The sequence below is a fragment of the Aquarana catesbeiana genome, linkage group LG02 (assembly GCF_042186555.1).
Source record: "Aquarana catesbeiana isolate 2022-GZ linkage group LG02, ASM4218655v1, whole genome shotgun sequence".
Taxonomy (NCBI): domain Eukaryota; kingdom Metazoa; phylum Chordata; class Amphibia; order Anura; family Ranidae; genus Aquarana; species Aquarana catesbeiana.
The window spans coordinates 589,119,192-589,263,370 of record NC_133325.1 but is presented as its reverse complement, the minus strand read 5'-3'; the positions used below and the strand labels follow the sequence as shown (position 1 = coordinate 589,263,370).

At 43.0% G+C, this 144,179-nt stretch overlaps 1 protein-coding gene across 1 annotated transcript; it reads right to left on the bottom strand.

The window, feature by feature from the left end:
* Positions 1-63,536: 63,536 nt before the first annotated feature.
* DNAJC8 (DnaJ heat shock protein family (Hsp40) member C8) lies at positions 63,537-137,041 on the bottom strand. The gene is made up of 9 exons (XM_073616247.1): positions 136,886-137,041; positions 115,906-116,007; positions 91,428-91,484; positions 87,893-87,959; positions 86,981-87,075; positions 77,118-77,189; positions 73,706-73,797; positions 69,397-69,472; positions 63,537-65,060 (listed from the first exon to the last, which is right to left on the bottom strand). The coding sequence occupies exons 1-9, from the start codon at positions 136,952-136,954 to the stop codon at positions 64,935-64,937; spliced, it is 756 nt and encodes a 251-aa protein (XP_073472348.1). The 5' UTR covers positions 136,955-137,041; the 3' UTR covers positions 63,537-64,934.
* Between the last annotated feature and the right edge of the window lie 7,138 nt (positions 137,042-144,179).

Below are 144,179 nucleotides of genomic sequence, written 5' to 3'. Positions count from 1 at the left end.
CCTGCAGTATGTCCGCAGCCTCTGATTGTCTCCTGCAGTATGTCCGCAGTCTCTGATTGTCTCCTGCAGTATGTCCGCAGTCTCTGTTAATCTCCTGCAGTATGTCCGCAGTCTCTGATTGTCTCCTGCAGTATGTCCGCAGTCTCTGTTAATCTCCTGCAGTATGTCCGCAGTCTCTAATTGTCTCCTGCAGTATGTCCACAGTCTCTGATTGTCTCCTGCAGTATGTCCGCAGTCTCTGATTGTCTCCTGCCGTATGTCCGCAGTCCCTGGTAATGTCCTGCAGTATGTCCGCAGTCTCTGATTGTCTCCTGCAGTATGTCCGCAGCCTCTGATTGTCTCCTGCAGTATGTCCGCAGTCTCTGATTGTCTCCTGCAGTATGTCCGCAGCCTCTGATTGTCTCCTGCAGTATGTCTGCAGTCTCTGATTGTCTCCTGCAGTATGTCCGCAGCCTCTGATTGTCTCCTGCAGTATGTCTGCAGTCTCTGATTGTCTCCTGCAGTATGTCCGCAGCCTCTGATTGTCTCCTGCAGTATGTCCGCAGTCTCTGGTAATCTCCTGCAGTATGTCCACAGTCTCTGATTGTCTCCTGCAGTATGTCCGCAGTCTCTGGTAATCTCCTGCAGTATGTCCGCAGTCTCTGATTGTCTCCTGCAGTATGTCCGCAGTCTCTGATTGTCTCCTGCCGTATGTCCGCAGTCTCTGGTAGTCTCCTGCAGTATGTCCACAGTCTCTGTCTCCTGCAGTATGTCTGCAGTCTCTGATTGTCTCCTGCAGTATGTCCGCAGTCTCTGTTAATCTCCTGCAGTATGTCCGCAGTCTCTGATTGTCTCCTGCAGTATGTCCACAGTCTCTGATTGTCTCCTGCAGTATGTCCGCAGTCTTTGATTGTCTCCTGCCGTATGTCCGCAGTCCCTGGTAATCTCCTGCAGTATGTCCACAGTCTCTGATTGTCTCCTGCAGTATGTCCGCAGCCTCTGATTGTCTCCTGCAGTATGTCTGCAGTCTCTGATTGTCTCCTGCAGTATGTCCGCAGTCTCTGGTAATCTCCTGCAGTATGTCCACAGTCTCTGATTGTCTCCTGCAGTATGTCCGCAGTCTCTGGTAATCTCCTGCAGTATGTCCGCAGTCTCTGATTGTCTCCTGCCGTATGTCCGCAGTCTCTGATTGTCTCCTGCCGTATGTCCGCAGTCTCTGGTAATCTCCTGCAGTATGTCCACAGTCTCTGTCTCCTGCAGTATGTCTGCAGTCTCTGATTGTCTCCTGCAGTATGTCCGCAGTCTCTGTTAATCTCCTGCAGTATGTCCGCAGTCTCTGAGTGTCTCCTGCAGTATTTCCGCAGTCTCTGATTGTCTCCTGCAGTATGTCCGCAGTCTCTGATTGTCTCCTGCAGTATGTCCGCAGTCTCTGATTGTCTCCTGCCGTATGTCCGCAGTCTCTGGTAATCTCCTGCAGTATGTCCACAGTCTCTGATTGTCTCCTGCAGTATGTCCGCAGCCTCTGATTGTCTCCTGCAGTATGTCCGCAGTCTCTGATTGTCTCCTGCAGTATGTCCGCAGTCTCTGATTGTCTCCTGCAGTATGTCCACAGTCTCTGATTGTCTCCTGCAGTATGTCCGCAGTCTCTGATTGTCTCCTGCAGTATGTCCGCAGTCTCTGGTAATCTCCTGCAGTATGTCCGCAGTCTCTGATTGTCTCCTGCAGTATGTCCGCAGTCTCTGATTGTCTCCTGCCGTATGTCCGCAGTCTCTGGTAGTCTCCTGCAGTATGTCCACAGTCTCTGTCTCCTGCAGTATGTCTGCAGTCTCTGATTGTCTCCTGCAGTATGTCCGCAGTCTCTGTTAATCTCCTGCAGTATGTCCGCAGTCTCTGATTGTCTCCTGCAGTATGTCCACAGTCTCTGATTGTCTCCTGCAGTATGTCCGCAGTCTTTGATTGTCTCCTGCCGTATGTCCGCAGTCCCTGGTAATCTCCTGCAGTATGTCCACAGTCTCTGATTGTCTCCTGCAGTATGTCCGCAGCCTCTGATTGTCTCCTGCAGTATGTCTGCAGTCTCTGATTGTCTCCTGCAGTATGTCCGCAGTCTCTGGTAATCTCCTGCAGTATGTCCACAGTCTCTGATTGTCTCCTGCAGTATGTCCGCAGTCTCTGTTAATCTCCTGCAGTATGTCCGCAGTCTCTGATTGTCTCCTGCAGTATGTCCGCAGTCTCTGTTAATCTCCTGCAGTATGTCCGCAGTCTCTAATTGTCTCCTGCAGTATGTCCACAGTCTCTGATTGTCTCCTGCAGTATGTCCGCAGTCTCTGATTGTCTCCTGCCGTATGTCCGCAGTCCCTGGTAATCTCCTGCAGTATGTCCGCAGTCTCTGATTGTCTCCTGCAGTATGTCCGCAGCCTCTGATTGTCTCCTGCAGTATGTCCGCAGTCTCTGATTGTCTCCTGCAGTATGTCCGCAGCCTCTGATTGTCTCCTGCAGTATGTCTGCAGTCTCTGATTGTCTCCTGCAGTATGTCCGCAGCCTCTGATTGTCTCCTGCAGTATGTCTGCAGTCTCTGATTGTCTCCTGCAGTATGTCCGCAGCCTCTGATTGTCTCCTGCAGTATGTCCGCAGTCTCTGGTAATCTCCTGCAGTATGTCCACAGTCTCTGATTGTCTCCTGCAGTATGTCCGCAGTCTCTGGTAATCTCCTGCAGTATGTCCGCAGTCTCTGATTGTCTCCTGCAGTATGTCCGCAGTCTCTGATTGTCTCCTGCCGTATGTCCGCAGTCTCTGGTAGTCTCCTGCAGTATGTCCACAGTCTCTGTCTCCTGCAGTATGTCTGCAGTCTCTGATTGTCTCCTGCAGTATGTCCGCAGTCTCTGTTAATCTCCTGCAGTATGTCCGCAGTCTCTGATTGTCTCCTGCAGTATGTCCACAGTCTCTGATTGTCTCCTGCAGTATGTCCGCAGTCTTTGATTGTCTCCTGCCGTATGTCCGCAGTCCCTGGTAATCTCCTGCAGTATGTCCACAGTCTCTGATTGTCTCCTGCAGTATGTCCGCAGCCTCTGATTGTCTCCTGCAGTATGTCTGCAGTCTCTGATTGTCTCCTGCAGTATGTCCGCAGTCTCTGGTAATCTCCTGCAGTATGTCCACAGTCTCTGATTGTCTCCTGCAGTATGTCCGCAGTCTCTGGTAATCTCCTGCAGTATGTCCGCAGTCTCTGATTGTCTCCTGCCGTATGTCCGCAGTCTCTGATTGTCTCCTGCCGTATGTCCGCAGTCTCTGGTAATCTCCTGCAGTATGTCCACAGTCTCTGTCTCCTGCAGTATGTCTGCAGTCTCTGATTGTCTCCTGCAGTATGTCCGCAGTCTCTGTTAATCTCCTGCAGTATGTCCGCAGTCTCTGAGTGTCTCCTGCAGTATTTCCGCAGTCTCTGATTGTCTCCTGCAGTATGTCCGCAGTCTCTGATTGTCTCCTGCAGTATGTCCGCAGTCTCTGATTGTCTCCTGCCGTATGTCCGCAGTCTCTGGTAATCTCCTGCAGTATGTCCACAGTCTCTGATTGTCTCCTGCAGTATGTCCGCAGCCTCTGATTGTCTCCTGCAGTATGTCCGCAGTCTCTGATTGTCTCCTGCAGTATGTCCGCAGTCTCTGATTGTCTCCTGCAGTATGTCCACAGTCTCTGATTGTCTCCTGCAGTATGTCCGCAGTCTCTGATTGTCTCCTGCCGTATGTCCGCAGTCTCTGGTAATCTCCTGCAGTATGTCCACAGTCTCTGATTGTCTCCTGCAGTATGTCCGCAGCCTCTGATTGTCTCCTGCAGTATGTCTGCAGTCTCTGATTGTCTCCTGCAGTATGTCCGCAGTCTCTGGTAATCTCCTGCAGTATGTCCACAGTCTCTAATTGTCTCTTGCAGTATGTCCGCAGCCTCTGATTGTCTCCTGCAGTATGTTCGCAGTCTCTGATTGTCTCCTGCAGTATGTCCGCAGTCTCTGGTAATCTCCTGCAGTATGTCCGCAGCCTCTGAGTGTCTCCTGCAGTATGTCCGCAGTCTCTGGTAATCTCCTGCAGTATGTCCGCAGTCTCTGATTGTCTCCTGCAGTATGTCCGCAGTCTCTGATTGTCTCCTGCAGTATGTCCGCAGCCTCTGATTGTCTCCTGCAGTATGTCCGCAGTCTCTGATTGTCTCCTGCAGTATGTCCGCAGTCTCTGATTGTCACCTGCAGTATGTCCGCAGTCTCTGAATGTCTCCTGCAGTATTTCCGCAGTCTCTGATTGTCTCCTGCAGTATGTCCGCAGTCTCTGATTGTCTCCTGCAGTATGTCCGCAGTCTCTGATTGTCTCCTGCAGTATGTCCGCAGTCTCTGATTGTCTCCTGCAGTATGTACACAGTCTCTGGTAATCTCCTGCAGTATGTCCGCAGTCTCTGATTGTCTCCTGCAGTATGTCCACAGTCTCTGATTGTCTCCTGCAGTATGTCCGCAGCCTCTGATTGTCTCCTGCAGTATGTCCGCAGTCTCTGATTGTCTCCTGCAGTATGTCCGCAGTCTCTGATTGTCACCTGCAGTATGTCCGCAGTATTTCCGCAGTCTCTGATTGTCTCCTGCAGTATGTCCGCAGTCTCTGATTGTCTCCTGCAGTATGTCCGCAGTCTCTGATTGTCTCCTGCAGTATGTCCGCAGTCTCGGATTGTCTCCTGCAGTATGTCCGCAGTCTCGGATTGTCTCCTGCAGTATGTACACAGTCTCTGATTGTCTCCTGCAGTATGTCCACAGTCTCTGTCTCCTGCAGTATGTCCACAGTCTCTGATTGTCTCCTGCAGTATGTACACAGTCTCTGATTGTCTCCTGCAGTATGTCCACAGTCTCTGATTGTCTCTTGCAGTATGTCCGCAGTCTGATTGTCTCCTGCAGTATGTCCGCAGCCTCTGAGTGTCTCCTGCAGTATGTCCGCAGCCTCTGAGTGTGTCCTGCAGTATGTCTGCAGTCTCTGGTAATCTCCTGCAGTATGTCCGCAGTCTCTGAACCTCTCCTGTAGTATGTGTATTAATGTGCCCCTTTACTTGCTCAATTATTTGGGATTGCTCCACTGCTCGGTGAGAGGTAATGATGTGCATGAACCTCTAGCAACCAATCAGCAAACAGTAGTGATCTGATTTAATCTCTAGCAACCAATCAGTAAGTGCTAATGATGTGCTGTAACCCCTAGCAACCAATTAGTGAGCGCTAATAATGTACATTAACCTCTAGCAACCAATCGGCAAGCAGAAATTATGTGTTGTAACCTCTAGAAACCAGCCATTGAGCAGTAATGATAGGCTGTAACCTCTGGCAAACAATTGCAATCGCTGCGTGATCTGCTGCAGTAAACTGATTTTGAGTCTACCTGCTATTTTTTGTATGTCTCAGAATGGAGGGGGGGCCCCAAGAAAATGTTTGCCCAGGGCCCAATCAAAATTAAAGATGGCCCTGTTTGCAGGCAGGGACCGCCCTTTTAGTGTAGCAACAAATAGTGGAAGAAAAGTCTTTTAGTGCTAGCTGTCCTATGGTGGACTACTGCTCCCAGTCAGTCCTCTTCAGGGTCTGAAGACTCCTGACTGCAGCTTCCCGACTCCACTGCCCATGAAATCACAGTCTCTCCTGCTGGCTCTGCATCCATCTCAGACTGCACACTCCCAGTCCACTCCAGCATGCCTCCCCAGGTCTCCCAACTGTGCCTGTCACTCACCAGCCCTCCTGGCTGCACTCCGGTGGATTCCTCCTGGAGACTCTCCCAGCAACACTAGCTCCCATCGTCTTTCTCGACCCCTCTCTGTGCCTCCTGTCCAGATCCTTTTATGTTTCTCAGAAAGGCTCCCACTTGCGCCTGAACCCTTCAGGGCCAAGGTCACCCCCCCCCGGACTGGGGAGTGCCTCAAAGGCCCCGACAACCTAGTGCTCCATCTCCCTCTTCCACCCGACAACTCCTCCCTAGCTGGATTGACCCTGGGTATATCAAGGAGGCCTGCCCCCTGCCAATCCTAGTTGGGGATTGGTCAGGGCTCCCTGAGACACCTCAGACAGCTCTACCTCTTTTCCCCTCCTCTCTTCTAGAATCCTCTAGGAGCCAGAGGGAGGTAACTAAAAGATGATGCTATCTGTGAGTCACCAGCCTACTCTGAGCCACTCCCAGCCCACAAAGATCAAAACAAACATGCCTAGCTTACAGCTAGGCCTGATTACATTTACCTGCACTTACAAAAATCCTACTTCTAGCACCTACCTAAAGTAGAGGTTGTTACATATAATATTAATCAGGGCTTTTTTTCTTGGAGAATAGGTGCAGGAACTCCCCCCGTCCGAGTCATCCCTTGTCTCTGCCCCCTACCCACCTCTGATGAGGGCACATTGGATGAGGGGAATATCACTAATGTATGTGGATGATTGGAGCACATAGTGGTGAACACTAAGTAAGCAGTCTTTGGATATGTGAACACAAGCCTATTTTTTATGAAAGATTGAGCATATGCAAGTGAATTCATACCAAATGACACTTTATGGACTGATGCACTCTTTGTTTTGTTTTGTTAATGTTAAATATGGTTTGAAAATTGCTATGCAAACAGATTTAAAGGGACACTAGCACAATAGCATTTGGAAGCGCGACACTACTTTTGAATATAATTTTGCACATTGATACACATTTAGAGAGTGTGTATAGGTGTGAGTGATCTGCTTAATAAGTTTTGTAGTCTTATAGCACAACATAGTAGCACGCAAGTACACCCATTTTTAAACACCCAGACCTTTAGATTGTAAAGTGTGACAAACCAACATAAAAAAGACAAATCTAAAGTCTGTGTTGAAGGAATTTTTCGCCACTTTTATGCCCGATTTAGTATCTACTTGTATGGCAAGATCTTTGGGGGTTTTATGTTAATATGGGCACTCCTAGAAAGGAGTCTCTGGTTATTGAAACTGCTTTAATTTTTGTGGCAGACACTTATCAAAAATGACTCGGCAATGACTGCTGTGGTATAATGCAGCCTGTAGTGCTTTTCAGTTAAAAGCCTGGGATGGAGGTGTTGGTGACAATTAAGACTTTATACACAAACCCTTAACACAAGGATAAAGCTCCTTAACCTCCCTGGCAGTAATCCCGAGTGTGGCTCGGGGTTAATTTTCAGTACCAAAAGGGGGAACCCCGAACCACACTCAGGTTATCCTTGTACAGTTACTTACCTTGTCCCCATGATCCTGCAATGTCCTCTCGCTGTATTCTCCCTCCGGCTGATGCATCTGTCTTCCGGGTTCCGTTCGCTGCAAGCACTGCGACGCATGAGGGCGGAGCCCGGCGGCAAATTCAAAAAAGTACAAAACATAACATACACACAATACAGTAATGCAATCCTAACAGATTACAATGTATCAAACCATTTCACCTCAGTTTTGTCCCTAGTGCTCCAATGCCCTTGGCTGCACTTTTACCATTCTTTCTACCTGGAAACTTGAAAACGTCCATGGCATCCAATCTGCGTACCTTGAGGTCAAAAGCGGTTTTAGACCAGCTAGAAAACAGTGATAGTGAATTAGAATCACTTGAGAATTGAGCAATAGTGATTCGTGGGGAAATTCGTCATCAGACACTAAAAGTGACGACAGCGATGATTCTGCGACTGAGCTCAGTGATGCACGAACTTGGTGCTCTACTGACTGTGGTACGTATCAGGCAGCACCCACAAGATTCCCATTCACTGGAGCATCTGGTATAAAAGTAGACGTTGAACACGACAACCCCTTGGCATACTTACAATTATTTCTGATCGATGAGGTTATTAAAAAAATTGTTACTGAGACAAACCGGTACAAAGAGCAACAATTAGCTACTATGCATCGGAAGTTTCCAAGAAACAGAAAGTGGAAACCAGTGACCAAAGATGACATTTGGAAATTAATTTCTGGGCCTAATAATACTTCAGGGAGTGGTGGGGAAACCCCTGCAGAAGTGGTATTGAACAACTAATAAATTACTTGCCACTCCATTCTTTGGTACGGTCATGTCAGAGTACAGATTTTCTCTGATCATGAAATATTTACACTTCAAAAACAACGAAGAATTTGATGAAACTATTCATCCTGCACCAAAACTAAAGAAAATTTGGGAAGTATCTCAAAATGATTCTAAAAGATTTCCAATGGAGCTATATACCAAAAAGAGATATCAGCATAGATGAAAGTCTAATGGCCTACAAGAGAAGGCTCAGCTGGGTACAATACATTGCATCAAAGAGAGCACGATTTGGCGTAAAATCCTACATACTATGCAAATCGTCAACTGGCTACATTTGGATCTCAGTCATATACACTGGAAAGGGAACAAAATTCAATCCAAAATACAGCAACTATGGAATGGCAACATCTTCCATTCTTTCACTCATTGAGCTATTGCTAATTCAAGGCTATTGCGTTACAACCGACAACTTTTATACTTCTCCTGAACTTTGAGTTTCTTCTGCAAAACAAAACAGATGCCTATGGAACTGTTAGGGTTAACCGGCGCGACCTGCCGCCAAAGTTTGGCAGTAAGAAGCTGAAGACTAGAGAAATTAGAGGTTGCCTGGCAGAAAGGCAAAATGATGGCACTGGGATGGCGTGACAATTAAGATGTGTGCCTAATGAGTACAGTTCATAATACCTCCACTGTTATGTTTTTGTGTATATGTTATACGCACAAAAGGTGGGAAAGAAATCATGAAGCCACAAGTAGTGATAGACTGCAATAACACCATATCGACAGGTATCGACAGAGCTGACCAAGCAATGACATTCTACCTACCCAGCAATGAGGAAACATCAAAGGAAGTACTGCAAGAAGATATTCAGGCATCTTCTTGAGCAATGCTTGTGGAATGCCTACATTCTGCTAAAAAAAGTGACAAGCCTGTGATTTGCCAAACGTATCTTTGTGAACCACCAAACACCGTCAATGGCTGTGAATAGAGCTGGACGTCGTGCTGTTGGCATTGTCAACCCGGAACGCCTGACTGGTCGTCACTTCATGGACTAAATCCCAAAAATCGAGAAAAAGGATGTGCATGGTTTGTTGCTCGAAGCGAGATGACAGTGGAAAGAAAATCAGAAAGGAAACCAGGTTCCATTGTCCTGATTGTGATGTCGGACTTTGCGCAGTCCCATGTTTCAAAATTTTTCATATCTGGGATGTTTACTAAACCAATATGCAGTGTCTAGTATTAGAGTGACTAGTAATATTTCACTCTTTGGACAAATTTCAGTGTTTTTGGTTTGATTACATTATTAAATACAATGTATTATTATTATTATTATATTATTATTTTTTATAATTATTTATTATATTATAGTTTATGATTTTGTGTTTCAAACTTTATCATACCCGAGATTACTACTAGACTCTTGTTTAGACAGATTTAAGTGAGTTATTCCTAAGAATTACAGCCCTGCAATATAAAACAACAAATTTCCATGCAAAACAATGTACGCTTTGACATAAAAAAATACTGACATAATCAGACCGCCAGGGAGGTTAATTTAGCTATGAGACTGTAATTTTCAAAGTATGTGTCTGTTTTCCACAGGCCTACAGCATTCATATTGTTCTATGCTGAATGTTCCAGGACATTCAGCTACAGGCCACATACACTACACTTTTATTTCTGAGCTCCATAGGCATGCGCAGCCTATTGCATTAGGGTGTGCACCCCAAAGCTCAAATACACATGCGTGTATATATATATATATATATATATATATATATATATAATATATACTGAATTACCAGAAGTAATGGGACACCTGCCTTTACACGCACATGAACTTTAATGGCATCCCAGTCTTAGTCCGTAGGGTTCAATATTGAGTTGGCCCACCCTTTGGAGCTATAACAGCTTCAACTCTTCTGGGAAGGCTGTCCACAAGGTTTAGGAGTGTGTCTATGGGAATGTTTGACCATTCTTCCAGAAGCGCATTTGTGAGGTCAGGCACAGATTTTGGATGAGAAGGCCTGGCTCGCAGTCTCCACTTCAATGTGAAGGCCAGTCAAGTTCCTCTACCCCAAACTTGCTCATCCATGTCTTTATGGATCTTGCTTTGTGCACTGGTCAAGGATCATTTGGTGGATTGGGATTATGGTGTGGGGATGTTTTTCAGGGGTTGAGCTTGGCCCCTTAGTTCCAGTGAAGGGAACTCTGAAGGCGTCAGCATACCAAGACATTTTGGACAATTTCATGCTCCCAACTTTGTGGGAACAGTTTGGGGATGGCCCTTTCCTGTTCCAACATGACTGCGCACCAGTGCACAAAGAAAGGTCCATAAAGACATGGACTTGGCAAGGGCGGTGAGAAGTTAACTTCAAGTACAACAATTCGCATTATAATAATAACTAAAACATATAAAATTAAGTGTAATAATCTAAAAAATAAAAATTCCAAAGTGCTACTGTATAATGGTGCGAACTTCCCAACTAAAAAGTTGTTGCACTTGAAGTTAATTTGTATTGCAATTATCTGTAGAGGGGTTTCCACCAACCCTGCTAAGTTTAAAAAAAACGTGTATGTCTTATTCTCAGTTTGATGTGTATTACATGTGAAATCACATATCACTGGAATTGTTGCACTTGAAGTGAATCTGTATGGCAAATATCTATATGAGGGGTTTCCACCATACCTGCTAAGTTTAATTTTTTATTTATTTTTTTCAGTTTGATGTGTATTATATGTGAAGTTACATATCACAGAGACCGCTATTGTGGTAATATTGAAGTTTATTGAGATTTCCATAGATTAGAGGGTTCCACCATTATTGTTAAGTTATTGATCAGTAATTTGGTGCTGCACTTTTTTTTTGTGGTGTGGGAACACATAACAGTTGTAAATAGTAGTGTGGTGATTACGTATTATACTAAAGATCAGCATGTGGCATTAAAAAATAGACGGATTTCAGTTGTGCCCCACCAGGCCGGCCCCCATAGACAATGTGCCTGGCTGCTGAGTTCATCTCCTAATCCCTGCACTCAGTGCACCTATGGGCACTGATAGGCAGCACTGACGGGCACTGATAGGCGGTACTGGTTGGCAGCACTGATGGGCACTGATAGGCACTGCTTGATGGCACTAATTGGCAGCACTGATAGGCGGCACTGATGGGCAGCTCTAATGGGCACTGATAGGCTGCACTGATAGGTGGCCCTGATGGGCATTAATAGGCAGCACTGATTGGCAGCACAGATGGGCACTGATAGGCTGCACTGATAGGCAGCACTGATGGGCACTGATTGTCACTAATAGATGGCACTGATAGGCAACACTGATTGGAAGCACTGAATGGCACCAATAGGCGACACTGGTTGGCACTGATCGGTGGCATTAGTTGACACTGATAGGCAGCACTGATCGGCACTGAGTGATGGCATTGGTTGGCACTGATAGGCGGCACTGATAGGAAGCACTGATGGGCACTCATTGGCAGTACTGATGGGCACTGATTGACAGCACTGATAGGCAAAACTGATTGGCAGCAGTGATAGGCAATGATTGGCACTGATAGGCAGCACTGATTGGCACTGATAGGTGGCACTGATTGGAAGCACTGATTGGCAGGTGGCACTTATTGTCACTGATAAGTGGCATTGGTTGGAACTTACAGGTGGCACTGATGGGCACTGACAGTTGGCACTGACAGGTGGCACTGGTGGGCACTGATTGGCACTGACAGGTGTCACTGATTGGCGGCACTGATAGGTGGGACTGATGGGCATTGATAGGCGGCACCGATTGGCACTGATCTAGGAGAAGGGGAGTTTCATATTGAGCAGTCAGCTAGGCATGTAAGAGCTGCTCAGTGCGTGAAACTGTCATGTAATGTCACTGCTTGCAGAGATGAGCTGTCAAAACTCGGCGCTGATGTCGAGGGTGGGCGGGCCAACGGGATAGGGGCTGGGCGGGCCGCTCTGTGTATGTGACTCTGCCCCCTTTCTTAAGCAGCCCACTCATTGGCTGGTGTTTGATAGCTGATAGAAAGGGGGCAGAGTCACATAGACGGAGTGGCCTGCCCAGCCCCTATCCCATTGGCTTGTGTTTGATAGGCTAGCTGTTCGGTCCTGCCCACTTCCGACATCAGCGCCGAGTTTTGATAGCTGGTCTCTGCAAGCAGTGACATTACATGACAGTTTCACGCACTGAGCAGCTCTTACATGCCTCCCTGAATGCTCAATGGGAAACTGTTTCATAGGCAGCGCGCTATACAGTCTCTTGCAGCATTTTACAGAAGATCTCCATTAGGGTGTGCCCAGGCACACCCGCCACACCCCGTGCGCACACCTATGCTGAGCTCTAACATTCACTCTTCTCAAGTACTCTCTGACTTTTTATCAAAGTCATAGTAAAGTTGGTGGCAGCTTGAAACAGCAGTCTCCTTCATTCTTTACCTCAACATTTTCCTGCTTTTTACTACCTACAGAAATACTGCTGCCTCAGATCTGATTTTGGTTGCTCAGTTAGAGAATCTGTTATAGATTTTTCATTTAGAAATCCATAGGCTGTTTCTCTCATTCAAAGAGCAATCTAAGATCTTAGTCATTACTATCACTGTTTGGTTCAAATGCTTGATGAAGGAGTATATTTAAAATGTGCCATATTTATTCATCACCAGACTGCATGGAGAAGAATTTCTTCTTTATTTAATCTTTTCCCACACTACTTGTGAAAGAGATGCACCTCTACCACTGTGATGAAGGATTGCTAACAGAATACTGCTCATGACCAGCAAATGTCAGCTGAAGATGTCTAACTAAGATGAACATTGTTGGGTGGATGAAGATGATTGTAACGGACCACCTGGCCCCCCAACTGGGTGCCTCTGTCAATCGGTGCCTCCTGTCCTCCATACATGTGCACACCTCTGCACTCATTCATTCATTCATTCCATGTTACATACTACCAAATTCTGGATTCCACAGTACTTGCCCCCCCCCCCCCCCCCCAACTCTTCAAAATTTCCTTTTTAATTGGGTCATGCTAGGTTGTCCCCTTAAACAAAAAAACATAAAAGTGCGCTGTGTGCTAGTGACCTGTGATCTCTTCCATGTTGTTCAGGAAATGTCAGCTGAAGATGTCTAACTAAGATGAACATTATTGAGTGGATGATGATGATTGTGATGGACCGCCTGGCACCTCTGCCAATCGGTGCCTCCTCCCCTCCATAACCTTATAGCAGACTGGTAGCTAATACTAACAAGTAGCATACGCAGAAAAGATGTTGAGGTAAAACCAAAAGAATAACTGTTTATTGAAACCGAGACACATACTTTATACCCCCAGCAGGACATTCCCCTCTTGGGGATATTAGTACAGATAAGATAAGATGTACAACTAGTAAAAACATGACAATGCAACCTTTAAACATGAACCTAATTAACAGATAGGCACCTAGACAAGTCCTATCAGTATGGCTAGTAGTCACAAAAATTCCCTGCCCTGCCTTCCTTGTCTATGTGCTGGAAAACATGTCCACAATAAGTCTTGATTAGCCAGGGCGTGCCCACTAGGATGCCCAGAAACAGTTCCACAGCCCCGTACACATAAAGTACATTACACCACTATAAATGTCCCACCCCAGATCCAGCTCAGATCTAGATTACCAAGTAGTACATCTTCGGCAGAAATAGTATAAAAAGTTAAGAATATAAAGCTGGTAGTACCCGGGGCAAAATGATCAAATGCTGCATTATGCAGCTCTCAAGGACCAGCCGGGGCAAGATAAGAAATAGGCCCAAGAAGAGCTCCATATATCAGGCTGGTGAAGGTGCATCTGCACAATCTGTCTGACACAATGTTTTCGCAGAAACGCACCACTGTTCTGGGGACTTCCCGGCCAGTCAAAGGGTTTCAAGACCCAGCTCTCCTCCATGCTCTGACCAGGAGAAGCAGATAAAATCCTGGGTCTCCTCCATGGGCCATAAACAGTGTATAGAAGGCTATCCCATAGTCCCCTCCAAAAGCCCCTGTCCCGGTTTGGTCTGTTACAACGATAACCCAAAAGCATAAAACAGGGAACCGTTAAAAATATACCAATAAATTGGTAACACGCTTTAAGATCTAACTGTACAAACTCTTTATGATTTGCCAAAAACGTCCTAAACCATCCATTCATTTGTATACTTTTAGGTAATCAGTTGCATTTCTTATTGCTTACTTTTCTATTTTTTCAATAGATGAGGCTTAATACATGTATTTGTTACATAGCAACATACAATCTGCTACACAAGGAAAACAATCCACTTTGGCAGTTCCAACCAGCTCTTTCCTCTCTAAGGATGGATGCAAACACCACAACTTTTTTAACTAACTTGGACAATATTTGCCTGGTTTGTGCTTTTCTTGGTGCATAACATAATAAAATTGTTTAATGTCAGGTGAATCATTTAGTATGGTCACATGCTTGTGGTAAGAATTTCCCAACTTCCTTGCAAGGTTGAGAATTTTCCTGTTCCCCCTTTCTTTGTGATGGTTTGTAAATACTGACTAGCGGCGATGTCAAGAGATTAGCTACTTTTTTATTGTTCTAAATATTTTCATGCATATTTGTCCTGTCCGTGGAGAATGTAAAATCCAGACGGAACCAGAAGAGTTTAAAAAAATTACATTCTCTGATTTACCTGGTCTTTAAATTGATTTGTGCGTTATTATATTAGCAAATATATAAAATGGTGTGACTTTTAACGGTATATTACTAGTTTAATGCATGAAAGTCAGTGCTGCTAGCACTTCTTAGAACAAAGGGCACAGTACTCCCATCCCCAAAAGTTATAGAATTTTGGGTTAACAAAAATTCTTCTTGTTCGCTTGAAAAAAAAAAAAAAAAAAAAAAACTATTTTCCTGCTCTATGGATGTACCCCTATCCTAATTAATTTCCAAGAGTCAAGAGGGGGAGTGGATCATAAGAAACAGAGGGGAGAGCCCTGTGCCTTGTAACGTACTTCAAGAAAAACATTTTAAGGTAAGAAAAAAGAAAAGGAATTTTGACTTACTTATAAATTCCATATCTTGACGTACAGTACAGCACAGGATACAGGCAACTTATTTATACACTATGCATTGCATGCTCATGCGTTCAGGTGATTGGACACTGACACACTTTTGAGGACACGCGCCCCCCCCGGGGGCACTTAGCCTATAACTCTACCCCACTTCAGTTTTGTAGCAGGCAATGCAGAGTAACAAGGGGAGTTTAGGGAGGGTAACCTGTGTCCTGTACTGTACTTCAAGATGTGTAATTTACAAGAAAGCCAAAATTCCTTTTATCCTAATTGTACAGCACAGGACACAGGCAATTAATTAATACATAAGATTTCCAGATATGAAAATAGATCTTTCTTTTTTGCTATTAGCAGGATAGGAGTCACAGATTTATAAATCTCTTTCCTTTAAGAGCTGGCTTTCAAGTGTCATGCCATTAGAGCCCTTTCACACTGGAAACGTTTTCAGGTGCTAAAGGGCTAAAAACAGCACCTGTAAAGTGCCTGAAAAATGCCTCACCTGCAGCCCCAGTGTGAGGCTGCTTTCACACTGGAGCGGTGCACTTGCAGGACATTAGAAAAAGTCCTGCAAGCAGCATCTTTGGGGTGGTGGAAGAGCGGTGTATACACCACTCCTCCACCGCCCCTGCCCATTGAAATGCATGGGCAGCGCTGCCGCAACGCCTGCAAAGTACTTTGGCAGAAGAGCTTTTCGGGCGCATTTAACCCTGTCTTCGGCCGCTAGAAGGGTTTAAAAGCGCCCCGCTAGCGGCCGAAGAGCACTGCTTAAACAACGGTAAAGCGTTGCTAAAACTAGCGGCGCTTTATCGCTAATGCAGAGCGGTGCTAGTGGTAAAGGGCCCTTACAGCCAGAGACTGCAAAGCAGGGTGGAATAGAGGGCCTTGAGATAGCAGATCCAACCTGTTGGGAAGAGCCCATGGGTAATCATCTGCTAGAAGTCTGAATACCGTGTTTCCCTGAAAATAAGAATTACCCCGATATTATTTGCCAGGAGGGCTGCAATATAAGCCCTACCCCGAAAATAAGCCCTAGTTCGGAGCGGCACCACTTGGCGCTCAGCTGATCACCTCTTTTCTCAGAGGGGAAGCTCGGCCCCCCTCCCAGCATTGCTCAGAGCAGGGAAGACAGGTCAGGGCGGGCCATTGAAGCACCGAGCAGGGCTCAGCTGATCTCCTCTTCTCTTGTGTGTCAGCGGGGGATCTCGGCCCCCCTCCCCATGCACTAATCGTAGCCATGAAAGAGGGCTCAGGTGGGCCATTGAAGCAGGTATCAGCGGGGGATCTCCGCCCTCCTCCCTCTGCAGTGCTTGGAGCGATGGAAGACAGCTCAGGCAGGCTATAGAAGAAGGTATTTGCACTGTTGCATTGCAGACCTTTTGCATTATGTGAACCTATTATGGAGGGGAGAGAACATTGGAAAGAACATAGTTCTTTCCAATGTTACATCCCACTAACACCACCTCAATATTTGTTTTTCACCAGTTTTCCGGGCTTACCCCCATTACCTCAGTTCTGGTAAGGTGACCCCCATACAATTTGTGTGATCCACTTTTCCACTTGGCCTGCATACCGGTCTTGTATATTACCTCAGCTCCCGGGGGGATGAATCTTCACCTCCCAATGCCTCCGATATATACCCACAATATCATTATTTATCTTCATGCATATTATAGGTAAGAGTTGTTAGGACCACTGTTTTATGTTCCCTCTCTTCCTACTATAATCAATTACCATTGATTATCAACTCATTGTCTATCATAGGTACCCCCAATGTATAGCTGCTCCTGATGAGTGGAAACGATCCACGAAACTCGTCGAGATTTTTACTATTGGATGCTATGCCACAATAATCATGATTCTACTATGGGTTTGATTTGTTTAAATTATCAATTAAATTATATTGGTTAATAATATATAGATACGTTGGAGTGTACTGCTGGTTCATTATCAATTATATGTAACAATGCTACTGTATTATGAATTTTATTGTGTTATGATCTCATCATGCCTTTTAATTCTGCTAATTACATACTGATCTACTATTAATGTTATCCACTGTACTACCCCCTTCCATGTTGCCAATAAATTATTTTTATTATATTGATTGATTTAAGCTACCCAAGTGTCTTGTTTCATATAAAGTCCCGCTGTTCTCATTCCCCTCTTCCTTATCAAATAATTAGGGATGGAGACCTGTGCACTGGATGGTCACGGCTCACATAAAGTCCCACCTATATTTTATTCTCTTCTAAAATAGCTTGCCACTTGAATGCTCAGAGTTCTGATCAAAACGGTTTTTGAACACCCTGGGAGTAAAGCATAGGCCGAAGAGCAGTGCAAAAATCTGGAAGTTGTTGTCTACCACTGTAAAATTGCTGATGATGTGGGTAAATGGGAACATGCAGATAAGCATTTTGGATTTCCATAGCTCCCCGTGTCTCAGAAAGGCAATTACTGACCTTGCGGATTTCCATACAAAGTTTTGGTAATTGTATATTTTTTTGAGTGCTTTTAAATACAGAATAAGACAAATATCCCCATTGGGCTTTGCTACCATAAACAACAGGTTTAAGTAGAAGCTCTTGAACCTGTTTTGTGGCAGTACTGGTACAATGACTTCCTAGGACAAAGGGTGGTTCAGGACATTTTGCAAATCTGACTGTCCTTAAAGCGGAGTTCCACCCAAAAGTGGAACTTCCGCTGATTTGTTTCCTCCTGCCACACTTGGCACCTTTCAAGGGGGGGGACAGGATACCTTTGGCATGTATCCTGTTCCCACTTCCAGGAGCCACAGCCCTGGATATTGATGTCGTGGCTTGGCTCCCTCCTCTTCCTCCTGTTGCCGGGGGCCAGTAGGAGAGAGGAGCGGAGCTTCACGCATGCACAATAGGGTTCCCTGGCGTGAAGCTGTAAGGCTACACTGCTGGGTTCCCTTACCCTTAATGGCAGCGGCAGCACCCGACAGCTGATGGAAACATCAGCTGCAGTGCCGACATCAGTGGACTCCAGGACAGGTAAGTGTCCTGTTATTAAAAGCCAGCAGCTGCAGTATGTGTAGCTGCTGGTTTTTAATTTTTGCAGCGGTGGGCTGACCTCTGCTTTAAGCAGTTTTTGGTTAATTTGAAAGAAGAAAGAGGTGAGATGATAGTGTTTAGAACTGTATCATGTACCCTTTTAAAACCACAGATTGAACCAACAGGAAGTCTGTGATCCAAAGTAAGGCCGAAACAACTAATCGATTAATCGACAACTAATTGATCATGAAAATAGTTGTCAATTATTTTCATAATCGATTAATCGATCAGCCGAGTATAAGCCAAGGTTTTCGGCACATTTTTTTGTGCTGAAAATGCCCACCTCGGCTTATACGCGAGTCAAGCACTTTTCTGCAGCAGAGAATGACATTTTCTGAACCAAATTTGGGGCCCCGTATCTCGGGGCTACTTGGTGCTAGGAACCCCACCTTTGGTGTGCAAACCCAGTGAAACTAGCACTACAACATTTCCAAAGCTGGGGTCCCTAGCACCAAGTGGCCCTGAGATACAGGGCCCCAAATTTGGTTTGGAAAATGTTATTCTCCGCTGCAGAAAAGTGCTTGACATTTTCAGAGCCGACTTTGGGGCCCTGTATCTCGGGGCCACCTGGTGCTAGGAACCCCAGCTTTGGATATGTTGTAGTGCTAGTTCCACTGGGTTTGCACACAAACCATTTGGGGTTTCTAGCACCAAGTGGCCCAAAGATACGGGGCCCCAAATTCGGTCAACTGTGTCCACCTGCAGCAATGTCATTTCAGGACCCTTTGAGTCCAGAGACCCCAAATTTTGGCTGCAGCTAGGGGGCAACCAGGAACCCTTAACTACCGCGTTTGAAGCTCAGGGGCAAATGGGCACAGTGAGGCTGCAAATGGGCATTGTTGACCCTCTTTTCCACTTACAGTAGCTGCGCATTTCTCACCCTAGGCTTATACTCGAGTCAATAAGTTTTCCCAGTTTTTTTGTGGTAAAATTAGGTGCCTCGGCTTATATTCGGGTCGGCTTATACTCGAGTATATACAGTAGTTGGACTGCATACAGAATGGATTATTTGTTTACATATCCAGAAATACAGTGCAGCACACATACAGCTCAGTACACCATCCATACATGTCATAAGACACCGTGCAGCACACATACAGCTCTGTACACCATCCATACATGTCAGTAAGTGCCTGAGAATGTGTGAATGTGTGAGGAGCAATGCCTCATGGGACATGTAGTCCCGGGCAGAAAGTGAGTGGTTCTAAAGGCAGAATTTTTTTTTTACCTTGTTATTGGGGCACTCTATACTATACTTTGCAGCTGCTATTGGGGCACTCTGACGGCATAAGGACCCCAGAAGAGGAGAATCAGGGCTGTTCTGTGCAAAACCATTACACAGAGCAGGCAAGTATAACATGTTTGTTGTTTTAAAAAACAAAAATCACTTTAACCGCTTCAGCCCCAGAAGATTTTACCCCCTTCCTGACCAAAGCACTTTTTTGCGATTCGGCACTGCGTTGATGTAACTGACAATTGCATGGTCGTGCGACGTTGTACCCAAACAAAATTGACGTCCTTTTTTTCCCCACAAATAGGGCTTTCTTTTGGTGGTATTTGATCACCTCTGCGGTTTTTATTCTTTGTGCTATAAACAAAAAAAGAGCGACAATTTTGAAAAAAAGCAATATTTTTTACTTTTTGCTATAATAAATATCCCCCAAAAATATATAAAAAAATTTTTTTTCCCCACCAGTTTAGGCCGATATGTATTCTTCTACATATTTTTGGTAAAAAAAAAAAAAAAAAAATCGCAATAAGCGTATATTGATTGGTTTGCACAAAAGTTATAGCATCTACAAAATAGGGGATAGTTTTATGGCATTTTTATTTTTTATTTTTTTTTACTAGTAATGGCGGCAATCTAAGATTTTTATCGGGACTGCGACATTATGACGGACACGTCGGACAATTTTGACACATTTTTGGGACCATTGGCATTTTTACAGTGATCGGTGCTATAAAAATGCATTGATTACTGTAAAAATGTCACTGGCAGTGAAGGGGTTAACCACTAGGGGGTGATCAAGGGGTTAATGTTTTCCCTATTGTGTGTTCTTTTTTTTTTTTTTTTTAATTCTTTATTTAATATTTTATAAATACAAAACCCAAACCCTACAGGGTACATAAACAAACTCACACAGCAATATCCTAATAATACAGTCCCTCTTAAACTTCTGATAGAGATTTATCAGTAATTGCCTTAGTTAATTTTATAATTTTTTTCCATAATGTTTTAATGATGGGACACTCCCACCAAATGTGGGCCATCGTTCCCAAACTAGCACACCCTCTCCAACATTTCTCCGATTTAGCCGGATCGAATTTGCTTATTTTGTCTGGTGTGGTATACCATCTTGTGAAACATTTAAAGTTTATCTCAGCCCTCTTAATATCCACTGCAGAGTTATGTGTCATCTTCAAAATCTTCTCTAATGTGGGTTTACTACACTGTGACCCTAGCTCCCTTTCCCATTTCTTAATATATGGGGGCACCTCCAGCTACTCCCTCGCAATCAGGATCTTATAGAGTTGAGAAATAATGCTTCCCGGTTGCTCCCTCACACAGAGCTGCTCAAGCGGCCTATACTCCTCCTCACTTCTGAGAGGTTTCGGTAATTTCCCGATGAAAAGCGACAGCTGGACGTACCTCCATGGATCAATCACCATATAATCCAAATTAGCCTTCAAGTCAGGATACGTGCATATTTTCCCCTCACTAATTACATCTTTTAATTGTGTATTTTAATTTTTTTTATCCAATTCCCTCCCACCTCCCTCCTCCCCGGTTCAAAAAATTTGTTGTCTTTCATATAAATCAAAGGAGAGTTGTGAGTCCATTTATTCTGTATGTGAATCTGATCCCAAAATTTAAGAGTGTTGCGCGTTAATGCCGCTGTATCAGTGCTCAGTGCTCTATAATTTGGAGGGTTCCAAATAATGTGACCTAAATCTGTACTACTCAAACTGTGTTCTATATTAACCCACCTCCTGTCCGAACCCTCCTTTGACCATTCTATAACCCGTGAAAGTATTACTGAAGTGTAGTATTTATTGAAATCTGGAAGAGCAAGTCCTCCTTTTTTTTTCCCCCCTAATCAGGACTGAATGAGCAATTCGTGGCTTTTTGCCACACCAGACAAACCTTGCAATCAGGCCTCGTAGGGCTCTCAAATATGATTGAGGGAGTGGGATTGGGAGCATCTGGAATTTATACAATATTTTAGGCGTTAGCATCATTTTTACTGCATTAATGCGTCCAAACCAAGAGAGGGGTCGCGATGACAGGCTTCTTACTTCTTGCCTGATTTCATCCAACAGAGGGCTATACTTGTTTAACCACCTCAAAACAGTGCATTTTCACCCATTTCCTGCCCAAGCCATTTTTCAACTTTCAGTGCTGTCGCACTTTGAATGACAATTGTGCGGTCATACAACACTGTACCCAGATGAAATTGTTATCATTTTTTCCCCACAAATAGAGCTTTCTTTTGGTGGTATTTGATCACCTCTGCGGTTTTTATTTTTTGCGCTATAAACAAAAGAAGAGCGACAAGTTTGAAAAAAAAACACAATATTTTTTACTTTTTGCGATAATAAATATCCAATTTTTTTTTCTTTAAAACAAATTTTTTCCTCAGTTTAGGCCGATATGTATTCTTCTACATATTTTTGGTAAAAAAAAATCGCAATAAGTGTATATTGATTGGTTTGCGCAAAAGTTATAGCGTCTACAAAATAGGGGATAGATTTATAACATTTTTATTTATTTATTTATTTTTTACTAGTAATGGCGGCAATCTGCGATTTTTATCGTGACTGCGATATTGCGGCGGACACATCGGACACTTTCGACACATTTTTGGGACCATTCACATTTATACAGCAATCCGTGCTATAAAAATGCACTGATTACTGTATAAATGTGACTGGCAGGGAAGGGGTTAACACTTGGTGGTGATAGAGGGGTTAACTGTGTTACTAGGGAGTGTTTATAACTGTAGTGGGAGGGGACTCACTAGGGAAGGAGACCGATCGGTGTTCCTCTGTACTGGAAGTTCATACCATATGTTTTTTTTTTTTCATACCATATGAAGTTCATATGTGCATACCATCAGTCTCCTCTCCTCTGACAGGACCGTGGATCTGTGTGTTTACACACACAGATCCACGGTCTTGCTGTGTTACCTGCAATCGCGGATGCCCGGCGGACATCGCGGCCGCCGGGCACGCGCACCGGGTGCCCAGTGACACGGCAGGCCTGTTTAAGTTTATGTTCCTCTGATCCTATCCTCACCCCGCTGCAATCTAGATTGTTTTGAATGGTAGCCAGTAAGGGCTCTAGGGACAGAACAAATAGGAGGGGGGACAAAGGGCACCCCTGCCTAGTACCATTCTCCATCCAAAAAGGTCTGGAGAAAACCCTGTTCACCTTTACGGATGCCAAAGGGTGATTGTATAGTATTTTGACCCAAGAAATTAATCTTGGGCCGACCCCCATTACTTCCAGAGTTTTAATCATGAACCCCCAGTCTACCCTGTCAAACGCTTTTTCAGCGTCCATTGACAGGAATAGAACTGGGGGCCCCCATGGTTTAGTGGACTCCAGCAGGAGCACTGATCGCACTCCATTATCCCTACTCTGTCTCACCTGGTCTGAATGCACCAGGGTAGTCATTTGGTGCTTCAGTCTGCTGGCCAGCACCTTGGCATATAGTTTAACGTCTGCATTTAATAATGAAATAGGTCTGTAACTGGAACAGAGCCTATTGTTTTTACCTTCTTTTAATATCAACGTAATGGCCGCTGACAGGGCCTCTCCCTCCATTACACAGCTAGAACCTAGTTTGTTCCAGTAGTGGCATAGCCTTGGCACCAATATATGTTTGAATTTTTTCAAATACAGAGTGGTAAACCCATTGGGGCCCGGACTCTTTCCCTTTGGAGAATTGTTTAAAGCTGCATAGATTTCCTCCCCCGCTATGGGTCTATCAAGAATAACTCTGTCCTCATCAGGCAACCCAGCCACCCTAACCCCCTTCAGGAATTCCTCCACCCTCTCCATCGTAGATTTATCCTTTTTGTCTAATGGAGTATAAAGCTTCATAAAATTTCTTAAATTCTTCCGCTATCCTTTACTTGTGGCTACTACCTTGCCTTTTTTATTTTGTATTTTCTCTATGAAATTCAGGTCTGTTTTCTTTCTCAATAACCTCGCCAGATGCTTACTAGACTTATTTCCCCAAAAGTATCTCTCTCTTGTTAATTTATTGAGAGCCCTTTTAGAGTCTTGCTCCATACTGTCCCTTAGCTCTTCCCTTTTAGCGGTTAACTGGCGGAAGCTTATCCTGGCTCTGACCCTTGAGTTTTTTTGTGGCTCTGCTCTAATAAAGAAATTTCCTCAATAAGCCTTTCCCTTCTTTTCTCTTTTTTTTTACCCCGGCCCCAATGGAGATGAGGACCCCTCTAATGTACGCTTTATGTGCTTCCCATAAAATAGGAGGGGAAATTTCCCCTGTATCGTTGACTTTAAAAAAAAAGTAAATTTCTTCCTGAACCCTTTCTAGGACTTGGTGATCCTTGAATAGATTTTCATTCAACTTCCACGAAAAGGGTTGTCTTTGCACCTCCGGGATCCTGATCCTCATCGTGACCGGTGAATGGTCTGATAATGAAGTAATCTCTATTCTAGTTTCCTCCACAAAATCCAGTAGACTATGATCCATCAATATGTAATCCAGTCTTGAGTACGTCCCGTGCACAGGGGAAAAGAAGGTATAGTCATTAACTTTTGCATGCTGCACCCTCCACACATCCATCAGATGGCATTGGTGCCGCCATCGCCTGATCGTACTTAATTGAACCTTGCTTGTCCCCTGAGCCCGGGACGTACTATCTTGAGTGGGGTCAAGACAGAAATTAAATTCCCCCGCCAGCACCACCTCCCCCTCCCTGAACTCCAACAATTTAGTCAACACCAATTTTAAGAACACAGTCGGGTTTTTGTTGGGGCAATAGACCTTAACTAGGGTGAACATTTTGTTCCCTAAGTTGCCCTTAAGGAAGAGATAGCGACCGTCTGGGTCCGTCAAGCTATCTACCAGTGAAAATTTAGAGGATTTTGAAAACCCAATTGCCACTCCCTTGGATCTCCTAATAGGCGTATCGCTATAAAACCAAAAGGGCAACCTTAGGGAGTATAATTTAATGTTCGATTCTAGGGCCAGGTGGGTCTCCTGGAGAAATACTATATCAGCTCTATAATGTTGGAGTTCCTTAAGTATCTTATGTCCTTTTGCTGTCGAGTTCAGTCCCTTAACGTTATACGATAAAAAGTTTAGATCTAGCATTCAGATCAGATAACCACTATCCCCACTCGTCTATCATCCACTGCTCACTTATAACCTTCCCTGCAGGCAAAGTCCCCCCCCTCTGGCCGCACGCCAGCCCTAAGCCGCATGTAAGAATCCTACTTGATCCCATACTGCGAGCCTCTTTTCTAAGGGTGAAACTCCGCTAACGGCCACCAGTGTCCCCTCCCCCGCCACTCGAAGTGGCAGGAAGGGGGACAGGAGGGACCAAGACATGCAAACCGACCCAGAACATCAACCTCCCCGAGACCCCCACGCAAAAAGCATAGCCTCTATCTTTCAAATATCACTTTTCACTCCCCCCCCGCACCCCAGTCCAATAAATCCTTTGTTTTAGGACTCAGTAGGCTTTCTTGCGGACTCCCCTGAGAGGAAAAAAAAAAGGGGGAATTTTCCTCAGTTCGTTTATTTAGTGTCCACCGTGTCTTCTCAGCGTTCCGCTTCACTTAGTACGTCTGGTGTAGGAATACCCAGACTTTCACAGAAGTCCTGCATCTCCTCCGGAAACCTCATCCTATATGATCTGCCCTCTTTCGTTATTATCAGGGATGTTGGAAACCCCCAACTATATTTTAAGTTAGCCCTTCTCAGTTGGTCGAGCAATGGTCTAAGTTGCCTTCTTCGTGCCAATGTTCCCACAGATAGGTCGGAAAAAATTTGTAGATCTTTATTGTCAAAACATATTGGGAAAGCACCCCTGAGGTTGTTCCAGATCTTCTCTTTAACCTCGTATGAATGGAACTTAACTATTACGTCTCTAGGGATGTCTTGTTTCATATTTGGGGGTTTTCTAATCCTGTGCACCCTGTCAATCCTCAGGGCCTCATTTTCCCGTCTTCCCAGGATTGGGTTAAAAAATGTTTGCATCTTATTCCCTAAGTCCTCATTCTGTTGTTCAGGAAGAGATCTAATGCGCAAATTTTGACGGCGGTTTTGATTTTCTTGTTCTTCCATTTTATATGCCAGCATGCGATATTCATTCTGCATTTTCCTTATCTCTTTTGCCTGGATTCCTGACGCCTCTTCTACTCTACGTAACAGGTGGCCCATATCCGTCTGTACATTTAATATTTCTGATTTAATAGAGTTTTCGAGTTTGGCGAACATTTCCATCATTTCTGTTTTATTAGGGATTAGCGCGATGTTTCTTTGCTCCTCCATATCACTGATGGCACACGCTCCTTCTGGCCCCGGATCTTCCCTGGACCTCTCCCCCTGTCCCCCCCTTTTGTTTCAGCTGGTCTTTTTTTTTATCTTTCGTTCCTGCTTGTTTCATATCCGCTCCCGTCCAGCCTGGGGGACATCCGTGCTGAACCGTGGCATAGGCTAATCTCCGTTCCGGGCTTTAAACAGGGTCGGCTCGTTGTTTATCACCAAGGAAGCACACACCCTCCGCCACCACACTTGCCTTCCTATGCAGCCGGCTCCAGATGACTGTTCGTCTGCCCCTCTCCCCACCGCACGTTGCAGAGGGGAGGCTCGCACCACCGCTGGCGTTGTTGCATCGGGGGAGACTCGGGGAGTCCTCTAGAGATCCTCTCAAGGGTGAGGCATCGGGCTCTCACCCCCACGCCACGCACGAGCAGCCTGGTCAGTCCAACCCGCCTCCGACCCTCACTCCAGCGCTGCCATCAGGCCCCTCCCCTCGCACTAACGTCTCACGTCAGCATCCTCCGCCCTATTGTGTGTTCTAACTGAAGGGGGGGAGGGGACTGTGTAGGGGAGATGACAGATTGCTGTTCATACTCTGTATGAATTTACGATCTGTCTGGTTCTCTGTGTGCCCCGAGCGATCGCGGGAGCCCGGCGGTGATTGTGACCACCGGGCATTCGCATCGGCTCCGTGGGCGAGCAGGGGGCATGCGCGAGTGCCCCCGGTGGCGCGCACGCGCCCCTAGTGGCCAAATACAGAAGTAACATAACATGATGGCGATTCGTGCAGCCGAGCCATGTTGTTGCAGTACAACTGCGGCGGCTGGTCGGCAAGCGGTTAAAGACTCTGTGCAGGGAAGATCAGCATCTGAACCCAGATAAGGTGGAGGTTGATAGACTGGAGGTAATAGAAGGCATTACAATTACATTTAAAGTAGACTTTTTTTTTACCAGTACTGTGCATTATATTTAAAATGATCAGATCCATGAAAAAAAGTCTTAGCTTTTAGTACTACTTTAATATAAAAGATTTATATCTCCCTTCCACCCTTCATAAAGCTTAATGTCTGACTCCTAGTAATAATGCCCATATATCCTACTTCTGGGTGTATTTATCATTATATAAGTAATATATATTATTACTTTCACTGTTCCACAGTATAAAAGATCCCCTTATAGTAGTGATTATCTCCTCTTTTTGTACTATAAAGGGCTATGATGACAGGTGATAAAAGAAAAAAAAAAAGCATGTTGCTGCTACTAAACGTCTTAGGCCTGGTTCACACCTATGCATTTTTTGGTGATTTTTTAAAAAACGCACTACAGATCATTTAACATGGTTTCCCATGAGACACGTTCCCATCTATGCTTTTTTCAGCCACTGCGTATTTTGAAATGGTCAAGGAATTTTTTCAACACTTTTTTTGCTCGTTTGGTTCAGTGGAGAAGCTGTAGAAAAGCATGTTGTGCGTTTTTGCTGCGATTTGTGTTTTTTAATCTGCCCCACAACAAAATGGGCAAAAAAAACCCCATAAAAAATGCAAATCGCAGCTAAATCGCATGTGAAAAGATGCACAGCAGAAATGGATCAAAAGCAAGCTGCATAGGTGTGAACCGAGCCTTATGCTGGCTATATACAGTGATTTTCGGATGAGAATATTCATACGAATAATCTTTGTACAATTGCTGAATTAATGAATGCAATTCCTGAACGAAAACCACATACGCTGTCTAAAAATTCCTTTTACCAAGAAGATTTCTACTCTGCTCATTCAAGTTTTCCTGTCACTGTGGTCCAACACAACCATCAATTTAACCCCACTAACAATGAGAAAATTGAATGAACATTCTTAAAATGAAAGGTTTTTTTGAAGGAAGACATTGTTTTTGTCTGGCCAGCATAAGTGACAGCAGGTAGCTTTAATCAAGGGGGTCAGTCATACATAATATATTACAGGTCTGTCTGAAAATCGGCAAAACAAATTAATTTTTTTTTCTTTAAAATAACAAATTTGATCTCCGAGTCTGATAATATTTACCAGATTCAACCTCTAATGCCGTGTATATACGACCGGAATTTCGACGGACTGAATCCTGTCGGACTTTTCGACGGACTTCCGATGGACTTCCATCAAATCGGACTTGTCTACACACGATCACACCAAAGTCCGATGGATTTGAACGTGATGATGTACGACCGGACTAAAATAAGTAAGTTCATAGCCAGTAGCCAATAGCTGCCCTAGCGTCGGTTTTCATCTGTCGGACTAGCATACAGACGAACGGATTTTTCGACCGGACTTGAATCCGTCGGAAAGATTTGAAACATGTTTTAAATCTAAAGTCCGTCTGATTTTCAACCGAAAAGGTCTGCTGAAGGTCCGATGAAGCCCAGACTTGGTGGGACTGTCCGACGGATTTGTTCCGGCAGACCAGTTCGGTCGAAAAGTCTGGTCGTGTGTACACGGCATTATAGTATATAGAGTATATCTCTTCTGTCTGTTATTCTCAGAGTGGATTAAAGATTTTGCTCCCTAACCATATAGTTGGATATTTATATTTACCACTGCATATAGACAATTTAGAATAAATTGCCTTTTTTTAAAAAAAACTTTACATATTAACTATATTATACACCACACTTTTTTTTAAGGTTATTATCCGATTAATCGAAACAACATTCGGCCAACTAATCAATTATGAAAACAATTGTTAGTTGCAGCCCTAATCCAGAGCAATGCAAACTGTAACAGATTTCCCCCCACTTTCAGGAGTGTGGGCGCCCCTTCACTGTGAAGAAGGCTTTGGGAGAGGCACGGTGGCCTTTGTGGGCCACACCTTGTACTATAAGGAACAGTAGAATTTTTAGAGTTGAAAGAGCATGCAGGTGCTCTGCGTTTAGAGCTAGGGGCACCTGAGGAAAGTGGTTTTGGTACTCTCTTCTGAGGAAGCAAAACTTTCCCACCTTTGATGATTTGGTTAAATGCCTCACAAAACAGATGTCTTGCCTGGAAGCGCATATATGCTAGATTGTATAAACATTACTAAAGAGCTGATGTGAATGATTGAATCAAATTGTGAACCAAAAATTATACCTATGCCCTGTACACACGATAGGATTTTCCGATGGAAAATGTGTGATAGGACCTTGTTGTCGGAAATTCCGACCGTGTGTGGGCTCCATCACACATTTTCCATGGGAATTTCCGACACACAAAGTTTGAGAGCTTGCTCTAAAATTTTCTGAAAACAAAATCCGTTGTCGAAAATTCCGATCGTGTGTACACAAACCAATGCACAAAGTGGCACGCATGCTCAGAATAAATTAAGGGAGGAAAGCTATTGGCTACTGTCCTGTTTATAGTCCCGACGTACGTGTTTTACGTCACCGCGCTCAGAACGATTGGATTTTCCGACAACTTTGTGTGACCGTGTGTATGCAAGACAAGTTTGAGCCAACATCCGTCGGAAAAAATCCATGGATTTTCTTGTCGGAATGTCAGATCAATGTCCGACCGTGTGTACAGGGCATAAGATGAACAAATGATAGTGACTGCTATTATTGTGTTACGTGCTGATATCACAAAAAAGTGAATGTATAAAAAAGTTAATAAAGCGCTACCATCAACCTTAATATAGCACAGTGATCCAATAAATAATGTGATCCAATAAAGGATGTGATTCTTTAAAAAATAAACTAATCATATATACAACTGACCTTCTTAAATGCGATCTTATTGCGGGGCATGTGTGAGTGCAACTGTGTGTGAGCAATATCGATCTATGAAGGATTGTGAAAGCAATGAAGGTTTGAAAGCAATCCACCACACGTGAACAACATCAGAGACTACACACCTGATCATTTGGGTATCGTTGTCCTTCTGTGTTTTATCTTACAAATGAGGGGTATTTGATGTTTTTCCCAGTATCTCCAGAAATCTACAAGCATTTTGGTAGAACAGTAATTAATTTATATCTAGTGTGGTTTACTGGACACATATATATGCTTAGTTTATTTATTTTTTATAGGATCACATTATTGGATCACTGTGCTATATTAAGGTTGATGGTAGCGCTTTATTAACTTTTTTTACATATATGTTAGATGCATTTTACAGGCCTTGTCTGGGATTGGCTTATCAGGGTCCAACGCCAGTTCCTGAGCTCTGGACAAAAATGGCTGTATTAAATTGGTTGTAAATGCTCAAGCTTTTTTACTTTCATGCATTCTATGCAAAAAGGTAAAACAACTTCTTTGTGTAGCAACCCCCCTAATACTTATGAACATGAATAAGTTCTGGATAGCTGCACTCATAGATTAGCCTTGTTTATTTAGAGGGTACACATCAAATTCAAAAAATCACAGGCAGACAATAAAGAGCTAACGTTTCGCACTACCGTGAGTGCTTACCCATAGCCCCCCTAATACTTACCCGAGCCCCATCTTGATCCATCGATGTGTACGAGAGCATTGGCCCTCCCAGGTCTCTTCCTAATCATTGGCAGAGACAGAAGCAGGAGCCATTGGCTCCTGCTACTATCATAGCTAGTGAGCTAATGCCTTTAATATCACTTTAAGGTGGTAATCTGTCCAAGGAATTGACACAGATGCACAGAAAATTCTGCTTCTGTCAAGTAGGCTGCTTGTTGTGTATCTGAGATACAGGTAGAATCAGATGCTGATCAGATCAGTGGAAAATAAGAGATGAATGCAGCGCTCTCCACAGGGTTAACCCAGACCAAGCACAAGATCCTCTCCCAGGTGGCGAGGCTCAGTGTGTCCTTGCACACTAAATCGGCATACAAACGTGAAGAGAGCAAGCAACACTGTAATCCCTTAAATCGGAGTTCCCCCTGCAAAAAAAAAAAAAAAAGAACACTTACTTGTCCAGGGGGCCCGCGATGTCCTCACCCGAAGCCGACCCTTTCCTCGGCTCTGGGTGGAGGCGTCGGCATCTACAGTAAGGGAATCAGGAAGTGAAGCCTTGAGGCTTCACAGCCTGTATCCTACTGTGCATGCGCGAGTTGCGCTGCACATTCTGAATGGTCCCTGCTGTCTTCTGGGACCTGTGTGTCTCCCAGAAGACAGCGGGGGGGGGGGGGTTGGGGGGCGTAGGAGGGGCGTAGTTTGCCGTGGATTTTGTGGTGCTCTTTCGCCGGAAGTGGAGAAAAACAGGTTTGGAGCCACTTATAGATATAAGTTTGGAACCCAGAACCGCATCTCAAAATACAGAGAGAAAAAACACAAAAGAGGGTTGCCCCTGGGAAAGTATGGGCTGAGGGGAAAGACCAGTTATAAGAGTATCAAGCGTATGTAAAAAGGTATATGTAAAATTTATTAAGTACAAAAACACATAAGTATGAATTTTAACACGACATTAGAGTATCCTAAAAACGGATTTGGATAGTCACACTATAAAGATACATTACAGCTAGGTTCTGAAACACATGGATGATCTCATGGTGAGAGGCCAGATAAGTGCATGTACACAGAAGTCCCAACATGTTTCGGAATTTTAGATATTTAGTTCCTTCTTCAGGGATTGATTTAGAACATGCTGTAATATCTGATGGTACAACAGCAAGAGGATCAAATACAGTTGTGCTGATTACAGAAAAACTTTTCTTTCACTCATGGCTAGTGTTCAATCAACTGTGTTTACTCTTTCTAAATCATAATGACAACAGAAACTACCCAAATGACCCTGATCAAAAAAGTTTACATACCCCAGTTCTTATTACCCTGTATTTGCCCCTTAACATCAATGACAGCTTGAAGTCTTTTGTGGTATTTGTGGATGAGGCTCTTTATCTTCTCAGATGGTAAAGTTGCCCATTCCTCTTGGCAAAAAGCCTCCAGTTCCTGTAAATTCTTGGGCCGTCTTGCATGAACTGCACGTTTGAGATCTCCCCAGAGTGGCTCAATGATATTGGGGTCAGGAGACTGAGATGGCCACTCCAGAACCTTCACTTTATTCTGCTGTAGCCAGTGACAGGTCGACTTGGCCTTGTGTTTTGAATCATTGTCATTGTGGAATGTCCCATGCGCAGCTTCCTGGCTGATGAATGCAAATGTTCCTCCAGTATTTTTTGATAACATACTGCATTTTATCTTGCCATCAATTTTGACCAAATTTCCTGTGCCTTTGTAGCTCACACATCCCCAAAACATCAGTGATCCACCCCTGTGTTTCACAGTAGGAATGGTGTATTTTTCATCACAGGCCTTGTTGACTCCTCTCCAAATGTAGCGTTTATGGTTGTAGCAAAAAAGCTCAATTTTGGTCTCATTACTCCAAATGACTTAGTGCCAGAAGGTTTGAGGCTTGTCTCTGTGCTGTTTGGCGTATTGTAAGCAGGATACTTTGTGGCATTTGCATACTAATGGCTTTCTTCTGGCGACTCAACCATGCAGCCCATCTTTCTTCAAGTGTCTCCCTATTGTGCATCTTGAAACGGCCACACCACATGTTTTCAGACAGTTCTGTATTTCACCTGAAATTATTTGTGGGTTTTATTTGCATCCCGAACAATTTTCCTGGCAGTTGTGGCTGAAATTTTAGTTGGTCTACCTGTCCGTGGTTTGGTTTCAATAGAACCCCTCATTTTCCACTTCTTTATTAGTTTGAACATTGCTGATTGGCATTCTCAATTCCTTGGATATCTTTTTATATCCATTTCCTGTTTTATACAGTTCAACTACCTTTTCCCGCAGATCCTTTGACAATTCTTTTGCTTTCCCCATGACTCAGAATCCAGAAACTTCAGTGCAGAACTGGATGAAAGATGCAAGGATCTGTCAGGAGTCCAGAAACTCATTGACCTTTTACACACACACACACACACTAATTACAAGCAAACAGATCACAGGTGAGGATAGTTACCTTTAATAGCCATTCAAACCCCTTTGTGTCAACTTGTGTGCATGTTATCAGGCCAAAATTACCAGGGTATGTAAACTTTTGATCAGGGTCATTTGAGTAGTTTCTGTTGTCAGTATGATTTAAAAAGAATAAACACAGGTGATTGATAATAAATGGCTTCAGCCAAACACTAACCATGAGTGAAAGAAAAGTTTTTGTGTTATCATTCATAGTCTCTGAAAAATGGCCAAGAAATCATAAATTCTGCCAGGGTATGTAAACTTATGGAATAAACAGTAATAACAGTGCTAGCGGAATAATAACACAATGTGAATAAAGTGGTAAGTGCTTACAAAATAATAAATAATGATCAATAAACAAATACCAGCGCTAGTGGAATGATAGTGCAATGTGATCCCATATAACGCACACTAAAAATAATCAATAATAATAATCAATAATAAAGAAAAAGTGCTATCAGATGATATCCCCTCTTGTGACCCCACTCACCAGAGTTAATGGGCCCTCGGCTTTGCAGTCCAGGGGTCAAACCAGGCTTAAAGTTTTTTTGGGAGGTAAGACACAGATGACCAAATTCTCAGAGGTGTCCATTAACTCTGGTGAGTGGAGTCACAAGAGGGGATATCATCTGATCAGAAGCACTTTTTCATCATTATTGATTATTACTGAAAGCACTTAGCATTTTAATATTTTTTAGGGTGTGTTGTATGGGATCACATTGCGCTATCATTCCACTAGCGCTGGTATTATTTGTTTATTGATCATTATTTATTACCGTATTTTGTAAGCACTTAGGACTTTATTTCTTTAGTGTGTTACATGCTATCACATTGTGTTATTATTCCGCTAGCGCTGTTATTACTGTTTATTCTATCCTTAAGGTTTTAGTACCTTTGCAACAGCAGCTGCGGTCTTACATAGTTTATTTCTCATTCCACTGAGTTATAGTTTATATTTTAATATGTAAACTTATGAGCACAATTGCAAGTACAATATGTATAGTTGTACAAATATTTAAAATACACTAGGAAACAGCATGATATGACAATGGGGGAGACGTTTTTAATCTGATGATACTCACAAAGTGGCTATCTTTAATGGATAACAATACACATCAGGGTTCACAGGTTATCAGAGTTTGCATCTCAGGTATGTCCCATAACACATAGGAGTACATTAAAGCATGAATATAGATGTATGTGCACAACCCCAGAGTCTCCATTAGTCAGGAGATGACTGTGCTAGATGAAATGTGGAGTCTCGTATGAAAAGATTGGGGCATAAGGCGTTTCTGCCGCAGAAGCACCAAAGCCCACGAGGATCGGCATGTATGGGGAAAAAATATGTATGTATGTATGAGGTGAAATTTGCAGTTATAAAGCGCAAGGTTGTAGACTTTGCGCTCTCAGCAGTTCAGCTACCTGTACAGTAAGGCATTCTTACAATAATCCTAGCAATACAACGTAGGTCAGAGGATTAGGGGTATGAAGTATTTACTTTCAACTGTTAGCGAAGCAAAGTAGCCCCTTTCCAACGGATTTGTGTATTCCTGACTGTGTAGCAGCTAAGGATTTTACCTAGTAGGAAGTGGTAGGTAGTCATATATTTTTCCGGGTGTCCATGTATCGGCAGTAGGCGCATGAACCACAAGGGAATGTGCCCATCAATTTACATGGATTACCCCGTGTGGGGCCTCGAAATTCACTCTGAACTAGAATGTCACCCACCGAAGTGGCTCGTCTGTAGGTGACAAGAGGAGTCAGTGGAACAAACGATCCTATAATAGGATCTGATGTTAACAGATGCCAATAGCTGCTGAAAATTTGTCTGAAGTGTTCATTAGAGTATGTAGTAATGACTTTAGTATATTAATTCGTGATAGATTTATCCTTTTTGTTAGAAAATAGCAGGTCGTGTCTGTTCACGGTGGTTACACAATTAAATGCCTCTTTAAGGCAGTATAGACTGTAGCCCCTCTCCAGTAGACGTCGTTTGAGGCGTTTTGCCTCATGTTTGTAATCATAGTCATTGGAGCAGTTGCGTTTTAGTCGCAAATATTGGCTATAAGGGATCGAGTTGACTAGGAGTCTAGGGTGGAAACTGGAGGAATGTAGGATGGTATTCCCTGCCGTTGGCTTCCTAAACAATTTACATGATAATAAATTATCAGCGTCTTTGTAAATCTCGACATCTAGGAAGGTAATTTTAAAAGTGTTGAATGGCATAGTAAATTTAAACTCATTGTGGTTGAGATCAATCAGACATTCTTGTAAGAGATCTTCTGGGCCATCCCATAGGACGAAGATGCCATCTATGTACCTGTGCCACATAATAATATGGCACAGGTACATAGAGAGATCCTCGCCCTCGAATATAGTCCATTTCCACTCCCCCAGGTACAGGTTGGCGTAGTCAGGGGCACAGCAAGTGCCCATGGCCACCCCCTGCACCTGGAGGAAGTGTTGACCGTCAAAGGAAAAAGCATCATGTTTGAGTATGTACTCAAGAGAGTGTAATATAAACTTACTGAAAGATTCTTCATGATGAATGGTTTGAGATAATACCTTGCGAACACACGCAAGTGCTTTGGTGTGTGGTATAGAACTGTAGAGAGACTCTACGTCTATAGTGACCAAGATGGAATTGGTGGGTATGTGGATTCCTTCAATTATTTTCAGGAAATGTATTGTGTCATGGACATAGGAGGGTAGGGCAAGGACAAAGGGTCTAAGGTGTTCATCTACCACTTTAGATAGATTCACGGTAATTGCACCGTTACCCGATATAATGGGTCTACCGGGAGGGTCCAAGTTGTTTTTATGGATCTTAGGGAGGGGGTAAAACGTAGCTGTTTTCAGAAAAGTTGTGCGAATGAAGTTCCATAGTTGTTTTGACATGGCGTTATTGTAAAAAGCACTATCCACCAACAAATAGAACTCCTCATTGAAAGTGTCAATGATGGCTGTCTTTATTGGCCGATACCAAACAGCATTGCTCAATTAATTTTTTGCGCTATAAACAAAAAAAAGCGATAATTTTGAAAAAAAAAAACAATATTATTTAGTTTTTGCTAGAATAGTTATCCAAAAAAAAATGTAAAAAAAAAACAAATTTCTTCCTCAGTTTAAGCAATATGTATTCTTCTATATATTTTGATAAAAAAAATCCCAATTAGCGTATATTGATTGTTTTGCGCAAAAGTTATAGCGTCTACAAAATAGGGGATTTATGGCATTTCTATTATTTTTTTTTACTAGTAATGGCGGTGATCTGCAATTTTTAGCGGGACATTGCGGCGGACAGATCGGACACTTTTTTGGGACCAGTGACATTTATACAGCGATCAGTGCTATAAAAATGCACTGATTACTGTATAAATGACACTGGCAGGAAAGGGGTTAACACCAGGGGCGATGAAGGGGTTAAATGTTCCCTAGGGAGGTGCTTTCTTATTGTGGGGGGGAGTGGACTGACAGGGAGTAGAGAGAGATCGCTGCTCCTAATGACTAGGAACAGACAATCTCACTCTACTCTCCTGACAGGACTGCGATCTGTTTGTTTACACTGGCAGATTCCTGTTCTGCCTCTCTGTGGAGCAATCGCAGGTGGCCGGCGGACATAGAGTCCGCCGGACCCGCTGATTCGCTACCCCGCTAGCAAATAGGCGCGCGCCCACAGAACGCCATGTACACGCCCGATGTACAATGACCACGATTCGTGCAGGAGAGCAAACCTGTCGCAATACAACTCCGGCAGCTGATCAGGAAGTGGTTAAAGAGTACTTTATTGGTTATATCGGAGTGACAGTAAAATAGTAGGGTTAACGCGTTTTGGCAAAAGAGCCTTAATTGTAGCTAGTATAAAACAAAAATGACAAAATACTTATACTTGAGCAAAACTCCACCTAGAGGGAAATTAACTTGTCTAATTGGTATAATTAACCAATTTGGTGGTGATTTGCATTGGTGTCAACTAAACAGAACATGGATGTACAAATACACAGTGTGAAGTTAACACAGTAAAAATGATGGCATCATAATATGACATAAAATCAAACAGGAATATCATATAGAGAAAAAAATGCATATACAGTGATATCCTGGTTCTCGAACATAATTCATGCAACGACTCTCTTCACGAACCGAATTGGTCGCAAACTGAGGTAAATTTTCCCATAGGGTTCAATGTAAATCAGGTTAATCCATTCTGAACCTTTTTTTGTTTTTGAAACACAAAAATACGAAACAAAGTACAGTACAATATGAAGAGAGATCTTCATTCTTGTCACCTGCATTACCGCTCTGCACATTCTTGTCACCTTCATTACTGCTCTGCACTTTCTTCTTACAACCATGCTTGTTCTGAATTTTCTTTGGAGCCATACTGGATGTCAGTACAGTACGTGATAAAAAAAGCACACAAAAAAGCTTTACAGCAAGTGTGCACAGGGATGTACAGTACTGTACAGTATGTGCTAAAAATCACACCAAAAAGCTTCTCAATACTGCAAGGCAGGCCATACAAGGGTCGAATTTCGAAAGAATTTTCTTTGAAAATCTTATATAAGAATTTTCGTTCGAATTTCACACCATTAGTGGGCTGCAGCAATAGCCGATTTCTGTGCGGCCATTGAATTTGAGTAATTGGGCATGTTGGAAATGTTTCGAAAAACTAACGATTTTCTAATGAATGATGGGAGAATCGTGCGAGAAATGTAATCGAAAAAGAAACACACTTTTGACACCCCTTCGGAGGCTGACGGGCCACTCTGAGATAATAGTCTCCTATCGCTTGAAAGTTGTTTGATGCATGATCATACATGTCCTGAATTCCCCATTCTACTATTCTCCTTTTCACAAGTGCCGGAGCTACGTCAAATACACTGTTACGCTGGATACGCACTTACCCCTTGAGATTTGACTCTGCAAAGATTATCAGAAGTTCCCTGAACTGTCACTCTACACTTAGTTGGAGGAACTCTATAATAGGGTTGAGCCTGCAGCTTCAGTTCAGTACTGCAGAGGACTGTATTGTGGCCTAGTTATCAGGTTTAGCTTTACAGGTATTGTTTTTGTTTTTGGGTATAGACCACTTTCTGACTTCCTCCATGATGTTCTGGGGGGTGGCGGAGACTGGTAGGATAAGCACCTGGTGCTTGGGAAGTTTTAGTTTAGTTGAGGTGTTTGTTTTTTACATGTGTATTTTGTGTTTCACGTACAATGGCTCATGCTCCATTGGGTGTCGCCTGCTCAAAGACTATTAGGCTCCTCTACTTATTATAGTCGAAGCGATTATGGCATCACGTGATCAGGATTCCTTCTCTGTGGTATCCTGGAACGTGCGTGGCCTCAACCTTAGGTTTAAGAGGGCTCTTCTTTTTCAATATGTCAAACAACATAATCCAGCTGTCTTGGTCCTGCAGGAAACACACCAGGTGGGCAGTAAGCTCATGGCTCTAAAAAGGCCCTGGGTACAGAGAGCTTTTCACGCCTCTTACTCAACTTATGCGAGGGGAGTATCCATCTTGGTGCATAAATCTCTCCCATGTGTCATAGACGCGGTCCACACGGATCTGCTGGGTAAATTTGTTATACTGGTACTCACATTATGGCAGCAGAGGTATGTCTTCGTAGGTATATATGTGCCACCGCCCTTTAAGCCTGAAATTTTGTACACTATACTGGAGAGGATCACCCACTACTGTCCTGCTAAAATTTTACTAGTAGGCGACTTTAATGCCATCCTCTCCCCGGATTTGGATAGACCCTTGCCACCTAAGTCCTTCACCGGGAAGTTGTCAAATTGGGCATTATCTGCAGGTGTCACAGAAGTCTGGAGTTAGAAATTCCCATCCACTAAAACAATTTCCTGTTTTTTCACCTCTTACAAAACCGCCTCCAGAATTGACTATGCTTTTGCTAACCCCTCTATGTTGATGGACGTTCTAGACGCGTCCTATTTGCCCAGTGGTCTCTCTGATCACAGCCCCCTAAAAATCACCCTGCGGACCTCCTCCTCTCGTAGTGGCTCCATGTGGCGGCTCGGTGCTCAATGGATTTCCCAACCTGACATAGCAGAACAGACCCCCCTAGCCCTAAGTCATTACTTGGACTCTAATGAAGGGTCATCCTCTCCTGAGATAGTCTGGGATGCTTTCAAAGCATTTACAAGGGGCCATTACATCTCAGCCATCAAGGCGGTTAGGGCGCAACAAACTGCTGCCACTGCGGCATTGGAGGATGGGGTAGAGTTGGCTTCTGCCCATTTCGGGTTGGATCCCTCCACCTCAAACTTTGATGCGCTGCAGGCATCCAAACGCAGTCTTCACCTTCACTTAGCAGAGGTTACTGGATTAGAACTGTATCATACGAAACAAAAATTCTTTGAACAAGGAGACAGGAATGGCAGACTGTTGGCAATGATGTCCCACCATGACACCCCCAGTATCGTGATTCCTGAACTCACCTCCCCCACGGGTGAGGCCATCTCTTCTCCAGAGGCCATTTTGCTAGTGTTCCATGACTTTTATCAATCCTTATATACCACCACATTACCCACGGGTTTAGACCCAGAGGGGTTGGAACTCCTTCTGGATCAGATAGCCCTTGGCTGGCTCTCCGACTCAGAGATCCCATCTAGTTGCCCCAATTACCGCTGAGGAGGTCCTTGCTGTGATTAATTTCCTGTCCACTGGCAAGGCTCCTGGCCCGGATGGTCTTTTTACTTAGCACATGCCAGCATGTTGGCTCCCCGGATGGCTGCCTTATTTACTCATTGCCTGGAGCAGGGTCTCTCCCACCTTCCATGGCCCACGCGCATGTTATTCTCATTCCTAAGACTGATAAATTAACAATGACCTCAAAATTCTAACTAAGCTCCTTACTGCTAGACTTAACCCTTTACTTCCCTCCTTCATAGACTCGGATCAGACCAGTTTCATGACCCACAAGTCTACAGATATTAATCTTCGTAGATTGTTCACTAATCTCCATGCAGAGCATGACAATCAGGGTACCAGAGTAGTCGCCTCTCTCGATATTGAGAAGGCGTTCGACTCCATAGAGTGGCCTTTCCTGTGGGAGATTCTGCGGAGAATGGGATTCCCCCTGGTGTTTATCCAATGGTTGCAGACTATATATCGTTCGCCGACAGCTGCCATTCGTCTGGGGGTCATCTATCTCCTGTTTTGAGCTTGCTAGGGGTACGCGGCGGGGCTGTCCTCTCTCTCTGGCCCTTTTTGCCATTGTCATGGAGCCGGTGGCTGAGGCACTACGTGTCTCGCCACACATTAAGGGACTCCGTCTAGCCTGGCTGGAGGAGAGGGTGGCCCTGTACGCAGACGACCTCCTCCTCTTTCTAAACTATGCCAACTCCTCTCTGCAAGCAGCATTGTTGGTCCTAGAAAAATTTTCTGAGGTGACATGGCTTAAGGTCAATTGGTCAAAGTCGCAATTGCTTGCCATTGATGCGGATGCAAAAAGAGAGGCTCTGGCTTCTCTTCAGTTAAAATGGGTGGACGAATTTACATACTTGGGGGTACGTATTTCGAGGAATGTGGCTGCCTTCATTCCACTGAGCTTGTCCCCAGTAGTCAATTCAATGTAAGCCAAGCTGAAAGCATGGGAGAATCTTCCTCTGTCCCTGTTGGGTCATATTAACCTCATCAAAATGAAAATCCTTCCGAAGTTTACATATTTGTTTCGTAACTCCCCTCAGTGGATCCCTAAATCTTTTTTTCCCCATCTAAGTAAAAATTTCTCCTCCTTTCTATGGGGCCCACGTCCTCCCCGTTTCAAACTAACCACTCTAATGCGCCCTTGTTCGCAGGGGGGCCTGGTATTCCCGGACTGTCACAAGTATTACATTGCGGCTCAGTTGGTCACTGCATTCTGGTGGCTTGTTCCGGACAGATCCAACCCGGCCTGGGCCACGGAGGCTGCGGTGTTACGGTCTGCGGAGGCTGTGTCGAACCTCCTTTTGCAAGGTCCAAAGGCTCCGTACGACCTGTCCCCCTCCATGTGTACCACCCTTAGGGCCTGTCAGGAGGGTTGGCCTGTGAAAAGTATCCTTCGTTTGTGGTATCCCCGAACGCCCCGCTCTGGAACAAACCCAACCTACATCACCTTTTCAAAATTCCAGACCCTGTGGTGTGGACCAAGTACCATATCAAAGTTCTCTCAGATGTCACCTCAGACCTCTCGATCTTCCCCTTCGATCATTTAATATCTCACCACAATGTCCCGCCCTCGCACAAATTCAGGTATCTTCAGTTGTCCCATGCTTTCAGGGCCCAGTTTCCACCAGGAGAGGGGCAGCTGGTGCAATCTGACTTTGAACGGATTTTGCGCTTTGACTGCACCAAAAAGCCCACCTCCGTGCTCTACGCACACCTCCTCCGGGTCTCATCTCCTGAGTTGTCCAGGCTCCGTCAGCAATGGGGCCAGGACGTTCCGGAGCTGGACTCCGAGGGCTGGGAGGATATATGGGACCTCCGATTTAAAATACTGGTTTCCTTGAGAGATCACCTCATAACGTATAAGATTGTTCACAGAGCATATCTCACTCCCGCTCGGGTGCACAGTATGAGGTCTTCCCTCTCCCCGGAGTGCTGGCGGTGTGACCATGCTCCGGGGGACTACATTTACATCTTTTGGTCCTGCTGTAATTTCAGTTTTTTGGTCACAAATCCTTATGGAGGTGAATGAACTACTAAGTATCTCTATTGTCCCATCCCCAAGAATATGCCTGTTGGGACTGGTGGAGGACCTGGTGCCCAGGGTGGCTGAGAGAACCCTGTTGGGTCTCTTGCTGTTCTATGCCAGGAAGTCCATCGTCCTATGCTGGAAGCGGAAAACTCCTCCCTTTATAGGTCTATGGAAAGCACTTGTCAATAACGTGATACCCCTATACAAAGGTACCTATATTCATAGAAGCTGTCCTAAAAAATATGACAGGGTCTGGTCTAAGTGGTTAACGGAACCCTCCACTGCTGCAGCAAACTAGAATGTCTCTCGTTATCCGATGACCTCCCTTGAAGTTTTGATAAACCAACCCTTGCCAGCACAATAACTTAGGCGAGCTAGATACTGTATTTATTGGCGTATAACACGCACTTTTTCACCCTGAAAATTGGGTGCAAATAGCGTGTTATATGCCGATACTTCAATTTTAGCTGCCTCGGAGGGGACAGGGAGGGGGACGGGACGAGCACCGTCAGATTACATACAGTGAGAATCTCCTGTTTACTTGGCGGCCTCTGTATTAGGAAGTCCCATCTCCTGGGCCACCATTGGACAACTGTTCTGTCTATCGTAGGAGATTCTCACTGTATGTAATCTGTCAGTGCTGGTAACGCCCCCCTCCCTGTCCCCTCTAGGCTGCAGATGGGCATCGATCAGACTGCACTGATGGCAATGGTGAGGCTGCTGCATTGATGGCAATGGTGAGGCTGCTGCATTGAAGGCAATGGTGAGGTTGCTGCATTGAAGGCAATGATGAGGTTGCTGCATTGAAGGCAATTATGAGGTTGCTGCATTGAAGGCAATTATGAGGTTGCTGCATTGAAGGCAATTATGAGGTTGCTGCATTGAAGTCAATGGTGAGGCTGCTACATTGATGGCACTTGTGAGGCTGCATTCATGTGGACTGATGAGGCTGCATTGATGGCACTTGTGAGGCTGCAGATGGGCACTGACTCTTATATTGCTTCAAAGTTCCTTATTTAAAGTTTAAGTTTTTTCCTGAAACTTCCCTTAAAATGAATATGCGTGTTATACGCCTGTGCGTGTTATATGCGGATAAATACGGTAATTAACAACCTTTCCTTGGAGTGTGAGCCAGGCCAACACATAGATGATGGTACATTATGGTAGTCGCAAATAATCAAACGTTTCTTGGTTCCGTTATGCTGACTTACTACGTCTGCGCGGGTCCCACACCTGATGTTAGTCAGATGTTGGCTGTACTGTTGTATGTTTGTTTTGTCTATGTGTTTGCAAAAAACAAAATAAAAAGATTTTCAAAAGAAAAAGAAATGCACATGTTCAAGAAAAGAAAAATTCCCGGAAAGAAAAGAAGATTCCTAGCCACGAAAATTCTTTACTGTAGCAACAGGAGGTGAAATTGATGGCTTGGTTGGTCGAATTTCGAAATAAACGGTGGCCCCATTGGATCACAAAACGCATGAAATTTCTGGTTTTCAAAAGAAAACTATTTTGAAATTCAACCATATATGGCCAGCCTTAGTGTCTTCACAGTACACTTTCAGTGTCTCTCTGTGACTGCGATCTCACCTACAGGAAGTCTCGAGCACGTGTCAGAGCAAGGAAGATTGCATGGCTCATGTTCGTGAACCGAAGCGGAGTTCGTGTACCGAAGCAAATTTTCGAGTTGTTCGTGAACAAAAGCGTTCGTGAACCGAGGTATCACCTAATGCGAGTGCACAGAAACTCCTAGAGCATACCAGTTCAGAAGAAAAAAAAAAAAACATTATGCAGCATAAATGTAAATATACAGTGCCTTGAAAAAGTATTCCTACCGCTTGAAAATGTCCACATTTTGTCATGTTACAACCAAAAACGTAATTGTATTTTCTTGGGATTTTATGTGATAGACCAACGCAAAGTAGCACATAATTGTGAAGTGGAAGGAAAATGAAAAATGGTTTTCAAAATTTTTTACAAATAAATATGTGAAAAGTGTGGCGTGCATTTGTATTCAGCCCCCCTGAGTCAATACTTTGTAGAACCACTTTTCGCTGCAATTACAGCTGCAAGTCTTTTTGGGTATATCTCTACCAGCTTTGCATATCTAGAGGGTGACATTTTTGCACATTTTTCTTTGCGAAATAGCTCAAGCTCTGTCAGATTGGAAGGAGAGTGTCTGTGAACAGCAATTTTCAAGTCTTGCCACAGATTCTCAATTGGATTTAGGTTTGTACTTTGACTGGGCCATTCCAACACATGAATATGCTTTGATCTAAACCATTCCATTGTAGCCTGGCTGTATGTTTAGGGTCATTGTCCTGCTGGAAGGTGAACCCCCGCCCCGTCTCAAGTCTTTTGCAGACTCTAATGCCGCGTACACACGAGCGGAATTTCCAACAGATGGGAGCTTATCGTATATTCCGACCGTGTGTATGCCCCATTGGACTTTTTCTGTCGAAAATTCAGACGGACTTGGATAGAGAACATGTTCTATATATTCTGTATATTCTATACATGTCCACAATTTGGCACTGCGCTGCTTTAACTGGTAATTGCGCAGTCATGCAATGCTGTATCCAAACTAAATTTGCATCCTTTTTTCTCATAAACAGAGCTTTCTTTTGATGGTATTTGATTGCTTCTGTGATTTTTATTTTTTGCGATATAAACGGAAAAAGACCGAAAATTTTGAAAAAAAATGATATTTTCTATTTTGTTACATAAAAAATTTAATAAACTCAACTTTAGTCATACATTTAGGCCAAAATGTATTCAGCCACATGTCTTTTGTAAAGAAAAATGTCAATAAGCGTATATTTATTGGTTTGCGAAAAAGTTATAGCGTCTACAAACTAAGGTACATTTTCTGGAATTTATGCAGCTTTTAGTTTATGACTACCTATCTCATTTCTTGAGGTGCTAAAATGGCAGGGCAGTACAAACCCCCCCCCCCCCAAATGACCCCATTTTGGAAAGTAGACACCCCAAGGAAATTGCTGAGAGGCATGTTGAGCCCATTGAATATTTTATTTTTTTGTCACAAGTGATTGAAAAATGACAAAAAAAAAAAATTACACAAAGTTGTCACTAAATGATATATTGCTCACACATGCTATGGTTATATGTGGAATTACATCCCAAAATACATTCTGCTGCTTCTCCCGAGTATGGGGATAGTGTGAGACTTTTTGGGAGCCTTGCCGCATACATGACCCTGAAAAGCAAGCATTGCCTTCAGGATTTTTAAGGGTGTACATTTTTTATTTCACTCCTCACTACCTATCGCAGTTATGAAGGCCATAAAATGCCAAGATAGCACAACTCCCCCCACCCCCCAATGACCCCATTTTGGAAAGTAGACACCCCAAGCTATTTGATGAGAGGCATGTTGAGTCCATGGAATATTTTATATTTTGCCACAAGTTGCAGGAAAATTACATTTTTTTTTTTTTTTTGCACAAAGTTGTCACTAAATGATCTATTGCTCAAACATGCCATGGACATATGTGAAATTACACACCAAAATACATTCTGCTGCTTCTCCTGAGTACGAGGATACCACATGTGTGAGACTTTTTTGTAGCCTAGCCGTGTACAGGACCCCGAAAACCAATCACCGCCTTCAGGCTTTCTAAGGGCGTAAAATGGTGATTTCACTTCCTCACTACCTATCACAGTTTCGGAGGCCATGAAATGACAAGATAGGACACCCCCCCCCAAAAAAAAAAGACCTCATTTTGGAAAGAAGACACTTCAAGCTATTTGCTGAGAGGCATGTTGAGTCCATGGAATATTTTATATTTTGCCAGAAGTTTCTGGAAAATTATTATTTTTTTTTTACACAACGTTGTCACTAAATGATATATTGTTCAGACATGGCATGGCTACGTGTGGAATCACACCCCAAAATACATTCTGCTGCTTCTCCCAAGTTCAGGGATACCACATGTGTGGAACCCCGAAATCCAATCACTGCCTTCAAATTTCTAAGGGCGTACATTTTTTATTTCACTCCTCACTGCCTATCACAGTTTCAGGGGCCATGAAATGCCCAGATAGCACAACCCCCCCAAAATGACCCCATTTTGGATAGTAGACACCGCAAGCTATTTGCTGAGAGGCATGTTGAGTGTTTTGCAGATCTCGCTTTTTGTCACAAAGTTTTCAAAATTGAAAAAAGAAAAAAACATTTTTTTCTTTTCTTTCTTCATTTTCAAAAATAAATGAGATCTGCAAAATACTCACCATGCCTCTTAGCAAATACCTTGGGGTGTCTACTTTCCAAAATGGGGTCATTTGGGGGGGGGGGGGGGTTGTGCTATCTGGACATTTCAGGGCCTCACCCCAAACTGTGATAGGTAGTGAGGAGTAAAATCACAATTTTATGCCTTTAGAAAGCCTGAAGGCGGTGCTTGGTTTTTTGGTCCTGTATGCAGCTAGGCTCACAAAAAGTCTCACACATGTGGTATCCACGTACACAGGAGAAGCAGCAGAATGTATTTTGGGGTGTAATTCCACATATAACCATGCCATACTTGAACAATATATTATTTAGTGATGACTTTGTGTAAAAAAAAATAAAATTTAATTTTCCCGAAACTAGTCGCAAAATATCAAATATTCCATGGACACAGCATGCCTCTCAGCAAAAAGCTTGAAGTGTCTTCTTTCCAAAATGGGGTAATTTGTGGGGGTTTTGTGCTATCTTAACATTTCAGGCCCTCCGAAACTGTGATAGGTAGTGAGGAAGTGAAATCACGCCCTTAGTAAGCCTGAAGGCGGTGATTGGTTTTCGGAGTCCCGTACACGGCTAGGCTCCCAAAAAGTCTCACACATGTGGGATCCCCTTACTCAGGAGAAGCAGCAGAATATATTTTGGGGTGTACATTCACATATGCCCATGGCATGTTTGAGCAACAGATCATTTAGTGACAACTTTGTGCAAAAAAAATACATCCTGAAGGCTGTGAATGGTTTTCGGGGTCCTGTACGCGGCTAGGCTCCCAAAAAGTCTCACATGAGGTATCCCCGTACTCAGGAGAAGCAGCAGAATGTATTTTGGGGTGTAATTCCACATATGTCCATGGCATGTGTGAGCAATATATCATTTAGTGACAACTTTGTGCAAAAAAAAAAAATTTTCCCGAAACTTGTGGCAAAATATAAAATATCAGAAAATAGCTTGGGGTGTCTACTTTCCAAAAAAGAGGTAATTTAGGGGGGAATTGAACTGTCCTGGCATTTTATGCACAACATTTAGAAGCTTATGTCACACATCACCCACTCTTCTAACCACTTGAAGACAAAGCCCTTTTTGACACTTTTCGTTTACATGAAAAAATATTTTTTTTTGCAAGAAAATTACTTTGAACCCCCAAACATTATATTTTTTTTAAAGCAAAGGCCTTACAGATTAAAATGGTGGGTGTTGCAATTTTTTTTTTCACACAGTATTTGTGCAGTGATTTTTCAAACGCAATTGTTTTGGAAAAAACACGTTTTTAATTTTGTGTGTACTAAAACATACTATATTGCCCAAATGTTTGATGAAATAAAAAAGATGATCTTATGCCGAGTACATGGATACCAAACATGACATGCTTTAAAATTGCACACAAACCTGCAGCAGCGACAAACTACATACATTTTTAAAAGCTTTAACAGGTTTTAATTTTAGATTTACCGAGGAGGTCTACTGCTAAAATTATTGCCCTCGATCTGGCCTTCGCAGTGATACCTCACATGCATAGTGCAATTGCTGTTTACATATGACACCAGACCGACGCTTGCGTTCGCCTTTGCACGTGAGCACGGGGGGACAGGGGTGCTTTTTTTTTTTCTTTAATTATTTATTTTACTTTTTTATTATATTTTTAAACTGTTCCTTAATTTTTTTTTTTTTTTATTATGATTTTTATTGTTATCTCAGGGAATGTAAATAGCCCCCATGATGGCAATAGGTAGTGACAGGCACTCTTTTTTTTAAACATTGGGGTCTATTAGACCCTAGATCTCTCCTCTGCCCTCAAAGCATCTGACCACACCAAGATCAGTGTGATAAAATGGTTTGCCAATTTCCCAATGGCGCTGTTTATATTCGGCGAAACCTAAGCCATCAAATGCTCGTAGTTTCCGGTTTCTTAGGCCATAGAGATGATTGGAGCCATTCTGGTCTCTGTTCAGCTCTATGGTCAGCTGGCGGAACCACTGGCTGCATTCTCGGGTTCCCTGTTGAGCAAACCATGGAAGACGCTGGGGGGGGGGGGGGGGTGACGTTCCCTCCGACTGCTTATAAAAGCAGTCTAGAAGCTAATTAGCCACTAGGATTGCTTTTACATGAAAGCCAACCGCTGGCTGAAAAGAATGATACCAAGACGATACCTAAACCTGCAGGCACCATTCTGGTATAACCACTCAAAGTCCAGCAACATACCAGTACGTTGCTTGTCCTTGTTGGGCATACATTGTAATGTTTTTTCCATGCAGCCTGTGGGCTGAACGAAAAAAAGAGATTGATCGGTGGGTATGCCCACCATTAGAAAACCGCCCTTCATCCACCCACTTCTAACAATGGGCATACATGCACAATTTTTTTTAAACTGTGGTGGTGAAATCACCTCTTACATCGCTGGAGTCGCTGATTTACGTATTATGGGAGCAAACGCTGTTGCGGTCAAGATAAATAAATAAGTGCTGCAGCTGAATGGCGTACCTGCTAAGCAAATGATGGTTAACAATAAAACAAAGTAACATTACAGTATAACAGTAAGACTTAACATACCTACAAAGCAAATATAATAAAACATAGTAAAAATAAAAAACACTGCAAACTGTGCCTAAAAAATATATGCTGAAACATGGGGGGCAATCCGCCCCCAATGTTAGGTGCAAATTGCTCCTCCACCCCTGCCCCCGTGCTTTGGCATATAAGCTCTTTTTTTAACTGTGGCGGTGAAATCACCTCTGTCAGCGATGGAGTCATGGCTTTATGTATCGTGGGAGCAAACGCTATTGCTGTCAAGATAAATAAACCCGTGATGAAGCTTAATGGCGTACCTGCTTAGCAAATGATGGTTAACAACAAAACAAACATTACAGTATAACATACCATACCTGCAAATCAAATACAATACAACATAATAAAAATAAAACAGAGAGAGAACGATAGATATAAAACAATAGTGGAGAAAAAGACAAGGTGCGCCAGACTAAGTGCAGTATTTAAGGATGCATTTAATATGATATAACAAACAGCCAAATGGCTACTCACAAAGTGATGAGCTAATCAGGCATGTGAATATAATAGGGTCCGGGGTCACTGGAAGGTCCGTGGGGAGATGAGCTGTGTCCCAATGGAGATGACGAGCCGCTGGCAGGCCGCTGGAGAAGGGAGCAGTATTGGAGCCTCTGTAGGTGATCCTCGGGCTAGCACCCCTGCAGATGGTGTAATTCCAGCAGCGTGTGCTATCAGCAACGTCCGGAAAGCTGAAAGCCGGAACCGGAAGTGCGCCTCAGCGTGGAACGCAAGCTCCGTAGACCGGAAGTGACGTGGCAACCAATCAGAAGATGCGTTTCACAGCATCCGCTGTTTCTTCAGTTCTATCAGTCTAACCAGGAAGTCAAGTATTTATAGACAGACGATGTGCTGTATTGGCCAGCGGAAGTAGTAACACATGTAATTGTATGAAACAGGAAATGTTGCAACAATATATATAGAAATAATTTTTCCAAGTACCCTACCTATATCATTTACCTAAAATTCACAAAGACACCAACAACCCACCAGGTCGCCCCATAGTAGCCTCCATGGACAGTATCACCACCAGTTACTCACTTTACTTAGATTACTTTCTCCAACCCCTGGCCCAGGCACTCCCTTCTTTCATCTGAGATGGTACACACTTGATAGATCTACTAAGTCCATATACCTGGGAACCATCATACCTGTGGGTGTCTCTAGATGTGTGTTCATAATATACCTCAATACCCCACACAGTTGGTCTCCAGGCAGTAGCCCATTTTCTCAATAATGACCCCCTCCTTAATACACAACAAATTGATTTTATCCTCCTTGCTACTCAGTTTTGCCTGGAGCATAATTATTTCTTATTTGATGGCGATTTCTATTCGCAAAAACAGGGCACAGCCATGGGGGCGAATTTTGCCCCAAGCTACGCCAACTTGACCATGGGACTGTGGGAGGCCAGGTGTGTTGGGGCCAACAACCCCTTCTCGCCAGACCTGGTCTTCTACGGTCGTTACATAGATGACATTATTATTATTTGGGATGGCCCTGTGAGTTCTGTTAACGAATTTGTTGCTTACTGCAATATCAACAGTTTTGGTTTAACATTCACTTCTGTTATGAACCCTGACTCTATATGTTTCTTGAATCTAGAATTATTCCACTTTGATAATACTATTACAGCTAAAAATTACACGAAACCGACGTCTGGAAATTATTTCCTACATTATTCCAGCTGTCATCACCCCAGGTGGGTAGATAACGTACCCAAGGGCCAATTCCACCGCCTAAGACGCAATTGTACAAGGTTGGAAGATTATACATCTCAAAGTACATTACTTAAGAAAAAGTTTCTCGATAAAGGTTATCCCCCAATCTCATTGAGGAGGCATGTACCCTGTACCAAAAAGAAATTCTGCCTGTCTCCAAAAACAGAATTCAGAACCCATAACCCGGTATATCACACAATACCAATCTAGTCACAAAAAAAATGGAGAACATTTCTGAAAACATTTCTCTATCCTCAAACAAGACCCCCATCTATCTAAGTCTCTATCTGACAAACCAAAATTTGCCTATCGCAGGGCACCCAACATCAAGAGCAAGATTGCTCCTAGCAAAACCAAATCTATTGGCAATCACAAAAATCAGATGCTGAAACAGCTTACGGTAATTCCACTTCTAGGTATGTTTCAGTGCAGAAAGGCCACTTGCCCTACTTGCTCACGTCACCCATCGCAAAAAATTCTTCACCACTAACGGCAAGACTAAGCTCCTTTTTTAACTGTTCCACTTCATATGTGGTCTATTGTATTTCCTGCCCTTGTGGCCTTTTATGTGTAGGCAGAACCATCAGGGCCCTATGTGCCAGGTTTGGAGAACATCGCTGTGCTGTCCAAGTGGGAAACCCCAAATATATTGTTGCACGGCACTTTGCTGCACACCATCACAAAGAGATCATAGATCTCAATGTCTGGATTATTGAATCGATACCTGATAAATTTACTTTAGCGGAGAGATTCCAACTCCACTGTAAACAAGAGACTTTTTGAATATATTCTTTGAATACCATGTCACCTCATGGCCTAAACAAGGAAATAGAAATTCACACCATAATCTAATGTTTTAATCATGATGTGTTGTATGTATGTGTGTATACAGACTTGCTTATACATGCTTTGATCCTCACAATATACCTTTAAACTTAGGTCCCTACATACATTTCTCTAAAATTTGTCATACATACACCTTTCGGGTGGCGTATAGAGAATCATGTGATATGATCTAATTTTTTTAGGGCCCTCCATGTGGGATCTGCCCCACGTATTCATATTACACATTGTATTAATTACCTCCCATGATCATTCCTCTCTTTTATTTTGCCACCTCCAATATGTTGCGGATCCGTGTATGCATGCATGTGTTTGTGTGTATGTGCGTGTGCACATATATATATGTATGCACGTTTTTGGAGATAATCTGGGATTGTCCACTTCTCATGTCTTTTGTCACTCATATGCATGCGCATGCATCCTCCTGGTTAATATACTCATATGATGTTCATAAGTTGGTCTCTTTTATTTATTCATATATTGATGAGATTGCTTACATATCTATTTTTGGTAATCTCTTAATACATGGTATATCATAGTGCATGTATGGTACATGTATTTTGTTTTTGTTTTTAATAATGAATTAACAGATATGGTACATCCTTATATATTTATTTCTAATAATTTTCTAAGTCCCATTTTCTCAGTTGGATATTCATCCCATCCAGTCCTATCATCCCAAAAACCGTCTCTTTTATAATAACCCTCTATTTTTTAATTATATTTTAATTATTTATTATTTTCTAATTACTTCACATACATATATCTACTTTTAATCCTAGAATCCCCCCTTATTATATATATATATATTTTTTTTAAATATATTTATATTTTCTTATTCCAGTTATACATTAATTTTACATGGTGCTAATTAATTGTTGTTTTTATTTATATATTGTTGCGACATTGCCTGTTTCATACAATAACATGTGTTACTACGTCCGCTGGCCAATACAGCACATCGTCTGTCTATAAATACTTGACTTCCTGGTTAGACTGATAGAACTGAAGAAACAGCGAATGCTGTGAAACGCGTCTTCTGACGCCACGTCACTTCCGGTTCCAGCTTTCAAAGAGCTACGGAGCTTGCGTTCCACGCTGAGGCGCACTTCCGGTTCCGGCTTTCAGGACATTGCTGATAGCACACGCTGCTGGAATTACACCATCTGCAGGGGTGCTAGCCCGAGGATCACCTACAGAGGCTCCATTACTGCTTCCTTCTCCAGCGGCTTGTCATCTCCCCACGGACCTTCCAGTGACCCCGGACCCTATTATATTCTCATTGCCTGATTAGCTCATCCCTTTGTGAATAGCCATTTGGCTGTTTGTTATATCATATTAAATGCATCCTTAAATACTGCACTTAATCTGGCGCACCTTGTCTTTTTCTCCATTGTGTTTTCCAGAGTTGTGCTTCTCCTCTCATGGTTGCTGCCGACGGTGTACACCCATATTGACTATTATCATATTTACATTGATTATCTTCCCCTACCCTATATATAACATTGGACAATTTATTTCATCCCCCCTTCCTTTACCATTATACAAGAGACTTTGCCGTGTTGGTCTTTGCGCCATCTCACCCCCTTTTTTTCATAGAACAATAGTGAGCGAACAGTAGAGTGGACAGTAGAAAGCGAACATAAGAGAGAACAATAGAGAGAGAGAAGAAAAATAAAACCACAACTATTTTTGGCTTTTTTATTTTTTTTTGTTTTTGTGTGTTTTTTTTTTTTCACTTTTTTCACTTTTATAAAAACTGTAAAAAAAACTGTAAACTGAACCTTGCAGATTAGGGTCTCTCAAAATGTGGTGGCCATAACCTCTTTCGAGACCCTGTGTACGTGTGCCTAGGACTGTGTAATGCTGTACCCTACGCTAATACAGGAGGGACAGTAAAAGCAGGTTTCACGCCTATTTCCGCGCTTTCTACAGACACAACATCTTCTTTGAGGTGGGGTACCAGAGAGGACATGCGGAAAATGCCTCTCATGCAGCCAGCTTACTGCATTTGGATTGAGAAGGTGGGCCACAGCACCGTCTGGAAACAGAAGGGCTGTGATGATCTCTTTCTGGAATTTAAGGAAGGATAGTATAGCATATAGCATATAGTATAGCACAAAAGCATTCAGCAGAGCCAATTGTAATAAGTACAAAAAAACAAGTAAAAATTTGCGCTGAACTGTAAAAAGCAAGCGGCCAGCAAAGTTCGTAGATAACAAACAAAAAGTCTAATGCATAAAAATTATTGCGGCGCTGAAAATTTCAAAATGAAATTGAAGAGTGGGAGGAATCCAATCACCAAATATATTGTGCAGATGTAGAAAGAGTCACTCGTCACCACGTGGTAATGTAGTCTGCTTACCAGAAGGTGTTAAGGATTAGGCATAGATGATAAATACTCAATAGCATCCAGCAAATACAGCCCACTGGAACCCCTCATCAGACCACAACATCCGTGGGATTTCATTCACATATAAACATCTCCCAATGGTCACTTCAGAATTAGGCATTCAGGCATGTAGTCATCATATATCCAAGAAAAGAAAATGAAGGACCCATAGTGAAGCCCGTAATGATAGATAAAAAAAACTTTCATTGTAGTAACTTACAGTTGAAGCTTAAAACAGCATGCATCAATGATAGGAACAAACGGCTGCAGCAATCAGCGTACGGATGTCAGCCTGCCTGACATGTTTCATCATAACAGATGTCTTCAGAGGCATGGCTGCAGCTACAACCGCACGCTATATATATGGTATGGTTAGTGGATAGATCAGAGGGGATATAATCAAACTCATCACTAACAGCTGGGTAAGATGTGTGTCTTGTGCAGCGCACCCTGGTGCTGACAGGATAAACCTGGTTAGCAACTGATGACGCGACAGCGCACGGCCAATCAGAAAAAAGAGAGGATAGGAACAAAAAGAGGGTGGCAACAGATGACTCAGTGCCACCTCATTGGTTAACCTATCTCTCAGTGAACAGAAAAATTGATAAATGCCAGATAAGCATGAACAGGCGACAAGGAAGACTACAGACTACATTACCACGTGGTGACGAGTGACTCTTTCTACTTCTGCACAATATATTTGGTGATTGGATTCCTCCCACTCTTCAATTTCATTTTGAACTTTTCAGCGCCACAATCATTTTTATATAATTGTAATAAGTATATAGACACTTTTTTTTTACCAGCGTCTGGCCTTACGGGCAATTAGGTACGGCGCCAACAACTGGTCGTTGAGGTCCACCCCTCCCATATGAAGGTTATATTCGTGGACACAGAGGGGTTTCTCCATAACACCAGTCGCTGTAGGAATTCGGACCGTCTTGTCTGCGTGAAGGGAGGACAGAACGAAAACATTCTTATTATCCCTCCACTTCCCAGTGAGCAAATTATTACAGCTCAAGTAGGCTCTCTCCCCCAGCCTAAGACAGGAATCTACAAGCTGCTGGGAAAAGCCCCGGCGATTAGATCGCACGGTGCCACATGCGCCAATTTGGTGATCAAACAAATGACAAAAAGTGGCACGCTTGTGTAATAATTATCCACATACAAGTGGTACCACTTTCCAAATAAGGGTGACACTAAGTCCCACACAATCTTACCAGCGCTCCCTATGTAGTCTGGGCAGTTCTCCGGCTCTACGTAACTATCTCTTCCCTCGTAAACCATAAAACTATATGTATAGCCCTGTGGCCCTGTCACAGAGCTTATAAATCTTGACCCCATATCTGGCGCGCTTGCTGGGAAGATACTGTTTGAATGACAAGCGGCCAGAAAACGTAGTCAGGGACTCATAAACGCAGACAACTTGATGGGAAGTAAACAAGGCTGCAAAGCGTTGGTTGAAGTGGTTTACGAGGGGTCGAATTCTGTGGAGCCGATCAAATTCAGGGTCACCCCGAGGACGACAGAGTTCATTTTTGAAGTGCATGAACCGCAAGATCTGCTCGTATCGTGTCCTGGTCATGGAGGCAGAGAACACGGGCATATGGTGAATTGGGTCAGTGGACCAATATGACCACAACTCACTCTTTTTAGTTATGCCCATGAGGAGGGATAAGCCCAGGAAGGTCTTAAATTCGGCAAATAAAAATCAAGTGACGTAAAATCAACTGTTTCCATCTGAATTCCAGGTTGGCTAGTGAATGGGGAAAGTACGGGTGCTGCAGAAGTGGTGGGCTCCCAATTAGGATTGGCGAATGCAGCAGGAAGGGCACTATGGGCTTGATTTGCCTGTCCTTGTCTTTTTCTTGGTGGCAGACACTACTCGTGCTTGCCACCTCGCCAGCTTGAACTGCACTTATGGGACTCACCACGTCACCAAGTGTTACTGCAGTGCTGGATGTACGACCAGCATGTACAAGGTGCTTGCCAGTTCACCAGAAGGATGAGCGGCGCTAGTACTGGCTCTCTGCTCCATATGAGGGACCTGCGGTTCTTGCACCTCAACGACAGCAGAAGAACGGGGTCTGGTACGCCTGACCTTGGCAGGGACCACAACTCCGTTGTCAGAGCTATCTGTCAGGGTGCCGCTGCTGTCTACAGGTTCGTATTCTGAACCTGACAGATGAGTGACTTCCTCTTCACTATCTGTCATGCTCAGAAACGTGTAGGCCTCTAGTGTACCTTCGATTTGACATTTTGGTCTCTAAATTTACTGGTACACTAGTGAGACTCACAAGAAAAAAGTACCTGTCAGCCACTGATTAAAACGCTACCAAAAAAAACTGTTAGCGTTCGCAGGGATCAGGCCTGACTCTGCGAACGCTGCCGTTATGTGTTTAGTGTTTTTGTAAGTGACAGTGATCGATTGATACTGCATTTGGGTGGGCTGGGCTGGGCAGAGGGGCTAAACGCAGGTGCTAGCAGGTATCTGGCTCATCCCGCTAACACTGCATTTTTGGGAACCCTAAACTGCTGGGGATGCTAATATAGTTCTGATCAGATATCGATCCGTTCAGACACTATACTACTAAGTGAGGTTTATGGGAGGTGTATGGCGTGTGCGTGGGTGGGTGTTAGCGCTACTGGCACTAATCTGACGCTACCTGGGGCGATGCAGACCTTATCTGACGTTAAAACCTAACTTTGATCACCCGCTGGGTGATCAGGGGGTGAAACCTTTAGGTACGGCAGGTGCCCTGATGCTATAAAAAATAAACTAGCTAACCTGTGTCACCCGTGACACTTATACAGTGATCACTGGTGACAGGGGGTAATCATGGGGTTAAACCTTTATTGGGGGGGTCCCTAGACCTATCTGGGCCTAATACTAATTACCCTAACACTGATTTTTGTCACTAATGACACCAGTACAGCAAAAAAATCTGAATGCTGCACTGGGTGAGAGAGTGACAGGGGGTGAAGGGGTTAACTTGAGGGGGGGAATGTGTGCCTACGTGAACTGGTGTCTGTGTAGTGTTGGTGCACTTACTCTAGGGTGCTCTCTCTCTCCTCGGTCTGGAACGGAAAAGACCGAAGCGAGGAGAGATGACATCACTTCCCCTGTCAGTGTTTACAGTTACACAGACAGGGGAAGGATCTCATTCGCCAGGACCGCTCACCAAGTCCAGGCCAGATTTTATTGGCCTGGGCCTGGGGATTGATCGGTTTTGGATCGAATATGATCGTCGCTCATGCCCCCTCGGCGGCCGTGCACCTGACATAACATGACGGCGATTCGCCTGCCCGTGCCATTCTGCCGCAGTATAACTGCGGCGGCTGGTCGGGAACAGGTTAAGGGACAGAAGTTCTCTTTCAACTACCGTTTGGAAAATGTCGACTGCATTTCCTCTGGAATGTAAAGGATAAAATAATTTATTGCCAGTATAGGTAGTGTCACCTGTTATGCCACCGGAAGATTCTGACTGCAGACATTCCAGATTTAACTCTCAAGTCCTGGAAATAAAAAGTATCTGAACAGTCTGCATAATCTCGATCCTCAACAGTGGCAGGTGTGGCTGTTGCTATGGGTGAAGAAAAATGCTTCCTTAAAGCAGAATTCCGGGCAAAATCTTTCCCCATGTTCTCGTTGCTGATCTCCTACCTTCACCAACTATGTCAGCCATGTTCTTCTGAGCTCTGTAGTTCCTCTGCAATAGCCTGCTGAGAAAACGTTATTGCCTGGTGATTTCCTGTTTGTAAGACCGCCGGCTGCTATCCCTCCAGTAACCTCAGCCAGCGCTCTGACACTCCCCCTTGTAGTCCTTTGAAAGGCGAGCAGGGAGTTCTATTTCTGCCTGGCCCGCTGTAGTGAATAAAGAGGGTCTCACAGCCCCCGGTTTGTGCCGCCCATAAAGGTGGTGTCCTCCTCCTCCCCACCAGTCATCAGTGTGGGGAGAGTTACAGATCATCGGGATATCAGAGCGCATCTCGGGCTGACAGAGTTGTTTGTGAGAACACCGCTCGTGGTACAGCCCCGCCTCCCTGTACTTTGGAACAGTGCGCTCTGCACTGTCTTTTACAATTCCGGTGCAGGGAGGCGGGGCTGTACCACGAGCAGTGTTCTCACATACAGACCTTTCAGCCTGAGATGCACTCTGTCATACCGATGATCTGTAACTATCTCTGCTCTGCAATGATGGGCACTGATAAGGCACTGGTGACACCGCACTGATGGGCACTGGTGACTCCGCACTAGTGGTCCCTGACATTCGGCACTGGTGGTGGTCCCTGCCATTTGTTACTGGTGGTCAATGACATTCGGCTCTGGTGGTGGTCCCTGAAATACAGCACTGGTGGTGGTCCCCAACATTAGTCACTGGTGGTCCCTGACATTTGGCACTGGTGGACACTGACACGTTCCACTGGTTTGCATTTATATTAAAACGCTTTGTGTTTATAAGGCTGTAACCTATCATACCGTGTGTTATGTATGGCTTACTGGCTGCAGAATGAGGGGTGTGATTTATGTTGAAGTGGGCAAGCTCACATTTACATGTACAAGCCTAGTGTACCTCCCAAATTCACTCCCATCCCAAGGATTCATGGGAAATGCACAGTTAGAGAGAAGAGGATATGATGCAATCACTATTCTAAGAGATCCTACCTGCTAGAAAAGATGATGCATTTTTTGAATCACAGAGTTGACTTCCTGAAAATTAAATCAGACATATCTCTTAAACGGTAAAAAATTTCACAAATGTGAAACCGTTTAGTGTTTTGTGTGGAGGGGGGGGGGGGGTATGGTGGTGTAGTAATGGGGGATATTTTAACAAAATGTTACAGAGGAACCTATTAACATCCAAAACTGTGGAAAAAAAAATCATCAAAATGTTCTGTGGGAATAAAAGAAAGGCCTTTAGACAGCAGAAACCTCAGAAGGTGGGAGTGGAACATCAGATAAGTTCACAACATTAGTAATATTGGCATTTGATGCAAAATTTACCTGTCCTTGTCTCATTTGTTCCGTGCTCTCTGTGGGTAATTTGTTCTGCTTACCTTTTGCACCACAGGTCCCACTCCTTGTTTTCATTTTAAGTCTTTGAGGTCTTGGGTCACTGATGAGTCTTTTTTGGCAAGACAGCGTTTGAGTCCTCCTTAGAGAAAACAGATGTCGCTGAGCCACGTGTTGAAGCTGAGGATCTACCGCTGATGGCATCTGACAGGTCTGATTGTGAGTCCAAATGATCAGGAGAGCTGAAGTTCAAATGTCTATAGGTATTTTGTTTCCGTCTTCATTTGTTTTTCAAGATACATTAGGATGGCAGCTGTTGATATGGTACAAGAGAATCTTTCAGGGACTAGAGCTCCGTGGTGATATCCTTAAAGTGGAGGTCCACCCTGAAAAAAAAAATTGCATAAAAAAATACCTAAAAAAAATGGTGAAAAAAAAAAAAATTAACTTACGTGAAATGGCTGTTACTAGGCAGTCTTCCTAATCTGCCTCTTCCTACGCCACGGTGATCTTCAGTCTTCTCCCCACGTTGTCTTCTGGGGACTGGGGCGCGGTGTGTTATGGGAACTGTGTGTGTCCCACAACACATCGCGTCCCATTCACAAAGCGCTGCGCGACTTGCGCATGAGCAGTAGGAAACGGGCAGTGAAGCCGTAAGGTCCACTGCCTGTTTCTCTTAGTTAGGATGACGGTGCCGGGACCCGAGAGCCGAGTCGGCCTCGGGCGGCCGACATCACGGGCACCTAGGACAGGTAAGTGTGCATATTTAAAGTCAGCAGCTACAGTGTTTGTAGCTGTTGACTTATTTTTTTTTTTTTTTCCAGGGTTCACTTGGAAAGTATCGAGTTCTACTCAGTGAGGAATGTGTCCAAGCATACTTTCTTTTGCTCTCACAGCACACTTTGATGTTTTTTTTTTTTTTACAGTTTTGGATGTTTAATAGGTTCGTCCATAACATTTTGTTAAGAAAGCATTTTTCTTCACCCATAGCAACAGCCACAACTGGCACTGTTGAAGATGGAGATTATGCAGACTGTTCAGATACTTTTGATTTCCAGGACTTAAAGTGGAGTTCCACGCATTTAAAAGTAAGCAGCTACAAAAAGTGTAGCTGTTGACTTAATAATCGGACACTTACCTGTCCCACAACCCCGCTCCTCTCTGCGGCGCCGGTGTCTTGTCAAATACAGTCCCCTATCATATAGTGTCCTCCCTGTACTGCGCAGGCGCAGTACGGAGGACAAACGAGACGCCGAAAGTCTCCGAAGTTTAACAGCTGATCATCAGCTGTACACGGCGCCTGCGCTGTTATTCTCACCCTATGTCCAGGATCATTCCCTACTATCCAAGTGGACATAGAGTGAGAATATATAGTTGCCGAGCGCAGCGAGGCCGTGCCCGAAGCGTGGCGAGCGAAGCGAGCCCGCGAGGGGCCCTCTTACACAGCCATCGCTAAGAACTGCCAAAGCGCCATGTACAGCTGATGATCAGCTGATCAACTTCGGACATTTTCGGCATCTCCTTCTGCTCCGTACTGCGCAAGCGCTGCGCCTGCGCAGTATGGAGCGGACACTATCCGATAGGAGGACACTATATGGCAGAACACCGGCATTGTAACTGTGGGTGCCTGGCTGTGTCTTCACAGCCAGGCACGAATGCACGCTGTGAATGGCCGGGAAACCTTCTGGGACCTGTGACGTGTCCCAGAAGATTGCAGGGAGGGGAAGAGGTGAACTTCCTTCCAGCGCCGCGGAGCCCCGAGGGGAAATGGGAGCTGGGTACCTCTAAATAGAAGGTATCCGCCCCGCCCCCCCAAAAAAAAGACATGCCAAAATGTGGCATGTCAGGGGGTCACCATCACTTAAAGCGAAAGTTCCATTTTTGGGTGGAACTCCGCTTTAAAGTCTGCTGCTCCGTTCTTCTGTTATCGTCGTGATAACTTCTGACAAGTTCTCCGACAACTGAGATAAAACCACCCTGAAATTTGTGTTGGGGTGGGTGCTATAAATAGATTAGCAGAAAGCTGGTCTATTCACAGCACAGCACCTTCCTTCCTCTGCCTATGTGGAGTGGGGGTGTGTGCATTTCCTCCAATCATCTGTCACACAGCGTATGCCAAGACTACCCTCCCACCACTGAACAGGAAGAAAAAATTCTAACACTTTCTAAAGAAAGGGATGCATGCTCAGATAAGGGTCTGGTATGGATTTTGGGGGGGGGGGGGGGCGCCACGGCAATTTTTTTTGTGTGTGTGTGTGTGTGGGGGGGGTCCTCCTTAAAATCCATACCAGACTTCTATTCAAATCAATCCGCTCTCATTGGAAACCATTGATTTTGAATAGAGGCGGAGCAATACTGCTTAAAACTAGCGTGGCTAAACGTGCATTAACGCCAATGCAAAAAGCTACTAAAAGCATGTTTTTACAGCCGCTTTTTCCTGGCGTTGGTAGTGGCTTTGCAGCTTGTTTTTTCTAATGCCCTGTGTGCATGAGGCCTTATAGTGATTTTTCTGTGACTATACTTTGTTGCAGTCAGTTTATAGCCATAACAATCTATATTTGAATTTACGCTGCATAATGGGTTGTTTTTCTTTTTCCGTCTGAACTTGTATGCTCTAGACGTTTCTGTGCAGTGTGCACACACATATGCATTTTTTTCTCTACATGATATTCCTGTTAGATTATATGTCATATTATGATGCCATAATTTTTACTGTGATAACTTCACACTGTATTTGTACATTCATGTTCTGTTTAGTTGACACCGATGCAAATCACCACCAAATTGATTCATTATACCAAATAGACAAGTTAATTTCCCTCTGGGTGGAGCTTTGCTTAGGTATAAATATTTGGTCATTTTTGTTTTATACTAAATACGACTAAGGCTCTATGCGCTATCATCAGCGCTACTATTTTACTGTCTCTGCAATGTAACCAATAAAGTACTCTTTAAAGGATTGCAGTGTTGCCAGCTCTCTTCAGGTTTATAGAATCAGATGCTAAGACTGGTAATAAAACAGTGTCCTGCTCCATTGCAAGGGATAGATCATCATTCTGGGGTTGAGCGTTGTGCAGGCCTTTGGCAGAGCGACTGTTTACCTGCTGTTTAAAATGGTCTCCCTTTTGCTTGGTTTCTGCCTTAGCTACAAGTGAGGGTATGCCCCTGCGGGGTACTTACACAGTTAATGTCCGGAGACGGGGTGCCGATGTCCAGAAGTATGTGAAACCCTGGTATAGACCATCCTGCAATGAGTCCTGAGTACCTTATAAGGGTTCTCGATGAAGGTGGCATTTAGAGTGTAGGACCAGTTATATGATGCAACATCTGGTCTTCCACCTGAGATTGAGCCCTAAGTTAGTGGCAAGTTTTAAAATGTGTGCACTGTGAAATGAACAGATACCAACCATAGCCCCGTTTTACTCAGTAACAGCGAGATGCAGGGTGACCCTTTCTTACCTGTCCACAATGCTGGACTGTATATAAAGTCAAGGCTTCGCCTGTCATGGTGGGCCTACCCCTGAAGGGGTCTGGACCTGTATTGAACCCTGCCACTAATTCAATGCCTTGTACCAAGTGCTAAGGTGAGCAGCTTATACAGAATCCAGGAGGTGCAAGAAGCAAACATTACAGGCCACCCGCCTAGTGTGGGGTCTGGATACGGCTTCCAAGGTTTTACTGAAGTTGCACCATCACGTACACAGAGCTTCTAGGTAGTTATTAGAAGACAACACGAGTTAATTGAAGAAATCTAAGAATATAATAAGGAAGAGACAAAAGTAGTGAAGCACACTTCTCTGGGAAGAGAAGAGGTCCATCACCTTTAGACACTAGCAAAACTGAGGACTCACGTAGTGGGGTAGAATTATGGGAAAGGTGCCCTTGGGCAGTGTCCTTCAAAAGCTTGCCAGTATCCAATTACCTGGAGGTACACGCCTATAAACCATGGTGTATGAATATTGCACGTGTCCTGTACAATTAAGATATATTTTCTTAATGGTACCACACCCCCTATACCTGCAGTGGCCAGGGTGTACACGTCACAGCACAAGTTATACACCCTATCATGATTAGTGGGTGTAGCCCCTGCCAAGCATGACCCATTCAAGTGAATGAGGCCCCTTTGCAAGTGCCCTGCAACCCTGTACAGTACAGCAAACAAGGGGTTAAAGCAGGCAGTGTTGTGTTGCTTTCTCATCCCCCGCAGAAGCAAGCAGTTGTGGGGCACTTGCAGAGTAGCCCTATTTACATGAATGGGTCTTGATTGGCAGGCGGTAGCACCCACCAAAAGCAACAGGGGCTCAATTCCTGCTGCAGCATGTGTGCACCTTTGGCTGCTGCCTCAGCAGCTAAAGGGGGTAGAGATTGGGGGCTGTAAAACTGCAACTCAACCGCAGGGTTTTACAACCCCCCCCCAACTTTATGTGTGAACGAGCCCTAAGGGTGCCCGAGCCGAATGCAACTAAGGGTTCATTTACAAGTGCAGCAGGCACTGCTGCTCCTCTATATAAAAAAAAAAATTCAAGTGTGTTTGACAGGTGGTGAGGAGACAATATGTTGCCTCCTCGCCACCTGATTTAAACCCATAATTGCCGTGCAATGTATGCGATTGAAACATGGTTGTACAGCAATTAGGGGTTTAAATCAAGTGTGAGAAGGTGAAACTAGGCAACACGGTTTTGTCTGGAAGATTTGTTTATTATCAGTAGCTACTAGTAGATTCAGGCTGGATACTGAAATCTTTGATGTTTCTCCAGTCAGCCAGTTTGGTGATGTGTTTCCTGTTGGAGGAGGTGCCCATCTGTCAAGTGCTTTCCTGGAAGACTCATGGAAAAAATAGTTACTGGTAAGGCCAGTATGGATTTCTTCATTTATTGAGGAACACAGTTTAAAATTAAGCAATTTATTGTTATACTGCTGTCTAGATGAGAAATGGACTCTAGGCATATTGAAAAGGCCAGCCCCTTGGAGGATGTAACCCCTCCCACCTTACACCTGCTGTTTTCCACTTATTGTCGTCGGGAGAGTGGACAGGTTTTCTTTCTACCATCAACAACTGCTGGTAGATACAGCTTTGATACTGAAATCATGTTCATTAAATATACAGGTGTTCTGTGAAACACTCCTACAGTAAGCACTGACTATCCCACTGGTCCAAAATAGCACAAATTTCCGCTTTCAGATCAGGCCATTTATCTGGGGATTCCTTACCCCAGAGCTGCAGCCTTTTCCTTGGATCACTATTGTGATTTGTTTTATTTTTGTTTGTAGTATTTATATTTCCATGATTTTGTAAAATTTTGTTTTGTATTGTAACGTTTATTAATTTTATTTGGAGGTTTGTTTTTTACCTATACCTTTTTTTAATGTTTATTTTAAAAAAAATATATTTTTTTTAATGTTATGCCTTTTAATTTATTATTTTTCTGTTTTTCCTACTGTTAATTTTAATTATTTTTCTTGCAAAATTAAAAAAAAAATATATGCACAAAAGTTTATATTGGCAAAATCACAAGTAATATTAATAGTTTAAAAAAAATCTCTTTACATGACACACAAGGCAATGTTGTATGACAATTTATTAGTATAATACTCAAATGTATGTGATTGTAACAAATTTAACACATCTGTTATATCAGGGATTTATTCTCTGATGTTTCGTAATGGACTGTAGCATTTGCCCTATAGCTGGAGGTGGCACATAGCTAGTGGCTGTGCTTGTAATGGTGTATGATCAGATATCTTCACACTTGCACTCCAGCACCCATTGACAGCTGTTAGCAATGCCTGGGGGCTTCTGTTCAACTTTATGAAAAACAGATCACCAAAGCTCATGTCAATATAGAACAGCTGAAATTGAGTCTACAACGCTGCATTGCTGTTCAGATAATCTGCAAAAGCATGCAGTGTGCACTGTGGCAACAGACATGCATGGAGCGAATAGCTGTCAAAGTCAGCACAACAGGGCAGGTGTGAAGATTTAAAATCTACAGGCACCCTTACAAAATCAAAACAGGCATCACTGCTATTCCATTATCCAGTTTCCACCAGCAGACTGGATTTATTGAAGATATCTGCTAGAACACAGCTATGTCTATGAATCATTCATTAACTTTCATAGACACCACCTCAATAAAGAAAAATGGCAGAACCTACAGAGGGTCTGCTTAATGATTATGATAGCAACTTAAAGGGATTTCCACTTTAATAGTGTACCCCTGCTTTATATACCTTCATGAAGTAACAAAGGCATCTTGCCTAGATTTTCATAGTGCCCAACAACAGAACCCCACCCCAGTCTTGTATAGATTGGCTTTGCAGGGTAAACAAATATAGGGCAAAGCAAACTATTTTACAACCCAAATGTATAAGCATTTCTGAATTTGTAGCAAAGATGCCTCCCAGTTTGTTACCACCTTGAAAAAGAGTGGGTGGGACAGATAATCTAAAATGTCAACATCTGCACCTACATGATGTTATTTAATTGTGCTTTACACAATCCTGTAATTTAGCATAGCTTGACACTGGTCAGGCAAGCCAATTGCTGGTTCAGGTCTACATCTGAACAGAAAGGCCCTTACAAACTGAGCAAATCATAATTGGCCAAACTTTTGGGGGAGGAGAGCATTTTATCCATTATGCTACTACATGAAGATATATTAAGTAGGGATTGCAGCTAATATTAAAGTAGAAAATATATCTTTCTACTGGTCACATGTCTAAGACTTTATGAAATTAAACCGGTTACAATAAAGGTACAAAATATTAAATTATAAGTGTCTCCCTTCAAAGAAAAACAAAATAAAGGGGAGCTGTACAAAAGCTGAACGAGAAAAAAAAAAAAAAAAGAAGAATCCTTTCCACAGCCAAACAGGTGACCAGTAAACAGGACACTACAGATAATGAAATCACAGTTCATAAAACTCAGGGGAGTCGTCTCACAAAGAAGGGGGGGGGGGTCACTCTCTCTGTTCCATCTTCACTTTGGGTGGTTTTAAAAATGTCCGTGCCTTCTTTTCTTTTTTTTTGCCCTTTGTGTGTGCTTGAAAATTTCTCCAACTGTCAACACGTCCATCTCGGCTTTCCTGAAAAAAAAAAACAAACAAAAAAAAAAAACACGTCCTAATCAAGATCAATGTAAAAATAGCAGAAATCACCAACGCGTTCAAAAGGAACCAGAGTGTGTGTTGATGCACTAATTAGTTTACATACCCCTGGCAGAATTTGTAAAAATTTCCTTTTTGCTGCACCAAAATAGCCCATCAACATAATGCCAAAAAGCACCTAGAGAAGCTTGTAAACGTCTGGAAGCAAGTGGATTTTGAATAAGTTCAAGATACCTCATATAATGAAACCACTCTGGGAACTCGTCTGTACAGCAAATCCACCATCAGGAATACCCTCCTCCATGGACATCCTCCACCTCTAGTAAGGGGAATTCACCTTGCAAAAATGCTTAGAGTGGCTAGGAGCACTCTAACCCTGATACTGCATTATTACAATTACAAGATCCAGCGCTTTACAGAAAGAGGATCATATATCACCCACTGCCCAGCCTCAGATGCATGGTAATTGAACCTGCTGACCAGAGGTGGAAATTGCCATTGCCTATTACTTCAATGTGAATGTTGCTGGATCTAAACTTTATAAACCAAGGCGCTGAAAGGCCTCAATGAACTGAGCTAAAATTGCTTCCTGTGATCTGATTCCCCCCCCCCCCCGCCATCACATCAAGATTTTGCACCATATATATTTATTTGTTTTGTAGCTTTTCAGGGATATGATTGGCAGCAGTGTGTGATCCTCTCATCAGGAGTTGTTTTTCTTGGTTCTGGTGTCCCACACACTTTGTGCGATTTGGGCTTTTTCTTTACCCCTTATTAAATCAACACTCAAGGACTTTGAAAAAATTGACCATTATTCATAGTCTATAATTTTGGACATACTATACAATCACACTTGTTTTTCTGATATCAATTTGTGGAGATGATTGGCAGCAGCAATCGCTCTGTGTGTGGTCCTTCTTTCAGATGACGGTTGCTCTGTTGACCAACAGTGCAAGCTGCCTGACCTTGATGCTATGTTTTTTTTATTGCGGGCTTGGTAGCATGGATACATTGGTCTCCGGAACCAGTTTCTGTGCAAAAACTGTATTTACAATACTGTCTGTGGATTGTGTTTATGTTCATGTCCCTTTACTGTGTAATCAGCATACTATTTTGCATACATTCTCTGTTTTGTCTCCCTCATGCTTATCCCCAGCCCTGATTCAGCTTGCGCAGCCACCTTACCTACTGTAGGCAGCCTTCCTCTGGTCTCTGGAACTTGTCATTAGTGCTTGGATTTGCCTCCAACACATCTGCATTATGTACACTGACTTTACTGCATGAGCCATATATTATAAATTCAGAAGCTGCTCAGCAAAGCATAAGATACATATAATTTAAAAGATAGGGTGGCACTCACAGGGCTTGAAAGGTGGACATTTAGTGATAAAGTATATTTCATTGTTCTGACCAGGTGCAAGCAGACGAGCTTGCGTCTGATCGAAAAAAAATTATCACTGAAAGCACTGCCTTTCGGAATAATATACATATATACATTTCTTGCAGGGGTGTTAAGACATTAAAAATAAATAAAACACTGGAGGGATTGTAATCAGATAAACTTTGAGTCAACAAGAGTCCAGGTGGATCGAAGAACTTAGGAACCTGGTCCCATATGGTCTCAATGTTGTTTGATTTGAACTGTTTTATTCGTCTTGGTTTAGATTTTTACTCTGCCTTGTATGCATCAATATTGTGATTATTTTTGTAATAATTATTTTATATGAGGCATGATATGCCAATTTTATTTTTATTGTTATTTTTTATTGTAACTTAAATAAATTTATATTTTTATGCATTGTAGGTGTAGCTTTTACAAATTTTACCTGGTTATGTATAGCAATTCATGTATCCCTGTGCGGGAGCTTGCAGTGAGGTTTTTTTTGCATTTTTTTCTTATATTCTTATTGACCTTTAACAATTTTACTGGATTAGTATGAGTTATCTCTGCTATTAGCATAGGTTTAATCTCATTCTCAGTAGCAGAACTGTGAGAACTCTATCAAGATGGCCGCTATTTTTCACTTTCAGTGTTGGGGGTGGCTCTTTTCTCCAGCAAGATGGTCGCTGTTTCACGCCGACTAATCTACAAAGATAACATGGCTACTTTGATTACTATGGTTACGGATAAACAAGGTGTTAATATAAAACCCTGGAATCAGTCACCTAGCCTATCCCCTGATGATGTCGCGTGAGCGGTGGGCAAATGCATAGGAAGGAGCTGGGTGATGCCACGGGAGGGAGCCAGAAGTGTTTGGCCTTGAGCCTATGGGTTTCTATTTTATTCTGTGAGGGCAGTTTGAATAAATAAGGTAATATTGATCTACTACACTATGGCAGTCTTTTCTTGTTTTTTTGGCAATATGTGGTGAGCTGATGTGATAACCAGGAACGGGATACGATCCTCCTAAAGGGGGTACTCACCGTTTTTATTTGAAGCTATCCAAGGAAGTGGTGTGAGTTGCTGTGTGGAGGGGTACCACAGAATATCCCAAAGTGCTGTGTGACCTGAAGTTTATTTTGGGTCACACGCCCAAAGCAAGAGCGGTGTAAGCAAAGAAGTGGTGTACAGAAGTTTGCATTGGAGTTGTGGGCACGGAATAAATCGTTGAACACCAGAGCATGAACTATCATATTTCTTTGAGTATTTAAACAGTTGAGTTTGTGGACACTTTAGTAGGATTCATTTGCACGGATTTCTATTCGTATTTATTCCAGTATTTAAATGGGACATAATAGCGCATGTGCAGCACTGGAGTTGTGGGCACAAAGTGAAGCACTAGATTTTTGGACACATGACGGGATCTATTTGGTTTCAACAATATATAGTATTTATATTAAAGAGTAAGTATTTAATGCATAGACAGCACTGGAGTTGTGGGTACACAGAGTGTTTGAATACCAGCATAAATTATTTATAGATTTCCACTATTGTTATGAAAAAACTCATACACATTATTTATATATATATATACATACACACACTCAGTCTGGGTGTGAGCCCACACATCTGCCCCATAGCAAGCTGCAGACACAGAAAAGGAGGAGCCGAGAACACCAGTAGGGGACCCCAGAAAATGAAGTTCGGAGCCGCTCTGTACAATTCCACTGCATAGAGCAAAAAAAAATGTACCTTTAGAAACACTTTAAAATGAATGCTTGATTAGGATTTAATTATTGTGCTATTTTGCGATGTCTATGGCTTCATGCACACTGCTGCATCTAAGCTCATGTTTTTGGAGCTTTTGAAGTTTTTTACTTTTTTTTGCCAAGGCCCCTCAAAACAACTCAATAAAAGCCTATGTGTTAATGCACACAGACTTTTACCAGAGCTTGGGTGCAGCTGTGTTTAGATGTGGTCAAATTTTGAGAAGAATTTTGCCAAACAATGCTGGACCCGGCATGTAAAACACCTCTAAACATGCCTTTAGCACTTACATTTCAATGCCAGAATAAATTATTCTGGCTAATGAAATTAACGCCCAAGTGCTAGATGCTAAAGAACGTGGGAACGACGCACACGTTTTTCTGCTGCCAGGAGAAAGGCATCTAGGGAATGTCCAGTGTGCATGTACCCTAATAATTTAATCTGAATCAAATTAATAAAATAAAATGAATGTGTTTGGTCTGATAGTCCATGTTTTCAAAAAGGAGAAAGGTCCGCTTCTTACAAACTGCCAAGAGCAGAAAGTCAGCTTTAAAACATAAAGGGAATATATACAAACACACACAGGGCTCAAATGCCAATTGCTTACAGGTGAGGTGAGGTGAATGTCTCTTCCAGCTAATCTTCACACACACGACTACTATATATTGAAGAACAGGCCACTACCAATTAACAGCACAACACATTGTGAAACACATTATGCAAGACTCCAGTGAAATAGTTTTCCGTAGACAAATACAAGGACATTTCTTTGGTATTTCCTAGACGTGTCCTGGATGGGTACAAGCAAGTTTTAATTTTTCACTTTCACTTTTAAAAATGTGGGTATATTTGATAGGAATGTCAGCTTTCATACAAATACTACTATTATTTTGATATCTTGTAAGAGCAGATTTGCAACTGGGTTTTGTAAAGTGACAAACTTTGAAGAAGATGTGTATGTGTAGGCAAACTGCTTCATACAACAGCAGAACAGAGCGATCAAGACAGAGTTGTTTTTTATTGCAAAGAAAAGAGCACTCAGAACCTGGTTGTGTTGTCTTACAAAAACTAAAACATATTTCAGCTGCGAATTTAGCTTTCATTTTAAACCAAGCTAAGAAAAAAAAAACAGGTATAAATGCCATTAAATTTCCTCCAGAACTGTACCTCAAAGTTTCTCTGCCATTCTCTGTCTCGTTTGGCTTTTTCTTCAGCTTCTATTTCTTCTTCCCTTTGTCTTTTCCTGGGAGAAAATAACTATTAATTACATTACCTATACACAGAAGAAACAATGTAATTGCTGAATAACTCCTACTAAAAAAAATAAAAGGCTCCATTTTCAAATACAGATCTTCAATGTAATATGAACGGTCCAGATTTCATCTGACGTTATGGTTTTCATTTACAGCCATGTTAAAAAGGAAGCACATCACCATGGAAATAGTCGACCTTTCAACATATTTGAATAGGCAAACATTAGATCAAATAGTGGCTACAGATAAAGAGAATATACTTTAACAAATGACACAGTATTCATTTATTTATAGTAACAAAAATGAAAACTTGTCATATGAAAAAAGTACACAGCTACATTTACCACCACTTCAAATCTATTAAATTAAAAAAAAAAAAAGTGTTCCAAATAAGGTGACAGTAATTAGAACCCCACTACAGAGTATGCAGGTGGAACCTGTCTTGCTCACATATCTAGTGTACGGTGCTCTCTTTGCAACTGACAAGTGTGGCATCATGCTAAGATCAACAAAGCTCTCTAAGGCCCTCAGAAACAAAGCTGTGGATGCCTATGAGCTTGGCAAGGGAATAAAATATTACCAGATTGACAGACTTTAAGGAGATCTCTTTTTAAAGTTGAGAAAAGTGTTCGTAGAATACCCTATGCCCTCCCAATGGGGGGGGGGTTACCTATTGGTGCAAGGAAGGCTTTTTTGCAGCTCCAGTGGGCTTAGAAGAGAAGAGCTTACCATGGCTGGAAGGACCACAGTAGATGACTTTGTCGGGGAGGGGCACATGCATGAGAACCACAGAGTAGAAGTTGCGTAATGCAGAGTAAAATTGTGATTTTTGAATAGTGGGGTCTGAAACCTCTCCCATCAGTTGCTGCCTCATAGTATTCAAGGGACTTGCCAAAGAGAAGCTTGCCCTTGAAGGTCATACGAGCGAAAGGCATCTTTTCTCCACCAGATCAGTTGCCCAGGGTTTAAGCCATAGAATTCTGTGCATACACACAGAAAGTAAAGACATTCTAGAGATATGATAAATTCAGGTTCTCTCTCTGATATCCACACAGAGTATTATAGGGCTGATGGTAAAAGTTGCAACTCAGTAAAGATTTTGGTTGTCCATCTCATAATAAAGGTCATCATGAATCACTCCAGCCTAGTTAGCCATAGTTTGAGAAATTGATGAGGAAACAGCGGTTGCATGTAGGGCCATTCACACTAGTGCAAAGGAGGTTTTTAAAACAGTCCCCAACTGCCTATTTACTGAGTTTTTAAAAGGAGGGAGTACCCTCAATAGGGATGGTAGGATCATCAATAGGTGCAAGAAAGGCAGGGTTCATACAACCCCTGGCAAAAATTCTGGAATCACCAGTCCCTGAGGATGTTCCTTCAATTGTTTACTGTTGTAGAAAAAAAGCAGATCACAGACATGGCCAAAAACTAAAGGCATTTCAAATGGCAACTTTCTGGCTTTAAGAAACACTAAAAGAAATCAGGAAAAATAATTGTGGTGGCCAGTAACAGTTAGATTTATAGAACAAGCACAGGGAATAAATTATGGAATCACTGAATTCTGAGGAAAAAATTATGGAATCACCCTGTAAATTTTCCTTACAAACACTAACACCTGCATCAGATTAAATCTGCTTGTTAGTATGTAGGTAAAGAGGGTAAATCATCACGCAGTGTTGCACAAGATGTTGGTTGTTCAGTCGGCTGTGTCTAAAACATGGACCAAATACAAACAACATGGGAAGGTGGTTAAAGGCAAGCATACTGGTAGATCAAGGAAGACATCAAAGCGTCAAGACAGAAAACTTAAAGCAATATGCCTTGAAAACAGAAAATGTACATCAAAACAAATAAGGAACAAATGGGAGGAAACATCTGTGACCGAACTGTAAGAAACCGCCTAAAGGAAATGGGATTTACATACAGAAAAGCTAAAAGAAAGCCATCTCTAACACCTAAACACAAAAAAACAAGGTTACAATGGGCTAAGGAAAGGCAATCGTGGACTGTGGATGATTGGATGAAAGTCATATTCAGTGATGAATCTCGAATCTGTATTGGGCAAGGAACTTTTGTTTGGTGCCGTTCCAATGAGATTTATGCAGACGACTGTCTGAAGAAAACATGCAAATTTCCACAGTCAATTATGATATGGGGCTGCATGTCAGGTAAAGGCACTGGGGAGATGGCTGTCATTAAATCTTCAATAAATGCACAGGTTTACATTGAAATTTTGGACACTTTTCTTATCCCATCTATTGAAAGGATGTTTGGGGATGATGAATGAAATCATTTATCAAGATGATAATGCATCTTGCCATAGAGCAAAAACTGTGCAAGAATTCCTTGAAGAAAGACACATAAGGTCAATGTCATGGCCTGCAAACAGTCCAGATCTCAATCCAATTGAAAATCTGTGGGGGAAGTTAAAGAAAATGGTACATGACAAGGCTCCAACCTGCAAAGATGATTTGGCAACAGCAATCAGAGAAGGCTGGAGCCAGATTGATGAAGAGTACTGTTTATCACTCATTAAGTCAATGCCTCAGAGACTGCAAGCAGTTATAAAAGCCAGAGGTGGTGCAACAAAGTACTAGTGATGTGTTGGAGTATTATTTTGTTTGTTTGTTTTTCATGATTCCATAATTTTTTTCCTCAGAGTTGAGTGATTCCATAATTTATTCCCTATGCTTGTTCTATAAATCTAACTGTTACTGGCCACCACAATTATTTTTCTTGATTTCTTTTAGTGTTTCTTAAAGCCAGAAAGTTGCCATTTGAAATGCCTTTAGTTTCTGGCCATGTCTGTGATCTGCTTTTTTTCTATAACAATAACAACAATTGAAGGAACATCCTCAGGGACTGGTGATTTCATAATTTTTGCCAGGGGTTGTAGTACCTTTAGGCATGACAGAGTAACCACTGTGTCTCCCCTGTTTCCGCTCTATTACTTCTAGAGTGAGGGTATTGCCCTGCAGGGTGTTCACAAAATTAATGTGGATTAATGGGGTTCAGCATGTCCAGTATGAAGAAGTCGTGGTAACCCAGGTGATAACCGTGTTCCAATGGTTGCTTTCCATTTTGAAATTGGGCAACAGGTGGTGTGGCAAACGATCAGCTTGTTGGCAGCAAATGGTGGCAGCGTGCAGTCAACAGTTTATAAGCACCGGGTCAGTAGCAGGAAGAGAACTTCTCGTTGGGATGTTGAAAAGAATTGCCAAATTTGAATAGGTTAGCATTATAACAATGTTACCCATTAAGCCGAAGAGTGAAACAAACAGTATAGTTAGGGAAAATCACTAAGAGCACAAGTGCCCTTACACCTGTGCCAATAAACCACTGGTGTACATAACACTGAATAAGGATGTAGTGTACACTAGATAGTCATCAAGACATGTAAGCCAGGAGCTGGCAAGTTAAAGGGCACATGGAAACACTATCATATTTTATCCACTGGTCCCATTCAGAGTCCAAACATTGCCTGTCACAGTGGGCATACCCTCAGAGGGGTCTTAGGGCCCTGGGTGCCATAAGGATAGACCATGGCCATGGACCACTTATAGCAGACTGCAGCTAACTATACTCGCTGCACCATGTGCCAAGGCGAACACAGGACCCAATGCCCAAAGCAATCGTTACAGGCAAGCCCAGCAACTGCACAATCCGAGTAAGGTTCGTAAGATGTTCTCAAAGGTCACTGATCAAGAAACTGTTAGCGAGCCCTGAATGCAGCAAGTTGTCAGATGGAGGAACAAGGAAAAGTTTTTGCCAATGTCCAATTACATGAAAGTAGCAGCATATAACCACGCATGGTCTATGAATCTATTCCTGTGTTCTGTATGTATGTCCTCTTTCTCCAACTTTTTGCCTAGTCTAAAATATTGCATTTTTGGCCCACAATATGAACTAATGAAGCAAGAGAAAGGGGCACAGTAACAGCAGAAGCTGCAAAAAACTAAATATTTCAGTAAATGCCAAGATATGCTGTCATAGTAATCACATTATAGGGAACCACAGTGAATGGTTGCCTGTCACTAGTCTTGAGACTATCAGCAGCAGCTTAATCACAAACGTAGCAGTCACCCCCATTTTTTTTTTTATTTTTTTTTTTTTTAAGCATGGTCGAGCAAGACTGAATGTTAACTTATAGCCTGCAGTCACCTCCGGGCTAAGAGATTTTTTTTTTTTCTATGAGTAAGCTATCACTGTGGTTAAGTACCAACCTTTCATGCATTTCCTTTGTTTCTCTCTCTTTCCTCTTAATTTCCAGCTCTGCAAACAGCTTCATTGTTTGTTTGTATACAGCCTGTTTAAACTTCAAAAAAAGAGAGAAAACACCGTTTTAACTAAAGGTTTAAAAATAAATTTTTCTATATAATTAGATCACAGGAGACATGCATCTCATAGCTGTTACAGAAAACGTACAATTCAGCCTACACTAAACACATCTCTCCAACAAGTATTTATTAGACAGTGTAGGTGGTAGAGTAGTATTGTTAAATACGGTTTGTGTCATGGACCTTTCTATTCTCCAATAATAGAAACATAGTAGTACCTTCCTATTGACCTGCACCAGCTGCTTCAAAAGTGCTCCTTTTTCTCAAAAAGGCAGAGACCATGTAGTGTGGTCACCGATATGCCACTTTTAGAATTCATTAGTTCAGCTCTCATCACCTCTGGATGCCAACATATGCCTACTTGCCATGCAAAATCAGTGACTCTTGACTGGCACAAAAAGGGATGAGATTTTTTATGCACAGGTTGTACCCAACAGCATGGCTTTATGGGAATATAAGGGGAGAAAAAAAAATAAAGGAATGCAGTTGAGTTTTTATCCAGTGATGCATTGTTTATAAGCTGACTAGTTTAACCACTTGAGCTCCAGAAGCTTTTACCCCCTTCACGACCAGAATATTTTTTGCTATTCAGCACTGCACTAACTGGCGGTCATGCAACATTGTACACAAATGGTATTTGATCACCACTGGAGTTTATTTTTTGCAATAAAGACGAAAAAAAGACCGAACATTTTGAAAAAAAAAAATCTCAATAAGTGTATACAATTTGGTTTGTGTAGAACGTCTAAAAACTATGGTATACATACTGGAATTTATACAGCTATGGCACTATACTGGTACTGGCGGTGATCAGCGACTTATAGGGCGACGGGTAATCTGGTTTTATCTGATACTGGCTGGGAGGTACACTGACTGACATCAATACTGACCCTAATACAGTGATCAGTGCCAATAATGTACTAATGACACTGGCTGGGAAGGGGTTAACATCTAAGGGCAAGGTTAACTGTATGCCTAACAATGTGTGTAATATGTGCTGCTTTTACTTTATCGGTTGTGAGACTGCAGACAGGTCATCCGGCCGGGAGCTGTCGCCCGCTCGCAGTACAACCACTGTGGGCGGGCCTCAATTGGTTAATTTTAGCATTGGTTACTGTATACTGGCAAAGGAAAGTGTTGCTTTATATAAAAATAAAAAATAAACACTGTACTGAAATAAATAGGGGGTGGTTACTGCTGACTTTAATGAACTGTTACTGTGATGTAACTTTCACATTTTGTAAAGCTAAGCTTTAGAAGACGAGAAAGACTTATGCTAGGGCTAGGCCTTGATTCTCATGACTGGAAATTCATGACTGACACCTACTGGCATTTTAAGTTATTAGCAGTTTCTGAAGCAAAGGTTACATGTCAAAAGCAAAAGTCTTATCATCCCTACCTCGTCTGTCACAAAATTATATGCATTAACACTTGTGTGGGTGGTTACTCCTGCAGGACCACACCTGTCCCCACAGCCACAACCACCCGCACAGAAAAACGTGTTGCCACGTGTTGCCGAAGATGTGTGGAAATACCATTAATCCTAATGGTACCCCTACACACTGGGAACCGCACTGCACTATGCTGTGCAGGTATCTATTCTCCGTTCTCTGTGGATACAGCAGTCCATTCAAATGAATGGGCTGCTGTACTTGAGCAATGCAACTGCAGGGAAACCTAACAAGTGTGAACCTAGCCTTAGAGAAGCACATTAGGCAGACCTTAAAACCAATATTACACTTGGGCTTCCCCCCCTTACTGCTGGATACCTAAACTGGAAAACAGAAGTGCTGAAATACTTGCATATAAATTAGAAATCAGCTTCCTTTTGGTGACCACACCAGAAGGCAGCTTTTTCCTGACCACTTCTTAATGGAAGCTGAGGCTCAGGATGAGATCTGTGTGAGGCAGAGTCACTGACTAACTTGCTCAGACCGCTGTTTTGATCAGTTAATGCACAGATCTAAACTGCCATCAGAAATACCCTGCTGGAACCCTTCATTCATCATACATATAAAGGTCTTAAACCAGACTAAAGTGAGTGGATAATAGAGGGTTTAAAGATCAAGATATTCAAGCTAATTTAGTGTTGTTTTCAGACCTATCTTAAGCCAAGTAGTATAATTTGCAGGATTACAATCTGTAACAGGGTGTACCAAAGACTGAAAGCAAGGGGAAAGATTTCCAGCAGAGACACAGATGGCCATAAAAGCCTAACCCTAAATACCGCAACCTAACCAAATAAGAAAAAATAATTTAATAAAAATAAAAACACACATTTGTCATGTAACCAAAAAAGCAACCTGTAAGCCCAGCTTGCATGGATACCTTTGTGAGTGACAAAGCTCCTTAAACTTTTTTTTTTTTTTTACACATGTTAAAATAATCATTTAAGGCCTGACGATTAGTTAAAGAGGAAGTAAAGTCTTCCTTTTTAATTGCATCTACAGGCTTTCTTGTAGGTACTGTAAATAGCTCCTAAGCTTGCACTGTTTAGGAGATATTTACTATATACGCCATCATCGAGCGCTCTGAAGAAATGGTCGTCGGTGCCGTTACAGGCGGCTCCCACATGCATGCGTGGGAGTTACGTCATTGCGGCTCTGGCCAATCACAGGGGCGGAGCCCGCGAACCTGGAAGAAACGCTGGGGAAAATGTCAGCCGTCTCAGCGTTGTGCCGCTGAGAGCGCTTTGTTCTAAGGTAAATATTTCATAATGATCTAGCATGCGATGCATACTAGCTCATTATGCCGTTGTCGTAAAGGTTTTGTTTTTTTTGGGGGGGGGTTTTACAACAGCTTTAAAACCCAAGCAAACAGTACATATTTTTTTAAAGCAGAGACCCTGGAGAATGAAATGGTGGTAGTTTCTATATTTTACATCAGACGATATTAGGACAATCATAAATGTATTTTTTCTTTTAACTTTACCACCTCTACGTGATGAGACCCACCATGAACTTCCCAGACATGGTTATCCCACCTGTGGGCCCGGGACCTGCATGGTGTGGGTGTCACTGGATAAAGGAGAGGAACACTAGCAGAAGTCCATCTGCTGATCTCCCCTGAGAACCTGAAAGCGATGAGAATTGCATAGAGAAAATTAATGGAGTACGATTGTGCCTGCTGGATTAATTTCATTTGACCGCTGATAGTCGGCTTCCAACATTTATATGCACTTATGGCTGCTGTAGCAGCATGGAATGTGTGTAAAACTCCTTTCTGCTGCCGCCACCAACATACGGCAAATATTGGTGGCAGCCATATAATATAGTCTGCTGGTTCATGGACTACTTACAACTTCAGGGTCATCTTCATCAACCAGTATTGATTTCCCTTCTTTTTTCAATTGCTTCTTCTTCTCTTTAACCTGCAAAAAAATACAGAGGGAGCTAATTACATCTCGCATGCCTTTTTTTAAACTAGTATCACTATAGTATTTTTTTTTTGTAAAAAAGCATATGGAAATTCACCAATGAAACAGATAAAATATAATACAACTTTCCCACACCAAAACAGTACATACAATCTGAAAGAGAAGATCCTACACCAGACATGGTGCAAAGGGCACAGAGTTTTATGGGACCTAATTTTACCAAACTTATGTTGCCAGACCCTATATCAGAGGAGACTATTGAAGCTGCTTCCATAAAAGCTGCAGTCTCTGGGACTTTCCTGCAGGTGGGGCTACCCTTTTGCCTTGATCTGGAAAGCAGGCCAAAACCTTAACTTTACAGTCCCTGTCACAGCTACCAGCTCTCTATCACTTCTTGGAACGTGAAGAACTACAGCTCCTGGACTGGCTTTGCTTCATCATGGACCACCATCACTGGCATCCCCAAGACCCCAACATCAACCGAGTAAGATCTCGGGGCAGGATCAAAACTACCTTGAGATAGTCTCCAAGCGCTAATGAGCCCTATGTTTTTTCAACCTGTGGCTATGCCACATCCACAGGCAGTGGACTTTCCTGGAATACACATCTGCATGGCCAGGAGACTCCACACTACCTCCTTGACCAATGGTTGCTCGGCTTGGTCCACCAGTCATGAAGATCAACACCACTGGCTCCCTGCCAGCAGACAACCACTGCATTCAGCCTACACCTCTCCTGAGAGTTCAGAGTACTGACTTTTTTTCAGATTACAGGATAGAGAGGCCGGGCCATTAACTTCGTTGATTTGTGTTCTGGGGTCGCCCAAGATATCATCCTATGGTTATTAATAATATACAGGATTTATATTTTGCACAGCGCTTTACAAAATGAAGGCAGACATTATAGTTACAATACAATTTGGTACAAGAGGAACCAGAGGGCCCTGCTCATTAGAGCTTACAATCTAAGAGGGAGGGTCAACTCATAGAAAAGGTAATAGCTGTGGGGGATGAGCTGGTGGAGAAAGTAAAAAACAGTGCAATAGTTACAGTGAGGGAAAAAAGTATTTGATTCCCTGACGATTTTGTACGTTTGCCCCCTGACAAAGAAATTATCAGTCTATAATTTTAATGGTAGGTTTTTTCTTAAGAGTGAGTGACAGAGTAACAAAAAAAATACTCAGAAAAACGCATTTAAAAAAAAAAAAAAAAAAAAGTTATAAATTGATTTGCATTTTAATGAGTGAAATAAGCATTTGATCCCCAATCAGCAAGATTTCCGGATCCTTCTATACAGGTAACTAGCTGAGATTCGAGGAACTCTCATAAAGGGAGTGCTCCTAATCTCAGTTTGTTACCTGTATAAAAGACACCTGTCTACAGAAGCAATCAGATTCCAATCTCTCCACCATTGCCAAGGCCAAAGAGCTGTCCAAGGATATCAGGGACAAGATTGTAGACCTACACAAGGCTGGAATTGGCTACAAGCAGGTTGGTGCGATTATTCATAAATGGAAGAAACACAAAATAACTGTCAACGTCCCTTGGTCTGGGGCTGCATGCAAGATCTCACCTTGTGGAGTTTCAATGATGAGGACGGTGAGGAATCAGCCCAGATCTACACAGGAGAATCTTGTCAATGATCTGAAGGCGGCTGGGACCATAGTCACCAAGAAAACAATTGATAACACACTACACTGTAAAAGGACTGAAATTCGCCTGCAAGGTCCCCCTGCTGAAGAAAGCACATGTACAGGCCTGTCTGAAGTCTGCTAATGAACATCTGAATTATTCAGAGGAGAACTGGGTGAAAGGGTTGTGGTCAGATGAGTCCAAAATCAAGCTCTTTGGCATCAACTCAACGTGTTTGGAGGAGGAAGAATGCTGCCTATGACCCCAAGAACACCATCCCCGCCGTCAAACACAGAGGTGGAAACAATATGCTTTGGGGATTCTTTTCTGCTAAGGGGACAGGACAACTTCACCGCATCAAAAGAGATGATGTACTCTCAATCTTGAATGAATGAATGAATGAATGATTTATAAAGCGCTGCAAATGCGAACTGAATCGCCTCAAGGCGCTGGATGCATTCTATGATGTCAGCTTCTCAGAAAAGGAAGGTCTTTAGTTTTTTTCTGAAGGCCTGGTGGTTTTCTTCCATGCGGATGTTGGTAGGAAGAGTGTTCCATAGTTGAGGTCCTTGGACTGCGAATCTTCGTTCTCCCTTTGCTTTGTAGCGGTATTTGGGAATGGTAAGGAGGTTTTGGTTAGCTGATCGAAGACTGCGATTCGGTGTGTAGTGTTTTATTTTCTCGCGGAGATATGGTGGGGCGTTTCCTTGTACGCATTTGTGGGTGAGGCAGAGGGTCTTGAATGTGATCCGTTTCTTCACGGTTAGCCAGTGTAGGCTCTTTAGGGAGGGGGAGATGGATTCCCAGGGTTTTTTTCCTGTTAAGTCTTGCCGCCGTGTTTTGGATGAGTTGTAAGCGCGCAAGCTGATATTGGGGTAGTCCTACGTAGAGCGAATTTGCGTAGTAGAGTCGGGAATTGATGATTGTTCCCACAACTGCCGCTTTGTCCTCTTCTGGGATGAAGGGGATGAGTCTACGTAGTTGGCGGAGGAGATGGTGGGATCCGCTCACCACTGATCCTATTTGTGCATCCATTGTCATTCCTGAGTCAAAAATGACTCCGAGACTCTTGGCTTTGGTGCTTGGGGAGATGGTCTGTCCAAAGATGGTGGGAGGTGTCCATGTAGTCTTTATTTTGGAATTTTTGTTAGCTTGTAGGAGAAGAAGTTCTGTTTTTGATCCGTTGAGTTTGAGGGAGCTAGTGGTCATCCAGTCGTCTATTAAGGAGAGGCATTTCTGTAATTGCTGATGAAGGTCTTTTTGTCCGTTGATACGAAGGTAGAGTTGGGTGTCGTCAGCGTATGAATGGAAGCAAAGATCGGTTTTCCTGATGATATTGAGAAGTGGGCGGATGTATATGTTGAATAGTACTGGTGACAAGGGTGATCCTTGAGGGACTCCGCAGGAGACTGCCTGGGTTTCCGAGGTGAATGTTCCAAGTTTCACTGTCTGGGAGCGATTCTCTAGGAAGGATGTAAACCATTTTAGAGCAGAACCTGTAGCTCCTGCTACTTCAGCGAGGCAGACAAGTAAAGTATTGTGGTTCACTGTGTCGAATGCTGCGCTGAGGTCTAACAGTACCAGGAGACTCTGTTCTCCGTCATCTGCTGCTTCAAGAGCGTCGTCCCATATTTTGAGAAGTGCTGTTTCTGTGCCATGGCCTGGGCGGAAGCCTGATTGCAGAAGGTCCAGGAGGAGGTGTGTGTCCAGGTGGCGTTGTAGCTGTTGTACTACCGCTTTCTCCATAATCTTGGAGATGGCGTTGAGGCTAGTTATTGGTCTGCGGCAGTTAGGGTCGAGATTGGCTTTCTTTAGCAGAGGTTTGACGATGCCTTGCTTGAGGTTGGCACAGTCCCTTCTTTGAATGATTGATTTATGAGCTGTGTTAGGATAGGGGCCAAGATGTCGGAACATTCTTTAAGCAGTTTAGTGGGGATGATCTTGGGCGAGAATCTTCTTCCCTCAGCCAGGGCATTGAAAATGGGTCGTGGATGGGCATTCCAGCATGACAATGACCCAAAACACACGGTCAAGGCTACAGAGGAGTGGCTCAAGAAGAAGCACATTAAGGTCCTGGAGTGGCCTAGCCAGTCTCCAGATCTTAATCCCATAGAAAATATGTGGAGGGAGCTGAAGGTTCGAGTTAACAAACGTCAGCCTCAAAATCTTAATGACTTGGAGAGGATCTGCAAAGAGGAGTGGGACAAAATCTCTCCAATCTCTACCCCTTCTGACCGCCCCCCTCTTCATGTCCTTTACTCAGTTATGGGCCCTTTTGTTTAGATACTGGGAATATCCTAGTTTGCATTATACCTACCATAGTGTCCCATCTCTGGGCTCAGCTGGCCATCGCTCTGCCTCCCGAGAAACTGTAAGTTTATTTTATTGCATAGTTTCGCATATATGATCATACATATGATCATACATTCTGGGTCTGCATACTGATAATATTTCTATACCGTGCCATCCATACTGTGTATTACTGGGGTAGCAGATATGTTGCTCACATCATGTGACTGTTATCTGAATTTTATTATATATCTATCCATTTTGGCTGTAAAATGCACTTTTTTTTTTGGAAAATAACGGAATTAAAGAAATCTCTCCAGAGATGTGTGCAAACCTGGTGGCCAACTACAAAAAAGGTCTGACCTCTGATTGCCAACAAGGGTTTTGCAACCAAGTACCAAGTCATGTTTTGCGAAGGGGTCAAATACTTATTTCACTCATTAAAATGCAAATCAATTTATAACTTTTTTCAAATGCGTTTTTCTGGAAATATTTGTTGTTATTCTATCTCTCACTGTTAAAATAAACCTACTAATAAAATTATAGACTGATCTTTGTCAGTGGGCAGACAAAATCGGCAGGGAATCAAATACTTTTTTACCTCACTGTAGAAGCAGGATAGGCATCTTTAAAGAGAAGGGTTTTCAGGGATCGGCTAAGGCTGGATAGATTAACCACTTCCTGACCAGGCCATTTTTTGCGAAACGGCACTTGGTAGCTTTAACTGACAATTGCACGGTCGTGCGACGTTGTAACCAAACAAAATTTATGTCCTTTTATCCCACAAATGAAGCTTTCTTTTGGTGATATCACCTCTTCGGTTTTTATTTTTTGCGCTATAAAACAAAAAAACCCCACAATTTTGAAAAAAAAAAAAAAAAAAAAAAATTTTTTTTACTTTTTTGCTATAATAAATATCCCAAAAAAAAAAAAATAGTAATGGCGGTGATCAGCAATTTTTTTTGCAGGACTGCGACAATAGGCAGACAGATTAGACACTATTTTGGGACCATTGACATTTATACAGCAAGCAGAGCTAAAAATAGCCACCGATTACTAGAGAGATTGCTGTTCTTTGAGCACTAAGACCAGCAGATCCCTCTCTACTCCCCTGTCAGAACGGGGATCTGTTTACATACACAGATCCCTGTTCTGGCTCTAGAGCGATCGCGGGTGGCCGGCAGACATCACAGCCGCTGGCCACGAGCATCGACTCTGGTGTCGCACCCCCTGTACCTCTTAAAGCGGCCGACGAACCCCTACAGCGGTTTGTGCAACCCTGCCAAACTGCCGCCGTATAACGATGGCGGTTAGTCGGCAAGAGGTTAAGAGACTGTCAGATGGATTGGGGAAGGGCGTTCCAAAGGATGGGAGAAGCTCGGGAAAAATCATGGAGGCGAGCATGGGAGGTGGGGGGGGACAATGAAGCTAGAGTGCAGGTGAGGTGGTCTTGGGAGGACTGAAGAGAGTAGTTTGGTTGATATTTTGAGACCAGGCTAGTGATGTAGCTGGGGGCAGAGTTTTGGATGGCATTGTAAGTTATTGTTAGTACTTTGAATTTTATTTGTTGGGTAAATGGTAGCCAGTAGAGGGATTGGCAGAGAGGGGTGGAAGACACTAAACAGTTGGTAAGGTGGATGAGTCTTGCAGCAGCATTCATGATGGACTGAAGGGGGATAGCCTATATAAAGGTAATCCAATAAGGAGGGAGTTGCAATATTTGAGGTGAAAGATAACCAGGAAGTGAACTAGAAGCTTAGTGGTGTCTTTGGTTAAAAAGGGGCATTTTCTGGAGATGTTGGAGGTTGAGGCGGCATTACTTGGACAGGGATTGGATGTGGGTCTGAAAGGACAGTTCAGAGTCTATCACATAGTTCTAGAGCTGACTAGCCATCAGGGGTTTCTTCAGGTCTAACCTATATCCCCCCAGAATACCTACACTACTCCCTGAGACTGCACGAAAGGTCGCTAAACGTCACTAAATACATTGATTTGCCAACTTGGGGACCGGTACCCTCTTGTCTTGCGTTGGATACAAAAAAAGAATGTCCCTAGAGGGCCCCTGGCCCAAGCCTCAAGTGTGTATTTCTTAGTGGCTGAGAGTTCCCTATGGGACCCTAGCACTTTACCTTCCATGTAAACACTTTATACAGTTTGAACTCAGGGTTTGGCTATTCTAGGATAGGGGTTAACCACTACAGTTTGTCACAAATGGTTCTACCTGCCCAATAACACTCAGACAATGGAGGCGTCGGTACTGTTCATACCAGTTATTTACATAGTGCTTGAGAGTTTTCTGCCTCATCAATGGGTCTGTGATTGATGGCTGGGAGAGAGCCCCCCCCCTATAAGGGGCACGATTCAATTTAGGGAAGGGGAACGCCAGTGGGCTAATGTAATGTGTGCTGTACTACCTCGTCATCCAATATGAGAGGATGTCTATAGCTTTTTTACTGTTCAAGACATGTATTTTTTTGGGACCCTACTGTCACCTCTCTGTAGGTCTAATTGGAGGGGTTTGTGCCCTGCCTGCCCAGGTTATAATAAAGCTTGATGCTCCTGCAACTCCCCACCTGATCACCTCAGCAACCTTCTGGTAATGAACTGCCAAGTGTCTAGATAGAATTTCTCATTAAGGCATGATGCCCACTGTCAACTTCACATCCCTGAGAATCTAAATTGCTCCACAAACTACAATGCCTCAAATCCCATATACTCTTCCTAGAGGAGACATATTTCACCGCTGAAAGGATGACAAGGTCAAGGTCTAATAGTGAAAGGGACATTATATCAATGTAATATTGCTCTAGTAAGCATGTATTTTCAACAGATCACAACCTTAGAATCCGACCTGGATTGCAATTACCAACGTAAGGAAGGCATGCGTAGAATAGGTAGTGACTGCAGTATAGTTCTTGACCCTTTCCTGGACATCTCTCCCAACTTTTCCCATCTACCCTTTTTGGCCCTAAGGGACAAAAAAACCCTCCACTACTACTGCCGGATAGACACGTGTAGAACCTCCAATGTACAAGATAGGAATTATACATTTTATTCAAACTCCAATAACTCTTGCAATGATTACATTTTTATTAAGCAAGTCACCCTTCCCCATCTATTAAATTTGACGATAAGTTTGTTTTACTATCACTAATCATGTACCTACCCGCTGCACTTTGACCCTTGAGGACTCACATGAAAAATCCTGGCAGTGGAAATTAAATAAGTCTCTTCTCCAAAAAATGGCTTACGAACCCCTGATCTCACAGGATCTTACATTATTTTTTTTACCACCAACACCAACCACAACTCCTCTGCATTGTCCATATGGTAGGCCCACAAGTGCTTCCTCAGAGGCACTTTAATTAAGCTGCGAACCCAAAGGAAAAATGCTCTTGCCAATAAAATGGAGCCTTTGCTGACCCAAACTTGAAAGTTGTCACAAAAAACAAAACAAAAAAAAAAAAAATCACTTGCTCAGGCTACTGGTACCCAATTAAAAGTGCTCTGAGAAAAACTAAACACTCCCCTTTGGATAAAGTTAAAGAGCAATTGGTTAGTTACGAGGAGGACAATAAATCAGGTAGAATGCTGGCCAGGGCCCTGAGGGCTGTTAGAGCTCGAAACCACATATCTCACATTAAACATGAAAACAGCACTGTAGCCAGGAGTTCTCCCGAGACCGCAATGATTTCTAAAACTTACTACACACAACTCTATAACTTAGCCTCACCTAGCTCTGGGGCAGATTCCACGTCAAAGGGCTGCCCTTATAAAGCAATATTTATGGGAATAAAAAATGCTCTCCTTATTCGATGAGGCAATAGAGGTGCTCAAAAAACCTCTCGATAGTTGAATTCAGCTAAGCAATCAAAAGCATTAAACCAGGGAAGACACCTGGGCCTGATGACTTTTAAAGATACATTGGAAAGCAAATATTTAGAAGCAAATATCTCAATCAGACAAGGCCAAATGCTCCCTTACAAGCTCTGATCACTGATACCTAAAGATGGGAAAGACCTCCCAAGTTTGCCCTAGTTACCAGCCAATATCCCTTTTGAACATCGACCTAAATATTTTTACTAATTCAGAGAATCTCTGAACTCAACTTTAGCCCATAACCTCCCAAAAATTAGACAAAGATGCCTTTACCTGGTTCAGACGCAAAGCGAAGGAAGGCAAGCAGGATACGTAGAGCACTGGGAGCCGTTGTAAAATTACCCTCCTGGGCATTCACATACAGGGGAGTGAAGCACTTTGGAGGGATTTTCCTTCCCTTCCTGTTTTGACTATGGGACAGGAAGTGAGGGGAAATCTCCCCAATGGGACACCGAAAGAAAAAAAAAAAGAAGAAAAAGACTGACAGGTGTTCTAACACTTCCATACTCAATCCATAGTGAGAAAAAAGGAAAAAGGTAAGGTATTCTTGAATCCTGTGTGTCATGGAGCGCTGCAACTAATATAAAAAGGTAAACATTTCGGTGCACCCTCAGTCACTCTTCTCTGTTTTTAAATAGTGCCTACATACAAATACGTGTTTCTGTGCTTTACCCCCGTTTATTCTCTCCATCTGCTATGCACTGCTTGCAGAGTTGTCTCTTGCTCTCATATGATCTCCACAGATGTGGCCGAGAGAAGGATTTATAAAGAAAGAGAAAGATGGCCATAAGATCACATACCCCTCTTCCCAGCTCTCTCCTCCACAGTGTTGGCTCTCTGTTTCTTGCACCTAGCTGACCGGAATAGTAATGTAGTCACTAATGTGGTCAACCCATAGCGGTGGCGCTAGAGGGAGCTCGCCATGTAGCACAAGCCCCCCAGCCTATGTGAACACACCGCAGCCATACACGGATAGATTTTTATTTTAATGTTCATAGAAAAATGGGTAAGAACATTCAAAGTTTCTGAAAACTACAAGATTTCTGTGAAATTCCAGCTTACCTCTATGGATGGTCTTTAACCACCTCCCACCCATGGTATAGACAAATGATGGCAGGCAGGATCCCCTCTTGTTCTGGGACGATGTCATATGACGTCACCCCAGCCTAACCACGGGGGCGCACCGATCGCGGACGTTGTCTACCCAGGACACAGCGCAACCCTGAGCTCGATAAAAAGCCATATCCAAACACAGCCGATCACATCTAAAACGCACAAAGTGCCGTTTATTGGCTCTTGTCGCCTGATAGTGTGAGGAGAGCTGATCAGTGGCATCCCCTCACAGGGGAGACCTGTACAGATAATCAGGGTACCGATTATCTGTGCAGCCCCAACAGTGCCCATCAATGATGCCAGTCAGTGCCAAGTGGTGCCAGTGAGTGCAGTTTTTCAGTGCCTGCTCATCAGTGCCGCCTATCATTGCCACCTATCAGTGCCGCCTATCAGTAAAAAAATAAAATAAAAAATTGGGGGGCGGTGGTCGCTTTTTTTTTTTTTTTTCCCCTTTTTTTTAGCAAAAAAATAAATAAAAACCCAGCAGTGAATAAACACCACCAAAAGAAAGCTATATTTGTGTGAAAAAAATGTAATTTGGGTTTGGCTGAAAGTTGAAAAATGGCCTGGGCAGGAAGGGGGTAAAAATGCCCAGTATTGAAGCGGTTAAAAGACAACCAGGTACACCATATAACGTGACCATGAGTGAATAAGGCAGCAAGAAATTTTACTTTTTGCTCTAGAGTCCATTTTAATTTTTATCCCCCACAAGAGAGACAAAAAAGTTTTCTGGTATTGTAAAACATTGAAAACTAGGCATGTTTAGCATAAACAGTAAAAAAGTAGACCAAAAATAAACTCAGAATTAAAATTCTTACTAGCAGCTTCTATGGGGCTATTTTTGAAAACCCAGTTTTTAAATGGATTACTTACAATATGTTCAACATATTCCTGGCCAGCCTGAATCACATCAAGTGCCCGTTTCTTCTGTTCACCTTCCAGCAACAGTTTATATGCCTTGTCCACCGCTGCAGCAAAGAGAGAGATGTCATGAAGCACTGCATGAACATTCGTTAAAAGTATATTTTACAATACGTACATACATACAAAATGCAGAGAAAAGCTCAGACTGTAAAATACAGAAAATGAAGCCAAATGTGTTGAATGTAAAACCGAATATAAAGTATTTCACATTTTTGTTATCATATTACCTTTTTTATACCAACCTGTTACAAGTATAATTTACATTTAATGTATATGAATTTAAAGTGGTTCTAAAGGCTCAAGGATTTTTATCTTCATGCATGCTATGCATTAAGGTAAAAAAGCTTCTCTGTGCAGCAACCACCCCTAATACTTACCCGAGCCCCAGAAGGATCCAGCGATGAGCACGAGAACTTCGGCTCTCCGGGGACTCTCCCTCCACATTGTGATTGACAGCAGCGGGAGCTGCTCAGCCAGACAAGTAAGCTAATCAGGAGAGAGAGATGGGGCGGGGAAAACCATGGATGTGTGTGTGAACGAACACAAAGTAGCGGCTTGGGAACGAGCCTTCTTGGGTGCCCCCATTGAAAGTTGCTCTAGAGGCACAAGGCATGGGGAAGGAGCAAGGAGCTTTGGCGGAGGACCCGAGGAGAGGGGGATCGGAGGTGCTCTGTGCAAAACCGTTGCATAGGGCAGGCAAATAGAACATGTTTGTTATAGAAAAAATAATTGTCTTTAATATATTTATTGTAACTGTAATATACCCTTGTTTTGGTTACAACATACAAATAAAAATTCCATCAAAAAAACATTTAAAAAGTGTAGCTGTCAAAATGAAGAATATATAAAATTTGGAGTTACCTTCAAATGCTTTCTGGGCTCTGTCTGGATCATCCTGATTCTTATCTGGATGAACCAGGATCGATAACTGGAAGGGAAGCAAAGATTTATTTAGGGAACTGTTGCATTTAAATGATGTAGCTACCTACATTATTCACTTAGCATACATTTCATTTTAAGCTCTTAAAGCTTCTATATGATTTATTACACAAATAAAATGATGCTTGAAATTTAAAAGTACAGAAAAAAAAATGTAATTTTACACTGGAACTGTAAAATCCTTTTTTGCATACAGTACAGAACACAAGATCATAGATATTAGGGTTATATGCAGCAATATGGAGATAAAAAAAAGCAGAGGGTAGGAACCTGTGCCCTGCATTGTATTCCAATAAAAGGATTTTACAGACTAATCAAAAGTCCTATAGTATAGGACACAGTATCCTAATGTCCAAAAGCAGTCCAACTGAGGGGCGGGCTCAACAAGCCCACGTAAAATTGTGTCAAGGAACGGCTTGACAGAACTCAGAGCAGCATGCAGAACCCTTATGGCCGAAACAGACATCAGATAGGACATTTACCTGTAAAACGTAAACATGTGAATGGAAGACCAGGTAGCAGCTTTGCAAACCTGGGAAACAGATGCCTGATGCTGAAAGGCACATGAAGCACTAATGGATCTGATATAGTGTGTGTCTTAGCATGAAAAGGAGGAACCCTACACTTTAGGCTACAGGCTCAAATGAGGACTTATCTAATCCACCTAGCAATACTGGAAAAGAGAAGCACAGATATTAATTAGGGCAAAGAATGGTACCAATAGAGGATTAAGCATGAAATGAGAGGAACCCAACCTTTGATTTTTTTTTTCTTGATTTTACATAATTAGAGGATGCCCCTGTAGCTTTTTTTTTTTTTGTTTTTTCAATTGTCTGAAGGTACAGTGGCTTCACATAACCCATCGTTAAGACTAAGATCCTGTTTTCTATACGATTAAGAAATCCCTTTTATATCTCTACTATTTTACCTAAAATAAAACCTATAGTTGTAGTTAGGAACTGCTGGATTTATTAGACATCAGGTTTCTATTCAGAGATCTTTCTAAAAAGGGAATTCCAGCTAAGTTGCCACATCTTGAAAGCTGCCAAATTCATCTTTGGTAATTCAGTTCCTGACTTTAGGGCCCACCGATACCCGTTCCAGTTATTTGGCCCATAAAAAAGACTTAGGCTTGGTTAAAAGGGAAAATAGAGTAATGTTAGGTGAATTCTGAATTTTTGAACTATCATCGTGATGTTCATCTTAGAGTAGTTCTTTAAGCAGATTTTAAATTTTTACATTCTTGTTGCTTGATATTACAATTATTGTACTAAATGCAGAGTTTTGAACATTAGCTGCCAAATGGAGCAAATACTCAAATTGACTGACTTGTCTTATAAGAAGTAAAGCACAATCATTGTGTCATAATGCATACCAGAAAGTAGAGCCTTTAAAAGTTCTGCACAAATAAAGCTGACCCCATGCATACATATGACCACAACCTACACACAGAAACGAGTTTAAAAATAAAACATTTTTGGAAAAAGGTTTAGGATTTTGTTGGATCGCTCTCACGTGTCCCTGGACAGGAGACACCTAATCCTGGGCAGGAGAAGGGAGTGAGTAATTCCAAAAGCAGAAGTTTTTTTTTACCTGGCTATAGGGACACTATAGTCTATACTATACTTTGCAGCTTGCTATAGGAGCACTCAGAAGGCAGGGAGAGCCAGAAGTGCCGGTGAGGGAATCCAGAAGAGGAGAATTAGGGCTGCTCTATGCAAAACCATTACATAGAGCAGGCAAGTATAACATGTTTGTTGTTCAAAAATAAAAAAAATCCAACAATTACAATCACTTTAATGACTGTGCATGGAATTTCAGCATCTGAACTAAGAGAAGCTGGAGGCCGATAGACTGCAGGTACTATAAGGCATTACAGTTACATTTAAAGTAAATGTTTACCAGTATTGTGCATCATATTTAATATATCTATGAAAAAAAGTCTGACCCTTTAGTACTACTTTAATACAAAAAGATTTTTATCTCCCCTTCACATAACTGAATGTCTGACTCCCAGTTAAAACACCCTGTATATCCTACTTCTGGGTATATTAATTTATATTTATTACTGTTTCGCAGTATAAATGAACCCCTTATAGTAGCGATTCTCTGCTATTTTTGTTTTTATAACCACATCAAGACAGGTGAAAAAAAAAAAGCATGCTGCTGCTACTAAACATCTTTTGCTGGCCATACATATATCGATCTTGAGACAAAAAAAACGTACAAATATTCTTTGTACATTTCAAATTTTCAATTGTTTTAACATTCAATTTTAAAATGAAGGTAATTTCTGAATGAAAACCACATACACTGTCTGAAAATTCCTTCAACCAAGACGTTTTCTATTCTGCTCCTTTGAATTTTCCCATCACTGTGGCCAAAAATGAATGTCAATTTGACCCCACTAAGGATTAGAAAATCGAAAGAACCTTCTTAAATTAAGATTTTCTAAAAAAAAAAAAAAAAAAAAAAGTTTGTGTATGGCCAGCATAAATGACAGGAAGCGCAGGTTGAATCAAGCTACCTGCCTATGACAAGGGACTGCCTGTCTGCATATTATATTACAATCCATTCTGAAAATCTCCAAAACAGTTTTAGGCCTTTTTAAATTAAAATTTTGATCTTGGAGTCTGATGATTTCTACCAGATTGAACCTCTAATCATATATAAAACGCTACTGTCTGTTATTCTCAGAGTGGATTCGATATTTTGTTCCCAAATCACATAGCTGGTTATTTATATTTGCCACTGCATAGAGAAATTTAAGGATACATTATCTTTTTTTAAACTTTACATATTAGCTAAATTATACACCACACTTTTGTTATCCAATGAATCTATACAATAATCGGCCAACTAATCTATTATGAAAAAATTTGTTCGTTGCAGCCCTACTGACAATATACTGATAAAGAAACGTGAAATGGGCAATATTGCTGACAAGCAACCTTTGTAACTTCCCCCTTGTAATAAGTGCATATGATCCATTTATGGATGGTATCACTCCATTTTTGGTAAACAAAATTCTAGTCACAATATTTTTTGTCTGGCCCCCTTGCATATAGTAAAAAAATCCAACCCTCAACCCCAAGAGATTTGAGAGCCCCGAGGAGTATGACACCAAAGAATAATCACAAAGCTGTAACAAAAGTTTTGTCAACTATATAACAGAAGTGGTAAATGGCTCACAGAATACAGCGTTCTGCAAATAGTCAAGGGGAGGTGGATAAACGACACTTGCAGTTCCATCTATGGGAGACGCAGTTCTGATATTCACAGCAGGCCGGAAGTATAGAGGGTGCTGTACTATCTAGCATGGGAAAAAGTATAACTTAAAATACTGAGCAGGAATACGGACGTGGCATACACCTCGCCAGAGTTAAGAAAAATTTAAACACACCAGAAATAACAAAAAGCTTTGTGCTTGGAGTTATGCTTTAAAGTTTATGGTTACCTGACGGAATCTTTTCTTTAGTTCTTCATCAGTAGCCTCTGGATCGAGCTGGAGAACCTATAAAAACAAAAATGCAGTGAAGCATAGTTACATTAGAAATATTGTTCGCTTATTAAACAATTTAAGTTTAAATAAGATCTTTTAATAGGAGCAGTTTAGGTCTTCAAATAACATCTATGAAGGTTTTGTCAGCTTAACCACTTAAGGACCGGGCCTATTTTTCAGACTTGTGTTTACAAGTTAAAATCATTTTTTTTTTCCTAGAAAATGACTTAGGAAAAAAAAAAAATTATATTTTTAAAATATATATATATATATATATATATATATATATATATATAAATGTTTGATTGCTCTAACACCCTAGAGAATAGAATGGCGGTTGTTGCAATACTTTCTGCCACATCGCTTTTGCGCAGCAGTCTTACAAGCGCATTTTTTTTGGAAAAAATAAAAGTTAGCTCATTTTTTTTTTTTTAAATCGTGAAAGATGTTATGCCGAGTAAATTGATAAATTAGTAAATTGCACCATGGCGACAAACTTTTACCCTTAAAAATCTCCATAAGCGTCATTTAAAAATTTTCTACAGGTTACCAGTTTTGAGCTAGAGGAGGTCTAGAATTATTGCTCTCGCTCCAACGATCATGGAGATACCTCATGTGTGGTTTGAACACCGTTTTCATATGTGGGTGTTACGCACGTATGCATTCGCTTCTGCGCGCGAGCTCAGCAGGACAGGTTGCTTACAAATGTTATTTTTTTATATTTCGACACTGTCCTTTAAAAAAAAAAAAAAAATTAAAAATTGGGTCACTTTTATTCCTATTACAAATAATGTAAACATCCCTTGTAATAGAAAAAAAGCATGACAGAACCTCTTAAATATGAGATCTGGGATTAAAAAGACCTCAGATCTCACCTTTACACTAAAATGCAATAAAAAAAAAAAAAGTAATTTGAAAAAAAAAATTTTCCTTTAAGAGCATTGGGCGGAAGTGACATTTGAAGTCACTTCTGCCAGTCAGTGCTATGGGGCCGAGTGGGGGCCATCTTTCCCTCACTCGGGAGGCAGCCAAACAGGGGAGAGGACCCAACTGTCTGCGCCGCTACCGGTGGCTCCGGTAAGCTGCGGAGACCACCGAAGAGCGGCGGGAGCCCCTATCCCACCCCTGATAAAAGTGATCTTGCGGCGAATCCGCCGCTGAGACCACTTTTATATGAAAGCGGACCACCCGCTGAAGACGATACCAGGGTTATGGCAGCCATCCTCTTCAAACAGCCAACGTATAACGACGGCGGGCAATCTGTAAGTGGTTAAACTGACAGGGTAAACCTGTGTTTCTCAATCTTTTTCCAGTCAAGGCACCCTTTAAAATTAGATAATTTATTTTTGCAAAGCAAATACACTTTTGCACACTGGTACATACTAGTATTCCAGCCTTGCTAACAGAGTTTATTTGGGGGGGGTTTGACGAGGTTTGTTTAAACAAGGATGCTGTGCAGGCGCCAGATATCCTCATTATCCACCGATTACGTCAACAGTTAGGACTCTGGTGGCTGGGCCTACATAGTGCCACAGGCTGTAATGTTGCACATTGAAAGCCCATGGCTTTGCTTGATCCACCCGCTGGCTTGTACAGAATTTTTGGGCAATTGAGGCATTTTGTTAAAGCACCGCTAAACTCAGAAGGCACCCTGGTTGAAAAAAGGCTGAGGGCTAAATGAGACACCTGGAATGATTTGTGCTTGCCCAACTTTGAGATCTCTGGGAGTCAAATGGAGCCTTGACGGTAAGGCATACCGCTGCATAACAATTGGACAGACCCCTGTCCTTTGGCACCTGGCTCTAAACAGCTGAGCTGTTAAAACCAGTCACTGTAAAGCAGAGTGTAAGATGATATGTGGCCAAAGAGGCAGAGGGCACCGAGCATCTGCAGACCAGGGGGGTTGAATTCTGCTCGATCACAATTCTGCAAGAGAGGTGGGGCAAAGCCTTCAGTGGAGGAAAGTTTTTACCTCAGTGCATCCATTGCTCCCTGCCTTGGATCTATGCTTCTTGTACCACCTTGATTTATTCTTCTTATACCAATTCATTTTTGATGTGTAAGAATTTGGAGGGTATTGCATTTATAGTGGCTAGAGCGTATAGTGCATTTTGAAGGATTAATCATGTAACATCTATTGCTGTTTTTCAGAAAGCAACCTTTTATTAATTGTATACATCATGGTCAACCCTGTGATTTACTGATTTAAATTATGCTAATGCACCATTTGTGGAGTTCAAATGATAAATAACCATTAATAGCCATATTTGTGATAATTATGTGTATATAGATCAATAGAAAATGTATCAACTAAGTTAGAGATCTCCTGTGGTACAAGATTTTATTATGATATGCTTCAGTTCATATTTTCAAAATAACATGCCATAATAAAATCTGTGACACCTGGAAGGGATGAGTAATTCCGAACTTCCGGTGTATAAAAAAAACGTGGCGAGTGACGTCCCAGAGTTTTCTCTGTTCCCAGTCGATGTTTGTTACAGGAAAACGCTTTGGTAGGAGTGACTTTTGGTGGCGTCACCACGCACCAGCTGGCAGTTTGAAGCTTGCGGCTGTGTTTGTATCAATTTCTTCGATGTTTATGTACAAAACTTGGAATAAAGCAACCATTTCTACTGCTTTATGAAGTGTCCTATTTTCTATTTCTTTCACATATATTGGAGAGACGAAAAGCAAATCGTTTGGAAGGTTTGTAATCTCGTAATCACTGCATGTGTTTATGGCGGAGGAGAGTGGCTAATGTTTGGAGCAGACCGAGTGGAATATCACAGGTTATCACTGTGTATATCAGGCGCGTCGGACCCCTATAACTTGGGGTCCATTTTGTCCGGTAAGGGGCCATCTGGCTTTATTTTTCTCAGCTGAGATATAAATAGCACCCATTAGTAATGTTGCAGATATCAAGGCGCTGCATCAGAAGTTCATATGAACATTTATCATCACCTGATTTAATGCTTTTGTCTTTGGGACCTTCTAAATTATACAGCAAAGCAACACGTTTATTTGATTATTTTATTAACGGATTCCCACTGATTGATTGACCAATATCACTTATGTGGTTTTACACGTGTATCAATAGGTTTACATCATTAACACTGTATGTGGTTTAGGTTTGCGCAATTCCCTCCTATATATACAGTGGATGTAAAAAGTCTACATACTCCTGTTAAAATGTCAGGTTTCTGGGATGTAAAAAAAAAAAAAAGACAAAAGATAAATCATTGCAGAACTTTTTTCACCTTTAATGTGACCTATAAACTGTACAACTCAGTTGAACAACAAACTGAAATATTTTAGGTGGAGGGAAGGGGGAAAAAAAATATGGTTGTATAAGTGTGCACACCCTTAAACTAATACTTTGTTGAAGCACCTTTTGATTTTATTAAAGCACTCAGTTTTTTGGGTGAGTCTATCAGCATGGCACATCTTGACTTGGCAATATTTGCCCACTCTTCCTTGCAAAAACACTCCAAATCTGTCAGATTGCGAGGGCAACCCCTGTGCACAGCACTTTTCAGATCACCCCACAGATTTTCAATCGGATTTAGGTCTGGGCCATTCCAACACTTTAATCTTCTTCTGGTGAAGCCATTCCTTTGTCAATTTGGATGTATGCTTTGGGATGTTATGCTGAAAGATGAAGTTCCCCTTCATGTTCAGCTTTCTAGCAGAAGCCTGAAGGTTTTGTGCCAATATTGACTGGTATTTGGAACTGTTTATAATTCCCTCTACCTTGACTAAGGCCCCTGTTCCAGCTGAAGAAAAACAGCCCCAAAGCATGATGCTGCCACCACCATGCTTCACAGTGGGTATGGTGTTCTTTTGGTGATGTGCAGTGCTGTTTTTGCACCAAACATATCTTTTGGAATTATGGCCAAAAAGTACAACCTTAATTTCTTCAGACCATAACACATTTTCCAACATGCTTTTGGGAGACTTCGGATGTATTTTTGCAAAATTTAGCTGGGCTTGGATGTTTTTCTTCACAAGAAAAGACTTTTGTCTTGCCACTCTACCCCATAGCCCAGACGTATGAAGAATATGGGAGATTGTTGTCACATGTACCACACAGCCAGTACTTGCCAGATATTCCTGCAGCTCCTTTAATGTTGCTGTAGGCCTCTTGGCAGTCTCCCTGACCAGTTTTCTTCTCCTCTTTTCATCAATTTTGGAGGGATGTTTAGTTCTTGGTAATGTCACTGTTGTGCCATATTTTCTCTACTTGATGGCTGTCTTCATTGTGTTCCATGGTATATCTAATGCCTTGGAAATTCTTTTGTACCCTTCTCCTGACCGATACCTTTTAACAATGAGATCCCTCTGATGCTTTGGAAGCTCTCTGCGGACCATGGCTTTTGCAGTAGGATGCCACTAAGAAAACTTCAGGAAAGACCTAGTAGAACAGCTGAACTTTAATTGGGGTTTATCAGAGGTACTTTAAATGATGGCAGGTGTGTACTGACTGCTATTTAACATGAGTTTGAATGTGATTGCTTAATTCTGAACACAGCTACATTCCCAATTATAAAAGGGTGTGCACACTTATGCAACCACATTATTTTATTTTTACTTCATCCCCCTAAAAGATTTTAGTTTGTTTTTCAATTGAGTTGTGCAGTTTATAGGTCACATTAAAAAGGTGGAAAAAGTTCTGAAATGATTTATCTTTGTCTAATTTTTTTACATCACAGAAACCTATAATTTTTTTTTTGTTCACATTATATTTTATTATATTTATATTTTTTCACTTGTGTTTGTTATTATCATAATCACGTTCCCATCACTACCTCGGTAAAAGCAAAATATTTAAACTATATCACAGAGAATTATCTACTGGGTTATACGCCATCTCTAGGTGAATGGACACGGGTAGACAGTCTTAGACAGGAAGTGATCCCTTATATAACCCCTCCAATACAGGAAGTACATCAGTTTTGTAGCAAGCACTGAATCCTCAAAAAAAAAGGGAGGGATCTCTGTGTCCCATGATGTACTCAAAGTAAAAGGATTTTACAGGTAAGTATGACGAAAAAATTATATTTTCTTTTTCATACATCATGGGACACAAAGTTAGGCTAATAACCATTACCTACTGGGACGTCCCAGAGCAATAGCCTTGAGGGGAGAAAGACACCCTGCCAAATAGCCATCAGACCTTATACAGCAGCCCGCAGTAAACTGCAGCCAAAAGCCGAATCCTCGGCTGCGCGAATATCCACTTGATAAAAATTTTGCAAACTTACGCACTGAAGACCAGGTGGCAGCCTTACAAATCTGAGCCACAGATACCTGATGGCGAAAAGCCCAGAAGGCTCCTACACCCCTGGTAGAATGAGCTCTCACCCTAAAGGGAGGAGCTTTACGTTTCAGACCGTAGGCCTGAATGACCAATTGATGGACCCAAATGGCAATGGAAGCTGCCTGCCCCTTCTTGGGTCCTTTTGGTAAACAAAAAAAGGAGTCCGATTTAAATGAAAGGCTGACACCACTTTTGGCAAGAAGGATGGAACAGGTCGTAAAACGACACGGTTGTGGTGAAGGATCAAGTATGGTTCCCTGCACGAAAGGGTCACCAACTGCGACACCCTTCTAGCCGAAGTGATGGTCATCAGGAAGGCTAGCTTGAGTGACAGCAACTCTAATGGAATTTCCTTGATAGGCTCAAATGGTTGTTTCTGTAGCACAGACAGCACCAAGTTCGAGTCCCAAGGACACATAGGTGACCTAATGGGGGGGGGGGAGCAAACGAGTTGCCCCCTGCATAAAGGTTTGGACCAGCGAATGGGAGGCTAAAGGCCTTTGGAAGAATACTGACAGGGCCAAAATCTGACCTCTGATTGTACTCAAACCCAATCTGATTTCCACAGCTGACTGTAGAAAAGAGAACTGTACCAATCACGTATATCCGAGGATGCCATTTTCTGGCTTCACACCAAGCAATACAAGTATTTCAGACCTTATGATAGACCTCCCCCTAGTGACAGCTTTTCTAGCATTCACTAGGGTAGACACCACTGATCCTGAGATGCCACGGTCCTTCAACACCCTGGCTTCAATTGCCATGCCATCAAATTTAGAGACTGTAAATTGGGGTGGAATATAGGACCCTGAGACAGTAGATCGGGGGCGATGTGGAAGCGTCCATGGCCCGTCTATTGTCAGTCTCAATCTCTGGGAACCAGGGCCTTCTGGGCCAGGCTGGTGCCACCAGAATGACTGGACCCCCCTCTCTCCGAATCCTGCGCAACAAATGTGGAAGGAGTGGGACCGGGGGGAAAGCATTAACCAGGGAGTACTGGCTCCATGGAACTATCAGAGCATCTGCTCCGATTGCCAGAGGATCCCTTGTTTGAGACACAAACTGCTGTAGCTTGTTGTTGAACATGGATGCCAACGGGCCGACCTCTGGCCATCTCAAACGCTGGCAAATTTCCTGGAACATCCCTGGGTGTAGGGACCATTCCCCGGGGCAGATCTGCTGGCGGCTGAGAAAATTTGCCTTTCAGTTCTCTACTCCCGGGATATGGACTGCCGATAGAATCAGCACATGTCCCTCTGCCCATGTTAGTATGTGGTTCAACTCCTTCAGAGCTGAACGACTCCTGGTACCGCCTTGGTGGTTTATATAGGCCACTGCAGTGGCATTGGCGGACTGAACCCTGATAGGGCAGTCCTGAAGCTCCACTGTCCAGGACCGTAGAAAAGGAAGCCTTTAATAATGACTCAGATTTCTTGTCAACAGGGTCTTTCAAGCCCTGTGCGTTATCTACCGGACAAGTTAAGTTCTTGTTTAAGGACTATTGATAAAGACAGAATGTGGAAACGCATCTAGGGGAGACCACATGGCTTGCTGCACTGGGGTTTTGTTCCGAGTCTCTCCCGGGAACCACCACGAACGATCTGTTTCTTTCTGAGGTGGTGAGATTATCTGAACTGCCTTCACCAGCAGTGTAGATCATACCTGAATGCCGTTTTAAATATATCTTTGTGTAAGTGCAATAGTTTAAGGGTCGAATGTTTTTGGGACAATAAAAGTTTGCAATTTCACACTATGAGGATTCCTTTTCCTTCTATATGCTTGAGTGGAATAAGAGGGATTGCGGGCGTGTTCAGTCTGGAATGTTCAGGATCAGGGCACCATATCTGTCGATTTGATTGTTACTGAAATCACACGCTGATGTCCTTTAGTTGCAGAGATAAAGCTGGATTGATTCACTAAGGCGATTGATAATTAGAAGTCCGGTGAGTGCAATTCCTATAGGGCAGTGGTTCTCAACCTTGCTAGTGCTTTGACCCCTTGATAAAATTTCCCAAGTTGTGGGGACCCCAACAGTAAAATTATTTTCGTAGTGTGGGTGGTCAGCACCCAAGGCAAGACAAGTAATTTGCGCCCTTAATGGACATTCAGCGCTCCCTGGTTTCCTTCCACTCGCACAGTTTTGAAACACCTTATGGTACATTTTAGGATGTACCACTCTTTCTCCATCCTAATTTCTTATTTTTTTCCCCATTTCTCTCTCTAGCCGTCTTTTCTCTTATTCTTCTCTCCCTTTTTCTTTGTTCCTCCCCCTCTTTTCCTCTTCCTTCCATGTATTCTCTATTTTTATTCCTTCTCTTACTCCTTGGTGGGGAGTGGGGGGAATGGGATGAGTGGCAGTGCTGGTGGGGAGTTCTGATCAGCCAACTTAGGTGCTCTTGATCAAGGTCATCTGCTGATCTGAGAACTGTAGTGGGCACTTTTAATGGCAACCATAATCACAGGTTACTCACTGTGTCTCTGACTTGGTGGTGTCTCGTAACAGTGGCACCTATGCCGAAATCAGGAGATAGGGTCTCCTCCAGCCCCTCCCACTTCACATTCCTCACCAGTCAGCTGACCTCTAGTCTCTGTCCCCCAGCCATGCTGTGAACTGAATGGGCGGCTGAGAATAGGCTAAGTGGGCGGCCGCGGGCTCCAGGGACAGCCCAGCTGGGCAGCCGCAAAAAGGCTGGGAAAGCAGTGCGGGCTTCAGGAACAGCCCAGGATTCGGTGACCCCTGGCAAATCATCATTCGACCCCTGAAGGGGTCCCGACCCCCAGGTTGAGAACCACTGCTATAGGGAGTGGAATCACAAGGTGTGGTGACGGTGGAACATTTCTGCAATGATATGAACTGTCTCATGAAAAATTACTCAACACCTGGACTGTCACAATTTTTCTATTTATAGAGTGCTGGTTGCTCATGTGCATTTTTTTTTTTAACTTTATGTTTTTTTTGTTATTTTGAGCACTGCTTAAGCTGGAAAGAACCTATTTTTTTGGAACCTTTTTTGCTTTCTCCTTAAATAACATACACTGCCTGTTCCAACAGTAGGTGCAAGGGGAAAGCCTGTGCGGCCTGAACAGGCCTCAGGGACCCCAAAGAGGACCAGGAGGGCTCAGTAACCTCTGCAAGAGGCAACTTAAAGGCAGAATGAACCATCTCAGTAAGAGTCTAGATCAAAAGCCTCTATGACTGAGAGGCAGACATCAACTGGATATCTTCTTGTCCAGATTACTCAGAAGCAGACTCATCCGCCAGGCCCTCCATAGAATCCTGAGCTTTTAGCTCTTCCCCATCCTCAACCCATTCCTGCTCCAAACTAGGAGGCTCCGGGGAGGGCGATCTGTCACGCTTCCTGCCACCCTGCGGGATTGATGCAATCATGCCAGCAATCCTGTGCTCTAACGCGGCTAGGGCCAAGGACAGTTCATCCTTGGTGATAAAAGGTGAAGCAGCAGCGTTGACTGTAGGCACAATACCAGATCGGCGCAGTGGCTCAGATTGCTCAGAAGCCTCTGGTCTTTCAGGGGATACAACACCAGTGGTACGACTAGGTTCATCAAGAACTACTGATGACATAGGAGTGCCCTTCCCTGTAGTGTTAGTCCCGCTCCTCTTTTCGAAGAGTTACAAGCCACAAAAATAGGATTTTTATAACAGCTTACCTGTAAAATCTTTTTCTTGGAACACATCATGAGACACAGAGCCTTAAGTAATTACTTAATGGGTTATGGGCCACCTTCAGGTGTTGACACCGGTATACCCAATACAGGAAGTTCACTCCCCTATATAACCCCTCCTCCTTCCAGGAGTACCTCAGTTTTTGTAGCCAAGCAATACACTTAAACCCCATAAAAGAGGGGAGGGACCTCTGTGTCCCATTATGTACTCCAAGAAAAGGATTTTACAGGTAAGCTGTCATAAAAATCCTATTTTCCTTTATCGTACATCATGGGAAACAGAGCCTTAAATAATTACTTAATGGGATGTCCCATAGCAATGCTACTTGAGGGGAGGGAGACACAACCCGTAGGGCACTCCCAGACCTGAGGACTTATACTGCTGCCTGCAGCACACTGCGCCCAAAGGCGATATCCTCATACCTCCTTACATCCACTTGATAAAATTTTGTGAATGTATGAACTGAAGGCCAAGTTGCGGCCTTGCAGATCTCAGCCATGAAGGCCTGGTGACGCAATGCCCAAGAAGCACTAACCGCCCTGGTAGAGTGCGCCTTAACTTGAAACAGGGGAATCTTACTCCTTAAATCATAAGTTTGAATTATCACTTGCCGAATACACTTGGCGACAGTGGATTTCGATGCTGCCTGTCCTTTCTTAGGACCCTCTGGCAGAATAAATAAGACATCAGTCTTACGAATCTGAGCAGTTGCTCACTGCTCTCACCACATCAAGACAATGTAGTGACTTTTCTTACCTGGAACATGGTTTTGGAAAAAACAATAGCAGGACAATATCTTGGTTCAGGTGAAAGCCTGAAACCACTTTTGGCAAAAAGCCTGGACGAGGGCGCAACCACTCTGTCCTCATGAATAATCAAATACGGCTCTTTACAAGAAAGCCAATTCCGAAACCCTCCTTGTTGAGGATATAGCAACCAAAAATACCAGCTTCCTTGTCAGAAGGACTAAGGGAATATGCTGTATCGGTTCAAATGGCTGTTTTTGTAACACTGACAAAACTAAATTCAAGATCCAAGGGCTTAAAAGGTGATTTAACTGGCCGATTAATCCGCATCACCCCTTGCATAAAACCCCAGACTAAAGAATGCGTAACAAGTGGTTTTGAAATAAAATTGATAAGACTGAGACTTGGCCCTTAATAGTACTCAAGACCAACTTTATCTCTACGCCTAATTGTAGAAAGGCAAGAATTCTGTCTATGATATATCTCCAAGGGTGCCAACCCTTGGATTCACACCAGGAAACATAAGCCACCCAGACTCTATAATATATAGTTCTGGTAGCTGACTTCCTTGCATTAATCAAAGTAGAGATAACTGACCCGAAAAGCCTGCATTTCTTCAGAATGTGGGTTTCAATAGCCAGGCTGTTAAATAATTTAGCGTTCGGCCCCCGTGAGAGCTGGTCTGGCCTTAGTGGAATTGACCATGGATCCTCCACTGCCATCTTTATGATTTCTGCGTACCATGACCTTCTGTGCCATGCTGGTGCTACCAGAATTATCGGCTTTCTTTCCAGCTTGATCCTGCAAAGAAGTTGTGGCAGCAATTGAATAGGGGGGAATGCATAGATCAGTAAGAACTGATCCCACGGGGTTACCAATGCATCTGTTTCGCATGCGAGTGGATCCCTTGTCCTGGACACAAAGCTGACTAACCATGTTGAATCTGGATGCTAGAAGATCTACGTCCAGAGTCCGACATCTTTGGCAAACAGCCCAAAAAAATGTTGGGGTGAAGAGACCATTCCCCTGGGAATAACTGCTGGCAACTTAAGTAGTCCGCCTGCCAATTCTCTATTGCCGGAATGAAGACTGCCGATAGGCATGGAATATTCCTTTCTGCCCAAGTTAGAATACGGTTCACCTCTCTTTGCGCTCTGAGACTCTTGGTGCCCCCTTGGTGATTGATATAGGCCACAGCACTGTCGGATTGGATCCTGACAGGACAATCCCTTAACCTGGAAGTCCAGGCTTTCAGAACCAGAATCTCTAGGATGTTGATGGGCAAGGCTCTATCGGTTCTTGACCACTGTCCCTGGACAGTCGTCTTGTCTAGTACGGCTCCCCAGCCTGAAAGGCTGGCATCTGTCATTACTACTTTCCAGATAATTGGTCTGAAGGACTTTCCTTTCAGCAGATTCTGGGTTAGTAACCAACTGAGGCTTTGGGACACTCTTGTGGACAGCCGAATTGGCAAGTCCAAAGCTTGGATCGTTTTGTTCCAAGCAGACAGGATACTGTTTTGCAACAGTCTCGAATGGAACTGGACATAGGGGACTGCTTCGGATGAAGCCACCATCTTTCCTAACAACCTCATGCAAAGGCGAATTGAGGGATTTCTTTTCGACCTGACCATCCACACCATCTCTCATATGGAGTTGATCTTTGCCGAAGGCAAGAACACCTTTTTCTGGGCTGCGTCTATGATCAGGCCCAAATACTCCAGCCTTCTTATTGGTTTTAAGGAAGACTTCTCTAGGTTGAGGATCCAGCCCAGACTTTCCAGGTAACTAGTTGTAATGCATACACTTTGCTCCAAGCGAGCCACGGACTGGTCTATTAGCAATAGATCGTCTAGGTACGCCAAGACTGTTATGCCCTGTGCCCTTAACCTGACTAGAGGTGGGGCCAGTACTTTTGTGAATACCCGGGGTGCTGTGGCTAGCCCAAAGGGCAAGGCTACAAACTGAAAGTGCTGCCGTTCTACTCCGAATCACAGAAACCTTTGGTGAGCGGGAAATATAGGGACATGCAGATATGCATCACTAATGTCGATGGACGCCAGAAGTTCTCTCCCTTGTAGGATGGAGACCACTAACCTGATCGACTGCATGCGAAAGGAGCGGATTTTCAGGAACCGATTTAGATTCCTTAGATCTAGAATGGGTCTGACATCTCCATTTGGTTTTGGTACCATAAATAGTTTTGAATAAAACCCCAAACCTTGCTCTTCTGTGGGGATCTGTATGATCACCCCCTGAGCCAACGTTTGATCTCAGAAAACGAGATGGTGGTAACTCCCGAAATTCTAGTTTGTATCCTAGAAACACCGTGGAGAGAACCCATCTGTCCTGAATTTCCCTTTGCCAGACTTCTGAGTAGTGCAGAAGTCTTCCCCCCACTCTGGTGAGGGGGGACGCCTCTTCATGATGAGGCTTTAGTATTCTGCTTTGCAGTTTTCTATACAAAGAAAAAATTTTGCGCTTACATTAGATATTTAAAGAGGAGTTCTTGGAGAAATGGCTTAGGGGAATATTCGGGACAGAAACTTTTTCTCACCTCTTTGCTATCGAAAGAGCCCACAGAGTGCCGACGAGAGCCCCATTATCAGGGGGGTATCCCAGGCCAATAATTATGAAACTTTTTAATTACAAAGATAAGGCAACCTTGATGCGCAGGGCAAGAGAGATGGGGGATATCCGGCACAATGGAGCTAAAATCTTATTTTTTCCCGATTACTCTCCAGATCTGCAGAAACGAAGGGCTGAATTTAGGGATATCAAGCGCAATCTACGGAACTACAAAATCGAATATGCCCTGCTGTATCCGGCACGCTTACGCATTACTGCCCTAGGGGCTACCCATTTTTTTGATACATCAATAGGGGCTACAAAATGGCTTGAAGAAAACAAAAAGGACCTGTAGAGCCATGGGTTGAATAAGGCTGGCTAAAGCTTGGAAAAGAAAGGAGAATATTTCTGGGTTTTTTTTTTTTTGTTTCTCTTTTTTTTTCTTTTTTTTTTTGCTTTTGTTTTGTAGCATATAGCGGATGGCGCGGGGGAGGGGGGAAGGGGGGGTGTATCAGATGGAAGCACGGATCAAGGATGGGGTTTCACTAATTACACATGTTTTGAGCGTTGTTTTGATGTTTTGGAATTGGGCTTTGGGAGGGAGGGAGGAGGGGAGGAGTTTGGAAGGTGTTGCTTTGATGCTTCGGAACCGGGTTGTGGGAGGGGGGGAGGGGGTGAGGAGTTCGGAAGCAAGTCACAAAGTATTTGCTCAGTACTCAAGCAGGGTGTTTTTCACTGAATGGATGGGAGGAAGGAAAAAGGTCACTAACAAAGCCCCCAGGGCTAGCCTAGTTAGGCAGGTGGGGGGGTCACGAAAAAGGGTGGGGGGAATGGGGACAGATCAAGTAGAGGTTGGGGGGGGGAGGGGGGTTTACAGCAAGACACAGGATTAGATACCGGGGTGAACGAAAGGCACACGTATTTAGGAGGAGGGGGCCTATAAAAATAAAGCATATTTGCACATGTTGTTCATATCTACAGTTAAATAACACAAGGGGAGGGGGTGGAGCGGTCCCTGGACGCGGGGGCCCCTCGCCAATTCCCCCTTTTTCACTTTTTCTGTCACAATCACAGAGATGATGGCAAGCACTGTAGACACAATTACACGAATGAATTGCCCCTTCTTTTTGGGGTGTTCTTTTTTCCTTTTTGGATCTTGAGTTATTTTTTTTTTCTTTCTCTTTTTAGATGCCATTTAAAACTCTAAAAATAGGCTCTTGGAACATTAGGGGTATGGGCGACTCTGCTAAAAGGACAGCTGTGTTTTCGGCAATGGAGGATTATGGTGTTGAACTGGCTTGCCTGCAGGAAACCCACCTCACTAATGAGACCAAATTACATGCTCGGAGCAATAAATTTCAAGTACAGTACCACTCAGTTCATACCTCTTATTCAAGGGGGGTGAGTATCTTGGTGAGGAGGGGCATTTCATTTTCCTGCAGGGAAGCCAGGATAGACACGCTGGGAAGGTATGTCTTTTTGAACTGTGTTGTGGAAAATAAGCCTCTGGTGATAGCAAATGTTTACATTCCTCCTCCGTTCAAAATGGATACCATGTTGGACCTGCTGGAATTTGTGGATAGTATGGTGGATATTCCTATAATAGTGGTGGGGGACTTTAACGCAGTTCTAGATAACAGCATGGATCGGTTCCCGCCCGCGACCCGTGTAGAAAGGGTATCAGAGGGACGCCTAGGTCAACTTCTTGAAGAGGTGGGATGGTGTGATTTGTGGAGGTCTCACAATCCAAATACTCGGCAGTATTCCTGCTACTCAGGGTCATATTCCACCCTCTCGCGTATTGATATGGCAGTGGGCAATAGCGAAGCCCTGCGATTAACAGTAAATATAGAGTATAGACCAAGGGGAATATCGGATCATTCACCCCTGACCTTAACCCTAAATTTAAGTATTAGATCTAGTCAGAAAAGGTGGACAATAAACCCACTATGGTTGGACCTGATAAGCAGCCCAGCAGAAGTAGTCTCCAAATTAAAAGAGTTTGTAACATTTAACTCAGGTACAGCACCAGTAGGGGTAGTGTGGGATACCCTAAAAGCATACCTTAGGGGACTGCTACACCAGCAGGTTACTATAGTAAAGAAAACATCAAGGGATTGGGAGGTGAGGGCCAGTAGGGAAGCCATGGAAGCAGAAGCACAATATGTGCTAGATCCAACCCCTGAAAAACAGGAGATTTGGCTCAATAAACAGCAAGAGTATAAAGAAGTAATCAACAGAAGAGCAGAGAATAAGAGACTCTTCCAGAAACAAAACTACTTTGGTGAGGGGGAGAAAGTAGGCCGGATGCTTGCTCTTTTAATTAAGTCTAATCTATCCTCATTGGCCATCTCTTCAATTAAGACACCGGTTGGAAAGATTACATCTGATCCCACCGAAGTCTTACAAACTTTTTCTACATTCTATGGAGATCTGTACAGGTCGCGCCGGGGTTCGAACCGGCGCGAGATGGATGGATTCTTAAAAGGGGTAGACCTGCCCGTAATCTCGGAGAGGGAGAGGAGAGAGATGGACTCCCCTCTGGCTCTAGAGGAGCTGCAAAAGGCAGTCGAGGAGTTGTCAGGCCAGAAATCTCCGGGCCCGGACGGGCTGCCGCTGGAAATTTATAGGAAATATGGGGAGGTCCTGCTTCCGGAGCTTCTAAAAGTGCTGGAGCAGACGATCAAGGACGGAAGGTTGCCCCTATCGATGTCAGAGGCCGATATAGTAGTGATCCCAAAAGAGGGGAAAGATCAATCGGAAGTTTCTTCGTACAGACCCATATCCCTGCTGTGCACAGATGTCAAGATTATCGCAAGGGTGCTGGCATCCAGATTAAATAAATATATCGCGAAACTTGTGCACCCGGACCAATCGGGGTTTATCCCCGGCCGGTCCACTAGCACAAATATCAGAAGGGCCTATCTGAATCTTCAGGTACCAACAGATAACGCGGGATCCAGAGCTATATTGTCCTTGGACGCTGCCAAGGCCTTCGATAGCCTGGAATGGGAATATCTCTGGAGGGTGCTGGAGAAGTTTGGATTCAGCCCTGTATTTATTAGCTGGCTAAAAATTCTATACAACCACCCAAGGGCAAGGCTCAAGATAAACGGCGAATACTCGGAAAGTTTCCCCCTCGAAAGAGGGACAAGACAGGGGTGTCCCTTATCTCCTTTGCTGTTTGTCTTGGCCATGGAGCCACTGGCGGGAGCAGTGAGATCATCACCTGAAATACAGGTATTTCAAAGAAAAGGGAGGGAAGAGAGAATAGCGCTTTTCGCAGACGACATTATATTCTTCCTTGGGGATACGACCTCCTCATTGAAGAAAGTGACGCAGCTAGTGGAGGACTTTGGAAAGTTCTCGGGATTGGCTAGTAACTGGGAGAAGTCATCGCTACTACCGGTTGACCTATTAGCTAACCCTACTTCGATGTGTCTGCCTCAATTGAAGGTTATAGGGAAAATGAAATATCTTGGTGTTGTGCTGTCCAAGGACCCCGGTGCATTTATTGAGGACAATTTGGTCCCTCTCTTATCAAAATTCAAGAGAAAATGTGACACTTGGAGCAGACTCCCTCTGTCTGTGGCGGGTCGAGCCAACTTGATAAAAATGGTTTGGATGCCGCAGTTGTTATATCTACTCCACAACTCCCCTGTTTGGATCGGGGAGAAGTGGTTTCAAAAGATCCAATCCCTCTTCAGGGATCTAATATGGAAAAAAAGGGCAGGCCAGGATTGGCCTACAGAAACTGCAGCGTCCCGACACGGAGGGGGGACTGGGGGTTCCCCAACCGTTTACTTATTTCCTGGCAGCTCAGTTGCAACAATTGGGTGGATGTGCCACTGAGGGAGGGGGAAGCAACAATGCTAAAATTATTCTACAGGGGAACTCACACAGCTCACTAGCAGGAGCACTGGAGGCAGACTCACTGCAAGGAGAAATCCCGACATTCAAAATGATCACTAGGGCTTGGCAGACAGCTAGGAAAATAATGGGGTATAAAGGAATCTCAGAATATTCGCCAATGTGGAACAACAAGCAACTGCACGAATTACTAACAGTTGATAGGAATAAAACGTGGGAAAGATGTGGGATAAGCCGGCTGATACAATTATATGAAGGGGATACTCTGAAATCTTTTGAGGATCTGAGACATGAGTACGGGATACCAAACCTGGCATTCTATAGCTACCTACAGATTAGGCATGCCTTGAACAAACAGTTCAGCGGACAACCCCCAATATGGTGCAGGATTCCACTACTACAAACAATAATTAAGTCAGAGACCACCAAGGGCTTAATTACAGAGATATATACCCAACTAATAAAGAGAAGAAATATGAAGGTTGGCCTATCAGGGGGAAGGGACAGGTGGGCGGCCGATGTGGGGGAGATAACGGACGAACAGTGGAAGAGGATTCTCGAATTTGGATCAGAGGTGTCGGTTTCTCCCTCACAAAAAGCCTCCCACCTGTTGTTGCTGCACAGATCCTACTATACACCAAAAAAGCTGTTTATGTTTGGTCGTAGAATTAATGATGAGTGCCCCAGATGCAGAGGAACAGGCGACCTAATCCATATGGTCTGGAAGTGCCCAAAACTTGTTAGGTACTGGACGGAGATTCTAAAGAAAATAAATACTACGTTTAGAGTTAATTTAGAGCTTGATCCTAAGATCTGTGTGCTGGGCCATGTTAACAACAGGATGAGGGATAGAAGCACAGCCGTAGCTATAGCAAGATGCTTGTTTCAAGCCAGAAAATTAATAGCACAAACCTGGCAATCAAGAACACCCCCAACCCCGGAAGCCTGGGTTGGAACTGTCAACTCTACAATATGGAGCGAAAGGACATTCTACATAAGGCTAGGTAATTATAATATGTTTGTGAAGCTATGGAACCCGTGGATCCAAGCAATGCCATGCTCCCTACCAGTGCTATCTTAGCGCCGAGAACAACTGTCTTTCTACCAAGGCAGAGAAGTTGTATTAGACATAGCATAGAATCTTGAAGCCAAGAGAAAACAATGAATAATAGCCCGATAAAAAGTGTGCCTCGTAATAATTAGGGTGGGTTATTGGGGGGTGGGGGGAGGGAGGTTTACTAGGGCGAAAAGCAATAATGTACAGTCACGTATAGTAACAAAAAAAAAAAAAAAGATATTTAAATTTAAATATAGATTTAAATATCTAATGTAAGCGCACAATTTTTTCTTTGTATGTAATTTTTCACCTCATTGATATTTGTGGTTTTGTTGCAGCTGCAGTTATATTAATTTTTTGCTTGATAGCGCAGGTTTTCTCTTTTTTTGCAGTTTTCTGGCCCCATGTCTTCTTTTGAGCCTGGGGCTGACCCTGAGGTTTTCCTCTAGAGTCTGACGGTGGAAGGCCGTCGCCACTGCCTAGAGGCAGATGCCCCTGGCGCAGGAGAAAAAGTCAGTTTAAATGAAGGACTTTATACTTTCTTTTGACTGGCAAAAGAGTACTCTTTCCACTAGAAATCGTTGGGATGTATTTATCCAAATTATCGCCAGTCGCTCCCCACGAAAGGGGAAACTAGTCAGAAGCTTCTTGCAAGGTGCTTTGGCTGACCAATTTTTTAACCATAGGGTCCTACGCATGTGTACTAGCACAACGCAAGGCGGGACACCTGGTGAATAGAATCCTTCATAGCGTCTATGGCAAAACATAATGCTTTTGGTAGTTCGGCCAACTCACGGGCCTGTTGTGCAGGGAGCTCTTTAAGAGCCTCTGTGAACTTTAAGGACTGACAGATGCCTATTGCTGTGACTGCAGGCTGAGTAACGGCACCTGCCAAGGAAAAAGAGGATTTTAACAGGAATTCCAACTTTTTATCTGTTGGATCTTTAAGCATTTGTGCATGGTCTACAGGACAAGTTAAACTTTTATTCACATTGCAAATCTCAGTGTCAACTGCTGGAACCTTCCATTTTTTGGTGAATTTCTCCTCCATGGGATAGAGAGCTGAGAATCTCTTTGGAGGGAGAAAATTCTCATCCGGATGATCCTATTCGGCATAAATAAGCCTTTCTAGTAACGCATGGATCGGAAACGCATGCAAAGGCTGTAAAGATTTTAAAGAACCCAAGGAAGAAACCGGACTTTCAGCTAGCTGTTAAGGGTAGAATGAAAGCGGAGCGATCCATTTCCATAAGGATTTGTACCTCAGATTGTGAAGCTGAATCATCAACTGTAGTTTCCTCCACAGAGGAATAATCGGCTTGTTTTTCCTCTCAATAACCTGAGGGTAATACCTCATCCTGTCCCCACAGATCCCTTGGTAAAGGGTTTGAGGTGGGGGAGGGGGATCTAGCACGCTTTCTATCCCCTTGGTTAGAGGATGCGATTAAAGCCGCTAATCTTCCTTCTAAGCCCTGCAGGGCAGAGGAAATGCATCTTCAGTCACGTATACAGGGGCTGAAGTGTGAGAAGCAGTAGTACCACCAATTGCTTCCAATGACTTACTCTGGCTTGCCATGTCTGGTATCTCCGGAGAGGATGACAGTATGGAGGCACGACTGGAGTTCCCAGCGCCTGGGGGTGGAATCTTTGGCACCTTTGTGGTAGCTCTGATAGTCATAGTGCTAAGCACAAAAGCAGAGGCACTTTAAGACAAAATATAGTATTTGCTGAACAATAGTTTTAGCAAAAACAATGTCACCATAAAGATCAGCCTTTAATGCTGAGTAACAATTGTATTTCCTGTACTGGAAATGCCTGTATACACCCCTTACGTGCCCAGCTCTCGTGCCAGACTTCCCTCTTCAGCATAAATGAACTGAGAGCGTCTGTGTTCTTAAAGCCTCAGGTGAGAAGCTGATTAGGCGTCCTTAGCGTCTTCCGCCCTTAGTGTATGCACCGTGTGCTCCACGTGGACATTACGTCCCGCACACAGCGCCACCTATCTCTGAGACCACACCCCTCTGCAATACCCGCCCCCTCCTTGTTCAAAATACACTAGTCCGTGTGTGCGGACGGCATTCGGGTCTGCAAATGCCTGCAATGCAGTCTGAAGCTGCCAGAACGTGCCGCCTCTAATAGCAGGCTGGGGACGTCTCCATTTGGCAATAAATTCAACAAAGGGCAAGTCTGATATTTATAAAACTCTGGAAGCCGCCACCGCACCTCTCCAGGAGAGGAGGAGTTTTGTCAGCAGTGTTGTTTGGCTCCTAGATAGTGTTAGTTAGTAGGAGCTGTCTATATACATAAGATATGTGCTTATAAACTACTGCTGTACCCCCCTTAGATCCCTCAGAAGAGGAACGCCATTTGTTCAACCAAGAACCCCCCTCTGGCTGCTGGGACCACACATGCTGCTATAGCCAGACACAGAGTTGCTGAAAAAGCATCGTACAAGGTAAGTGTAATTTACTCCCTCTAGTGGAGACATTTTTAAGGCAAAGTTTTATATATATATGGAAGAAAAAGGCATAGGTGGACTTTTTACAGTTCCTAGGCTTCTTCCCTTACCTTATCCTCGCTGCAGGATACTGCTGTAATAGCAGATCCAAACTTCACCCATCACAGCGGGTGGCGTTCGTAACCCTTCAAAGACCGATGCCCTATAATGGGGGTTCCACTCTTTTGGACCTGAATAGCACCCCTCAGGACAACTTTAGGTAATGTAGCCAGACCAAAAAGAGTCCTGGTTCCTAGGGACCAGCCCTCAAAGAGAAGCATTACAGGCAAAACCTCGCTCTTCTATGCGAGGCCCAGGTACCATCCTGTGGCCTCAGTGGCTTGGATGGATCCGGTTGTGGAGGTTTTTTAAATCCAGCATGGATCCCTCCTGGAGCTCCTCAGAGCACATCTTTACTCGTGACCAACACCTTAGACACTGGCGAAAAAAACTGAGGTACTCCGGGAAGGAGGAGGGGTTATATAGGGGAGTGAACTTCCTGTATTGGGTACACCAGTGTCAACACCTGAAGGTGGCCCATAACCCATTAAGTAAATACTTAAGGCTCTGTGTCCCATAATGTACGATAAAGAAAAGAGTACCTGGGTGTAGTATTAACACACCTCAGAAGGTAGACCCTTTAATAGGGCTCACCAAGCCCCTATGCAACAATCCTGTTAAGCACCTTTAGCCTGCCAAGCAACACCTGGTGATTCACATGACCCAGGTAAGGAGAAATGAACTGCTGCAAATGCCTGGTTCAGAGCCTCCTCTGTGTCCCACAGCTGCCTTCTGGAAGCACCGCATGCTTGGCATACATAGCTTAAATAAGCTGGCTGTGCACCGCAACGTTCTGTGCATGTGTGCACGGTCCCGGCGAACGGGTGCAGCTGCATTCGCGTATGATGCAAATCTTCGTGCGCCCAGATAAAGGCTATGGCGCATGTGTGGCTCTGCCTCGTGCGCATGGCCGCCAAACAAACTGCTGAGCACAGCGGCACTTTTGTGAATGCATGTGCGCCATGGCGAACTAAGAGGCGAAATGGAGCACATTTGTTCGCCATCATACAGGTAAGAAACAGCCAGACACAAGCAAAAAAAAAGGTACACCTTGCAAACACCCACAGCTAGCCCAAAACTCCCTGTATGGTCACTGCACACAGGTGTCCAGCCTCTAGCTAGCTTGACTGATTACAATCACTGGGACACCCCACAATAGTAAATAAAGATATTTCACTTACCCGTCCAGGCACAGGGCAGCTTAGAAACTAAGAGCCCAATCTAAACCCATCACGGCGGGTTCCTGTCACTTGAGGACCTTCAAAGACTGGGTACTCTTTTCACGTTTAGGGTCCACTCCCTTGGACCTGTAAAGCACCCTGCAGGAATGCCTTAGCGCTGTGTCCAGGATTCCACTTCGCAGGATCCAGCACCCGGAGGTCGCATTACAGGCAAAACCTCGCAGGATCTTGAGTCTTCTTTGCGAAGCTCGGATACCATTTATCTAAGCATATAGAGATTGTGTCAAATGGATCTGGATCTGATCGGTCAATCGCTTGATTCATTTAAGAACCGTTTGTGGGACTAGAGACCTGGAGCTCAGAGAACTCAAACGTGCCCATCCACCTTGCAGACACTGGTAAAAAAAACTGATGTACTTCCTTTATGGGAGAGGTTATATGGGATCACGTCCTGTCTAAGACTTTGTCTATCAGTGTCCATTCACCTAGAGATGGCATATAAGCCAGTAGGTAATGAATATTAGCCTAACCCTGTGTCCCATGATGAATGAAAAAGAAACCAATGATTTAAAAAAAATGATGTGATTTTTTAATCAGATTTTTATCAAATTTATTTTAATAAAATGCTTTTGGATTAAAATATTGGTTTTCTATTTAAGAAGTTAAAAAAAAATGTAATTTAGTTTATTCAGCATGAAATAGAGCTTAGTTATGTAGCATGAGGCTGTATATTCTGCAATATTTACATTTTTTGATAAACTCATTCAATGTATCCAAGCTCTGCAAGCTGAGATAACATGCACTGCATTGATGCATTCACACAATTTCACAGCAACCATGAGATAAAACAAAGTTCAGGAATATTCCTTTATCCCATTGTTTTGCAAATCTATGTACACTGCAAACTGTATGATTGTTTGAAGAGAAATGCATCTATACAAGGCTCTAAGTGTGAGGAGAGAGGGCAAGCAGTAAAAATAAAAGTGAAACCTACTAAGCAGCTTATAAACCTTGTGATCTTTCTGCACATTCCCCCTTGAGGAGCAAAATGGAAGCATGCCGTAACAGAGACCCAGTTTGGGAATATTTACTAACCTTACAGCTTATTATTCTAAATAGGAAACCTTCAATTTATTTGCAAATTTTAAAGTTTCTAACTACCAGCAAGAATGAGTCCTTACATTTAAAGAGCACCTGTCATTTCAGATCCATCATGGCAGCACCTGTTAGCGGGCGTCCATTCACCTGCTGTTGCCACACTCCTCACCTTGTTGTGTCACAGCCACATCACTAGTCGTCCCATTAAAGTGAATGGGACTGTCAGTGAGTCAACATCGGGTCAGAGATCACAGTTACTCTTTAGAAATGATGATTTAAATAGAGTCGATTTAAATCAAGCCATTTTACTAGTGATTTAAATCGTCTTGATTTAAATCAAATCCACCTTGGTCCTGCATCAAGCGTACTCCAGATCTAGAATGAGCTGTTTCACTAACTCAACATAAGTTGGATAAACCTGCTCATTTGCAAGACCATGGGTGCAGCAAAACTGTCTCAAGCAAAGATCCAGCGACAGTTTACATAGTCCTCACTGCCTCAGTTTTTCTACCTTTGGGACCTTTGAAAGAGAAAATTGAGTACTGTCCGTGATACTTTTTTTATTTGCACTAACATACAATTTTTCAGGACAAGCTTTCGGGGTATGTCCCCTTCTTCAAGGTCCAAGCAGTACTGGACTGAATTTTCTCTGTCACAATTGCACTAATGCGGCTACAATCAAATCAAGTATGATGGAAGGACCTTTGAAAGATAGCAATTTCTTCACAGGAATTACCACTGCCATATGGAGACAAGAAACAGGAGGATCCACCACCAGGGGACCATTTTTTTTTTTTTTTTTTTTTTTTTTTTAGGAAAGCATGCTCTATTATAATTTAATTTTGATAATTTGATAGATTGAGCATTATCAGATGGCAACATTAATAATGGTCCTTTCAATACAAAGATTTTTCCCAGCACCTCTTTAACCATTTACCTAAAATGCATAACAATAAATCACTTCCCAGTTGACTAATAATTGCTAGGGTCGAGAGTCTGACATTTTTTTTACCATCACTCATAATATCCCTATCCTCCTATATTAAGGACTTGAATGAGGCTGCACGATTCTGGCTAAAACGAGAATCACAATTTTTTTTTGCTTAGAAGATAGATCACGATTCTCTCACGATTCTTGCAGCGTAACTTCATCTTTCACATTAAAACAAAAAAAAAATTAAAAATTTGGCTAACTTTACGGTTTTGTTTTTTAATTTTTATTCATTGAAGTGTATTTTTTTCCCCAAAAAATATCGTGTGAAAGACCGGTGGCCAAATACAGTGTGACATAAAATATTGCAGCAATTGACATTTTATTCCCTAGGGTCTCTGCTTAAATATATATAATGTTTGGGGGTTCCAAGTAATTTTCTAGCAAAAAATATTGATTTTAACTTCAGAAACAAATGTCAGAAAAAGATTTAGACTTTAAGTGGTTAAACTTCCTGCATTTACACTTGGCAGACTGCCTGGATTTTTTCTTTACACACAGAGATTTATCCCTTTGATCTAAGAAGGAAGAGTTAGTTACAATGTTTCATGTTAAAAACTTGGCAGACTGCCCAGATGTTTTCTTTTGATAGCTGAGTGAGCAGATAAGTCTCTCCACTTGTTATATGAAAGAATCGGCAAACTCTGCAATAGAGATGGTCAGGGTGGCTTTACCTAGTGTGTTCACCGACGATACACATTTAATTCCCACAGCACTAAATCTCACCTAACAGATATGAACCAGGCAAACAAGGCTGAATTACACAGAAATCTGTATATTAATTTGAACTATGAATGGAAAAACTACAGGTCTCATTTACCAATGAGCAGTTGGACGCAGAGTTTTCAATTGACATAAGTCATAAGTACAGTGATGTCACTGCACTTTTAGTCTATTGATTACTTCCTCCAGCTCTATAACTAAAGAATCATACAGGGGCTAGTGGAGGAAGAGACAGCTTGAGAGCATTTGTTAGCAAATGCTAGTACGCTGTACTTGTATTTATAATAGCACCACTGTATACACAACTACAGCAGTGCACAGCTATTCATGTTAAATGACAGGCTGTATTCTGCACCTGGGCTGCCTGGGAGTGCCAAAGCTCTAAATCTCCCACACGTATTACTATTAAAAAGGTATGAAAAACCAATAAAGACTAAGGCTGACCATACACTATAGAATCTGATTGTACAATCTCCTTTAGATCTATAAACTATGTGATGCAAGGGAGATTGAGTATTGAGGAAGTAGACACTGCATTCCTGGCCTTCTCTGCAAAAAATAGTTGCTTAGCTGTTATGTTTAATCCAATTCATAGAAACATACATTTTACATTAACAAAAACTATGCAAGATCAGGAATACCTCAAAGGGATTCAAATTGAAATAGGAGGATCCAGGCCTGGTTAGTCTCTCAATTTGCTGCTTTGGGGTAAGAACAGAGTCCCTCTTCTCAATCTGTTTAACCTGTGCACGTAGAAAAAGCAAAACATTACATAAAAGTAAAACAATGCCATTCATTTGGTATTAAAACCAAAATGTCATATATTGCAACTTACCAATAGGGATGAGCCCGATGTTCGCGTCGAACATGGGGTGTTCGTCTGTTCGCCAAATAGTGAACAATTTGGGGTGTTCGCGGCAAATTCGAAAGCCACGGAACACCCTTTAAAGAAAGAGAAATCAAAAGTGCTAATTTTAAAGGCTTATATGCATGGTATTGTCATAAAAAGTGTTTGGGGACCTGGGTCAATGCATTAAAAAAGTTTTAAAAACGGACGTTTTTTCGGGAGCAGTGATTTTAATAATGCTTAAAGTGAAACAATAAAAGTGAAATATTGGTACCTGGGGGGTGTCTATAGTATGCCTGTAAAGTGGCGCATTTTTCCTGTGTTTAGAACAGTACCACAGCAAAATGACACTTCTAAAAGAGAAAAAAAAAAAAAAAAAAAAGTAATTTAAAACTACTAGCGGCTATAATGAATTGTCGGGTCCCGGCAATACAGATAAAAGTCATTGAAAAAAACGGCATGGGATCCCCCCCAATCCATTACCAGGCCCTTTGGGTCTGGTATGAATATTAAGGGGAACCCCGAAACAAAATGTAAAAAAAGAAATTGCGTGGGGGTCCCCCAGAATTCCATTCCAGGCCCTTCAGGTTTGGTATAGGTATTAAGGGGAACCCTGCGCCAATTTTTATTTTTTTTTAAATGGCGTAGGGGTCCCCCTCAAAATCCATACCAGATCCTTATCCGAGCACACAACCTGGCAGACCACGGGAAAAGAGGGGGGACGAGAGATCGCCCCCCCTTCCTGAACCGTACCAGGCCACATGCCCCGCTTCAGTGCCGATGACAGTTCTTTTATAACTAAGGGCGGGGCCACACAGTGACGTACGGGGGTGACCCCACCCCCCTCTGACGCACGGGGACTTCCCAATGGTTTCCCCATGGCGTCAGAGGGGGGCGGGCCACCCGATTACGTACCCGGGTGGCCCCGCCTCCTTTGACTCCACGGGGAAGTCTCCGCCCTCAGTTATAAAAGGACTGTCATTGGCGCTGATGCGTCATACAGCGGGTGCCTCCCATGGAGGCGGATCTTTTTTTTAATCTTTTGGTCCGTCAGCGGAGCAATAGAAGATGAATGGACTTCGTGGGACATTTTTATGCTTTTATTTTTTAATAAAGGACTTGTCCCAAGGTGTGTGTTGTGTTTTTTTAACATGTTGATGCTTTTTTTGTGAAATGGTACGGGTACTATGTACCTGTTACCATTTCAAACGGGGGGGGGGCGGGATCTGGGGGTCCTCTTGTTAAAGAGGGGTTCCAGATTCCAATAAGCCCCCCGCCCGCAGACCCCCACAACCACCGGGCAAGGGTTGTGGGGATGAGGCCCTTGCCCCCATCAACATGGGGACAAGGTGCTTTGGGGGGGCTACCCCATAGTACCCTCCCCATGTTGAGGGCATGTGGCCAGGTAGGGTTCAGGAGGGGGGGCGCTCTCTCGTCCCCTCCCCTTTTTCTGCAGCCTGCCAGGTTGCGTGCTCGGATAAGGGTCTGGTATTTATTTTTGGGGGAACCCCACGCCATTTTTTTTTACATTTTGGCGCGGGGTTCCCCTTAAAACCCATACCAGACCATGGTATGAATTTTGAGGGGGACCCTATGGCATTTAAAAAAAAAATTTGGCGCAGGGTTCCCCTTAATATCCATACCAGACCTGAAGGGGTGGGGGGACCCTCATGCAATTTTTTTTTTTAATTTTGGTTCGGGGTTCCCCTTAATATTCATACCAGACCCAAAGGGCCTGGTAATGGACTGGGGGGGGGATCCCATGCCTTTTTTTTCAATGACTTATCTGTATTGCTGGGACCCGACAATTCATTATAGCCGCGAGTAGTTTTAAATGATTTTTTTCCCTTTAGAAATATCATTTTGTGCAAGGACTGTTCTAAACGGGAAAAATGTGCACCTTTACAGGCATGCTATAGACACCTCCCAGGTACGAAATTTAAAGGAATATTTCACTATTGTTTCACTTTAAGTATTATTAAAATCACTGCTCCCGAAAAAACTGTAGTTTTTAAAACACTTTTTTGCATTGATACATGTCCCCTGGGGTAGGACCCAGGTCCCCAAACACTTTTTATGACAATAACTTGCATATTAACCCTTAAAATTAGCACTTTTGATTTTTCACATTCGTGTCCCATAGACTTTAACGGTGTTCGCGTGTTCAAAAAATTTTTTGCCTGTTCGCATGTTCTGCTGCGAACTGAACCGGGGGGTGTTCGGCTCATCCCTACTTACCAATCATTAAATGTGGTAGCTGCATTCTCTTTCTTTTTTAGCCTTTTTCCCCCTCTGTTTTCACCTGCTGATTTGGCCACTAACACACCTCCTGTATTAGAGTGCCCCCACTCTGGATGAATGAGCACAGGGAACACCTTTGGACAGCAGCATTGTCAGTTTATGGGGAGGAGGGTGTTAGATATACTAGCAGATTTAAACACTAATAAATTGAAGCCAAACTGCAGCTAATACTTTATAAGCAGCACAAAACACTTTTCCTTTTGGGATAAAGGTATTATGTAAATAAAAGCTGATCATGGTAAGCCACCCTGCCAGTGTTAAATGGTCTGTCTCATCTCTGTAAATGATGCATTCTGCCAGGGAATGTGTTCTTTTGAAAATCAACAGATCTACTGGCTTGGATCGCCAGATGAAAAAAGAAGAAAGCAAGCCTAAACAAGAAAATTAATGCAGCCATCACAACTAAGAATTAGTAAACTGCAATATAAGAAATGTTTGCTTTTGGGTTTAATACCACTTTAACCGAAGGATACATTTTGAAAAATAAAACTGTTTCAAGTATAGTGGCAGCCTAAAAGAAGCTTAGCAGTATGTTATCTAAATGTTGAGGCTACCAACAGGGAGAACCCCAGAAATAAGTAGGCATAAAAGGGCAACTTAAGTTGTCATTTAGATTTCCCTCTGACTCCCCTGTAATGGCAGAAACCTACCTACATACTTACCTTTAGCTCCGCTCCAGAGTTCTTCACTGTGCAGCGTCAGCACAAAAAAAAAAAAAACTGGCTATGACCAACCCCTACTTCACATACACACTGCTGGGCCCATTCATTAGTTTAGCCATAGATATGAATGAGCCAAGCAGTGTGCATAATTGATAGAAGTTAGAATAGGTCTGTACTTTTATCTACAAGTACTCTACCTGACAAGGGGTTATAATCCTCTCCTACTCTAAAATCTAAAATTAAAAATAAAAGTTCCCAGTTATTTATGGTCTGCTCAAGTGGTGCATTATTCTATTTTTAGATTACCACTCAACTGTCACCTGTACATAGGTAAAAACAACACTTGTCCACACTTAACTTTTCTGCATCAGTCCTAACAAAACTTTTCATGAGGAGCTGGCTGAATTTCACATGGCCGACATTAGGCTGCTGTTAATGCTTTGTGAATGCAGTTGTATGTAATGAAAAAAGAATAACAATCCCGAAGACTGCACTTAAAAAATAAATCAGCAATGACAGATCCCACATTTTTAGGAAAGGTTCCTTTTAAGATAATTGTCAATAATAGCAGTATTCAACCTACCTTTCTGCTTTGGTGTCACCCTTGACTCATCCCTCTTCATTCCTCAAATCCAGACCATCTCTCAGTCAAGTTGTCTCCACACCTCCAAAATTCCCTGCTCCATCAAGAAACTACAAAAATAACTAGTCCTTTCTCTGAATTTCTTGCCTGTGCTACTGTTTCTTGCCTTTACTACTTCTGCCCACCTCTAAAATATTGGAGGGGAAAGGGGCATTCGCTAATGGAGGAGTAAGACATTTCTGCAGCTCTTAGCCTGATTTGGCACTCATGTTCCAAATGACTCCAAAAATTCTCATCTGGAAATAAATAGAAACACAAAGCTACCCCTAACCCAGAAGGAAGCAAGTCTTGACACCTACAAGCCTTTTTCCAGGTATCACATTAGAAAACCCATCTTGCTGGCACTCCAAACATGATATTCAATGCCTCGGGGGGGTGGGGAGAGGGGTGGGGGGGGGACAGGTGAATCAGGGCTCATCGTAGAGCTGGGCGATTTTCTCCAAAAAAACCTCGATTCAATTTTTTTTTTTTTGACGGACACCGCGCTGGTCCTGAGGAGCTGCGGGCAGGAGTTTTTAGGCGAGGCCGCGGACTAGGCCGAAGCCTCGCCTAAAAACTCCTGCCCGCAGCTCCTCAGGACCGGCGCGGTGTCAGCGCCGATCCTGGTGAAAAAAAAAAATCGATTTGCTGAAAATTTGAATCGAATTGACCTCTCAACTCGATTCAAATCAATTTTTTCCCCAGCCCTAGCTCATCGAACAAAGCCTCAACTCCCTACCTTACATATCACCCGCTACGGACTAACTCCACCTGGGCCAGCAATCACATTGATATGAAGGATAAGGATGCTGATCTTCACTCCCTACCCACGAGGTCTGACCTGGAGATACCTCTCACCTATTGAGAAGGCCTATAAGACAGATGTTGGCCTGTAAATCTGAGGTAACACACATTGGGGTTGATTTACTAAAGGCAAATCCACTTTGCACTGCAAGTACACTTGGAAGTGTAGTCGCTATAAATCTGTGGGGAAGATCTGAAATGAGGGGAAGCTCTGCTGATTTTATCATTAAAGCTAAAATGCTGTTTTTTATTTTCCTTGCATGCCCCCCTCAGATCTACAGCGACTGTACTTTCAAGTGCACATGTTCACAAAAACTGTTTTCTATAGAACATCAGGATCCGTGCATGGTATTCCTTAAATCGGTAAAATCCATAGACCTTGTACAAATGCTCAAATCAAAATTCCAACCATCTACTGAACAAAGACAAATAAGCTGGCCTAGAAATAGCCTGTGCACAGCAAACTCTGGGGCAAAGCTTCTCTGACCCAGATAGGCTGAAAAATAGAATATGCTGCATACACTTTTACAATATTAAGGAGGCCATAACGTAAGCAGCCCACCTTCAGACAAAACAGCGTTCAATGGCAAGCCAATACTTCTGGTCCACCTCTCCTGATGCACTGTACACTTTGAAAACATATGGAGTTCAATAGGGTTGTCCCGATACCGATACTAGTATCGGTATCGGCACCGATACCGAGCATTTGCCCAAGTACTTGTACTCGGGCAAATGCTCCCGATGCTTCCCCCGATACCTGGAAGTCAGCTGTGATCGGCGCGTGGGGGAGTTACAAGATTCTCCCCCAGCGGCTTTCAGCAGCTTTAGTGACATACAGCGGTGATCTCTCACCGCTGACTGTCACTGCATCCTCCTCCATGCCCCCTCCGTTACTCTCTCCTCTTCTGTCCCCCTCCGTTCCTCTATCCTCTTCTGTCCCCCTCCGCTGTCCCCTCCGTTCCTCTTTCATTATCTGTGCCTCTCCGCTGTCCCCTCCGTTCCTCTTTCATTATCTGTGCCTCTCCGCTGTCCCCTCCGTTCCTCCATTATCTGTGCCTCTCCGCTGTCCCCTCCGTTCCTCTTTCATTATCTGTGCCTCTCCGCTGTCCCCTCCGTTCCTCCCTCCTTTTCTGTCCCCCTCCGCTGTACCCTCCGTCCTGCTGTGCCTCTCCGCTGTCCCCTCCGTTCCCCTCTCCTTCTCTCTCCCCCTCCGTTCTGCCGTCCCCCTCCTCCTTCCTTTGTAAATAGACAGAGTCAGCTGACTCTGTCCATTCACATAACTGAAACATTGTAATCTCCTGTGATTACAATGTGTCAGTTTATGAATGGAGAGGAGCCCCTGTCTTCTCTCCATTTATTCTCAGTGCAGCTGAGGCTGCAGAGAAAGGTACTGGGGAATCTCTATTCTCTGTCTCTTTCTCTGTCTCAAGGGGGAGATATCAGAGGTCTGTTAAGACCCCTGATATGTCACCAAAGCCCCCCAACAGGGCTGATAAAAAAAAAAAAACAAAAAAACAAACACATATTGCAATAAAGAATAAAAAAAAAATTATCGTAAAAAATAAAAATGGTAAATAAAAAAAAAAAAACACACACATACAACGTTCACCCCCTCCCCCCCCCAAAAAAAAGCACTGTTAAAAAAAAAACAAACAAAAAAACAAAACACTGTCACGTGACATTAAAAAAAAAGTATCGGTAATCGGTATTGGCGAGTATTTGAAAAAAAGTATCGGTACTTGTACTCGGTCCTAAAAAAGTGGTATCGGTACAACCCTAGAGTTCAATATAGATGTATCCCTTTTAGCTAATTGCCTCTAAAGATGGTCAAACTACATCCCTTCAGGCTTTAGCTGTTTGCCAGAGCTAACGGGCATTTCCCAAATAACTCGAGTGCAACTACCGACTGTTCTGTCAAGCTGCTTATATCGGACTATCTGACCATAGAACAATGGTTCTTCTCCTAAAAAGCCCCAGAATCACTGTTCTGCAGCAGAAAATAGCTTATGGTTTCCACACTGGGTCTTGCACAACTCACCCGAGAAGACCCCTTCTATCCTGGAACAGATAAAAAGAGATGGACAACCAAAAATAAACTTATCTCCTCTCCCGCAACTATTTCTCTTTACCTGCCTTGACGTAAAGTTAAAGAAGAACTCTAAGCAGAAGTTAAATACCTCTGGGAACTGAGTGCACATAGCTGTTAAAATTTGTGCTGTGGTTTGGAAATAAAACAACATTTTTATTTGTCAGTACTGGCTGCAGCTCCATTGCAGGCAATAGTCCAAATTATGAACGTTCCCATCGTAGAGGTAACAGGTAGCATTGAAGCCTCAGCCTCCTCCTTGCCATGCAACTTTGTGCATCCTCTATGTATTGAGAAAAGACTGAGCTCACAACCTCCTGCAGCTACACTGCTAAGTGACCACAGCACAGGTTTATGGACAAGGGCCATATGCACTGGGTCCCCAGGTGATTTAACAAATTTATCTTCTTGAGAGACTTCTTGAAGACTTGCCTATTTAACACCTTGTTCATGTTTGCTCAAAATACAGATGCTTAACAAACACGCCTATAGAGGCAATGCAAGTTGTTCGTTGAGTTTGCGTCATGTTTAACACGTTAAAAGGAGAGTAAAAACACTCCCCAAACGCCCTATGCTCATTTGACGATCGGTAACGCACTCCAGATGCTGCCTAGGTTTTTCCTTGGCTCCTGTAAACAAGGCCTAACGCGCTGCAGGCGCACCACAAACATTGCAAACTCATGACAGTGAGTTTATGGTGCGTTACTACAGACTTTGTTTAGGAGTTAGAGCCCTTTCACACTGAAGCAGTTTTCAGGCATTTTAGCGCGAAAAATAGAAATTGTAAAGCGCTTGAAAACTGTCTCTCATGCCTCCCCAGTGTAAAAAGCCAGAGAGCTTTCACACCCAGGTGGTGCACTTGTGGGACGGGAAAAAAAAAATCCTGCAAGCAGCATTTTTGGGGCAGTGTAGGAGCCAGGGCTCCTACACTGCCCCTGCCCATTTTGAAAAGAACTGGCAGCGATTCGGAAGCGCCACAACATGGGAGCTTTTAACCCCTTGTTAACTCCTTTTTGGGGTTAAAAGCTCCCCCCTAGCGGCCGAAAGCGTTGCTTAAACAGCGGTAAAGCGACGCTAAAACTAGCAGCGCTTTACCGCTAACGGACCTGCTGACCCAGTGTGAAAGGGCTCTTAAAATGCTTCAACTCCTTTCAAACTCCACGTGAAGATTAATTTTTGAAGTGCAGCAACACGACCCCAGGCAATTGCTTCATGTTTTGATAATGTGAACAGCACTGTCTGCTGTCCATATTATCTAATGCAGACTGCTTTACTAGGAGTTTGAAGAGAGTTAAAAACGTGCCCCAAACTCCTGCTTTTAATGCCAGTGTGACCAGGGACTAAGACTTGCCTTCCCATTTCGAAAGCTTTACCTTTGCATTTGACATCATTATCCATCAATCCCTGGACTCTAGAGCTCTGCATTGCTCAAAGGTAGCAATTGCTATACAAACTGGAACCCTATGGAGGATTTGCATTCTTTAAAGTGGACACTTATGTCTCTAATAAAAGTGATTAGTGGTTAGACCCCCTGCCAGGTTTTTACTGAAGTCTGAGTCTCTCTCGAGAACGGTCACTGGGATAAAAAGCAAAGAAAAATCTGGCATTTTGATTTATCATCAGAATAGAAAGCAAAAAGAAATCACATTGGGACATTTGTGGCAGACTTCCCGTTGTGTTCACAAAGCAAAAAGAGAAAACTCCTCAATGGGAAAAGCATTGAACGAAAAAAAAAAAAAACCCCGACAGGGTTTTTAACCCTTCCCTACACCATCTAAAACAAAAATCTAGATTTTGGCTTTAAATAAACTTTCCTTCAAGCACACAGGCAAACTCTTATTCCTGTGCTAGTACATGTAAAGAAGAGATTAGCTAAATGCATTCTTTTTCTCTCATGACCGGCCTTTACCAAAGGATATTCAGTAATATAAAACACAATGTGGGGAATTTATCAAGACTGGAATAGACAGAATCTAGAGAAGCTGTGCACTGCAACTAATCGGCTTTTACCTTCAGCTTATTAATTTAAGATTTGAAAATGAAAAATAGAGGTTGTGCACTCCGGATAATTGTCTCAATAAGTTGGCTCTGTATATCTTTACAATCTGTTAATAAAAAAAACCTTTGTAAAAAAAAAAAAAAAAAAAATGAAAAATAGAAGCTGATTGGTTGCCACAAGTTTTGATCAATTCCTCTTAATTGTCCTTGAACATGAAAAGTGTGCCAAGAAAAACATTTCTGGTTGCTCGTGGGAACCAAAAGTAAATTCTGCACTGGTAACATGAAACAAGAATTTTCACCAGTTGCTGTGGGCGCTCTTCATGCATAAGCCATTTTCTGTCTGATCTTGTCCAATTGCAGCAATTTCACATTACATGTTTAAACTTCTATACTGACAACTTTATGAGATAAGGAAGAGGGATACCTATCAAAATATGTAGGCAAAGGACACAAACCCCAGATATAAAGATCATGAAGAATGTGCAAAAATATACCGTATTTATCGGCGTATAACACGCACTCTTTTCCCCTTAAAATCAGGGGAAAAAAAAAAAATCGCTGAAAAAGACAGAGAACAGCCGAGTACACAGTACACTCGGGTCGGCTCTTCTCGGCAACACTCGTAGTGACGCCGTCCCGCCTCCCTGCTGTCTGAGTGGGAGAGGAGCGAGCGTCGCCGAAAAAGACCGAGCCGAGTGTACTTGGCTCTTCTCGGCTGCGCACATAGTGACGCCATCCCGCCTCCCTGCTGTCTGAGTGGGAGAGTTGCGAGCGTCGCCGAAAAAGACCGAGCCGACTACAGGCTCCGCTCGTAGTCCCACCTCCTAGCCATTGGACCGGTGATGTGTCCTTCATAGGAGCCGGGCCAATGGGCGGGACTGCGAGACGAGCGGCGCAATAATTCAAATTAATCGATACTGCTGCTATTTTGTTCAGTGCTGCTGATGAACACTGGGCAAGGCTGCAGATACACACTTCAAATGTAAGTTTTTTTCCTTAAACTTCCCTCCTAAAAGTTTTTTTCTTTAAACTTCCCTCCTAAACTTGGAGTGCGTGCTATATGACGCTGTGTGTTATACGCCGATAAATACGGTAATTGGTTCATCCCATGAGTGCTTTTGTTTTAGCACAACATTTCCTTTATACTGGCTTTTCCAAATAACAAATATAATACTGTTGGAAATTTGATGAATGGCTTTGTATAGTAGAACACCTTTGCAAATTGAAGTGGTTATAAAGCCTAAACATTTTTTCACCTTAATGCATTCCTTGCATGAAGGTAAAAAATGTTTAGGCATCATGGTCTTCCCCCCTTTTTTTCTTACCCGAGTTGCCATTCGATCTAGCACTGTGCCTGTCTGCAGCTCTTTCCTCCCCTCACCTTGTCTGTCTGTCTCAGGAGCGCAAGTGGGGGACCCGAAAAGGGAAGGTTCACTTTAAAGCATAACTCTGGGCATAAACATTGCCTCCTTGCTAATGAATGAAGAATACTTTTTTTTTTGTAGGAGACATGCATAGAAATGAATATTTACCCAGTATTCCTGGCTGCCAGTTTTGGTTGTGACAACTGATCCCATACCATAATGGCAATTTTGGAACAGCGATTAAAGCAGTAGTAAACTTAAAAAGAAGATTTTCACCCCTGCAGCATAATGTCATAGTGCGCTAATATGCACTGCATACTAGCTCATTATGACAGACTTATCCTCCAGCGGCACACTGTCACCGCTGCAGACACACCTATCTTCACCGGTCTTCCTTCTGGGTTCAAAGGCTTCGGCCGTCTGAATGGCCGGGTCACAATGACATCACTCACATATGCACACGAGAGTTATGGTCACGGCACACAGCTTTGAATGGACGGCACTGTCCATTCAAGAGCTCAGTGAGCCCGTGATTTTACCAGCTGCTACTAAAGTAAATATCTTATAAACGGTGCAAGTTTAGGAGACATTTACTGTGTCTACAGGCAAGCCTTATTATAGGCTTACCTGAAGGTAAAAAAAACTCAGGTGGCTTTACTACCACTTTATAGTGATTCTAAGGTCTAGGTATTTTTTCACCGTAATGCATTCCCTGCATTAAGGTCAAGAACACCCCCTAATTGTCCCCACCAAACACTTACCCAACACCTCTCCTGATCCAGTAGACAGCGCAGGTGGGGGACCACCAAAGAATAGGAAATATAGTTGGACAGGGCAGATAAGTAGATCATTTTTTTTATTTTTTGTTAAGAAAATATTTGACTTTAATGATTGCTACAAGCATTTACTGTCAGCGATTTACAGATCTGTAGCTAGTGACTTAAAGCAGGACTAAACCCTCCTATCCTTTAAAACCAAAAAAAAGCTGCCATCTTAACATCTGCAGCTGCCATGGTGCTGCACGTGATCAGTTATGACACTAGCCATTTAATGGCTTGATCATTCAGTTGAGAGCAAATCAACTATGAGAGTCATTAAAGGCATTCCTTGAGTGTAACTGTTTTGGGAGAGTGGATGTAAACCTCATTCATGAAATCTGACTTGGGCACTAATATTTGTAATGTTTACTTATCTCTCTCCAAAGCCCTAAGTCTGATGTCTTTCTGCTGCTCCATACCTCTGTTATCAGCATGATAACTTCTGACAAGTTCTCCAACACAGGAGATAAAAGCAGCTTGAAATTTGTGTTGGGGAGGGAACGTAGAGACAGATAAGCAGAGAGCTTGTCTATTTACAGCACAGTAAGTTTCTTCATTCCTCTGCCTATGTGGAGGGGTGTGTGCCTTTCCTCCAGTCAGCTCACACACAGTGTATATCTATCCCTCCCACTGCTGAATGAGGAAACAATTTGCAACACACTGTGTACTTTATAAAGAGTCTAGAAAGCTGAAGACAGCATATATACACATTAAACACTTATGTAAGGAGATTTGTTTCATCCCTGTGTATCATCCGAGGCTGTTCACTTCACTGGGTATATGTGAGAGTTTACATCCACTTTAAAAAGTGGAGTTCCACTCACTTTTACAACTCTTCAGCATCCCTCACTAAACTGTGCACTGTAAACGAATTGGATATTTAAAAAAAAAATTCTCAGCACCTACTGTATATCTGCTGTATTCATTTTTCACTTCCTCCTCCCTGGCCCATCACATCATTTCCTGTTTGCAATGTCTTCTGGGAAGGGGTGGCAACTTCCTCGGACACTGCCGTTGCTATGGAAACCTGACCTGAAACCTATTACACTGCTTGTGCTGTACTGAGCATGTGCGAGATCTGCAAGGATGAGATCCAGGAAGAAATACAGTCTGGCTTCAGATGCCCACAGTTAAGATGGCCATGGCCTGCTGTAAGTTTATAAAATAACAAACTACTGCTATAAACTAACAAAACAGACCTTAGTTTACGGACTAACTTTACTAGAATACATTAAGCTTGTGTATTATAGGGGTATTTTTATTTAAAAAGTATAATTTCGGCCGGAACGCCACTTTAAATTGATGGGTTTAGCTTTGCTTTAATTATAGCTGCAGCCAATTTGTCGCTAAGAAGTGATTTGTTGCTGCCACATATTAACCACTTACGTACCAGCCTGTAATACCCCTTCACAACCAGGCAATTTTTCAGGGCTGTGATAGTTTGACAGACAATTACTCAATTTAATCTTGCAAGGCTGTGCTTGAATGAATTGTATATCATTTTTTGAGACAAAAAGAGCTTTCTTTTGGTGGTAATAAAAACTGGGTCTTTATTTTTGTTACTATAGAAGGAACATTTTAGAAAAAGCTAGAGCATTATGAACACCCCCAAAATGACTCCTTTTTGAAAAGTAGACACCCAAAGGTGTCTTTGCCACAATATTTTGGAAGTGAAAAAACATGCTGGTATTGTGGTGTGGTTAATAAAACATGGATCTTGGTAATAGTGCACTAGCTACAATGCATACTGGTCATACATACAGGGATCAGGAAGTGAAGGGGTTAAAAAGGTTGTAAAGTCAGAAGTTTTATTATCTTAAAGCGGAGTTTCGCTAAAAAATTTTTTTTAGATGTCAGCATCTGCAAATACTGCAGCTGCTGACTTTTAAAATAAGGTCACTCACCTGTCCCGGGGTCCAGCGATGTCGGCATCCGAGACTGAACCGTCCCTCGATCCTCGGGTGCTGCCGCCGCCATTCTCACTGAGGGAATCGGGAAGTGAAGCGTTACGGCTTCACTGCCCGGTTCCCTACTGCGCATGTGCGAGTCGCGCTGCGCGTCTACACTGGTCCCCGTTGTGTTGTGGGAACTGTGCATTTCCCACAACACAACGGGGGTGGGCGGGGAGTCTGCGGCTAGCTATACCCGGAAGTGGGTGCAGATACCTGTATTATACAGGTATCTGCACCCCCCTCCCCCCTGAAAGGTGCCAATTGTGACACCGGAGGGGGGGAGGAATCCGATGAGCGGAAGTTCCACTTTAGGGTGGAACTCCGCTTTAATTTATCCTATGCTTTAAAATAAAAAACCTTCTGTGTGCAGCAGCCCCCCCATACTTACTGAGCCCATGTCTATCCAGCAATGTCCACAACTTTCCCTTCTGATTGGTTGAGACACAGCAGCGGTGCCACTGGCTCCCGCTGCTGTCAAACTCAGCTAGCCAATCAGGAGAGAAAGGGGGTGGGGCCGAACCACAGCTCCAAGTCTGAATGGATACACGGAGCTGCACCTTGGCTTGGATGCCCCAATATCAAGCTGCTTGGTGTGGTGGCACTCGACAGAAGAGAGGGGCCAGGAGCTCCAGCCAGGGACCTGAGAAGAGGAGGATCCACTGCACAGAGCAGGCAAGTATAGCATGTTTGTTTTTTAAATAGAAATAAGAAAAAAAAAAAAAAAAGACTTTACAATCACTTTAATGTACAGGCCATATACAAAGGGAGGATGAGATGAAAGGGTTAACGTGCAGGTTGGGGGGGGGGGGGGGCTAGTACACAGTCCACAATCAGGGACAGGATAGAAATAAGGGAAGGGATGAAAGGTTTATTAAAATGATAGTTAGTGAAAATGAATGAATTAATCAGCAGCCATGGCTGCAAATTCATTTCCCATTCATAGATCAATAAGATTTCTGTGTTGTAAGATGAAGGAAGGGAACAACGATGCAAACAGTAGTATGTGTTCACTGTGACTGCTTATATTCTACAGAGAAGCTTGGATTGGCTCAGTATGTGGTCTGTGTGAACTGAGCTGTCCAATGGGGACTTGGGCTCACGACCATTAAATGGGGGTGGAAAACCCTTAAGGTTTTTCACCTTAATACATTCTATGCATTAAGGTGAAAAACCTTTTGTAGTGCAGCAGGCCCACAGAGCTCTCCTTTTACTTACCTGAGCACGATCGTTCAATCAACGGGGATGAGCACAGCAGCTCCAGCCGCTGTCTCGGGTTCTCATTGGATAGATTGATAGCAGAACAGCCATTGGCTCCCACTGCTGTCAATAAAATCAAGTGACATGGGAGCCAAGAGCAGGGCTGAGTCCTGCTTTCTGTGTCAATGGACACAGTCAATGTTATTTAAAATAAAAAAAACAAAAAAAAAAAAAACTCACCTCTACAACCCCTTTAATTGGACCAATGGCTGCCTGAGAGCTGTGTCTACAGCGGCATATATAAATTGAGATGGGAAAACTAAAAATCTATCAATCCACAGTTTACAAACTAACTGTGAAAGAAAAGCAATTAAAGCCGATATCCATGATTCATGTCACATTAAATAGTTCATCTGTACCAAGCTAGTACAAAAAAACTATTTGCTTCACTAAGGTGTCCTTTTATGAAAGTGCGGTAAAATACCGCTTTTCAGTTCTCGGGCATTCTCAGAGGAGATCGCTCTCCTCTGAGTGCCTGTTTATGAAAGTGTGTAGATTGCTTCACATGTTGAGTTGAGGAGCGATCTACAAACGCCAGGAACTCCTGAGAATGGCTCCTCTCACTGTAATCTCGCGTGATATAGCGGGATTACAGTATGAGGAACCATGAAATACAAAGTGTAACACAAATCAGCACACATTATTCCCCAACATATTAATAAAATAATAAAGTTAAATTCCCCCTACACAATATACATTAACCTAATTATAAAAAAAACATTGTTTTTATCAATATTTAAAGATCATACATGTCCCTATTTAAATGTGAATGGTGTATAGTAAATGAATGTAATGCACATATGTAATGCAGCTATACACCATTCATATAAATGCAAAATACATTTATAATCATTAAAAAAATAATTTTAATAAAGTATACAAGTATAAATATTTATTAATAAAATAAAATATATTTCATAATTGATAAACATAAAAATTGATAAACTGGTTCAATGCGAGAACACTGCGAATCCACTGCGGGTTCCCGCATCGCACCGACTCGCATGTCAGTTCACACTGCCATATGCGAATCGCTGGGGAGTGTCAATACATTGGTAACGACACCCCCAGTTCAGCTTGCATATCGCACTGCGAACTGACAGTCCGGACATGAATCGGATCGCATATGTGTGAACACACATGCGATCCGATTCTGGTCCGAACAGAAAAAAGGGTCCTGTGCGTGTTTGCACCGAATGCGGTGCGATATCAGCCATACTACCTGTACAGCTGATATCGCAACGCACAGACATCGCATGTAATGTGAATGGCAGTGTGCTGCGAATTACATGCGATGTCTGTGCGATGTCCGGCATCGCACAAGTGTGAACTGGGCCTAAAAGTTAACACCCCCAAATCAGTTCGCATATCGCAGTGCGATCTGCAAACTCGGACAGTAATCGAATCGCATGGGTGTGAACACCCATGCGATCCGATTCTGCTGTGGACCAAAAAAAGGGTCCTGTAAGAGTTTGGTCCGAGTGCAATGCAAATTTAGCAATACTATCTGTATGGCTGAAATCGCATTGCACAGAGATTGGATGTGATTTTGCAGTGCGAATCACATCCGATCTCGGACACCGCAGCAGTGGGAACTGGCCCTAAATCATATTGCATTTGCACCAAAATGGTACAGGACCCTTTATTTGGTCCGCACTGGAATCGGATCGGATTCCTGCACCATTACATAGTTCGCACTGCGATCTGTGAAATGATCTGGGGGTGTCATTAACTTTACATTGACACCCGCAGTGGTGCGCAGATGTCAATGTAGGTGCGATGTGAAAACCCACTTAGGAATCACGCTGGTTCACGCATCGCACAAGTGTGAACCCAGCCAGAGACGTGAACATCTAAAAAAAAAAATATATATATATATATATATATATACATACATCTATTATATATATTTTTACATATATATATCTATATATTATAGATATATATAATAGATGTGTGTGTATATATATATATCTATATATCTCTTATATATATATATATATATATATATATATATATATATACACACACACACTATAAATTCCTATCCTGCTGGTTTTGGGTGTGTACTTTCTCCAGAATATCAGCCAGTTTCAGGCTTCTCACTCTGATTCTCCACTTCTGAAATGGTGAATCAGAAAGTGAGAACTCTGTCACAGATCGCCAGTGAGGTGCTGAGATCGCACCTTCATAAACTGGCCGTTTCTGTGAAGTCAGTTACAAATTCTCACTGTGCTGAGATAATCAGCGGAGAACATGTTCTCCACTGATTATCTCAGTTTCATAAACTGGTAATGAGCTGAGATCAGCGGTGAGACTCTGGATCGCTGCTGATCTCAGTTTCATAAAAGGACACCTAAGTGCTGCACTGTTTCTAAACACTGTATGTACTCCCTGCAACTTCAGATATATACAGTATACAGTGCTGGGTCTCATGCATCTGGAACAAAACAGAGTCTGGCTCAGACAGTTTTGTATTCTGTGAATGAATACAGCTTCCTCTGATTGGCTGAGTAGGAGGGATGGGCTGATGTTCTCACGCTCTCAGACTCAGCCAATTAGAGGAAGCTTTGTATTCATTCAAGGAATACAAAGTTGCCTATGAATGGCTGAGTGCCGCTCAGCCAGACCCTGTTTTGTTACGGGTGTGAGACAGAAGTGTGTCGCTCAGCCGGAACCCAGCACTGTGTACTGTATGTAGTTGAAGTTACATGCAGTACATACAGTGCTTAGAGACACTGCAGCACTCAGGGAAGCAAATAGTTTGTTTATACCAGCTTGGTCCAAATGATTTAATGTGACATCAGCTTTAAATTATAACTAAAGGAAAAACTTTTTTTTCTCGTTTTGGATAGAGTGGAGAGGGATTAGAACCCCTGTCAGTTTTTATTGCTGTCTGTGCCCCAATTAGGGAGATTCACCCTCTCGAATTTGCCATGTTTACCATTATCACTAAAAGTGAAAGTAAAAGAAAATCCCAAATTTTTGGTTGTCCCCAGAAAAATAATAGAGGGGAAATCTTCAAACGAGGACACTAGTTCTGGTGACCTGGGGGTCCCCAAAGGTTTCCTTTCATTTGCAGGGATTTCCTCTCACTTTCTGTTTGGTTATAGGACAGGAAGGGGAGGGAAATCTCTGCAAAGGGACAAAGATGGAGGAAAAAAAAAAACATGACAGCGGTTAAAACCCTCTCTTGCTCTACCTGCAGGGTGTATAAAAATCAATGATTTTTTTAATTGCATTTTTTTTGATTTTTATCAAATTTATTTTAATACAATACTTTTGGAGTAAAGCTTGTTCTCCATTTAAGATACCTTAATAATTTAGTTTATTCAGCATGAAATGGAGCTTGGTTATATAGCATGAGGCTGTATATTCTGCAATATTGACATTTTTGGTAAACTCATGCAACACCATCTGCCTGGAGTTTGCATGTTCTCCCTGTTTATGTGTGGGTTTCCTCTGGGTACCCCAGTTTCTTCCCACACTCTAAAGACATGCTGGTAGGTTAATCAGATCCTGTCTAAAAATTGGCCCTAGTATATGTATGAATGTGTGTTAGGGACCTTAGGTAGTAAGCTCCTTGAGTGTAGGGACTGACGTAAATGTAAAATGTATATGTAAAATGCTGCCTAAATTGACGGCGCTATACAAGTACCTGAAATAATAATAATGAATCCAAGCTCTGCAAGCCGAGATAACATGCACTGCATTGATGCATTCACACAATTTAACAGTAACCATAAGATAAAACAAGGTTCAAGAATATTTCTTTATCCCATTGTTTTGCAATCTATGTACACTACAAACTGTATGATTGAATTGGTTCTGATATCGCTGTTTTACTAACCTGACAGCTTATGATTCTAAATAGGAAATCTTCAGTTTATTTACAAATAGTAAAGATTCTAACTACCAGCAAGAATAAGTCCTTACACTTAAAGAGCACTTGTCATTTCAGATCCATCATGGCAGCGCCTGTTAGCGGGGCATCCACTCACCTGCTGCCGCCACATCCCTCACCTTGTTGCGTTACTGCTGCATCACCAGCCGTCCCATTAAAGAGAATGGGACTGTCAGTGAGTCAACAGCGGGTTAGAGGAGGAGCCGCTGCGGGACATAGATGACAGCTGCTCTTTAAAAATTATGATTTAAATCAAGCCTTGTTACTAGCGATTTACCGTAAATTGCGATTTAAATCAAATCCACTCTGTCTATCCATAATAAAAAATAAAAAAAAGTTTTGTCTATATATCTATTTTAAAGTGGATGTAAACCCAATTCATAAAATTTGAGCTGGGCACATATATATCTGCAGTGTTTTCCTATTTCTCTTCAAAGCACTGAGCCTGGTGGGTTTCGCCTGCTCTGTTCTTCTGACAAATTCTCCAACACATGAGATAAAAGTAGGCTGAATTTTTTGTCGGGGAGGATGCTATTAATAGATTATCAGGCAGCTTGCCTTGTCACAGAACACTTCTGAGAGTCTGCGCATATGTGAAGAGGGGCTGTGTGCCTTCCCTCCAATCAGCTGTCTTGGCTGTATGCCCAGGCTTCACTGCAGTGCTAACCAGGAAGAGAAAATCTTCTAACATGATGTGAACTTTCTAAACTGTATATAAAGCTAAAGACAGCAGATATACATGTAAAACTTATGTAGGGAGATTTGTTTCATCTCCGTGTATCATCTGAGGCCGTTCACTTCACTGGGTATATGTGAGGGTTTACATCCACTTTAACCACCTAAAGACCAGCTGCCACAGTTGTACTGCGGCAGGTCGGCTCTATTACGTGAATCGCTGTCATTGTACATCGCTTCATGTAATAGATATAGCAGGCACGCCCGGAGCCCATGCGCGTGGTTGGTGGGCTCGATGTCCAGGCCACCCGCGATCGCTCCACACAGAGGCAGAACAGGGATCTGCCAGTGTAAACATGGCGGATCCCCGTTCTGATAGGGGAGCTGAGACTGATCATCTGTTCCTAGTGATTAGGAACAGCGACCTCTCTCCTCCAGTCAGCTCAGCCCCCATACAGCTAGAAACACCTCCCAGGGAACACATTTAAAGCTTTGATCGCCCCTGGTGTTAACCTCTTCTCTGCCAGTGACATTTATACAGTAATCAGTGCATTTTTATAGCACTGATCACTGTATAAAATGTCATTGGTCCCAAAAAAAAAAAAAAAACTGTCCGATCTATCCCCCCCTCCCGCAATCCCAATAAAAATCACAGATCGCCACCATTACTAGGAAAAACAAAAAAAATAAGAAATTTTAAAAAATAAAAATGCCATAAAGCTATCCCCTATTTTGTAGACACTAACTTTTACGCAAACCAATCAATATACGCTTATTGCGATTTTTTTTTTTACCAAAAATATGTAAAATACATATCGGCCTAAACTGAGAAAATTAGTTTTTTAGTTTTTTTTACATATGTTATGGGGATATTTATTATAGCAGAAAGTAAAAAATCATTTTTTATTTATTTTCAAAATTGTTGCTATTTTTCTGTTTATAGCAAAAAAAGCAGAGGTGATCAAAGAACACCAAAAGAAAGCTCTATTTGTAGGGGGGGGGGGGGGGGGGGGGGGGGACGTCAATTTTGTTTGGATAGTGTCGCACGACTGCACAATTGTCAGTTAAAGCGACGCAGTGACATATCGCAAGAAAATTGCCTGGTCATTAAGGGGGTAAACCCTTCCAGTCCTTAAGTGGTTAAACTAATACTACAGGATTAGGTTGATGTTCTTTGCTACAAGTCTCTTTCCTTCAGCCATTTGAAGCCAAGCCATAGTAGGAAATGCAGAGTGATTATCCATGTCATGAGATGCTGCACAAACTCATTGGCTGAGCAGTCTGTAGGACTGCTGTAAAATTAGTAAGACCTTGTTCACATGGGGCATACCACCTCATACACCTGTGCAAGGGCTGCTTACCCGCAAGAGGCGGCAAAGGTGTTCCATGCATCGTCATGCAGGCAGCCCCATTGATGACAATTGGGATGCAGCCGTTGCTCCCAATTAGACATCCGTGTGGGTGTATGTTCCGGAGCTCACACTGCCCGCATTTGGGGACAAATTGGGAGCAGCGGCTATGTCAGCCACACCAACCCAATTCACATGAATGGGACTACCTGTATGGGGATGTATGGAACTTCTGTGCATTCCCATGCAGGCCAACACACCCCTGGAAGGGGCATACGCTGAAATATGCCTCAAGGATTACATAGAACAGTGATGGCAAACCTTGCCCCCCCCCCAGATGTTTTGGATCTACATTTCCCATGATACTCAACTACAATGCTGAGTGCATGAGCATCATGGGAAATGTAGTTCCAAAACATCTGGGGGGGGGGGGGGGGGCAAGGTTCCCCATCACTGGCAAAGAAAATATACTGGATTCCATTCGTGAAAAAAAAAAAAAGGACTGCTGCAAATAACTTGCCCTCTGCCATGGCTTTAACTCTTCTCAGTTTTGTCACATATAAAGCAGGACTAGTGGTCACAGCAGTGCCCTCCACCACGGGGCTCTGGAGATGGGAGGGACAGGCTGCAGCACCCTGGGGTGGGAGAAGTATTCATCCCCACTAGTAAAACAGGTACAGTATTATATTATTCATCACTGCTATTGGTTGGAATTCCACTTTAAATAGTACATTTGTCTAGCAGTCTATACATCAAACCAAAAGGAGGAACAACTGAGGAAGAAAGAGGCTCAGCTATGCACTGGGAGACGACTGGACTCATAATACACTTCTGTTCAATCCCTAGACATGTAATACACCTCAGAGCGGTGTGTTCAGAGACTCTGATACTGCCAGACACGGAGGTTCTCCCTTAATCAGCTAGAATGTGAGCGCTGCTTCCCCTCTCAATGGCTCCCCTAACGCTGCCGTTACGTCACCTCGGTGTAAAACGTAGAAAACGCATCTTCCGCCGAAAACGACGACCCACCGGCCTCGGGTGCCGCCATGTTGCCGCCAAGCCAATCGATGTTTACGTCAGACGCAACGCACGCCGCAAGCCGGGGCGGTACATCCTTACGTCACGTACTGAGCGTTGGAGTTTTTGATAGGTCGGTGAGTATGAAAGAACACCGTTCGCTTCCGACGATGTGAAACACGTGGTGTTGCTGGTGTTTGCCAATGGGGTCTGGCTGCAGAGTGGAGTTCCACTTCTTTTTTTTTTTCTGAACTTTATTGTGAATCTCTGCAGCTGGAGCTCCACTGTCACAGGAAACATGTAACCTCCACAACGCCACCTTTTTCATTTTTAAATGAACTTTAATGTAACAGACAATACATAGACAATACTACAGGAAGTGGAGCCTGGGATATGCAGAAATACAAGATATTTTTGGGAGGTTTTGTACTTTCTGTCCTTAAAGTGGTGTTCCGGCCGAAATGATACTTTTTAAATAAAAATACCCCTATAATACACAAGCTTAATGTATTCTAGTAAAGTTAGTCTGTAAACTAAGGTCTGTTTTGTTCGTTTATAGCAGTAGTTTGTTATTTTATAAACTTACAGCAGGCCGTGGCCATCTTAAGTGTGGGCATCTGATGCCAGACTGTATTTCTTCCTGGATCTCATCCTTGCAGATCTCGCACATGCTCAGTGCAGCACAAGCAGTGTAATAGGTTTAAGGTCAGGTTTCCATACCAACGGCAGTTTCAGAGGAAGTTGCCGCCCCACATGCTCAGTGCTGCGCAAGCAGTGTAATAGGTTTCAGGTCAGGTTTCCATAGTAATGGCAGTTTCAGAGGAAGTTGCTGCCCCTTCCCAGAAGGCATTGCAAACAGGAAATGATGCGATGGGCCGCGGCCAGGGAGGAGGAAGTGAAAAATGAATACAGCAGATATACAGTAGGTGCTGAGAAAAAAAAGAAAAAAATATCCAATTTGTTTACAGTGCACAGTTTAGTGAGGGATGCTGAAGAGTTGTAAAAGTTGGTGGAACTCCACTTTAAAGTGGAGTTCCACACAAAAGTTGAACTTCCGCTTTAAAGGGGTTGTAAAGGTTTAATTTTTTTTTAAAATAACAAACATATCATACTTACCTCCACTGTGCAGTTAGTTTTGCACAGAGTGGCCCCGATCCTCGTCTTCTGGGGTCCCTCAGCGGCTTTCTCGGCTCTTCCCCACAAGAGTAAACCCCCATCTGGGAAGCGCTATCCCAAGGGGGTTAGCTGTCGGGCGCGTTCCTGTGTGATACACTCGGTGGCCATAGCCGCCGAGTGCATCACTTGGCCCCGCCCCCGGCGCGCCGCATCATTGATTTGATTGACAGCAGTGGGAGTCAATGGCTGCGCTGCTATCAATCATCCAATGAAGAGCCCACAAGAGCTGGGAGAAAGCAACGCGGGATCGCGCCCACAGAGATTCGGGGCTCAGGTAAGTAAAACGGGGGCATTAAGGTGAAAAAACACGAAGCTTTACAACCCCTTTAAGTGTACGTAACCCCCTGACATGCCACATTTGGCACGTCATTTTTTTTGAGGGAGGAGCGGATACCCTCTTTTTAGAGGGATCCAGCTCCCACTTCCTCCCGGGGCACCGCAGCGCCTGTGTTTCATTAGATTTGGCAACCCATCAGAATGTGTAACGGAAGTGACGTTTCATCGTCGCCATCTCACTACACCCTGCACTCCTCCATAGCAACAATACACTGAGAAGGGGGAAAGCGGACATCTTGTTACACCCACCAGAGTTTTGCATTTTACACTTATTTTTAACAGTAAACTGAGGTTATATCATGAAATACATTACTTAGCACTCCGTATGAATGTTTAGATGTTGAATTTTAAAAGCAGCCTGTCAGATTAGCAAACCTGTGAGATCAGCAGGCTTGCCGCTGCTTTTAAAATTCAACATATAAACAAATAAAGACGGAGATTTAAGTACTGTATTTCACTATATAACCTAAGTTTACTGTTAAAAATAATTGTAAAATGCAAAACTCCGGTGGGTGTAACAAGATGTCCGCTTTCCCCCTTCTCAGTGTATTCTTACTATGGAGGAGTGTGGGGTGTAGAAAGATGGCGGCGACAGAATGTCACTTCCGTTACACATTCTGACGGGTCGCCTAATCTGATGAAACACCAGAAGCAAGTTCATCTCTCCCCCTCGCTCTCGGCAATCATCTGGGACACGTCGCAGTGCGTAGTGAGGCTTGCGCATGCGCAGTGCATGCCCGGCTGTGAAGCCACAGCTGGGCGCCCACAGTGACAATGCCGGTGCCGCAGAGAGGAGGGGGGGAGGAGCGAGGCTTTGTTCGCCCGCATCGCTAGACTGTGGGACAGGTGAATGTCTGATTAATAAAAGTCAGCAGCTACACTTTTTGTAGCTGCTGACTTTTATATGGGTGGAACTCCGCTTTAAAGTGGTTGTAAACCCTTAGAGACCATTTTTTGCTACAGGTAAGCCTATAATAAGGCTTATTTGTAGCTACCCAGGATATCTCCTAAACGGTTTAGGAGATATCCCTGTATTTTCATGAGCCGACGTCATCGGCACATGCGCACTGAGGCAATGGCACGTACGTGCCATTTGCTTCAGTGAGTGTGCCATTACCGGTGGCTCTCGCACGCATGCGCGGGAGTGACGTTATCGTGGCTCCGGCCAATCACAGTGCCGGAGCCGCGATGCCTGGAAGTAACCCCCGGGAGTGATGTCGCTGGCTGGTGCTGTGTACGGGCACCGCAGCGAGGGCTTCAATCTCCGGTGAGTATTACATAATGAGCTAGTATGCTATGCATACTAGCTCGTTATGCCTTTATCTTGCAGGTGTTAGTTTTTTGTTTAACTCATTAGTTTTTTTGTTTGTTTTTCACATTGGGTTTACAACCACTTTAAGTTAATGCATCCTATGCATTAAGGTGAAAAAACTTCTGGCAGTGACCGGCCCCCGAGCCCCCCCATTTTACTTACCTGAGCAAAACGAGCTGCACAGTGGAGGTAAGTATGACATGTTTGTTATTTAAAAAAAAAAAAAAAAGATGAAGCCTTACAATTACTTTAACTTTGTAAACGGGATTTGTTTGTAAAAGCAATCGTTTAACATTTACCAATTTACATTTTTGGTGATGATGGAAGTTCATGTTTATGTTGGAAGAAGAATACAATACATGTCTCTAAGCACAATCCCATTGTCCTTTTTTTCCCGATCTTCATGCCAACTAAAAGGGCCAAGATTGAGACACATATGGATCTCCACGCAAAAACTGTTTTACGGTTCAATGGTATGTCAGCATTAAGCATACATCTTCTTGAAAATCATATATGTTCTGGTGCAAATAGTATCCACTAAACCACTTCAGCCCCGGAAGAATTTACCCCCTTCCTGACTGGGCCACTGCGTCGCTTTAACTGACAATTGTGCGGTCGTGCGACGCTGTACCCAAATAAAATTGATGTCCTTTTTTTCCCTACAAGTAGAGTTTTCCTTTGGTGGTATTTGATCACCTCTGCGGTTTTTATTTTTTGCTCTATAAACAAAAAAAGAGCGACAATTTTGAAAAAAACACAATATTTTGTACTTTTTGCTATAATAAATATCCCAATTAAAAAAAAAAAAAAAAAACATTTAGAAAAAAAGATGTGTTCTACATGGTAAAAAAATCGCAATAAGCGTATATTGATTGGTTTGCGCAAAAGTTATCACGTCTACAAAATAGGTTATTGATTTATGGCATTTTTTTTTTTTTTTACTAGTAATGGCAGTGATCTGCGGTTTTTATCGGGGCTGCGACATTGCGACAGACAGATCGGACACTTTTGACATTGAGTGAAACCATTGACATTTATACAGCGATCAGTGCTATAGCCCAGTGTTTCTCAACCTTTTTCCAGTCGGGGCACCCTTAAAAAGTATTTTCAGTGTTGAGGCACCCCAGTCCAAGGCTTAGTTCATGTTACTGTGTGTCGAGGAACATGCGCAAAATCGCACTCGTTCCTCACACACAGACAAATGCTCTGCTCTTTAGGGGTGCCATTAATTCTTAATGGTACCTCACACATTGGAAAATGTGCTTTTGGTGCCGTGCAATTTAAAAAAGAAAAAGGTTGGGGACTTTCTTCCCTGAATTTTTGTGGTTAGGGAAGCCCATTGAAATGAATGGGCTGCCATACACGCAGCACGCAGCCACACAGATGTGAACCAAGGGCTTGTTCACATGTCAGGTTGGAGGGGTGGTAAAAGCACATGGTTAAGCTGTTTTTACCACCCCCAACTTCTTCCCCTTTAGCTGCAGAGACAGCAGCTGGGGGTGTACACATGCTGTGGCTGCAGCTGGAGGTATACCCAGGGTGAATGGGGCTGCACTGCAAATACCCTGCAACTGTGTTCATTGCACGGTTGCGGTGTAGTGATGCTGCATTAAAACAGGTGGTGAGGAGGCAACATAATGCCTCTTTATCGTCTGTCAAATGCCTCTGAAAAGTGATCTGTGCATGGGTTGCTTTTCAGAGGAGAAGCAGTCCTTGCTGCTATCACAAACAATACCTACAAAAGCAGTTCTGATGGTACAGGAATGGAAGGGGGGGGGGGTGTCCGGATTAAAAGTAAGATATATATATACACACACACATATATACAGACACATACATGTGCACACAGGCATACAGGCATGTGCACACACACATGCAGACACATGCACACACACATGCAGACACGTGCACACACATGCAGACACTTGCACACAGACACATGCACACACATACAGACACATACACACACACACATGTACAAACACACATACAGACACACACACAGACAGACACATGCGCACACACACACAGACACATGCGCACACACACACATACAGACACATGCACACACATGTACAAACACACATACAGACACACACAGACAGACACTCACATGCACACACACATGCACACACACACATACAGACAGACACTCACATGCACACACACATGTACAAACACACATACAGACGTACACACACACATACAGACAGACACTCACATGCTCACGCACATACAGACACATGCACACACACATACAGACACATGCACATGTACACACACACATACAGACACATGTACACACACACAGACAGACACATGCACATGCACACACACATGCACACACACACATACAGACACATGCACATGTACACACACACATACAGACACATGTACACACACACAGACAGACACGCACACACAGACACAGACACATGTATAAAGCCCTTTTAAAACAAATCTAGCTTGTAGCACAGTACCTTTCCAGTTTCCTCATTCAGCCAGGTACTGCACTGTAGGGGGAAGCAGAGAGCACAGCACACTCCCCTGCACTTTACTTTCACTTTGCTGAGGTTGACGGAGCTTATCACAGTGCCTATGTACAGTTCGGCAGGGGATCGGGAGATCGGGCTCATCTGACAGCCCTTCTCTCCCCTGATCCCGCGGCACACCTGAGAACCTCTGACGGCACACCAGTGTGCCGCGGCACACTGGTTGAGAAAGGCTGCTATAGCCACTGATTACTGTTTAAATGTCACTGGCAGGGAAGGAGGGGGGCAATCAAGGGGTTAAATGTGAGATAAAAAGTGATCAGCGCAACTTAATAAGATAAATGGATATTACCTGTGACAAATGAAACATTCTCCCAGGTAAACAAATACACTCCTGTGCAAACTAGAACTCCTGAGTGGATTTAAGCGCTAAAGTGTGTTGTGCAAAATGACAAACGCCAAATGCAAAAACCTGGATGCAAAATAAATTCCTGTGCAAATAAATGAATGATCAGTGCAAATGAGTATAAAGTCCCAGGTAGCTCAAAGGTAAACAAATACACTCCTGTGCAAACTAGAACTCCTGTGTGCATATGGGCAATAAAGTGTGCTGTGCAAAATGACTGTAAATACAAAATTAAAAAATCCTGTGCAAATACCATATAGTGCAAATAAATAAATAAATAATCCTGTGCAAATGAATATAAAGTCCCAAGTAGTTCAAAGATATGGAACTGTAACACAGAGCTGTGTAATGTAGTAATAGTCCACTGTGTCAAAAATAGACAAATCAATAGCTCAATGTATCATCAAAGGGGATCTTCAATGGGAGATCTTCATAAACACCCCTTAATGCTCTCTGGACTCTTACCTCAATAAGAAGTATATACAGCCTTAGTAATCCCTTTAGCTGGGGGACATCTATGGATTTCCCGACCTTTAAAGCAGTAATAGCCAGTGGTGTTGCTCCAAATGGTGTATTCCAAGTGATTGGTTCCTGATTCACAGCATCGTTAATCACAGGAAACGGGCATATAGGGAATAAAAGAAGAATCTCCCATAGTGCAAACAAAAGAAAATGAGAATTATTGACCAACAAATAAAAGAAATTAAAAGTAAACTAGACCCTTATAAAGAATCCACGGAATTCAATCGTCTTGCTTCCCAAATGAATAAAGATTTAATGGCCAAGGACCTTGAAGTTCAACAAAGATGAAAAAATTCCAACGAGATGTGACCGACTATAAAACAGATCAAGTTTTTAAGTGGCAAACTAAAGTTGAAAATCCATTACCAGCCTCTACATATTCAACACCGGTGAGAAAGGTTAGGATCCAACAACCTGAAATTAACCCTTTACCACCTAATCAACAAAGTTGGGATAACATAAGAATTCAGGCTACCACTCCAATCACACAGTATGGACATCGTGACAACAGTAATCAGCGGTATCCAATACCAAGAAACAACAACAATTTTAAAAAACCTTTTAAAAAGAATTTTAAAAAACCATATCAGAATTGGCATAATACAGATAGAAACTATAGAGATAATAGAGGTGGCCCACAACAGCAAGATCAATACAGAGATAACAGAGGGGGTCCATACCAACAAGAACAATATAGAGATTATAAAACAGCTTCATATCAGTATATGCAATACAGATATAGAGAGAGAAGCCCTATCCCCACACAAAATAGATTTGAACCAATTAGGAACTATAACGACTCTCACCCACAATACCAACAGAACTATTACCAACAACCCTCTCAGAACCATTTTTTAGACAGGGAAAGGAGGGACCACACACCAAGGAGGTACCCGCAGGAAGATCGACGGTCCCCAAGGAAAAAGAATGGATGCAGGGCGGGAACGAGGGTCAAAAAGAAAAAGGGAGTAGTCAGCGAGGGTGTCTTTAATTTGAGTGGCAAAAGTTTAAC

Coding starts and splice junctions, on each gene's coding strand:
- DNAJC8 (XM_073616247.1), bottom strand. CDS start 136,954: ATGGCGGCACCCGAGGCCGGTGGGTCGTCGTTTTCGGCGGAAGATGCG. Junction 116,008..136,885: donor TTTCTACGTTTTACACCGAG/GTGACGTAACGG, acceptor CTACGTGCACAG/GTTAAACAGATTGAGAAGAG. Junction 87,960..91,427: donor TAAAGAAAAGATTCCGTCAG/GTAACCATAAAC, acceptor CTTCCCTTCCAG/TTATCGATCCTGGTTCATCC.